Below are 144,179 nucleotides of genomic sequence, written 5' to 3'. Positions count from 1 at the left end.
GGAGGAAGCAAGACCAATACTAGAACATTGACTGGAGGCCAGGATCAAAGCACCAGGTGGAGTTAAATAGAGCAGCACCTAACGACTTAACCTCATCACCTGAGGAAGGAAACTCAGAAGCCGCAGTACCACTCTCATCCACCAAAGGAAGCTTATAGACAGAACCAGCCACAGTACCACTCACGACCACAGGAGGGAGCTTGCCCACAGAATTCACAACAGATGGAGGCGCCGGGAAGATGGAGCGGCGCCCGGCGGCTGGAACGTGGACAGGTAAATATGCCATACTTACCTAGTCCCAGCGATCCTGACGCTCCCCGCCTTCCTCCCCGTCTTCTGTGCTGCAGCCTCTTCCTGTCAGCGGTCACCGGCACCGCTGATTAGAGAAATGAATAGGCGGCTCCACCCCTATGGGAGGTGGAGCCGCCTATTCATTTCTGTAATGAGCGGTCCCACGTGACCGCTGAAGAGGGGAAGAAGCTGCAGCACAGGAGACCATGGCACGGCAGGGACAGCGCGAGGATCGCTGGGACTAGGTAAGTATACCTCAGCGCCCTCTCCCCCTCACCCGCCGACCCCACCGCTACTGTGACTCGAGTATAAGCCGAGAGGGGCACTTTCAGCCCAAAAATTTGGGCTGAAAATCTCGGCTTATACTCGAGTATATACGGGTATATATATTGCTAGCTTAAATATTACTAAGCTAGAGAAAAATGTTTGTAAAAATGATTGCCAAATAAAATAGAGAAATAACTTGTGATATTTATGATTTTAAGATCATTTAAAGTAGTCATCCATGAAAAGATAAAAACTTATATGGCTAAAATACATAATGGACAGTGCATGCAATCAGTGGGACCATTAAAACAATCAGAATAATGCAACCATATATCAATACAGTTGTTTAGATCCACAATTAAATGCAATGTTTAAAAAGTTAATTTTTGTATAGTCATATTAAAAAGATAATGTGATGTTGGCAACAATTTTTTGAAATACCGTAGTTGGGGCTACAAGATATCAACTTTTCCTGGCCAAAGGCATGTCGAAATAGTACCTTATAACATTTGTTTGCTTATTAAAGCCTGTGGACATTTCAGCATTTAAGCATATATTTAACCCCTCAGTGACAGAGCCAATTTGGTACTTAATGACTGTGCCAATTTTTACAATTCTGACCACTGTCATTTTATGAGGTCATAACTCTGGAACGCTTTAACGGATCCCACTGATTCTGAGATTGTTTTTTCAAGACATACTGTACTTCATGTTAGTGGTAACATTTCTTCGATATTACTTGCGATTATTTATGAAAAAAATGAAAATATGGGGAAAATTTTTAAAATTTTGCAATTTTCACATTTTGTATCTTTATGCCCTTAAATCAGAGAGATACGTCACAAAAAATTGTTAATAAATAACATTTCCCACATGTCTACTTTACATCAGCACAATTTTGGAAGCAACATTTTTTTTTGTTAGGGAGTTATAAGGGTTAAAATTGACCAGCAATTTCTCATTTTTACAACACCATTTTTTTTTAGGGACCACATCACATTTGAAGTCATTTTGAGGAGTCTATATGATAGAAAATAACGAAGTGTGACACCATTCTAAAAACTGCACCACTCAAGGTTCTCAAAACCATATTCAAGAAGTTTATTAACCCTTTACGTGCTTCACAGGAACTGAAACAATGTGGAAGGAAAAAATGAACATTTAACTTTTTTTTGCAAACATTTTACTTCAGAACCATTTTTTTATTTTCACAAGTGTAAAAACAGAAATTAAACCATTAATTTTGTTGAGAAATTTCTCCTGAATACGCCGATACTACATATGTGGGGGTAAACCACTGTTTGGGCGCACCGCAGAGATTGGAAGTGAAGGAGCACCGTTTGACTTTTTCAATGCAGAATTGGCTGGAATTGAGATCGGACACCATGTCATGTTTAGAGAGCCCCTGATGTGCCTAAACAGTGGAAATCCCCCACAATTGACACCATTTTGGAAACTAGACCTCTTAAGGAACTTGTACATTACCAAAATCCAAAATATGAGGCAACATCTCCCTCCAAATGCAGTTTAATCAACATCCCCCATACCACATGGGAAATATAGAGGTGACAACCAAAAAATTAAATAGACCATATAAAATTTAATAATTTATTGAAAATACATTAAAAACTAAACAAAGGGAAAATCACACAAACATCCGGGGATAGTACAAAAAACACATAGGTAACAGTGCACACATATCATAGTAAACGTACAGCTAACCTGATCTTAATGTAAACACAATGCAAAAAATAGAAACTGCTCCATGCCAGAATCATATAAAGTGACGATGCATATGTGCAAAAACAGCAGGGTAACGTCAGCCTCAATGCCACACCTTCACATAGAAACTGCTCAATGTCAGGATCCTGATAATAAAGTGGCCATGCACATGCAAATTAATCCTACCAGTAAAGTGGCAATGCATGTGCAAATTAGTCATACCAGTAAAGTGGCAATGCATGTGCAAATTAGTCCTACCAGTAAAGTGGCAATGCCTGTGCAAACTGGGCCTTAATAACCATAAGAATAAGGTAGCTGATACACTGTAACGTAACTTACATGTGGCGTTAAACCTCGTATGTACTTCCTCGGGCACCCCGACAGCGCCATTTCGCCTTATAGCTTCCTCAACGTATGTATTGGCGGTGCAGCTATGATCCTAATATACTGGCGCCCACAGCTGCCTGCAGTGTCCGAATCACCGGCGGTGCGCTGCGCATGCGCCGGTCCCTGGACCTCCTCTGATGTAAATAGACTTCCTGCTCGTCGCGTCTGGAACGCAACAGCGTAACCATGGTGAGCGAAGCAGGAAGTCCAGGAGGTACCTGACCCGCGCATGCGCCAACCAGGCACGGAGAACTGCATACAGCGTTATGGCAGAGGTATCAAATTGCCGGTATAAAGTGCCCAGTGCTAATCACAGGGGCCAAAAATCAAATATAGGCAGGGACTAAACAAAAACAAAAGAACTCAGGAATTGTGTACCTAAGTGCAATACCTCCTATTATAAAGCATATACCCATGTGACATGTGAAATGCGACCCTCAGGTACTGTTCATTAAGACAAGATAAAATACAACTAAATACTTAATAATAAATATACAAAATACATAAAAAAGTGCATATGTGAAACCACATGGAACACATATAACCCTCTACATATTCACTATAATAATCCCCATCATATAGAAATACATAAAATAAAGTGACCAATTAATGAAATATAATGTATATAATATAATATATATAATATAATATCCCCCAACACCAAACACATTAGACATAAAAAGCCACATAATAACCTATAAACAACATTTTTATTATTAAACACCCCCCCCACACACACAGCTCCTCCCCCACAGCAGCATAAGCTATAAGATAGTAAGGCAAGTGATAGCTGGATCCATATGAAATTCTCTGAAAAAATAGACCATTCGAATCCATACACCACTGAGAGGGGTCGGATAGGGTTCAATACTATAAAATAAAAAGAAAAAAGGTTAAAACCACAACACACACAAATTAAAATAAGATTACAGATGATGCCTGGAGACTCACTAATATTCACAAAAATGCAGCAAAACCCAAGGTTTCATTAAGGCCTTGTGGAACCATAGTTTTTAATAAATAAATCCACCTACTCTCCTTTTGGGCCAAGACCTTACCAAGATTACCCCCTCTAAAACCCAAATCCACCTGATCAATGGCTTGAATTTTGAGTCCCTTGGGGTCACAGTTGTGATGTAGTCTGAAATGCCTTGGTAAGGTCTTCAGCCCACTAATATCCTCAACAGAAAGGGCCTTCTCGATATCTCTTATGTGTTCCCTTGCCCTAATCCTAAGCTCCCTGGTGGTCATCCCTATATATACTTTACGACAGGGGCACTGGGCATGGTATACAACACCTTTGGACATACAAGTCAATTTTTTCCGTATATCGTATGTCCTAGATCCATCATGGTTTACAAAGGTCTTGCTTTTGAAATGGTTAAGACAGGCTTTACAGGAATTACACGGAAAAAACCCCTGCAAATTGGTATCTGGCTGTTTAATAGTGGCTGTATAGTGACTATGAACTAACAGATCCCTAAGATTTTTAGACCGTCTCGCTGTCACCAGAGGTTTATTCGGCAACAGTTTTCTAAGAGTGGGGTCAGATTGCAACACCCCCCAATGTTTCTGCAAAATACTTACCAATTCTGGCCATTGCTTATTAAAGCCTGTAATGAACCGAACATGGTTCGCTTTCGTAGATGTCTCTGGTCGTCTTCTGTTGCCATAAAGGAGTTCATTTCTGCTCACACATTGAGCTGACCTATACCCCTTTTTAATCTGTCTCTTACTATAGCCCCTATCCAGAAATCTCTGGGCCAACTCTGATGCCTGATCATGGTAATCCGTATCCATCGTACAAATCCGTTTAGCCCTCAAAAATTGCCCAACGGGAATACCTTTGATGGTTGAACTATGGTGGGCGGAGGAGGCATGCAGCAGTGTATTCGTTGCTGTCTGTTTCCTAAATACATCGGTGATCAACCCACCATCTGGCAGCACCTCAATATTCAGGTCTAGTTCTTTGTATTTGATTAGTTATTTGGGGGCGTTATACTCCGGTTCTCTGTAGGCTATACACCCCATATGTGGGTGTAAACCACTGTTTGGGCGCATGGCAGAGCTCGGAAGGGAAGGAGCGCCATTTGACTTTTCAATGCAAAATACTGGAATTGAGATGGGATGCCATGTTGCATTTGGAGAGCCCCTGATGTGCCTAAACAGTGGAAACCCCCCACAAGTGACACCATGTTGGAAACTAGACCCCTTAAGGAACTTATCTAGATGTGTGGTGAGCACTTTAAACCCCCAAGTGCTTCACAGAAGTTTATAACGTAGAGCCATGAAAATAAAAAATTGCATTTTTTCTACAAAAATGATATTTTTGCCCCCAAATTTTTATTTTCACAAGGGTAACAAGAGAAATGAGACCACAAAAGTATTTTTTCAATTTCTCCGGAGTACGTCAATACCCCATATGTGGGGGTAAACCACTGTTTGGGCGCACCGCAGAGCTTGGAAGGGAAGGAGTGCGGTTTTACTTTTTCAATGCAGAATTGGCTGGAATTGAGATCAGACACCATGTCGCGTTTGGAGAGCCCTTGATGTGCCTAAACAGTGGAAACCCCCCCACAAGTGACACCATTTTGGAAACTAGACCCCCCATGGAACTTATCTAGATGTGTGGTGAGAACTTCGAATGCCCAAGTGCTTCACAGAAGTTTAGCCCCCAAGTTTTTATTTTCACAAGGGTAATAAGAGAAATTGGACCCCACAAGTTGTAGTCCAGTTTGTCCTGAGTATGCTGGTACCCCATATGTGGGGGTAAACTACTGTTTGGGCGCATGGCAGAGCTCGGAAGGGAAGGAGCGCCGTTTTGGAATGCAGACTTTGATAGAATGGTCTGTGGGCATTATGTTGCGTTTGCAGAGCCCCTGATGTACCTAAACAGTAGTAACCCCCCACAAGTGACCCCATTTTGGAAACTAGACCCCCCAAGGAACTTATCTAGATGTGTGGTGAGAACTTTGAATGCCCAAGTGCTTCACAGGAGTTTATAATGCAGAGTCGTGAAAATAAAAAAATTTTTTTTTTTCCACAAAAAAGATTTTGTAGCCCCCAAATTTTTATTTTCACAAGGGTAACAGGATAAATTGGACCCCAAAAGTTGTCCAATTTATCCCAAGTACGCTGATGCCCCATATGTGGGGGTAAACCACTGTTTGGGAGCACGGCAGAGCCCAGAAGGGAGGGAGCACCATTTGACTTTTTGAGCGCAAAATTGGCTGTCGCGTTTGGAGACCCCCTGATGTACCTAAACAGTGGAAAGCCCGCAATTCTAACTCCAACCCTAACCCCAACACATCCCTAACCCTAATCCCAACCCAATTTATAATCCTAATCATAACCCTAACCCCAAAACAACCCTAACCATAACCCTAATCAAAACCCTAAATCCAACACCCCTAATCCTAACCTCAAACCTAACCCTAATCCCAATACACCCCTAATTGCAACCCTAACCTTAATCCTAATCCCAAACCTTACCCTAATCCCAAGCGTAACCCTAATGCCAACCCTAACCCTAATACCAACCCTAATCCAAACCCTAACCCTAATCCCAACTCTAACCCTAACTTTAGCCGCAACCCTATCCCTAACTTTAGCCCCAAACCAAGCCCTAACCTTAACCCTAAATTTAGCCCCAACCCTAACCCTAGCCCTAACTTTAGCCCCAACCCTAACCCTAGCCCTAACTTTTGCCCCAACCCTAACCCTAGCCCTAAGGCTTCTTTCACACTTGCGTCGTGTGGCGTCCGTCGCAATCCATCGTTTTGGACAAAAAACGGATCCTGCAAATGTGCCCGCAGGATGCGTTTTTTGCCCATAGACTTGTATTGCCAACGGATCACGATGGATGGACACACGACGCGTCCGTCGTGCACTGGATCAGTTGTGTTTTGGCAGACTGCCGGCACAAAAAAAGTTCAATGTAATGTTTTTTTGTACATCGCGTCCGCCATTTCCGATCGTGCATGCGTGGCTGTTACTCCGCCCCCTCCTCCCCAGGACATAAATTGAAAAACTGCATCCGTTGCCCATGTTGTGCACGATTTTTACAATGTGCGTCAGTTCGTTGGGCCGATGCATTGCGACGGCCCCGTACCGACGCAAGTGTGAAAGAAGCCTCACCTTACATTTAGCCCCAACCCTAACCCTATATTTAGCCCCAACCCTAACCCTAAATTTAGCCCCAACCCTAACCCTAACCCTAAATTTAGCCCCAACCCTAACCCTAAATTTAGCCCCAACTACTCCACCTGTTGGCCGGCAGAATATGGCAGGCGCATGCGAATTTTCTTTCTGGATGAAGAACCTGGTGGCCAGGAGAAGAAGCAGGAGGACCCAGGGACACCTGTAAGAATAGCAGGGTCCCCGAATCCCCCTATTTCTCTGTCCTCTCATGTGCGATCAAATCAGAGGACAGAGAATGAAAGATCGGTTCTTCTTTTTGCGATCGCCGGTAAACAGTTAATTACCGGCGATCGCAAAACAGGGGTCGGTAAAAACCGACCCCGATCATGTTCTTTGGGGTCTCAGCTACCCCCGGCAGCTAAGACCCCAAAGATTTTCCGGGTGCTGGCCAGCGGGCGCACTGCGCATGCGCCCGCCATTTTTTGGCCGGAGTAAGATGGCGGCGCCCATCGGGAGCCATGAGGAGCACCGGGGGAGACAGGTGAGTATTGGAGACCCCATTTCTCTGTCTTCTGATGTGCGATCACATCGGAGGACAGAAAAATTAAATGGGAGATCGCGGTTTTTTTTTTTGCGATCGCCGGTAAACGGTTAATTACCGGCGATCGCAACCCGGGGGTCGGTAAAAAAAACAGCGAATCATGTTCTCTGGGGTCTCGACTACCCCCGGCAACCGAGACCCCAGAGAAAATCCGACTCTGGGGGGCGCTATTCACTTTTTCCACAGCGCCATTAATTAATGGCGCTGTGGTTTAAGTACCCTTAACTGAAGCTGCTAAAAGGCGTATCGAAATTGAATGATACATATGCTGACATTACACCCAAAAAGTGATGTGAATTTAGTGTAAGAAATACAGTACTATTAAAAAGTTTTAGTCGGGTGCAATGCTGCAAAGTCAGAATGATTTAAAAATAATAGATATGTTAATAATTTATTTTTATAAATTAACAAAATACAAATACAAATCTAAATCACATCAATATTTGGTGTGACCCCCCTTCTCCTTTCCAAAGCATCAATTCTTTTGGGTAGACATGGACACAGTTTTAAAGGAAATCAGTACAGAGTTTGTCCTAACATCTTGGAGATCTAACCATAGACCAATGAAGGCTTGCACAATTCCTTTTGACTTTTCATGTAATCCCATACAGAATTCACGATGTTGGGATCAGAGCTCTATGTGGGCCATGCCATTACTTCCTAGACTCCTTGCTCTATTTTTATTAAGATAGGTTGTGAGGACATTGGCTGTTTTTATTGGGGTCATTGTCCTGCTGCAGGATACATTCGGACCAAATAGATGCCTTCCGAATGTTGCATAGTGGATAGGCATCAGCCTGTATTTTTCAGCATTGAAATCACCATTAATTCTGAATAAATTCTCAATTCCATTTGCTGAAATGCCGCCTCAAAACTTACAAGGAATCTCCAATATAATGCATTGTTGCCTGCAGACACTCATTATGGAACCACTGTCCAGCCCTTTCTCAACAAACTGTCTTTTGTTACAGCAAAATATTTCCAATTTTGACTCACCATTCCAAAACACATGCTGCAATTTCTCTTCTCCCCATTTCCTAGATTTTCATACATAGTTGAGTTACTTGACCTTGTTTCCATGTTGAAAGTATGGTTTATGAATGCAATTCTTCCACGATGACTACTTCTGGTCAGACTTCTCCGAATAGTAGATGGATGTAGCTGATTCACACTGGTTAATTCCAGTTCTATGCTGAGGGCTCTGCTGGACATCTTCCAGTATACCACAAACGTATGATTTGTCTTTTATCTGCTGCACTAAGTTTACTTGGTTGGCCTCTGCATCTATGGTTTTGAATTTTACCCATTTCTTGGTATTCTCAATGCTGAGATATACACAGAAGATAAGTATCCATCATAAAATGCCATCATGGATGCACCTGATTAGCTCCAAATGTATTATCAAGCAGAAAGTAGACCAAGAACCCCAAACAAAAAGCCGATGTCATTAACCCCTTAATCCCATATGACGTGCTATCCCGTCAAGGTGCCCTGGGACTTAATTCCCAGTGACGGGATATCGCAGCTGACATCCAGCACTATGTGCCAAGAGCGGTTACGGACCGCTCCCGGCACATTAACCCCCGGCACACTGCGATCAAACATGATCGCGGTGTGCAGGCGGTGCAGTGAAGCATCGCGCAGGGAGGGGGCCCCCTGCGGGCTTCCCTGAGACCCCCGCTGTTAGGGTTGGCGGAACGCACCAAATATATAGTTTATTAGATGGAATTGGTGCGTCCGCAACCCGGGATCCACCGTGCAGGAAAGTACCTGCTGCTAAGTAAGACGGACTAAATGGCGGTACTATAAATATACATACAAGGGTTAACTTCACCCTGCGTGAAGGAAGCGATCCTGTTGCGTCACAGGACCGCGGTACCGCACATAGAGCGCGAGCAATACGTCATCGAACACAACCCCAACTAGGATTGAAGTCCGATTAGACCACTGCTGGCACAACACCGCAACTGGGTGTGTAAGGAAACTATAGAAATAGTAAATAAAGGCACGAGAGTGCGTGCGGTGCCGCACAAACGGACGCCGCTAACCACCCAGGCTTGGGTAAGGAAAGCGCACGGCGCCGTACAGGCGGTCACAGCAACTAGACGCTGTTATGTGTGTTTTGTGCTGATGGCTAGTCGGGCGCTAGATAGCTACCATCATCCGCAAACAGTCAACAACACTAGGGAGGGATATTTAGGAGCTTTCATCCTTCGACATACATCCATCTGCACACACACATATTTACAAGACAATACTAGCGCATGGCCGTGAGGTCATGCGCAGTTTATATAGTTGCAGCACAGGAAGCTGCTACTGAAGTTTTTGCCCTTTCAGGACCTTCCAGAAGGACCAATGGAAAGTGCTGCAGTACCTGAGCATGTGAGCGAACATGTGGCCCTCGACCTCCAATGGGAGACCCTGCCCTGGGCATGCTCAGTGTGAGTAAACAAGGACTTAGTCCCAGAGAGGCTCGCTCGCCGCAGATCAGTGCAGGGTACCATAGGAAAGCCAGAAAAGGCAGTAGTGACCCTATGCACCGAATCAGCCTCAGCGAGACGCTGGGAGCGACCTCTCCGCTGAGCAGAGCCCACTGCGGCCGATACCGAATGGGAGACCGCAGCAGACACGGATCGAGATTCCCCCTGTGCAGCAGAGGAAACTCAACTCTTAACATTATCCACCCCTCCTAGGGCCCCCCCCCCCTTGAGCCTCACTACGCTCAAAAGCTGCGATAAGCAGCGGAGCCCGAATGTGCTCCACAGGCTCCCAGGTTCTATCCTCTGGGCCGTGACCCTTCCAGTCCACCAGATAAAATTTCTTGCCACGTACCACCTTGCACCCCACAATAGCATTCACCTCAAACTCATCCGTGGATGAACCCGATGTCCCAGCAGATGACTCAGAAAACCGGGACAAATGAACGGGCTTTAAGAGGGAAACGTGGAAAGTATCGGTGATACCAAGGCGTGGAGGAATAGCCAAACGGTAGACCACAGGGTTGACCTGTTCCAGAACCTTAAACGGGCCAATGTAGCGAGGAGCAAACTTAGTGGACTCAACTCGCAGCCTGATGTTACGGGCGGAGAGCCACACTAAGTCGCCAGGAGCAAAGACCGGAGCGGGGCGCCGGTGTGTATCAGCCGAAACCCTCATTCTCTCCTTGGAGGCCCGGATGGCATCCTGTGTGCGGTTCCAGATGTCACGTGCCTCCACCGCCCAGTCTGCCACCCTAGAATCGGTGGATGACACGGGCATGGGCACAGGGACACGCGGATGCTGGCCGTAATTAAGGAGAAAAGGAGTTTGACCAGTGGAATCGGCTACGGCGTTGTTCAAGGCAAATTCCGCCCAAGGTAGCAAAGATGCCCAGTCATCCTGCCTAGCAGAGACGAAATGTCGCAAATATGTCACCAGAGTCTGGTTGGTTCTCTCCACCAACCCATTCGTCTCGGGATGGTAGGCAGAGGAGAGGTTTAACTCTATGCTGAGTAAACGGCAGAGCTCTCTCCAAAACCGAGATGCGAATTGGGGACCCCGATCGCTGACAATCTTATCAGGCATACCATGCAAACGGAAAACGTGTTTAATGAACAACACCGCCAAGGCCCGTGCTGAGGGTAACCGAGGAAGCGGCACCAAATGCACCATCTTGGAGAAATGGTCGGTGACAACCCAAATAATGGAGCAGCCACGCGACTTGGGTAGACCCACCACAAAGTCCATCCCGACCATCTCCCAGGGCCTGTCTGCCACCGGTAGAGGGTAAAGCAACCCAGCAGGCCGTTGCCGAGGAGACCGATTCTGGGCGCAAGAAACGCACGCCTGAATATAGTCCTTGACATCTCGGGCCATATGCGGCCACCAGTATGTTCTCACCAGAAGCTCAGATGTCCTCTTGGTCCCAAAATGCCCACCCACTCTGGAGGAGTGAGCCCAAGAGAGAACCTCCGGTCGCAAGTTAGCTGGTACAAAAGTCTTGCCCGGGGGCACAGACTCTAGCGAAACCAGAGCTACAGTTCTCAGGCTCTCAGAAGGGACAATAAGCCGAGGCTCCTCCTCCTCCTCCGATGACACCATGGAGCGGGAGAGAGCGTCAGCACGAACGTTCTTCTCCCCGGAGAGGAAATGGAGAGTAAAATGGAACTGGGAGAAGAACAGGGACCATCTAGCCTGGCGAGAATTCAGCCGCTGGGCCGTTTGCAGATACACCAAGTTCTTGTGGTCAGTGAAGACTTGGAAGGGAAAGCGAGCTCTCTCCAAGAGATGTCTCCACTCCGAAAAAGCCAACTTCATGGCCAGCAACTCCCTGTCCCCGATGGAATAATTCCTCTCCGCTGGTGTGAAGGTCTTGGAGAAGAAGAAGCAAGGATGCTTCCGACCTTGAGCATCCTTTTGGAAAAGGACTGCTCCAGCACCAACGGATGAGGCATCCACCTCCAAGATAAATGGCTTATCAACATCGGGGCGATGTAGGATGGGAGCGCTAGCGAAGTGTGACTTGATCGAGAGAAAGGCTTTGGAGGCCTCCTCTGACCACAACTTGGGATTTGCTCCCTTCTTGGTGAGGGCAACCAAGGGAGCTACCAAAGTTGAGAAGTGTGGAATGAACTGGCGATAGTAATTAATGAACCCCATAAAGCGCTGCACCGCTTTAAGAGAATGGGGTTCCTGCCAGTCCATTACAGCCTGTAGCTTGGCAGGATCCATAGCCAAACCCTGGGCAGAGATGATATAACCAAGGAAAGGCAAGGACTCCTGCTCAAACACACACTTCTCCAACTTGGCGTAGAGGGAGTTTGCCCGTAAGAGGTCGAAGACTTTGCGAACATCTCTCCGATGGGAGTCTATATCTGGAGAGTAGATGAGAATATCATCCAGATAGACTACGACCGAGGTGGTGAGCATATCCCGGAAGATGTCGTTCACAAAGTCTTGGAAAACGGCTGGGGCATTACAGAGCCCGAAGGGCATCACCAGATATTCATAGTGCCCATCCCTGGTGTTAAAAGCCGTCTTCCATTCATCCCCCTCACGGATGCGAATCAGGTTGTAAGCACCCCGCAGATCTAACTTTGTAAATACCCTCGCTCCCCGTAGCCTATCAAACAGCTCAGATATCAGGGGTAGTGGGTACTTGTTCTTAACGGTGATGGCGTTAAGACCCCTGTAGTCTATGCATGGACGTAAGTCTCCAGTCTTCTTCTGTACGAAGAAGAACCCTGCCCCTGCCGGTGACACTGACTTCCTAATGAATCCTCTTGCCAGATTCTCCTGGATGTACTGGGACATTGCCTCCATCTCCAGGAGAGATAACGGATAGACTCGACCCCGGGGAGGCTCAGCACCAGGCAAGAGGTCAATAGGACAGTCATAGGGGCGGTGAGGCGGAAGGGTCTCCGCAGCTCTTTTGGAGAACACGTCTGCATAGGGCCAATAGTGCTTGGGGAGAGAGGAAAGATCTGCGGGTACCTGTGTAGTAGCAACCTGAACGCACTCCCTCAGACATCTACCCTCGCAAGATTTACTCCAACCCAAAATTCTCCCAGAGGACCACTCAATATGAGGAGAATGGTAGCGAAGCCATAGTATCCCCAACAGGACCTCATCAATTCCCTCAGGAATGACTAATAGGGAGATTATCTCCTGATGTGATGGAGACACAGATAGCGTGAAAGGAATGGTTTGGTGGGTAATCTGTGAAGGTAGTGTTGACCCATTTACCACTCGAACGGTTACCGGCTTGGCGAGCATCACCAAGGGCATTGCGTGACGCTGGGCAAAAGCAGAAGACATAAAGTTACCCTCTGCCCCAGAATCCACACATAGCTCGACCATAAGAGTGGATGGGCCTATGGTAATTGTCCCCTTAAAGGACAACTTTGAGGCAAACGTCGCCGTGTCTAGTGTACCTCCTCCAACTGCCACTAGACGCTGACGTTTCCCCGACCGCTGAGGACCCTTGGAGGCAAGGTGTCCTGACTGCTGGCAAACATGACGGACCTTATGTGCACGGGCAGACTGAGACTTGGATCCCGCTCGTGTCACCTCTAAGGCCTCATGTGACTCAGACGCCTGGACTGGAGACTCCAAAGGTTTGGCGAAGGTGGGAGCCAGCCGAAACCTCTGCCTACACTGGGCTCGCTCCAACCTTCGCTCGTGAAAACGAAGGTCTATGCGAGTAGATATGGCTATGAGCTCCTCCAGTGTGGCGGGAATCTCCCTAGTGGTCAAAGCGTCTTTCACATGGTCAGCCAGCCCCCTCCAAAATACGGGAATGAGGGTTTTATCTGACCATTCCAACTCAGACGCTAATGTCTGGAAGAGAACAGCAAAATGGCTGACCATGGTTGAACCCTGAGTCAAAGCCAGCAGCTGGAGCGCTGTATCATGGGTGACTTGAGGTCCTAAAAAGACCTGTTTCAGAGAGTCCAGAAACCGAGGAACACTCCGCACCACATGATTGTTGCGCTCCCACAGCGGCGTAGCCCACTCCAACGCTCTGTCCGACAAGAGGGAGATTATGAATCCCACCTTTGCCCGCTCAGTAGGGAAACGTGCAGCCAGGAGCTCGAGGTGTATACCACATTGGCTCACGAAACCCCTACAGGACTTACTGTCCCCAGAGTATCTCTCAGGCAAAGGAAGGTGAGATAGGGTCGGAACAGAGGTGGCAGTGGGTAAAGCTGCTGCAGCCACGCTAGCAGCCTGAACAGCTATTGCAGTAACATCCACCGCCGAGGTTGCACGCTCAAGAGACGCCAACCGGCCCTCCAGCACCTGGATGTACCCCTGCAATCGCTGTTCATCCGCCATTGCTTAGCCAGATCCTGGCGCTAGTATTCTGTTAGGATTGGCGGAACGCACCAAATATATAGTTTATTAGATGGAATTGGTGCGTTCGCAACCCGGGATCCACCGTGCAGGAAAGTACCTGCTGCTAAGTAAGACGGACTATATGGCGGTACTATAAGTATACATACAAGGGTTAACTTCACCCTGCGTGAAGGAAGCGATCCTGTTGCGTCACAGGACCGCGGTACCGCACATAGAGCGCGAGCAATACGTCAACTAACACAACCCCAACTAGGATTGAAGTCCGATTAGACCACTGCTGGCACAACACCGCAACTGGGTGTGTAAGGAAACTATCGAAATAGTAAATAAAGGCACGAGAGTGCATGCGGTGCCGCACAAACGGACGCCGCTAACCACCCAGGCTTGGGTAAGGAAAGCGCACGGCGCCGTACAGGCGATCACAGCAACTAGACGCTGTTATGTGTGTTTTGTGCTGATGGCTAGTCGGGCGCTAGATAGCTACCATCATCCGCAAACAGTCAACATCACTAGGGAGGGATATTTAGGAGCTTTCATCCTTCGACATACATCCATCTGCACACACACATATTTACAAGACAATACTAGCGCATGGCCGTGCGGTCATGCGCAGTTTATATAGTAGCAGCACAGGAAGCTGCTACTGAAGTTTTTGCCCTTTCAGGACCTTCCAGAAGGACCAATGGAAAGTGCTACAGTACCTGAGCATGTGAGCGAACATGTGGCCCTCGACCTCCAATGGGAGACCCTGCCCTGGGCATGCTCAGTGTGAGTAAACAAGGACTTAGTCCCAGAGAGGCTCGCTCGCCGCAGATCAGTGCAGGGTACCATAGGAAAGCCAGAAAAGGCAGTAGTGACCCTATGCACCGAATCAGCCTCAGCGAGACGCTGGGAGCGACGTCTCCGCTGAGCAGAGCCCACTGCGGCCGATACCGAATGGGAGACCGCAGCAGACACGGATCGAGATTCCCCCTGTGCAGCAGAGGAAACTCGACTCCTAACACCCGCAGCAACGCAATGTGATCGCGTTGCTGCGAGGGTCTCTTACCTTCCTCCCTGCAGCAAGGCCCGGATCCAAAATGGCCACGGCATCCGGGTCCTGCAGGGAGGGAGGTGGCTTACTAAGTGCCTGCTCAGAGCATAAAAAAATGATGTAAATGAGATATCGCTGTAATCGTACTGACCCGAAGAATAAAACTGCTTTATCCATTTTACCAAATGCGGAACGGTATAAACCCCTCCGCAAAAGAAATTCATGAATAGCTGGTTTTTGGTCATTCTGCCTCACAAAAATCGGAATAAAAAGCGATCAAAAACTGTCACGTGTCAGAAAATGTTACCAATAAAAACGTCAACTCGTCCTGCAAAAAACAAGACCTCAATGGACCAAAATATGGAAAATTATAGGTCTCAAAATGTGGAGACCCAAAAACTTTTTTGGTATAAAAAGCGTCTTTTAGTGTGTGACAGCTGCCAATCATAACAATCCGCTATAAAAAAAACGCTATAAAAGTAAATCAAACCCCCCTTCATCACCCCCTTAGTTAGGGAAAAATAATAAAATAAAAAAATGTATTTATTTCCATTTTCCCTTTATTGCTAGGGTTAAGGTTAGGACTAGGGATATGGCTAGGGTTAGGGCTAGGGTTAGGGTTAGGGTTACAGCTAGGGTTAGGGCTAGGGTTAGGGTTAGGGCTAGGGTTAGGGTTAGGGCTAGGGTTAGGGCTCAGATTAGGGCTAGAGTTAGGGTTAGGGCTAGGGTTAGGGCTAGGGTTAGGGTTAGGGCTAGAGCTAGGGTTAGGGTTAGGGCTAGGGCTAGGGTTAGGGCTAGGGTTAGGGTTAGGGCTATGGTTATAATTTGTAAAGCGCTGCGGAATATGTTGGCGCTATATAAATAAAATTATTATTATTATTATTATTATGGTTAGGGCTAGGGTTAGGGCTCGGATTAGAGCTAGGGTTAGGGTTAGGGCTAGGGTTAGGGCTAGGGTTAGGGCTAGGGTTAGGGTTGGGGCTAGGGTTGGAGCTAAAGTCAGGGATAGGGTTGGGGCTAAAGTTAAGGTTAAGGTTGGGGCTATAGTTAGGGTTAAAATTGGGGCTAAAGTTAGGGTTGGGGCTAAAGTTATCGTTAGGGTTGGGGCTAAAGTTATCGTTAGGGTTGGGGCTAAAGTTAGGGTTAGGAATGGAGCTAAAGTTAGGGTTAGGGTTGGGGCTAAAGTTAGGGTTACGGTTGGGGCTAAAGTTAGGGTTAGGGATAGGGCTAAAGTTAGGGTTAGGGTTGGGGCTAAAGTTAGGGTTTAGATTACATTTACGGTTGGGATTAGGGTTTGGATTAGAGTTAGGGGTGTGTCAGGGTTAGGGGTGTGGTTAGGGTTACTGTTGGGATTAGGGTTAGGGTTTCAGTTAGAATTAGGGTTTCAGTTAGAATTAGGGTTTCAGTTAGGGTTGGATTAGGGTTTCAGTTAGAGTTAGGGGTTTCCATTGTTTAGGCACATCAGGGGCTCTCCAAACGTGACATGGCATCCGATCTCAATTCCAGCCAATTCTGCGTTGAAAAAGTAAAACAGTGCTACTTCCCTTCCGAACTCTCCCGTGCGCCCAAACAGGGGTTTACCCCAACATATGGGGTATCAGCGTACTCGGGACAAATTGGACAACATTTGGGATCCAAGTTCTCTTGTTACACTTGGGAAAATAAAAATTTTGGGGGCTAAAAATCATTTTTGTGGGAAAAAAAAGATTTTTTATTTTCACGGCTCTGTGTTGTAAACTGTAGTGAAACACTTGGGGGTTCAAAGTTCTCACTACACATCTAGATAAGTTCCTTGGGAGGTCTAGTTTCCAATATGGGGTCACTTGTGGGGGGTTTCTACTGTTTGGGTACATCAGGGGCTCTGCAAATGTAACGTGACGCCTGCAGACCAATCCATCTAAGTCTGCATTCCAAATGGCACTCCTTCCCTTCCGAGCTCTGCCATGCGCCCAAACAGTGGTTCCCCTCACATATGGGGTAACAGTGTACTCAGCACAAATTGGACAACAACTTTTGGGGTCCAATTTAACGTGTTACCCTTGTGAAAATACAAAACTGGGGGCTAAAAAATCATTTTTGTGAAAAAAAAATAATTTTTATTTTCACGGCTCTGCATTATAAACTGTAGTGAAACACTTGGGGGTTCAAAGCTCTCAAAACACATCTAGATAAGTTCCTTAGGGGGTCTACTTTCCAAAATGGTGTCACTTGTGGGGGGTTTTAATGTTTAGGCACATCAGGGGCTCTCCAAACGCGACATGGTGTACATCTCAAATCCAGTCAATTTTGCATTGAAAAGTCAAACGGCACTCCTTCACTTCCGAGCTCTGCCATGCGCCCAAACAGTCGTTTACCCCCACATATCGGGTTTCAGCGTACTCAGGACAAATTGGACAACTTTTGGGGTCCAATTTCTTCTCTTACCCTGTGGAAAATAAAAAATTGGGGGCGAAAATATCATTTTTGTGAAAAAATATGATTTTTTATTTTTACGGCTCTGCATTATAAACTTCTGTGAAGCACTTGTTGGGTCAAAGTGCTCACCACACATCTAGATAAGTTCCTTAAGGGGTCTACTTTCCAAAATGGTGTCACTTGTGGGGGGTTTCAATGTTTAGGCACATCAGGGGCTCTCCAAATGCAACATGGCATCCCATCTCAATTCCAGTATTTTGCATTGAAAAGTCAAATGGCACTCCTTCCCTTCCGAGCTCTGCCATGCGCCCAAACAGTGGTTTACACCCACATATGGGGTGTATAGCCTACAGAGAACCGGAGTATAACGCCCCCAAATAACTAATCAAATACAAAGAACTAGCAAAACAGTAATAAACTTTATTAACCAATATAAAAAAGACAATACACAAAAAAATATCACAATGAAAATAACAGGCAATGGAAAAGGGCTAAGGTATGAGCACACAGTATTAAAAAAATATATAATAATACATCAATCCAGCATGCACGGGTAGTAAAAAAGTCATAGTATCAGGGCGTAATATAAAACATAGGCACATTTCAAGAGGTTATTAATAATTATAATATGCAGACACTGCCATATGCGAAACAACACAACAGCGCCGCATTTCCATGTGATACTAATGCAGCCTTGATCCGGATTGATATCCGCATGCCGTGATGCTTGTGTCCAAGATGGTGCCAGATTAGATATCATGTAATGCGACTCCCCTCCATTAATGAGATACGTCAATACAATATTTTCAAGGAATAAACACTAAACGTGAAAATAAAAGAATAAAAATTAGAATACAAAAATAGAAAAAAATGGCAGCAACAATTAAAAACAAGGGAAAGAAGAGAATGATCCAGCGATGAATGCTGACCAGCCCTGCCAAATCACATATCAGAGTATACAGGGCGGGTTTTATAAGAAGGTAACAAAGGAGAGTTGCTCATTCAACCCCTGCGGTGCCATCATGCTAAGTGAGACTATCCAGTGGCACTCCATCTGGGCAAGCGTTTTTTTATACTTGCCACCCCTAGTGCCCAGACGGACCCTATCAATACCATGAATGCTAAGTGCACATGGGTCGCAGTTGTGATATGCTTTAAAGTGCCGCGGGACAGTCTTCAGTGTCGAAACATCAGACACATCCCTGGCTGCTCTGATGTCCCTGACATGTTCCCTAACCCTGATTCGTAATTCGCGTGAGGTAAGGCCGATATAAATTAAGTCACAGGTGCATTTTGCGTAGTAAACCACATGTGTGGTACTACATGATATATAGCACATGATCCGGTAGTCCCTACCTCCATCCACTGATTTAAAGTTCGTAGCTCGTATAATGTTGTTACATGCCAGACACGAGCCACAAGGGTAGCACCCCCACCTCTGAGGACCCACCCCAAAAATGTTTGGTGTTTTTACTACATAGTGGCTCCTGACAAGTAGGTCTTTCAGGTTACGACCTCTCCTCGCAGTTAGGAGGGGTCTATCCAGCAGGAGCCCTAGCAATGTTTTATCCGTTAGCAACACGGACCAATGTTTCTCCAAACTCTGTCTTATATTGTCCCATTGATTGTTATAAGTCATAATACACCTCAGCTGTGGATCTCTCTGGTCACGAGTATGGGCCTTGGACAGAAGCTGTCGGCGGGTAGTACCTAAAGCCCGGGTTTTACTTTTTAAATGGACCTCTTGCTATAGCCCCGATCCTGGAACCGCTGTTGAAGGTCCCGAGCCTGGCCCTCATAGGTGACATCCGTGGAACAGATACGTTTCATACGTAAAAACTGACCAATTGGAACAGCACGGATTGTTGAGGGGGTATGTGCGGATGTAGCATGCAAAAAAGAATTCACAGAGGTTTCTTTATGGAATACATCCGTTTGAATCATGCCATCCGCACCTACCATGATCTTAATATCCAAGAAATCAATTTCACGTGCTGCCAATTTGTATGTCAGTTTGATGTTCCGATTATTAGAATTCAGCCCACGGATGAAGTCCGAGAAGCGCTGCTCGGGACCCTGCCAGATGATAAAGACGTCATCAATATACCTATACCAGCACTGCGCCTGGGAAGCGGCGCATGCGCCATCCCCAAAAATCTCCCTCTCCCAATAGCCGAGGAAGAGATTAGCGTAGGATGGCGCGCACGCCGCGCCCATCGCAGTGCCACGGCATTGTAAATAAAATTTATCTTTAAAGGTAAAATAATTGTGCGTCAAAACGAATTCCAGCAGCTCCAGGATCAGGGAACGCAAGTCATGGTCCAAATTACTCATGCCAAAAAAGAAGGCCACTGCTTCTAGCCCATCGACATGACCAATACTGGTGTAAAGGGATTCTACGTCCACTGTTGCTAACAACATGCCAGGCTCCAGATGAAGACCATTGAGCTTCCACAGGATGTCCGTAGTGTCCTTGACATAGGAGGGCAGCGTCTCTACTATAGGGTTCAGATAGTACTCAATAAACTTGCATATCGGATCGCAAAGCCCTCCTATGCCAGAGACAATCGGATGTCCAGGGGATCATATTGATTCTTATGAATCTTTGGTAGCAGATAGAAGGTAGGCACCACCGGATCACGCACACATAAACCTTCAAGGATCTTCCTGGGTATCGTACCCTGTGACAGGGCCCTGTCTAAAATTTCAAAGATGTCTCTAGAGAAGCTCCTCGTGGGATTAGATGGTAAAATGGAATAGGAGTCTCGATCTCTCAGTTGACTTAAAGCCTCCCTTTCGTACTTAACTGTTGGCCAGATGACCACATTCCCCCCCTTGTCTGCCGGTTTGATAACAATATCCCGTATTTGTCCCAGCTCCTTAAGGGCTAGGCGATGAGCCAGTGTCAGGTTATCCCCTCTATGAGTTCTAGGGAGTGATTTAAGATCATTTAAAATTAACTTATTAAAAATTTCAATCGACGGGCATAGAGAGAAGGGGGGGAATGTGGTAGATCTCGGCACAACAGAAGTAGGAAAGGTACCTGAAGTGTTTGAGGAATTCTCTCGTTCCAGTTCCTCCAAGATAGAGAGAGCTTTTTGTTCCATCACAGGTTCAGGAGCAGTATTATCTGCCGGTTTAGCATGGAGTTTCCGCAGCAGAATTTTTCTCAGAAACAACTGAATGTCCTTCATCGCTGAAAAGTAATTAAAATTATTAGTCGGGACGAAGGTGAGACCCAAGCTCAAGACCTCTAATTGTGCTTTAGTCAACACATGTGTGGAAAGGTTAATTACCTCTAGGGCTGTTGTGAATTCTGCTCTTGGGTTCCCTCCAGTGGTTGTAGGTGGGAATGCAGTTGTCTCTGACTCACAGTCCTGGCCAGGTGTATCGGATGATTACAATTCTGACTGGGATATTTAGGTGTGCAGGATCCTTTAGCCCTTGCCAGTTGTGAATGTTCCTTGTGAAGTGTTGGATCACTTTCTGGCTTCTCCTGCTTGCTGCCAAATTCAGCAAAGATAAGTGTTTTGTTTTTGTATCTGTGGCACACTGCTGTGTGCTTGTTTCAGTTTTATTCCTGCTCTGCTTGTAGGATTCACTGGAGTTGCAGATTTACGCTCCTACATCTTTTAGTTAGATGTAGGAAGTTATTTGTATATTCTGCTGTGGATGTTTTGAAGGGTTTTAATACTGACCGCTAGTGTTGAGCGATACCGTCCGATACTTGAAAGTATCGGTATCGGATAGTATCGGCCGATACCCGAAAAATATCGGATATCGCCGATACCGATATCCGATACCAATACAAGTCAATGGGACATCAAGTATCGGAATGTATCCTCATGGATCCCAGGGTCTGAAGGAGAGGAAACTCTCCTTCAGGCCCTGGGATCCATATTAAAGTGTAAAATAAAGAATTAAAATAAAAAATATTGTTATATTCACCTCTCCGGCGGCCCCTGGACATCAGCGGGAGGATCCGGCGTCCGGCACGGCTTCTTTCTTCAAAATGCGCGCCTTTAGGACCTGTGCAATGACGTCCCGGCTTCTGATTGGTCGCGTGCCGCCCATGTGACCGCCACGCGACCAATCAGAAGCCGCGACGTCATTCCTCAGGTCCTAAAAGGCGCTCATTCTAGGACTTTAGCTGAGGAATGACGTCGCGGCTTCTGATTGGTCGCGTGGCGGTCACATGGGCGGCACGCGACCAATCAGAAGCCGGGACGTCATACCACAGGTCCTAAAGGCGCGTATTTTGAAGAAAGAAGCCGTGCCGGACGCCGGATCCTCCCGCTGATGTCCAGGGGCCGCCGGAGAGGTGAATATAACAATATTTTTTATTTTAATTCTTTATTTTACACTTCCGATACCGATACCCGATATCACAAAAATATCGGATCTCGGTATCGGAATTCCGATACCGCAAGTATCGGCCGATACCCGATACTTGCGGTATCGGAATGCTCAACACTACTGACCGCACAGAACTCTGTCCTATCCTGTCCTATCTAGCTAGAGTGGCCTCCTGTGCTAAATCCTGTTTTCCTGCCTGTATATGTTTTTTCCTCTCCGACTCACCGCCAATATTTGTGGGGGGCTGTTTATCCTTTGGGGATTTTCTCTGAGGCAAGATAGTATTCCAATTTCCATCTTTAGGGGTATTTAGTCCTCCAGCTGTGACGAGGTGTCTAGGTGTGTTAGGTACACTCCACGGCTACTTCTAGTTGCGGTGCTAAGTTCAGGATTGCGGTCAGTATAGTGGCCGCTTTCTCCAGTGAAAGTTCTCATGCAGCTCCAAGGTCACCGGATCATAACATAGAGCGTTATTAGTTTTGGACTTCTTTTCACGGGACTGAGGTGGCGTTAACTTTCTTTTATTATAGAACTTCCCCTTCTGTGGTCCATATTTCCCTATACCGAACCTCTCTTGGTGGACATTTTGAAAAGGACCACTCATCGAGGGTTCATCATCCTTTGATGAGGCAGAGGAAAATGAATTACGGTGACTTCCAGATGCCAATTGGCTGGAGCTCTGTTTTTTTCTCCATCTATATACATGGTTACTTTTATAGTCCACTGTATCTCGTTGGTATTTTTTTGTTTTAGAAGCCACCACTTCTTTCTCCCATTTTTGGAAGTCATTTTCTAGTTCTTTAGTCAAGTTCAACATTGCCTCAGTTGATAATTTTTTCATGAGGGCCTCTTGTAGAGTGTTGATTTTCAACTCTACTCCCTGGATGGTTGTTGTATTAGATTTAATCAGTAGACTCATATACCCCCTAGAACAAGTGGAGGACACCTCTCTCTTCCCACTACTTCCTCAGTCCTTCATCCTCCATCGAGAAGGATGGAAATACTTGGACACGAAGGCCCCTTGGGATGATGCCTTTTGCCAAATAACGCTCCAGAAAGGCCCTATTCCACCATAACCGTGTTTTCTTATTGCAGAGGTACTTGAGCTTAGTCACCAATTCGTCTGTCTCCCCCGTATTTAAAACCACACTCGAGTCATCACCAAACACCTGATCAAGCTTAGAAAGCCACGTCTTTTCACGTGCTTTATGGTCCATTTGGTCGGTAGGAAACGCTGTGAACAAACACAGTATACTTATTAATTGAACAAAAACCGACATTGTAGCATCCACTAACACCAATCAAGGGTGCAGATGCCAAACTCAAAACTGATCAATAGGACAACTCCCATAATAATGCATAGCCTACAGAGAACCGGAGTATAACGCCCCCAAATAACTAATCAAATACAAAGAACTAGCAAAACAGTAATAAACTTTATTAACCAATATAAAAAAGACAATACACAAAAAAAGTATATATCCAATGAAAATAACAGGCAATGGTTATGACACAAAAAAGACGGAAGCAACAGTAACCTGAAGATATAGTATCGGCACCATGGAGCATAAAAGGTGCTAATTTTGTAGGTGCACCTTTAAAAATCCTAAAGCCTGTATGGCACGTATGTATTAATAGCCTGTTAAACTGCTGTAGGATGCAACACTTAGAATGCCAGTATACGGATAGTTCCCATAATAAAGTGCAGACAGTGCATAACTAAGCACACTTAGCTATCGCAAAGTGCATGGTGCTTACCCATATGGTTCTGGTTACCGCTGGGTCCGTTAGCCCCGACGTACGTTTCGCTTTCTTTTAGCTTTCTCGGCAGGCTTGTATGGCTTGCCACCGAAGGGGGAAGCTTTTAACAGAGCCGGCACAGCTGTTAGTCATCGGCGCCGCTCACCGGTGCGCATGGGGGCGGATCTCCAGGCGAGCACACGCCACATCCGGCCAGCCAGGGAAGGAGAGAGTCCGGGAGAGAAAACACTCCCCTGACGTCACTGACTCACTCCTCACCCAAACGGCACCATCAGGGGCGTGCACTACCCCCGGGTCCACCGCGCATGCGCACACCGCGGTCGCCATCTTGGAAAAGGGCTAAGGTATGGGCACACAGTATTAAAAAAAATATATAATAATACATCAATCCAGCATGCACGGGTAGTAAAAAAGTCACAGTATCAGGGCGTAATATAAAACATAGGCACATTTGGGGTGTCAGCGTATTCAAGACAAATTGCACAACAACTTTTGGGGTCCAATTTCTTCTCTTACCCTTGGGAAAATAAAAAATTGGGGGCGAAAAGATAATTTTGGGGAAAAAATATGATTTTTTATTTTTACGGCTCTGCATTATAAACTTCTGTGAAGCATTTGGTGGGTCAAAGTGCTCACCACACATCTAGATAAGTTCCTTAGGGGGTCTACTTTCCAAAATGGTGTCACTTGTGGGGGGTTTCAATGTTTAGGCACATCAGGGGCTTTCCAAATGTGAAATGGCATCCCATCTCAATTCCAGTCAATTTTGCATTGAAAAGTCAAATGGCGCTCCTTCCCTTCCAAGCTCTGCCATGTGCCCAAACATTGGTTTACCCCCACATATGGGGTATCAGCGTACTCAGGACAAATTGTACAACAACTTTTGGGTTCCATTTTCTCCTGTTACCCTTGGTAAAATAAAACAAATTGGAGCTGAATTAAATTTTTTTGTGAAAAAAATTTAAATGTTCATTTTTATTTAAACATTCCAAAAATTCCTGTAAAACACCTGAAGGGTTAATAAATTTCTTGAATGTGGTTTTGAGCACCTTGAGGGGTGCAATTTTTAGAATGGTGTCACACTTGGTTATTTTCTATCATATAGACCCCTCAAAATGACTTCAAATGTGATGTGGTCCCTAAAAAATATTGGTGCTGTAAAAATGAGAAATTGCTGGTCAACTTTTAACCCTTATAACTCCCTAACAAAAAAAAATTTGGTTCCAAAATTGTGCTGATGTAAAGTAGACATGTGGTAAATGTTACTTATTAACTATTTTGTGTGACATATCTCTGTGATTTAAGGGCATAAAAATTCAAAGTTGGAAAATTGCAAAATTTTTGCCAAATTTCCGTTTTTTCACAAATAAACGCATGTTATATCGAAAATTTTTTACCACTATCATGAAGTAAAATATATCATGAGAAAACATTGTCAGAATCGCCAAGATCCGTTGAAACGTTCCAGAGTTATAACCTCATAAATGGACAGTGGTCAGAATTGTAAAAATTGGCCCGGTCATTAACGTGCAAACCACCCTCGGGGCTTAAGGGGTTAAAGAACCACTCCAGTGTTTGTTTTTTTATTTTATTTTGGCGCTGATGTAATGCTATTAATGTAAAATCCCTGCTCCTAATGATATACTGTGGTTTTCCCGCTTTAGTCCAATGCCGCCATCTTGTAAGCACAACTTCTGACTGACTGGACGTCAGAAGGAATTGTCATAAGCTCATAATTAGTGTTGAGCATTCCGATACCGCAAGTATTGGGTATCGGCCGATACTTGCGGTATCGGAATTCCGATACCGAGATCCGATACTTTTGTGGTATCGGGTATCGGTATCGGATCCATAGTGAGGTGTAAAATAAAGAATTAAAATAAAAAATATTGATATATTCACCTCTCCGGCGGCCCCTGGACATCACGCGGGTAACCGGCAGGCTTCTTTGTTTAAAATGAGCGCGTTTAGGACCTGAGGAATGACGTCGCGGCTTCTGATTGGTCGCATGCCGCCCATGTGACCGCGACGCGACCAATCAGAAGCTGCGACATCATTCCTCAGGCCTTAAATTCCTAGAATGAGCGCGTTTAGGACCTGAGGAATGATGTCGCGGCTTCTGATTGGTCGCGTGCCGCCCATGTGACCGCGACGCGACCAATCAGAAGCTGCGACGTCATTCTCAGGCACTAAACTCCTCATTCTAGGAATTTAGGGCCTGACGAATGACGTCGCGGCTTCTGATTGGTCGCGTCGCGGTCACATGGGCGGCACGCAACCAATCAGAAGCCGCGACGTCATTCCTCAGGTCCTAAACGCGCTCATTTTAAACAAAGAAGCCTGCCGGTTACCCGCGTGATGTCCAGGGGCCGCCGGAGAGGTGAATATATCAATATTTTTTATTTTAATTCTTTATTTTACACCTCACTATGGATCCCAGGGCCTGAAGGAGAGTTTCCTCTTCTTTCAGACCCTGGGAACCATCAGAATACCTTCCGATACTTGGTGTCCCATTGACTTGTATTGGTATCGGATATCGGTATCGGCGATATCCGATACTTTTCGGGTATCGGCCGATACTATCCGATACCGATACTTTCAAGTATCGGACGGTATCGCTCAACACTACTCATAATGCAAGTTTATGGAAGCCAGAATGGGGCTCTCATAGACTTGCATTGAAAAGTGACTTCTGGTCCTCTCCAGCAAACACTATCATTTAGTCACTGAGTTGATGGCGGCCATAAGAGACAAATTGAAAAATGCAAACCTGGGTTGGATTGAGGCTGTCAGAGTTTAACAGTTTATAAACATTTCTTTACTAGGATAAATTAATAAAAACAAATTGAAGAAATTCTGCACTTTTCTAGTGCTACCCAAATTCCAGCACAAAGAAAAATAAATTAAAATGCCAACATATAATTGAACAAAGCAAGCACTCACTAACAGATATAGATTAACAAGAGGAAATTAATCTGTCATCTTGCAGGAGCCAAGACCAATATGAATGTCCTTATGTGATTATCTCAATAAATATCTCTTTTGTTTTCTCTAATTGCCAGTTTGAATGTATGAAACTCATCAATGGGATTAAGGCTAATAGATGTTTGGTCACGCATAACATGCAGAGGAGGAATCTGATACACATACAGGAAAAAAAAACTGCACTTAATGAGCTTTGCAAATGTTTGCCATATTTTTAATGAACCCTGCGGCTGTCATTTAGAAATGCTTAGCAACTGGCTTTCCATCCTTTAAAAAAAAAGGACATTAACACTGTATATACCATAAATGCAGACAGCTGTATGAGGGCATTAGGTGTAATTTTTATTCTGCACCAAGCAAGAGATACTTAACACAACATATAGTTGCATTTACTGATCTCATGAGTTACAATCGTGAAGTTTGTTAATATATTACTACATTATACACTCTATAATACATGTGAACACCAGAAAAACATTTTTACATGTTTGGTAATCAAGTTATTTAATCATTTAATTATTTAATCATGACTGCTTCATCACACTATTCTAGGAAGGCAATCCTCCAGGTCTCAATTTGCTCACACTCATATTTAAATTACATGCTGTCCATTTCCTTGTGATACTCCTTGAGATGGTTCTACTCCTTCATTGGAGCTGTGTTTAACCCCTTTACCCCCAAGGGTGGTTTGCACGTTTTGGACCGGGCCAATTTTTACAATTCTGACCACTGTCCCTTTATGAGGTTATAACTCTGGAACGCTTCAACGGATCCCAGTGATTCTGACAATGTTTTCTCGTGACATATTGTACTTCATGATAGTGGTAAAAATTCTTTGATAGTACCTGCGTTTATTTGTGAAAAAAATGGAAATTTGGTGAAAATTATGAAAATTTCGCAATTTTCCAACTTTGAATTTTTATGCAATTAAATCACAGAGATATGTCACACACAATACTTAATAAGTAACATTTCCCACATGTCTACTTTACATCAGCACAATATTGGAACCAAATTTTTTTTTTGTTAGGGAGTTATAAGGGTTAAAAGTTGACCAGCAATTTCTCATTTTTACAACACCATTTTTTTTTAGGGACCGCATCTCATTTGAAGTCATTTTGAGGGGTCTATATGATAGAAAATACCCAAGTGTGACACCATTCTAAAAACTGCACCCCTCATGGTGCTCAAAACCATATACAAGAAGTTTATTAACCCTTCTGGTGCTTCACAGGAATTTTTGGAATGTTTAAATAAAAATGAACATTTAACTTTTTTTCACAAAAAATTTACTTCAGCTCCAATTTGTTTTATTTTACCAAGGGTAACAGGAGAAAATGGACCCCAAAAGTTGTTGTACAATTTGTTCTGAGTACACCGATACCCCAAATGTGGGGGTAAACCACTGTTTGGTCGAATGACAGAGCTCGGAAGCGAAGGAGCGCCGTTTGACTTTTCAATGCAAAATTGACAGGAATTGAGATGGGACGCCATGTTGCGTTTGGAGAGCCACTGATGTGCCTAAACATTGAAACCCCCCACAAGTGACACCATTTTGGAAAGTAGACCCCCTAAGGAACTTATCTAGAGGTGTGGTGAGCACTTTGACCCACCAAGTGCTTCACAGAAGTTTATAATGCAGAACCGTAAAAATAAAAAATCATATTTTTTCACAAAAAATATCTTTTCGCCCCCAATTTTTTATTTTCCCAAGGGTAAGAGAAGAAATTGGACCCCAAAAGTTGTACAATTTGTCCTGAGTACGCTGATACCCCATATGTAGGAGTAAACCACTTTTTGGGCGCATGGGAGAGCTCGGAAGGGAAGGAGCGCCGTTTGACTTTTCAATGCAAAATTGACAGGAATTGAGATGGGACGCCATGTTGCGTTTAGAGAGCCACTGATGTGCCTAAACATTGAAACCCCCCACAAGTGAAACCATTTGGGAAAGTAGACCCCCTAAGGAACTTATCTAGATGTGTTTTGAGCACTTTGACCCACCAAGGGCTTCACAGAAGTTTATAACGCAGAGCCATAAAAATAAAACAAAAATTATTTCCCACAAAAATTGTTTTTTAGCCCCCAGTTTTGTATTTTCCCGAGGGTAACAGGAGAAATTGGACCCCAAAATTTGTTGTCCAATTTGTCCTGAGTACGCTGATACCCCATAAGTGGGGGGGAACTACTGTTTGGGCACATGGGAGGGCTCGGAAGGGAAGGAGCGCCATTTGGAATGCAGACTTAGATGGAATGGTCTGCAGGTGTCACATTGCGTTTGCAGAGCCCCTAATGTACCTAAACAGTAGAAACCCCCCACAAGTGACACCATTTTGGAAAGTAGACCCCCTAAGGAACTTATCTAGATGTGTGGTGAGCGCTTTGACCCACCAAGGGCTTCACAGAAGTTTATAATGCAGAGCCGTAAAAATAAAACAAATTTTTTTTCCCACAAAAATTATTTTTTAGCCCCAGTTTTGTATTTTCCCGAGGGTAACAGGAGAAATTGGACCCCAAAATTTGTTGTCCAATTTGTCCTGAGTATGCTGATACCCCACAAGTGGGGGGAACTATTGTTTGGGCGCATGGGAGGGCTCGGAAGGGAAGGTGCTCCATTTGGAATGCAGACTTAGATGGAATGGTCTGCAGGTATAACATTGCGTTTGCAGAGCCCCTAATGTACCTAAACAGTAGAAACCCCCACAAGTGACACCATTTTGGAAACTAGACACCATAAGGAACTCACCTAGATGTGTTCTTAGAGCTTTGAAGCCCCAAGTGTTTCACTACAGTTTGTAACGCAGAGCCGTGAAAAAAAAAAACAAAAAAACTTTCCCCAAAAAATTATTTTTTAGCCCCGAGTTTTTTATTTTCCCGAGGGTAACAGGAGAAATTGGACCCCAAAATTTGTTGTCCAATTTGTCCTGAGTACGCTGATACCCCATAAGTGGGGGGGAACCACTGTTTGGGCGCATGGGAGGGCTCGGAAAGGAAGGAGTGCCATTTGGAATGCAGACTTAGATGGAATAGTCTGCAGGCGTCACATTGCGTTTGCAGAGCCCCTAATGTACCTAAACAGTAGAAACCCCCACAAGTGACCCGATATTGGAAACTAGACCCCCCAGGGAACTCATCCACATGTGTTGTGAGAACTTTGAACTCCCAAGTGTTTCACTACAGTTTATAACGCAGAGCTGTGAAAATAAAAAATCCTTTTTTTTCCCACAAAAATTATTTTTTAGCCCCCAGTTTTGTATTTTCCCAAGGGTAACAGGGGAAATTGGACCCCAATAGTTGTTGTCCTATTTGTCCTGAGTATGCTGATACCCCATATGTTGGGGTAAACCCCTGTTTGGGCACACGGGAGAGCTCGGAAGGGAAGAAGCACTGTTTTACTTTTTCAACGCAGAATTGGCTGGAATTGAGATCGGACGCCATGTCGTGTTTGGAGAGCCCCTGATGTGCCGAAACAGTGGAAACCCCCCAATTATAACTGAAACCCTAATCCAAGCACATCCCTAACCCTAATTCCAACGGTAACCCTAACCACACCTCTAACCCTGACACACCCCTAACTCTAATCCCAACCCTATTCCCAACTGTAAATGTAATCTAAACCCTAACTCTAACTTTAGCCCCAACCCTAACTGTAGCCCCAAACCTAATCCTAACCCTAGCCCTAACCCTAGCCCAAACCCTAGCCCTAACCCTAACCCTAACCCTAGCCCTAACCCTAGCCCTAACCCTAGCCCTAACCCTAACCCTAGCCCTAATGGGAAAATGGAAATAAATACATTTTTTTAATTTTTCCCTAACTAAGGGGGTGATGAAGGGGGGTTTGATTTACTTTTATAGCGAATTTTTTAGCGGATTTTTATGATTGGCAGCCATCACACACTGAAAGACGCTTTTTATTGCAAAAAATATTTTTTGCGTTACCACATTTTGAGAGCTATAATTTTTCCATATTTGGGTCCACAGAGTCATGTTAGGTCTTGTTTTTTGCAAGACAAGTTGATGTTTCTATTGGTAACATTTTCGGGCACGTGACATTTTTTGATCGCTTTTTATTCCTATTTTTGTGAGGAAGAATGACCAAAAACCAGCTATTCATGAATTTCTTTAGGGGGAGGCGTTTATAATAATAATAATAATTTTGCCTCTTTTTTTTTTTTTTTCTTGCGGCGTTTACTGAAGGGGTAAACTAGTGGGCCAGTTTTATAGGTCGGGTCGCTACGGACGCGGCGATACTAAATATGTGCACTTTTATTGTTTTTTTTTATTTAGATGAAGAAATGTATTTATGGGAATAATATTTTTTTTCATTATTTAGGAATTTATTTTTTTTTTTACACATTTGGAAAAAATTTTTTTTTACTTTTTTATTTTGTCCCAGGGGGGGACATCACAGATCAATGATCTGACAGTTTTCATAGCACTCTGTCAGGTCACCGATCTGACTTAGAGCAGTGCAGGCTTCACAGTGCCTGCTCTGAGCAGGCTCTGTGAAGCCACCTCCCTCCCTGCAGGACCCGGATCCACGGCCATCTTGGATCCGGGCCTGGAGCAGGCAGGGAGGGAGGTAAGACCCTCGCAGCAATGCAATCACATCGCGTTGCTGCGGGGGGCTCAGGGAAGCCCGCAGGGAGCCCCCTCCCTGCGCGATGCTTCCCTGTACCGCCGGCACATCGTGATCATCTTTGATCGCGGTGTGCCGGGGGTTAACGTGCCGGGGGCAGTCCGTGGTCCTGCGATAAGCAGCTGACACCCGGCCGCGATCGGCGGCGCTCCCCACGTGAGCGCTGCCGATCGCATATGATGTACTATTCCGTCCATGGGAATTAAGGCCCACCCCACATGGACGGAATAGTACGTCTAATGGCAGAAAGGGGTTAATAGTGATGAGTGAGCACTAAAATGCTAGGGTGCTCGTTGCTCAGGTGGAGCAAATGAGCCCAATGTAAGTCTATGGGAAACCCGAGTATTTTTACCGCGATCTCTTTAAGGTCTAAAAAGTCTGAAAATGATGGAAACACTGCAGAAGTGACATGGGAGCATCATGGGGATCTCCCCTGAAAGCTTTTCTGACTCCTAGGTCACAGCTGTAAACAATGTTGTCAAAGTTTCACGCCATTTTTACAGGTGCACCCAAAAACATACAAAAACTAAACCAAAATGGATTTTGCTGGGAAATATGTTAAGGTACATCCTTTCCAGGGTAATGACTTGCATACAAGGCAAAATAATGAATCCCAGACTAAAATGTTCCTCCACCACTTTTGATATGTTCACACGCAGCGTTTTTGATGCGTTTTTCAACTTTAACATTTAACAACCCTAGTTGGCCATGTGGTGTGTGACACATAAGGAGACACATCTTGTTTCATTTCTGAAGAAGGGACTCTTAAAGTCACAAAGCCTAAGAGGGTCATCAGGCGGCATTAATATTCTTAAAGGGCTATTATTAAACATTGGGTCTCCTATGCTGTTATTGCCTATGAAGGGAGTGTCTGGGCTGCCAAGAATTACAACTCACCCCAATACCCCTTTCACGGGAGGTACAGTAGGGCCTGCTGAATAAAGGTTGCATTGAATGCAAGGTCTACCCTTCTATCAAGTCATATGCTCCCCAAAAAGCCTTTGAACCCAGGTCCTGGATGGACACAGGAAAATACACTTCACATTATTTTGTAATCTTATACTGTTTTATTATGTATTAACTGCAAGGCCTGCCATGCTACTAAGTCATATACACCCCAATAAGCATTTGAACCCAGGTACTGGCTGGCCACAGGAAAACCCACTTCACAATCTTCAGTTGGTCCTGCCATACTGTTTCCTTATGCATTGAATGCAAGGGCCGCCTTGACCCAAATTTGCATGCAACACAATCCCCCCTTGGAAGTATCATGGAGGAGGGCCTCATAAAAAAAATTTCCCCTTACAAAGGAGCGGGTTTCCTAGACTTGTAATGCCCATACACTAAGTGCATGGGCTAATAAAAATTTCCCCATGGGAGTTACATTTTTAAAATATTATTTATGGGGATCATAGATGCCCTTGCCCAAAAATTCAATGGCTGTAGCAGCACAGAACACATTCATCATGGTGTTCTAGTGGTGGAGAATGATGATACGTGGAGGAGGGCATTATTAAAAACTTGGCCCAATGTTAAGGAGCATGTCTCCTAGGCTTGTAATGCCCATACACTAAGTGCATGTGTTGTCAAACATTTCCCCATTGGGGGTACATTTATAAAAATTTTTTTGGGGGGGCATTGTAGACACCCTTTCCAAAAATTGGACTGGCTGTAACAGCACAGAACAAGTTAACCCTGGTGATCTAGTGGCAGAGAATGATGAGAAGTTGATGAAGGCCTCATTAAAAAGTAGGCCCAATGTAAAGGAGCGGGCCTCCTAGACTTGTAATGCCCATACACTAAGTACATGGGCTGACAAACATTTCCCCATAGGGGGGTCAATTTAAAGAAAAAAAAATTGTTTATGGGCATTATAAACACCTTGCGAAACTGTAAAGTGGTTTCCTACACAGTTGCTGCTGGGAAGGTGCAGGTTTTTAGTAAAAATATGGCGGACGAATCGTTAGATGAAGTGATCAGGAAAAGGGGCATGGTAATGACAGGAATGGGAGCGTACATGATTAATAACAGCGGTGGCTATAGGAGGTATGATATCCAGGATACAGCTTACAATGATTAGTTGTTTAGCCACCACCAATTACCAGTATGTGCTTCATGCCTGTCAGAAGATCGGTGTAACAGATGCGTGTGTTAGACTCAGACTAAAAAAATGCCTGTCAAAAATATGTTGCCATAGACGCAAGTGTCTGTCTAAAGGGCAAAGTGCAACATGTTCGTGAGATGCTGAATACGAGAAAGCAGATCAGTGTTGGAGGAAAACCAAACCAACTGATGGATGATTGTGAAAAACTAAGTTTAAAGAGAAGTGCACCATCTATAACTATAAACACACCCGTGGCAAAATCTTATTCATTTTCACCCATACATACTGTATTACCAATAATATCCAAATGTCACAGTCAAAAATTATTTGTTCTAATGTAACGAAATACTGGGAAATACTGGGAAACACCAGATTTCCTCTTTACAAGATATGGACGATGATGTTGTTGATGACGACTTTGAAATTTACCACATCCACACCAAGAAGATGTAGATCACAGCTGCAAAAATGTGCAAAAAAGCCATGAATATCTAGAAAATCATTTTCTCTTGGGCAAACGTTCCCTCTTACTAAAGTTGTACCGAATGATGCATACACAGCTCTCATGTCTATTTAGCGTGAGATGGTTGAAAGATGATGTATTCTGTTTTGTCCATGTCCACTTTTTGAAAGTGAGCAGAAAAGAAGGATGAAATAGCAGGAAGACTTGTGATTTTGGTCAGTAAGGAGGTGATGTCAGGTACAGATAGGTAGATCTGCGTGTCATCGGTGTAGTGATGATATTGCAAACCATGCCATTACATCAGCTGTCTCAGGCCAAAGGTGTAGATGGAGAAGAGTAGGGGTCCTAGAACTGAGCCTTGGAGAACACCGAAAGACCGGGGTTGAGGTGAAGAGGTGGTGTGGGAGAGGGAGAAACTGAATGTCCCTGTAGCAGCCTGGTTGTTTTTTCAAGACTCTACAAATAACCCCAAAAAGGCCATTTGCACCATGCCCGCATCAGCAGGGGTAGCAAAACTCCCATCCTAACCACCACAAGCATGATCATGGTAGCAAATCACCCGACTTTGTTGGTTGAACACAAGGCTCCATGAACAGTGTCTGCGGGTGATACCACTGCTTCTTCCGATGTTGTGCATTCAAGCCAATCCACGTCCATTGTGCATGCAAAGATGCCTCATGCCCTGCATCTGCAGTCCCACACAAACTCAACTAGCACCAACAACAAGCACGTCCAGGTCCTTGTCCCAGCGCAGCGTTCACTTCTAAACTCTCCAGTACATGGAACGCAAGAGGAAATACGGAGCCATCGCCTACTAAATTCACATATTTCTCATCTGCTTGTGCTATAAATGTCGCATTTTAGGCCCGTGGGAGATGTAAGCGTTCCTCAACCTGATGGCAGTGATCATCACAAGGTACTCGTTATCCGGCCACCAATTTTTACCTGTCTGCTGTCATGACATTACACAAGCAAGCACGTGTCCCACAACATTACCTGAGCCCTCAACAATGCTGTTGAAGGGAAAATACACCTAACCATGGACACGTGGACAAGTGCTTGCGGTCAGGGATGATACATCTGACTGACGGCATGCTGGGTTAGAGGAGAGGACACCATGACCCAGTCGTACATTGGGAGACCATGTTACAGATGTATGGAGACAGGTTGTGGAAGGCTTTGTATGTCATAGTTAGGGTTTTGAACTGTAGCCTCTGGGTAGTTGGAAGGCAGTGAAGGGCCTGGCAGAGAGGAGAGGCTGGAGAATAAGAGAGGGACAGTTGGATTACTTGGACATCAGACTTTAGGATAGACTGGAGTGGTGCAGGAGTGCTAGAGGGGAAGCCAGAGAGTAGAAATTTGCAATAGTGGAGGCAGGAGATATTGAGGGCATGCACAAACATTTTTGCAGTTTCTTGGAATGTACGGATCTTGGAAATGTTTTTGATTTGTAGTGGGCAGGAGTCTTAGATATGTAACTTGAAAGAGAGGGCAGAGTCGAGGATCACCCCGAGGCCCCGAACATGTGGGACTATTTGTACCGGTGTGCCTTCCCAACATTACACATACGAATGTCCCACCGCATTACCCATGCCCTCCACAATGCTGTTATTGGGAACCACAGACATGTGGACAAGTGCTGGTGGTCAGGGACGGTACATCTCACTAACGGCACACTGGGTTAACATACTGGAAGCTGGGACCCAGTCTGACCTTGGGATGGTGCATGTCCTCCCAACCCTGAGTTTTGCGGGCCCTATGTCAATCTGGGTTGCCCCCACAGTCTACAGCTCCTGCACCTCCTCCTCCTTCGCGTCCTCTTCAGCCTCCATCTCCGAAAGTAATACATCAGTCACAAGCTGAAAGTACTGCAGCACTGCCTCAGCTAAGCCGCAATAGGCTGTGCTGAAGCTAATATGCTTAGGTGACAAACCGCACAATGATGAAGAGTTGTGGACAGCTCTGAAAGAGCAGGCAGATCTGTGGTTGACACCACTGAACCTACAGCCAGGCATGGTCGTGTGTGACAATGACTGGCACCTGGTAGCTGCTCTGTGTGGAGGTGAGCTCACACACGTGCCATGCCTGGCCCATGTGCTTAACCTCATTGTTCAACGTTTTCTGAAAACCGACACGGAGGTGCCAGATCTGCTAGGAAAAGTACGAGGCTCTGCGTACCCATTTTAGAAAGTCAGCTAGAGCCTAATCAGCCCTTGCCGTGCATCTGCAGCACTTGCAGCTTCTGGCTCACCGACTGGTGTGTGATGCCCTCCCCGTGCATTGGAACTCTACACTGCATAATTTGGAAAGGATTTGTCAGCAGAAAAAGGCAGTTGTTGACCAGCATCAACAAGGCTGTCGGTATTCAGTTCTGACTTCACACATAAAATCTCAGAAGTGGAAATGGATGTTAGACAGATGTACCATCCTCCAAAACTTTGAGGAAATCACCAAGATGGTGAGCGGCAATGATGCCATAATTAACATCTCCATCCTGCTTCTCTGTGTTCTAATATTAATATTTATAGTTATTTATATAGCGGCAACATATTTACAGTTTCAAACACCACAGTCCTAAGTAACAACGATAACAATAATACAATAATTAAACAAAGAAAACTAACCTTCTCAGGATAGCTTACAATCTACAATAAGGAACAACGATAACAATAATTAAACCCCCAAAAAACGATCCTGCTCGTGACAACTTACATTCCCCTGTAGTTTTTATCTCCACACCTCATTGTAGATTGTATTTACAAAGATGTATTTACAATGATATTACTGAGGTTTGTCAAAAGTTGTGAAGACCTGAGGACAAGGAGGAGGAGGAGACCATGGTCAGTTGTCCTCTTGGTGAGGAAACAGAAGTATCAACAGTTAGCAGTCTTGCACGCATGGCTGAGTTTATGTTACGCTGCCTTTCCCGTCACCCTCGCTTTCTCAAAATTTTGGGTGACAAGCAATACTGATTGGTGGCACTTCTAGACCCACGCTACAAGGAGAACTTTATATCTCTTATTTCAGAGGCAGACAGGTGTACTACAATGTTGGAGGACCATAGGGCCCTTCTTGCTGGATTATAAAAAAAATTCCCATCTGAAAACGCTTGCAGAAGAGGTCGCAGTTTGTTGGCCAAGCAAGGAGTACAGGTGAGAGAGACGCAACTCCAATCCAGCAAAGGCAATGGAACACTCGCAATGTTCGCGGAGAGTTTTCTCAGAACCTCCCATTGCCCTGTTCCTGAGGCATGGGGGACTCTCACAAGGAGTGCAAAGTTTGGGAAAATGCTGAGGGAGTACCTTGTTGACCGTACCTATGTCCTCTGTCATTCCTCTGTGCCCTTTAATTATTGTTTAGCAAAGCTGAACATGGAGCATGAACTGGCTCTCTTTACAACGAACGTGTGCTGTACTCAGTTATGGAGCGCATAGTGCCTCACTCTCTGGCGGTCACTGGGCAAATGGTTCCTCGCTTTCTGGCAGTACCGCTTTTATTGGTGGGAGCAAACAGGAACAGTCCTTTGCAGTGCCAGTGCTGTAAGGATGGAGCACACTGCTCAGCCTCTTATGCGCTGCTTGTCCACGCCAAAAATCTCTGCTGTTGTGCCCACTTTCTCCCAAGCTGGCCCTCCTGCCTCTAGGTCACCGGGTCTGTCTGTTGCAGTTGGTGGGAGCGCCAGCGCTCTAGGTGCGTAGTGCACTGCCCCCCTTGCAGCTCATACGCTGACAGCTGGGGACTCACTCCTGCTTTGCATTTTTTTCCCTCAGCTATAGGCCAGGTTCCTTGTCTAAACATGCCCCCTCTTCCTGGGTAATGGGGCCTGTCCTTTCCCCTATTCCTTCCCCCGGGAAAAAGGGGACGCAGCTTTGACAGTTTTGGACCCGGCACAGCACAGGTGCCCGCAGCCCGGTCATCCTGAGTCCATACATATCTGACCAATCAGTTCTTTAATGCAAGCATCATAGAAGGCATGTTCTTCTAATTTTCAAGATGAAATTGTACACTACATCCAGAACAGTTTCACTTTTAAGGACTTTCTGGCTCTTGAATCCACAAGATGACACTAGTCTCATACTTCAAAATTTCGGTGATAAATCACTAACCCACAGATAGGTTGTGTCTGTTCTGACTTATGTTACATCATTTTGGTGATAATTATTCATACCTATTTGCTTCACAATGTATTCATCTTTTTCTTCAAGGCTTCGGAATATAATGTTGTAAAAGTGAAAACAAGTTTGTGAAGTGTGTGTTAACTCAAATGTGAAAGTAATTGTCATCTTTACTATTTCTCCATTCCGTGTGCAGCTAACCACCTCATTGATCTTATTGAGTTTCTTTGGCAAGAAAACAACTCCATCAATACCGCAGGCTTTTACTATTAATTCATCATGCTGGTAAAGGAGAGGTGAGATTAGGACTCTAGATAACATCTGTGGACTGTAGTCAACATGACACTGTGACAAGACACACTGGGGTCTAGCTACCAATTTGACATAGTTTGTGCCCAGCTGAACAGAGTTGTCAGAAAAACAAGATTTTGATTCAATAACATGTTGGATGGATTGTTCAGTGGAAACACCCATATAGTATTATTATTATGATTTATTTATTTACATTGCGCCATTTATTCCATGGTGCTGTACATGAGAAGGGGTTACATACAAACTAATAGATATCGTTTACAGTAAAAAAAAATTACAATGACAGATTGGTACAGAGAGGAGAGGACCTTATCCTTGCAGACTTACATTCCATGGGATAATGGGGAAGAGACAGAAGGTCGGGGGTGCCGCAGCTCGGGTGGTGGTGAGGTGCCATAACAGACTGTATGGTAATCAATACAGAGGAGGACAATTTTATCTTACAGGATAATTTATGCAAACCAGAAGCTTGGGCTGATAAATGGCAAATGAGCTTTAATGGGGATAAATGTAAGGTCATGCACTTGGGTAGAAGTAATAAGATGTATAACTATGTGCTTAGTTTTGCCCGAGTTTTAGAATTATCAGTGAAAAAGACCTGGGAGTATGGGTGGATGACAAACTCACATTTAGTGGCCAGTGTCAGGCAGCTGCTACAAAGGCAAATAAAATAATAGGATGCAATAAAAGAGGCATAGATGCTCATGAGGAGAACATAATTTTACCACTATACAAGTAACTAGTTCAACCACACTTAGAATACTGTGTACAGTTCTGGTCTCTGGTGTATAAGAAAGACATAGCTGAACTGAAGCGGGTGCAGAGAAGAGCGACCAAGGTTATTAGAGGACTGGGGGGTCTGCAATACCAAGATAGGTTATTACACTTGGGGCTATTTAGTTTGGAAAAACGAAGGCAAAGGGGTGATCTTATGTTAATGTATAAATACATGAGGGGACAGTACAAAGACCTTTCTGATGATCTTTTTAATCATAGAACTGAGACAGGGACAAGCATGCATCATCTACGTCTGAAAGAAAGAAGGTTTAATCATAATAACAGACGCGGATTCTTTACTGTAAGAGCAGTGAGACTATGGAACTCTCTGCCGTATGATGTTGTAATGAATGATTCATTATTTAAATTTAAGAGGGGACTGGATGCCTTTCTTGAAAACGTATAATGTTACAGGGTATATATACTAGATTCTTTGTTAGGGTGTTGATCCAGGGAACTAGTCTGACTACCGTATGTGGAGTCGGGAAGGAATTTTTTTCCCCAATGTGGAGCTTACTCTTTGCCGTATGTTTTTTTTTGCCTTCCTCTGGATCAACATGTTAGGGCATGTTAGGTTAGGCTATGGGTTCAACTAGATGGACTTAAAGTCTTCCTTCAACCTTAATAACTCTGTTACTATGTTGGGCCTTTATGGCAGAGTGGCCCGATGGAAGCCTCTCCTCAGTGCAAAACATATGAAAGCTGGCATAGAGTTTGCTAAAAAATACATGAAGGACTCTCAGACTATGAGAAATAAGATTCTCTGGTCTGATGAGACAAACATAGACCTTTTTGGTGATAATTAGTGTTGAGCATTCCGATACCGCAAGTATCGGGTATCGGCCGATACTTGCGGTATCGGAATTCCGATACCGAGATCCGATATTTTTGTGATATCGGGTATCGGTATCGGAAGTGTAAAATAAAGAATTAAAATAAAAAATATTGTTATATTCACCTCTCCGGCGGCCCCTGGACATCAGCGGGAGGATCCGGCGTCCGGCACGGCTTCTTTCTTCAAAATGCGCGCCTTCAGGACCTGTGGAATGACGTCCCGGCTTCTGATTGGTCGCGTGCCGCCCATGTGACCGCCACGCGACCAATCAGAAGCCGCGACGTCATTCCTCAGCTAAAGTCCTAGAATGAGCGCCTTCTAGGACCTGAGGAATGACGTCGCGGCTTCTGATTGGTCGCGTGGCGGTCACATGGGCGGCACGCGACCAATCAGAAGCCGGGACGTCATTCCACAGGTCCTGAAGGCGCGCATTTTGAAGAAAGAAGCCGTGCCGGACGCCGGATCCTCCCGCTGATGTCCAGGGGCCGCCGGAGAGGTGAATATAACAATATTTTTTATTTTAATTCTTTATTTTACACTTTAATATGGATCCCAGGGCCTGAAGGAGAGTTTCCTCTCCTTCAGACCCTGGGATCCATGAGGATACATTCCGATACTTGATGTCCCATTGACTTGTATTGGTATCGGATATCGGTATCGGCGATATCCGATATTTTTCGGGTATCGGCCGATACTATCCGATACCGATACTTTCAAGTATCGGACGGTATCGCTCAACACTAGTGATAATTAGTGATGAGTAGTGATGAGTGAATATACTCGTTACTCGAGATTTCTCGAGCATTCTCGAGGGTCCTCCAAGTATTTTTTAGTGCTCGTAAATTTAGTTTTTATTGCCGCAGCTAAATGATTTACATCTGTTCGCCAGCTTGATTACATGTGGGGGTTGCCTGGTTGCTAGAGAATCCACACATGTGATCAAGCTGGCTAACAGATGTAATCATTCAGCTGAGGTGATGAAAACTAAATCTCCGAGCACTAAAAAATATTCGGAGGTCACCCGAGAATGCTTGGGAAATCTCGAGTAATGAGTATATTCGCTCATCACGGGTGATAATTCTAAGTGGTATGTGTGGAGAAAACCAGGAACTGCTCATCACCTGCCCAATACAATCCCAACAGTAAAACATGGTGGTGGCAGCATCATGCTATGGGGGTGTTTTTCAGCTGCAGGGACAGGACAACTGGTTGTCATTGAAGGTAACATGAATGCAGCCTAGTACAGAGATATCATGGATGAAAACTTCTTCCAGAGTGCTCTGGACCTCAGAATTGGCTGAAAGTTCACCTTCCAACAAGACAATGATCCAAAGCACACAGCTAAAATAACAAAGGAGTAGCTTCAGAGCAACTCTGTCATTCTTGACTGGCCCAGCCAGAGCCCTGACCTTAACCCAATTGAGCATCTCTGGAGAGACCTGAAAATGGCTGTCCACCAACGTTCACCATCCAACCTGACAGAACTGGAGAGGACCTGCAAGGAAGAATGGCAGAGGATCCCCAAATGCAGGTGTGAAAAACTTGTTGCATCATTCCCAAGAAGACTCATGGCTGTACTAGCTCAAAAGGTGCTTCTACTCAATACTGAGCAAAGGGTCTGAATACTTATGACCATGTGATAATTCAGTTTTTCTTTTTTAATAAATTTGCAAAAAATACTACATTTCTGTTTTTTTCAGTCAAAATGGAGTATAGAGTTTACATTAATGAGAAAAAAATGAACTTTTTTGAATTTACCAAATGGCTGCAATGAAACAAAGAGCAAACAATTTAAAGCGATATGCATACTTTCCATACCCACTGTATGTTATGACTGTGAAAATAAATCAATCATTATCGGTAAATCAACAAAAGTCATTATAACAACATGATAATAATGCACTGTAGCTAATCAATTGCTAATACAGGCAAAGGTCAATAAATATACACAATAAAGTAAACACAGAATCTGAAAATGTCTACTATTTGGACAAGTAATGCTGACATGTGCTCAGCCAAATGCAAACTCTTTAATAGCTTTGGACATTCTGCATCATTGCCTTGGTAATTTAACTGGTAAAATACGTTATAAGTCATATAATCCTCACATAAAAGTAAGCACTCCATTAACATGCACCTTTTTTTTTAGGACAAGTTGTACTATAAAGCTGTACAAATCAGCAAATCAGTCAGATTAAAGTTATGGTATTGGTCAGCACAAAAATAAGGTGTCAGAGAAAGACGTGATGAAAAGTATATTGCTGTAACTTAAAATTCATTGCACTTTAACACCTGTTTCCATAGCTACTGTGATATCTAGACACTGGAAAGGCTGGTCAACCTCTTTAACATCTGTCATTTAAAAAAAATAAATTAAAGAAAGCCAATGACAAGTTCTGGTTATAATATTTTTCTTTATATATGTATCTCATATATTGTGCCTAATTTTGAGCAACTTCATACAAGATTCTGAAATCTTTATTAAAGTAATTTGCAAACACTAGTATACTTGTCTTTTATGTGTATTTTAGAGTGCTATTGTGTTTTTTTTTTCCAAAATCTATTTTACTAGCGATGTATAAATAGATATGTGCAGCTCATTTATACAGTAGTTAGTCACATATACATTATGAATCTTCAGAGCAACCACCAGGAAATTCAGGTCCAAATACTGGCAAAGTAATTGGGCTCCCTTGAGACTCTACCCAGGTTTCACCCCAAATCCGCCTTTACCCCTCAAACATTCCACAGTCCTACCCACACTCCTGGAAAAACTACACTTCTGCACCACGTCTTCCCCAATTACACATTAACAACTCCCATCGAATATCACATACATAGTCATCAGCTTTTGTTTCGGCCAAAATATTTTTTTAAGCCGCCACTTGACAATGTAGACTTTTTTAGCATGGCACTACCCTACTCTAGCTTATTAACCATTTCTTAAAATACCCAATACTCTTTTTAGGTATATGTATATTTATTTTTCTTTAAGGAAATGTATCATATACATTTTTTATACATATACATTTTTTTAAATGATCAATAATACCCATCACACCATGACCGGACTACATATTACCTCAAAACATAGTGACCGAATAATACCACATAAAAAAAATACCGCCACACCACATCCAGACCACATATTACCACCACATCCAGTAGTTCCAGAATAATACCACAAAAAGGGAATAAATACCACCACACCATGAGCAGACCACATAGTGAGAGAATAATACCACATGCAAGGACTATTATTGCAACACCATGACCAGAGCACATATTACTATCATAGTGACCGAATACTGCAAAACTGATCATTAATAAAAAAAACAAAATGCTAATATTACCATAAGTGCCACTATACAAAGGAGCTCTGTACATAGTATGCAGTGTATAGTGTCAATGTACAGGTAATGCAGTGAACACCAGTGACATTATTCACAAGAGCTCTGTATATATTGTCAGTGTACAGGTAATACAGTGATCATCAGTGACATTATACACAGGAGCTCTTTATATAGTGTCAATGAACAGGTAATACAGTGATCACTGGTGATATTATACACAGGAGCTCTGTGTATAGTGTATAGTGAATAGGTAATACAGTTATCACCAGTGACAGTGACACTCTGCACACTAACAGGACGTCTTCACCCCATTGAAAACTGTATTCTCAAAAACAAAATACATCACAGTGGTAATAATATCATTTAATTAGTCCCATACAGTTATAATGTCCCACATCCTACTCCCAAGTGTACCCCCTTCTGGTCCCCACATGTCTCATTATAGCCCCTTGTGGTGTCTCTTTCCTGTCCCTTGTGGTGTCTCCCATTCCTAGCCCCATATGTCTCTACCCTGCCCCATATGTTCTTCCATCCTGCGCCATGTGACTCTATCTTACCCCCATGTGACTCCATCCTGCCCCATGTGACTCCATTCTGACCCTATGTGATTCCATCCTGCCCCTATGTCATCTCCATCTTTCAGCCATGTCTCTCCATTCTGCCCCATGTCATCTTCATTCTGCCCTCAGGTCATCTCTATTCTGCCTCGAAGTCAATACCATTTGGTTCCTTTATGTTCTCCCATTCCTAGCCTCATATGTCTCCATCCTGTGGAGGCCGCGACCAATCAGCGACGCTGGATTTCCGTGACAGACAGACAGACGGAAGTGACCCTTAGACGATTATATATAGATGATAAAGCAATTTAATGAATAACAGATTTAAAACACTAGGTCCCAGAATACTAGGGGAGGGAGGGCAGAAAATGACAGCCAAATAAAAAAAGTGCAAGTGCAACCCAAATGGGGATGTTCCCTTATTAATATCAGTCATTCAAGAGAACGACATAGCACCCAAATCAGTAACTCGCCCAATATGATATTGCTGGCAGAATGTGCCAAATAATAATAAGGAAGATATAAGGTGCATTCGCAGCCCGGGGTCCACCATGCAGAGATGACACCTGCTGCTCGGTAATCGCGGACGGTATATGGCGATATAATGTGAACACATGCGAGTTAGCTTCACCCAGTAAGTAAGGAGGCGAACCCTGTTGAGTCACAGGCTGCAATACCTCAGACTGAATACTAGTATTAGGTCACAGGACTCTACCCCAAGGACACGGGGATTGGAGTCCCTCTAGACCACTAGCGCTTGGTGCCACAACTGCGGTGCCACAGAAAAAACTAAATAAAGATTTACCACACTAAGTGCGTACAGCGCCGCTCTGGCGGAAACCACTAACCACCCTATCTATGGTCTGGAAAGCGTACTAGGTGCACATGGCGCCGCACTGGTGGTCCCCGCAAATAGACGCAGTATACTCGTGCTCGGTGCTTGATGGCACAGTCTGGTGCCAGATATCTCAATCACCCAAGTACATGCAACAATGCAAGGGAGGGGAATGATTAACCCCTTCATGACCCAGCCTATTTTGACCTTAATTACCTGGCCATTTTTTGCAATTCTGACCAGGGTCCATTTATGAGGTAATAACTCAGGAATGCTTCAATGGATCCTAGCGGTTCTGAGAATGTTTTTTCGTGACATATTGGGCTTCATGATAGTCGTAAATTTAGGTCAATAATTTTTGCATTTATTTGTGAAAAAATGGAAATTTGGCAAAAATTTGGAAAATGTGGCAATTTTCAAATTTTGAATTTTTATTCTGTTAAACCAGAGAGTTATGTGACACAAAATAGTTAATAAATAACATTTCCCACATGTCTACTTTACATCAGCAGAATTTTGGAAAACATTTTTTTTTTTTGCTAGGAAGTTATAAGCGTTAAAATTTGACCAGTGATTTCTCATTTTTACAACAAAATTCACAAAACCATTTTTTGGGGGACCACCTCACATTTGAAGTCAGTTTGAGGGGTTATTATGGCTGAAAATACCCATACGAGACACCATTCTAAAAAAGGCACCCCGCAAGGTGCTCAAAACCACATTCAAGAAGTTTATTAACCCTTCAGGTGCTTCACAGCAGCAGAAGCAACATGGAAGGAAAAAATGAACATTTAACTTTTTAGTCACAAAAATGATCTTTTAGCAACAATTTTTTTATTTTCCCAAGGGTAAAAGGAGAAAATGGACCCCAAAAGTTATTGTACAATTTGTTCTGAGTATGCTCATACCCCATATGTGGGGGGAACCACTGTTTGGGCGCACAACAGGGCTCGGAAGGGAAGGAGCGCCATTTGACTTTTTCAATGAAAAATTAGCTCCGATTGTTAGGGGACCCCATGTCGCATTTGGAGAGCCCCTGTGTGCCTAAACATTGGAGCTCCCCCACAAGTGACCCAATTTTGGAAACTAGACCCCCCAAGAAACTTATCTAGATGCATAGTGAGCACTTTGAGTCCCCAGGTGCTTCACAAATTGATCTGTAAAAATGAAAAAGTACTTTTATTCACAGAAAGTTTCTTTCAGCCTCAATTTTTTCAATTTTAACGTGGGCAACAGGATAAATTGGATCCTAAAATGTGTTAAGCAATTTCTCCTGAGTACACCGATATCTCACATGTGGGGGTAAACCACTGTTTGTGCACACGGCAAGGCTCGGAAGGGAAGGAGCGCCATTTGATTTTTGAATGAAAAATTAGCTTCAATCGTTAGGGGACACCATGTCGCGTTTGGAGAGCTCCTGTGTGCCTAAACATTGGAGCTCTCCCACAAGTGACCCCATTTTGGAAACTAGACCCACCAAGAAACTTATCTAGATGCATAGTAGGCACTTTGAGCCCCCAGGTGCTTCACAAATTGATTCGTAAAAATGAAAAAGTACTTCTTTTTCAAAAATAATTTTTTTTAGCCTCAATTTGTTTCCACATGGGCAACAGGATAAAATGGATCCTAAAATTTATTGGACAAGTTCTCCTGAGTACACCAATACCTCATATGTGGGGGTAAACCACTGTTTGGGTGCACGGCAGGGCTCGGAATGGAAGGAGCGCCATTTGACTTTTGAATGAAAAATTAGCTCCAATCATTAGGGGACACCATGTCGCGTTTGGAGAGCTCCTGTGTGCCTAAACATTGGAGCTCCCCCACAAGTGACCCCATTTTGGAAACTAGACCCACCAAGAAACTTATCTAGGTGCATAGTAAGCACTTTGAGCCCCCAGGTGCTTCACAAATTGATTCGTAAAAATGAAAAAGTACTTCTTTTTCAAAAATAATTTTTTTTAGCCTCAATTTGTTTCCACATGGGCAACAGGATAAAATGGATCCTAAAATTTATTGGACAATTTCTCCTGAGTACACCAATACCTCATATGTGGGGGTAAACCACTGTTTGGGTGCACGGCAGGGCTCAGAACGGAAGGAGTGCCATTTGACTTTTTTAATGAAAAATTAGCTTCTATCGTTAGCGGACACCATGTCATGTTTGCAGAGGCCCTGATGTGCCTAAACAATAGAAACCCCCCACAAGTGACCACATTTTGAAAACTAGTCCCCCCAAGGAACTGATCTAGATGTGTAGTGAGCACTTTGAACTCCCAAGTGCTTCACAGAACTTTATAACGCAGAGCCGTGAAAATAAAAAATCTTTTTCTTTTCCTCAAAATAGATTTTTTAGTCTGCAATTGTTTATTTTCACAAGTGTAACAGGAGAAATTGGACCTCAGAATTTTTTGTCCAGTTTGTCCTGAGTATGCTGATACCCCATATGTGGGGGTAAACCCCTGTTTGGGCACACGTCGGGGCTCGGAAGGGAAGTAGTAACGTTTTGGAATGCAGACTTTGATAGAATGGTCTGCGGGTGTCATGTTATGTTTGCAGAGCCCCTGATGAGCCTAAACAGTAGAAACCCCCACCAATTGACACCATTTTGGAAACTAGACCCCCCAAGGAACTTATCTAGATGTGTGGTGAACACTTTGAACCCCCAAGTGTTTCACAGAAGTTTATAATGCAGAGCCGTGAAAATAAAAAAAATCATTTTTCTTTCCTCAAAAATTATTTTTTAGCAAGCAATTTTTTATTTTCACAAGGGTAACAGAAGAAATTGGACCCCAAAAGTTTTTGCCCAGTTTGTACTGAGTAGGCTGGTATGCTGGTACCACATATGTGGGGGTAAACCACTATTTGGGGACACGTTGGGGCTCGGAAGGGAAGTAGTGACATTTTGAAATGCAGACTTTGATGGAATGGTCTGCGGGCATCACGTTGCGTTTGCAGAGCCCCTGATGTGCCTAAACAGTAGAAACCCCCCACAAGTGACCCCATTTTGGAAAATAGACCCCCCAAGGAACTTATCTAGAAGTGTGGTGAGCACTTAAAACTCCCAAGTGCTTCACAGAATTTTATAATGTAGAACCGTGAAAATAAAAAATCACTTTTTTTCCCCACTAAAAAAATTTTTTAGCCCCAAATTTTTTATTTTCCCAAGGGTAACAGGAGAAATTAGACACCCAAAGTTGTTGTGCCATTTTTCCTGAGTATGCTTATGCCCCATATTTCTGGGTAAACCACTTTTTACATTGGGCACACAATGGGGCTCAGAAGGGAGGGAGCACTATTTGACTTTTTGAACGCAAGATTGGCTGGAATCAATGGTGGCGCCATGTCGCGTTTGGGACCCCCTGATGTGCCTAAACAGTGGAAACCCCTCAATTGTAACTCCAACACTAACCGCAACACACCCCTAACCCTAATTCCAACCCTAACCATAACCCTAATCACAACCCTAACCCAAGCACACCCCTAACCCTAATCCCAACCCTAAGCATAACCCTAACCACAACCCTAACCCCAACACACCCCTAACCCTAATCCCAACCCTAACCCTAACCACAAGCCTAACCCTAACCCCAACACACCCCTAACCTTAATCTTAACCCTAATTCCAACCCCAACTCTAATCCCAACGCCTACTCTAATTCCAACCCTAACCCTAAGGCTATGTGCCCACATTGCGGATTTGTGTGCGGATCTTTCCGCACCGTTTTTGAAAAATCCGCAGGTAAAACACACTGCATTTTACCTGTGGATTTCCTGCAGTTTTACATCTGCAGATTCCTATTGAGGAGCAGGTGTAAAACGCTGCAGAATCCGCAAAAGAATTGACAAGCTGCGGAAAACACAACTGAGCGTTTCTGCGCAGTATTTTCTGCACCATGGGCACAGCGGATTTGGTTTTCCATAGGTTTACATGGTACTGTACAACGCATGGAAAACTGCTGCAAATCCGCAGCAGCCAATCCACTGCGGATCCGCAGCCAAATCCGCACCATGTGCACATACCCTAATTCCAACCCTAACCCTAATTCTAAAACTAATTCTAACCCTAGACCTAACCCTAACCCTAAGGATATGTGCACACACCGTGGATTTTGCTGCGGATCCGCAGCATTTCCGCAGCTGCATGTCCGCAGCAGTTTCCCATGAGTTTACAGTACAATGTAAACCTATGGGAAGCGCAATCCGCAGTGCACATGCTGCAGAAAAAATGCATGGAAACTCAGCGGTTTACATTCCGCAGCATGTCAATTCTTTGTGCGGAATCTGCAGTGGTTTTACACCTGCTCCATAATAGAAAACCGCAGGTGTAAAACCGCAGAGGAATCCGCACAAAAACCGTGGTAAATCCACTGTAAATCTGCAATAAATCCGCAGGAAAAACATGCAGTTTTTGCCCTGTGGATTTATCAAATCCGCTGCGGAAAAATCCGCAGTGGACCATTCTACGTGTGCACGTGTGCAAGTGTGCACGCTAACCCTAGCCCAAACCTATTTATTTTATTATTTTCCCAACCTGTGGGGGTGATAAAGAGGGGGTTATTTACATTTTTTTGGATTTTGATCACTGTGATAGGTTGTATCACAGTGATCAAAATGTAACGGCATTGAAAGAATGAATCTGGCGGCCGGAAGATTCGGAAGATGGTGGCGCCCATCGCTGAACACCACCGGCACTGAGAGGGATGCCAGGACTCGGGAGACACAGAAGGGATGAGATCGGACAGCGGGGGGACAGAGGACAGGACAGGGGGATGGAGGACAGACCAGGGGGCGGAGGACAGGACGGGGGGTGGACAGCAGGACAGAGAGCTAATGGCAGCGGCAGATCGCCGCTGTCAGTCGGTGGCGGGGGATCGGGGTCTCCAGCCATGGATGATGATAGTGCAGCATCGGCCATGACTGGATTGTAATATTTCAGAAGTTTGATTGGTGAAATATTACAAATTGCTCTGATTGGCTGTTTCACTTTCAACAGTCAATCAGAGCGACCGTAGCCACGGGGGGGGGGGGGAGGGTGAAGCCCCCATCCCCCTGTGCTGAAGTACCACTCCCTCTGTTCCTGTAGGTCAGGTGAAATTGGAGTTAACCCTTTCACCTGGCCTGCAGGGACACGATCATTCTGTGACACAGCATATGTGTCACAGGTCGGATTGGCACCGACTTTCATGACGCATATGCTGTGTCACAGGTGGGGAAGGGGTTAAGGAGCTTTCACCAGATTCAATCACACACACACACACGAGTTCAGTTTTATGCTAGCACATGGCCGAGCAGCAATGCAAGCCTTTTATAGATGTAGCCTTCCGGGACCTTCCCAGTGGTCCAATCGGAGCCGCTACAGGACTTGAGTATGTGACCTCTGACCTCCAATAGGTGGTCATCCCACGGGCATGCTCAGAAGATGAAAAGCAGGACTTAGTCCCCGGAATGCCTGCTTGCTGCTGACCAATGCTGGTTACAAAGGCTGAACCTGGGGCGGCAGCTGTAACCATATGCACAGTATCAGCTTGAGCCAGACGCTGGAACCAACGTCTCTGCTGAGCAGACTCCACTGCAGCTGAGGAAGAATGGGAGATCGCAGAGGACATGGTTTGAGATTCCCCCTGTGCAGCGGTGGGAATTCGACACTTAACATAATATTCCATAAAGGTCACTAAATAACAAATGGCTCATTCAGAACAATAAATCATATGAAGGGTACTAACAATCAATACCAAGGAAGTTATATAAGACCAACTGGTTAAAAAAGGGGGTATGTATCACTTTAAGTGAACAAGAGTACGCTCAATAAGTCAAGAACTGCCCTTACCCATATTTTTATCCACCTGGGGACCTGGTGCATCAGCCCCAATGCGCATTTCGCATGGGCTTCCTCTGGAGGCTGTGGCAAAAGGTGTGGTATCATGCCTTTAAATACTAAATACCAACCATCAGGGCTGTATTTGCACATGACCGGCACGTCACTGAATCGCAACCTCGTCACATCTGGCCTCATCACATGCCGTCAGGTGGGAAAATCCCTTCAGACGTCATACAACCAAAATGCACCGGTTACAGAGACCTTCAGTGACGGGATCCAGGAATGCGCGCACCACGCATGCGCACCAGCAGATGGCAGATGGGCAGTTAACTTACAGGGTTACAGTCTGTTTAGAAAGGATCGTAAAAATCGGAGAGGAGGAGGGGTTTGTCTCTATGTAAAGTCTTGTCTAAAGTCCACTTTAAGGGAGGATATTAGCGAAGGAAATGAGGATGTCGAGTCCATATGGGTCGAAATTCATGGAGGGAAAAATGGTAACAAAATTCTCATTGGGGTCTGTTACAAACCCCCAAATATAACGGAAACCATGGAAAGTCTACTTCTAAAGCAGATAGATGAAGCTGCAACCCATAATGAGGTCCTGGTTATGGGGGACTTTAACTACCCGGATATTAACTGGGAAAGTGAACCCTGTGAAACCCATAAAGGCAACAGGTTTCTGCTAATAACCAAGAAAAATTATCTTTCACAATTGGTGCAGAATCCAACCAGAGGAGCAGCACTTTTAGACCTAATACTATCCTAATAGACCTGACAGAATAACAAATCTGCAGGTGGTTGGGCATCTAGGAAATACCGACCACAATATTGTACAGTTTCACCTGTCTTTCACTAGGGGGACTTGTCAGGGAGTCACAAAAACACTGAACTTTAGGAAGGCAAAGTTTGACCAGCTTAGAGATGCCCTTAATCTGGTAGACTGGGACAATATCCTCAGAAATAAGAATACAGATAATAAATGGGAAATGTTTAAGAACATCCTAAATAGGCAGTGTAAGCGGTTTATACCTTGTGGGAATAATAGGACTAGAAATGGGAAAAACCCAATGTGGCTAAACAAAGAAGTAAGACAGGCAATTAACAGTAAAAAGAAAGCATTTGCACTACTAAAGCAGGATGGCACCATTGAAGCTTTAAAAAACTATAGGGAGAAAAATACTTTATCTAAAAAACTAATTAAAGCTGCCAAAAAGGAAACAGAGAAGCACATTGCTAAGGAGAGTAAAACTAATCCCAAACTGTTCTTCAACTATATCAATAGTAAAAGAATAAAAACTGAAAATGTAGGCCCCTTAAAAATAGTGAGGAAAGAATGGTTGTAGATGACGAGGAAAAAGCTAACATATTAAACACCTTCTCCACGGTATTCACGGTGGAAAATGAAATGCTAGGTGAAATCCCAAGAAACAATGAAAACCCTATACTAAGGGTCACCAATCTAACTCAAGAAGAGGTGCGAAATCGGCTAAATAAGATTAAAATAGATAAATCTCCGGGTCCGGATGGCATACACCCATGAGTACTAAGAGAACTAAGTAATGTAATAGATAAACCATTATTTCTTATTTTTAGGGACTCTATAGCGACAAGATCTGTTCCGCAGGACTGGCGCATAGCAAATGTGGTGCCAATATTCAAAAAGGGCTCTAAAAGTGAACCTGGAAATTATAGGCCAGTAAGTCTAACCTCTATTGTTGGTAAAATATTTGAAGGGTTTCTGAGGGATGTTATTCTGGATTATCTCAATGAGAATAACTGTTTAACTCCATATCAGCATGGGTTTATGAGAAATCGCTCCTGTCAAACCAATCTAATCAGTTTTTATGAAGAGGTAAGCTATAGGCTGGACCACGGTGAGTCATTGGACGTGGTATATCTCGATTTTTCCAAAGCGTTTGATACCGTGCCGCACAAGAGGTTGGTACACAAAATGAGAATGCTTGGTCTGGGGGAAAATGTGTGTAAATGGGTTAGTAACTGGCTTAGTGATAGAAAGCAGAGGGTGGTTATAAATGGTATAGTCTCTAACTGGGTCGCTGTGACCAGTGGGGTACCGCAGGGGTCGGTATTGGGACCTGTTCTCTTCAGCATATTCATTAATGATCTGGTAGAAGATTTACACAGTAAAATATCGATATTTGCAGATGATACAAAACTATGTAAAGCAGTTAATACAAGAGAAGATAGTATTCTGCTACAGATGGATCTGGATAAGTTGGAAACTTGGGCTGAAAGGTGGCAGATGAGGTTTAACAATGATAAATGTAAGGTTATACACATGGGAAGAAGGAATCAATATCACCATTACACACTGAACGGGAAACCACTGGGTAAATCTGACAGGGAGAAGGACTTGGGGATCCTAGTTAATGATAAACTTACCTGGAGCAGCCAGTGCCAGGCAGCAGCTGCCAAGGCAAACAGGATCATGGGGTGCATTAAAAGAGGTCTGGATACACATGATGAGAGCATTATACTGCCTCTGTACAAATCCCTAGTTAGACCGCACATGGAGTACTGTGTCCAGTTTTGGGCACCGGTGCTCATGAAGGATATAATGGAACTAGAGAGAGTACAAAGGAGGGCAACAAAATTAATAAAGGGGATGGGAGAACTACAATACCCAGATAGATTAGCGAAATTAGGATTATTTAGTCTAGAAAAAAGACGACTGAGGGGCGATCTAATAACCATGTATAAGTATATAAGGGGACAATACAAATATCTCGCTGAGGATCTGTTTATACCAAGGAAGGTGACGGGCACAAGGGGGCATTCTTTGCGTCTGGAGGAGAGAAGGTTTTTCCACCAACATAGAAGAGGATTCTTTACTGTTAGGGCAGTGAGAATCTGGAATTGCTTGCCTGAGGAGGTGGTGATGGCGAACTCAGTCGAGGGGTTCAAGAGAGGCCTGGATGTCTTCCTGGAGCAGAACAATATTGTATCATACAATTATTAGGTTCTGTAGAAGGACGTAGATCTGGGGATTTATTATGATGGAATATAGGCTGAACTGGATGGACAAATGTCTTTTTTCGGCCTTACTAACTATGTTACTATGTTACTATGTTACTATGAAAGTGAGGCTTTCAAGCAACTATGTGATAGGGACACTTATTGCCTACAACCCCCTCAGGTCTTTTGTAGGAGAAAGTGAATAATATTCTTGAGATTGCTTTTGAAAGAGGAATCATTACAAAAAAGTAATGGAATGACTATTAATGAAGAGTCCTGTTGTGCCCATGTTCTGTCTCCTCCCCAAGGTCCACAAAGACCCTGATGACCCACCGGGATGTCAATTTGTCTCTGGCATTGGAGGACTCTGATCCCATATGCAAGTTTCTTGAATACTATCTTAAACCACAGGTTGAAACTTTACCCTCCTATGTCAGGGACACTACGGACGTCCTTAAACGACTTGATGGCATCCATCTAGAGGAAGATATGCTTCTTGTAACTGGTGATTTTGAGTCGCTTTATACAAGCATTCGGCATCAGGATGGGTTGAGGGCTGCACAATTTTATTTGGAATCTAGTAATCTTGATGCAGACTTGAGGCGCCTGGTGTTGGAGTTTTTGTGGTTCATCCTGACTCATAATTTCTTTATATTCAAGGATCGTTTTTATCTACAGTGCAGAGGCACTGCCATGGGAGTGGCATGTGCGCCTTCATATGCAACTTATTTTTGGGCTATTGGGAAAAGAATATTTTTCCCAAAGGTGCGCACTCGGCTTCCCAGATCCTTGAATGGTAACATAGTAACATAGTAACATAGTTAGTAAGGCCGAAAAAAGACATTTGTCCATCCAGTTCAGCCTATATTCCATCATAATAAATCCCCAGATCTACGTCCTTCTACAGAACCTAATATTTGTATGATACAATATTGTTCTGCTCCAGGAAGACATCCAGGCCTCTCTTGAACCCCTCGACTGAGTTCGCCATCACCACCTCCTCAGGCAAGCAATTCCAGATTCTCACTGCCCTAACAGTAAAGAATCCTCTTCTATGTTGGTGGAAAAACCTTCTCTCCTCCAGACGCAAAGAATGCCCCCTTGTGCCCGTCACCTTCCTTGGTATAAACAGATCCTCAGCGAGATATTTGTATTGTCCCCTTATATACTTATACATGGTTATTAGATCGCCCCTCAGTCGTCTTTTTTCTAGACTAAATAATCCTAATTTCGCTAATCTATCTGGGTATTGTAGTTCTCCCATCCCCTTTATTAATTTTGTTGCCCTCCTTTGTACTCTCTCTAGTTCCATTATATCCTTCCTGAGCACCGGTGCCCAAAACTGGACACAGTACTCCATGTGCGGTCTAACTAGGGATTTGTACAGAGGCAGTATAATGCTCTCATCATGTGTATCCAGACCTCTTTTAATGCACCCCATGATCCTGTTTGCCTTGGCAGCTGCTGCCTGGCACTGTCTGCTCCAGGTAAGTTTATCATTAACTAGGATCCCCAAGTCCTTCTCCCTGTCAGATATATAGATGACTTCTTGTTTATTTGGCAGGGATCTGCAGAGGATTTGAGTATTTTTATGTCAGGTTTGAGTCGCAATGACTCCAACATCAGGCTCACATATTCATTTCATTGTGAGGAGATCCCTTTTCTTGACATTTTAATCAAAAAACATGATGGATTACTTTATACAAATGTATATAGTAAGAAGACCTCGGTGAATGTTATGCTACATGCCAAGTCCGCTCATACTAGATCCACTATTATAGCTATTCCAAATGGCCAGTTTCTTCAAATTCAGAGGATCTGTTCCACTGATTCATCTTTTGAAAAACAGGCTGTGGACCTTGGGGAATGATTTACAAATAGAGGTTGCAGCAGGAGATGCATTGAAAGGAGTTATTCTAAAGCTACGGGCACTAATAGAAATGAGTTACTCCAATCTAGTAAGAGACAAGATAATGATTCTTCAATCCATTTTATATCTACTTTTAACCATCAGTGGGATACAATTTGAACGATACTACAGAATCACTGGTCAGTTTTAAAAACTGATTCTGTTCTGTCTAAGTTGATCCCTGACTCGCCACTCATGACTGCATGTAAGAGTAAAAATTTGAGAGATATCCTGGTTAATATCCACTTTTTGGCAAAAATCCCTGATCCATTTAAGACAGGGAAACAGAGAAGTGGTTGTTATCTGTGCAGGAATTGCCTAGCATGTAGGATTCCTATCTGCACAACTTCTTTCACCTCAGCAGATGGACACCAACATTATAAAATCATGGATTTTATTTCTTGTGGGACAACACATGTTGTACCAGATGTCCATGCAGGTTATTGTATGGGTGACTCACGTCTCGTGAATTTAGAGTGAGAACACAAGAGCATGTTAGGGACATCCTAGCTGCCAAGAATGTGGAGGATGTGAGCTCTCTTAAAACGATCCCCCAACATTTTAAGATCCACTATCATTGTAACCCGGTGTATTTAAAAATGTGGGAGATCGATAGAGTCCGTTTGAGCATCAGAGGTGGTGATGCTAAACGGATTCTGGCACAGTGTGAGTGTCGTTGGTTTGCAGTCTTGGGCACTATGGCACCAGCAGGTCTGAATGAACATTTGAGTTTTGTTCCATTTTTATAAGATAATTGTCTCTGGATTTATTTTTAATTTTAGTATTGTTTTGTTGTGATGGGTGTTATAGTTGGCGGAATGCACCGAATATATTTATTAGATGAGATAGGTGCGTTCGCAACCCAGGATACCGTGCAGGAAAGAACCTGCTACTAAGCAAGTCGGCGAAGCAAATAAGTACAAACGAACTCTGTTACTTCACAGAGCCCGTAGTAAAAAGAACGCTGTGCCCTGTTTAGCTCACAGGGGACACAGCTACTGTGTAGAGCTGACAGTGGTCATGCAGTCCAACCAACAAGCAGCTCCTCTCCGGTGGAGCCAGAATTCTAATGGCTATTAGCCAGCCCTGAATTCAGACATAAACTCCTCACCGGAGGTGCCAGCATTCTAGGGGCTTATTTCAGCCGGGTCCCTGACTGCATACACAAAACTCCTCACCGGAGGTGCCAGCATTCTAGGGGCTTATTTCAGCCGGGTCCCTGACCACACACACGACCACACTGGCGCTGAGCTCGTACATATTTGATACTAGAGCATGGCCGTGTGGTCATGAGAACCTTTTATAGCTGTAGCACCTACAGGACCTTCCCAGAAGGACCAATGGAAGGCTGCCACAGAACTTGATCAGGTACAGGACTTTCCTGGAGGACCAATGGAAGTTGCTGCAGTACCTGAGCATGTGACCCTTGATCTCCACTTAGAGATCTTACCTTGGGCATGCTCAGTCTGTGCAAAGCAGGACTTAGTCCCAGAAAAGCCTGCTCGCCGCAGACCAGTGCAGGGCACAATAGTAGAGCCTGGAGAGTCAGCAGTATCAGATTCAGTGAGACGCTGGGACCGACGTCTCCACTGAGCAGGCTCCACTGCGGCCGATGCAGAATGGGAGACCACAGCTGACATGGTTCGAGATTCCCCCTGTGCAGCGGCGGGAACTCGACTCCTAACAATGGGTGAGCACTAAAATGCTCGGGTGCTAGTTGCTCGGGTTGGGCAAATTGGAATTCTCGGGTGCTCAACCCAAGCAATGAGCCCAATGTAAGTCTAGGGGAACCAGAGTATTTTTACCGTAATTCCCGGGGGTCCTTTTAACCCCTTTCTGCCATTAGACGTACTATTGCGTCCATGTGGGGTGGGCTTTACTTCCCAAGGACGCAATAGTACGTCATATGCGATCGGCAGCGCTCACGGGGGGAGCGCCGCCGATCGCGGCCGGGTGTCAGCTGTTTATCGCAGCTGACATCCGGCACTATGTGCCAGGAGCAGTCACGGACCGCCCCCGGCACATTAACCCCCGGCACACCGCGATCAAAGATGATCGCGATGTGCCGGCGGTACATGGAAGCACCGCGCAGGGAGGGGGCTCCCTGCGGGCTTCCCTGAGCCCCCCGCAGCAACGCGATGTGATCGCGTTGCTGCGAGGGTCTCACCTCCCTCCCTGCTCCCTCCAGCCCCGGATCCAAGATGGCCGCGGATCCGGGTCCTGCAGGGAGGGAGGTGGCTTCACAGAGCCTGCTCAGAGCAGGCGCTGTGAAGGCTGCAGCGCTGCATGTCAGATCAGTGATCTGACAGAGTGCTGTGCAAACTGTCAGATCACTGATCTGTGATGTCCCCCCCTGGGACAAAGTAAAAAAGTAAAAAAAAAAAATTTCAAATGTGTAAAAAAAAATAAAAAAAAATATTCCAAAATAATGAAAAAAAAAATAAAAATATTATTCCCATAAATACATTTCTTTATCTAAATAAAAAAAACAAAACAATAAAAGTACACATATTTAGTATCGCCACGTCCGTAACGGCCCGACCTATAAAACTGGCCCACTAGTTAACCCCTTCAGTAAACACCGTAAGAAAAAAAAAAAAAAAAGAGGCAAAAAACAACGCTTTATTATCATACCGCCGAACATATAGTGGAATAACACGCGATCAAAAAGACAGATATAACTAACCATGGTACCGCTGAAAACGTCATCTTGTCCCGCAAAAAACGAGCTGCCATACAGCATCATCAGCAAAAAAATAAAAAAGTTATAGTCCTGAGAATAAAGCGATGCAAAAATAATTATTTTTTCTATAAAATAGTTTTTATCGTATAAAAGCGCCAAAACATAAAAAAATGATATAAATGAGGTGTCGCTGTAATCGTACTGACCCGAAGAATAAAACTGCTTCATCAATTTTACCAAACGCGGAACGGTATAAACGCCTCCCCCAAAAGAAATTCATGAATAGCTGGTTTTTGGTCATTCTGCCTCACAAAAATCGGAATAAAAAGCGATCAAAAAATGTCACGTGCCCGAAAATGTTACCAATAAAAACATCAACTCGTCCCGCAAAAAACAAGACCTCACATGACTCTGTGGACCAAAATATAGAAAAATTATAGCTCTCAAAATGTGGTAACGCAAAAAATATTTTTTGCAATAAAAAGCGTCTTTCAGTGTGTGACGGCTGCCAATCATAAAAATCCGCTAAAAAACCCGCTATAAAAGTAAATCAAACCCCCCTTCATCACCCCCTTAGTTAGGGAAAAATTAAAAAAATGTATTTATTTCCATTTTCCCATTAGGGCTAGGGTTAGAGTTAGGGCTAGGGTTAGGGCTAGGGTTAGGGCTAGGGTTAGGGTTAGGGTTAGGGCTAGGGTTAGGGCTAGGGTTAGGGCTAGGGTTAGGGTTAGGGTTAGGGCTAGGGTTAGGTTTAGGGTTAGGGCTAGTGTTAGGGCTAGGGTTAGGGTTAGGGCTAGGGTTAGGGCTAGGGTTAGGGCTAGGGCTAGGGCTAGGGTTAGGGTTAGGGCTAGGGTTAGGGCTAGGGTTAGGGCTAGGGTTAGGGCTAGGGTTAGGATTAGGGTTAGGGCTAGGGTTAGGGCTAGGGCTACAGTTTGGGTTGGGGCTAAAGTTACAGTTAGGGTTTAGATTACATTTACGGTTGGGAATAGGGTTGGGATTAGGGTTAGGGGTGTGTCAGGGTTAGAGGTGTGGTTAGGGTTACTGTTGGGATTAGGGTTAGGGATGTGTTTGGATTAGGGTTTCAGTTATAATTGGGGGGTTTCCACTGTTTAGGCACATCAGGGGCTCTCCAAACGCGACATGGCGTCCGATCTCAATTCCAGCCAATTCTGCGTTGAAAAAGTAAAACAGTGCTTCTTCCCTTCCGAGCTCTCCCGTGTGCCCAAACAGGGGTTTACCCCAACATATGGGGTATCAGCGTACTCAGGACAAATAGGACAACAACTTTTGGGGTCCAATTTCTCCTGCTACCCTTGGGAAAATACAAAACTCGGGGCTAAAACATATTTTTTGTGGGAAAAAAAAAAAATTTTTATTTTCACGGCTCTGCGTTATAAACTGTAGTGAAACACTTGGGGGTTCAAAGTTCTCACAACACATCTAGATTAGTTCCCTGGGGGGTCTAGTTTCCAATATGGGGTCACTTGTGGGGGGTTTCTACTGTTTAGGTACATTAGGGGTTCTGCAAACGCAATGTGACGTCTGCAGACCATTCCATCTAAGTCTGCATTCCAAATGGCGCTCCTTCCCTTCCGAGCTCTGCCATGCGCTCAAACGTTGAATTCCCCCAACATACGGGGTATCAGCATACTCAGGACAAATTGGACAACAACTTTTGGGGTCGAATTTCTCCTCTTACCCTCGGGAAAATACAAAACTGGGGGCTAAAAAATAATTTTGGGGGGAAAGATTTTTTTTTTAATTTTCACGACTCTGCGTTACAAACTGTAGTGAAACACTTGGGGGTTCAAAGCTATCACAACACATCTAGATGAGTTCCTTAGGGGGTCTAGTTTCCAAAATGGTGTCACTTGTGGGAGGTTTCTACTGTTTAGGTACATTAGGGGCTCTGCAAATGCAATGTGACACCTGCAGACCATTCCATCTAAGTCCTCATTCCAAATGGAGCTCCTTCCCTTCCGAGCCCTCCCATGCGCCCAAACAGTGGTTCCCCCCCACATATGGGGTATCAGCGTACTCAGGACAAATTGGACAACAAATTGTGGGGTCGAATTTCTCCTGTTACCCTCGGGAAAATACAAAACTGGGGGCTAAAAAATAATTTTTGTGGGAAAAAAATTTTGTTTTATTTTTACGGCTCTCCATTATAAACTTCTGTGAAGCCCTTGGTGGGTCAAAGCGCTCAGCACACATCTAGATAAGTTCCTAAGGGGGTCTACTTTCCAAAATGGTGTCACTTGTGGGGGGTTTCTACTGTTTAGGTACATTAGGGGCTCTGCAAACGCAATGTGACACCTGCAGACCATTCCATCTAAGTCTGCATTCAAATGGCACTCCTTCCCTTCTGAGCCCTCCCATGTGCCCAAACAGTGGTTCCCCCCACATATGGTGTATCATCGCACTCAGGACAAATTGGGCAACAAATTTTGGGGTCCAATTTCTCCTGTTACCCTCAGGAAAATACAAAACTGGGGGCTAAAAAAATAATTTTTGTGGGAAAAAAATTTTGTTTTATTTTTACGGCTCTGCATTATAAACTTCTGTGAAGCACTTGGTGAGTCAAAGTGCTCACCACACCTCTAGATAAGTTCCTTAGGGGGTCTACTTTCCAAAATGGTGTCATTTGTGGGGGGTTTCAATGTTTAGGCACATCAGTGGCTCTTCAAACGCAACATGGCGTCCCATCTCAATTCCTGTCAATTTTGCTTTGAAAAGTCAAACGGCGCTCCTTCCCTTCCGAGCTCTCCCATCCACCCAAACAGTGGTTTACCCCCACATATGGGGTATCAGCGTACTCAGGACAAATTGTACAACAACTTTTGGGGTCCAATTTCTTCTCTTACCCTTGGGAAAATAAAAAATTGGGGGCGAAAAGATAATTTTTGTGAAAAAATATGATTTTTTATTTTTACGGTTCAACATTATAAACTTCTGTGAAGCACTTGTTGGGTCAAAGTGCTCACCACACCTCTAGATAAGTTCCTTAGGGGGTCTACTTTCCAATATGGTGTCACTTGTGGGGGGTTTCAATGTTTAGCCACATCAGGGGCTCTCCAAACGAAACATGGCGTCCCATCTCAATTCCAGTCAATTTTGCATTGAAAAGTCAAATGGCACTCCTTCGCTTCCGAGCTCTGCCATGCGCCCAAACAGTGGTTTACCCCCACATGTGGGGTATTGGCATACTCAGGACAAATTGTACAACAATGCTTGGGGTCCATTTTCTCCTGTTACCCTTGGTAAAATAAAACAAATTGGAGCTGAATTAAATTTTTTGTGAAAAAAAGTTAAATGTTCATTTTTATTTAAACATTCAAAAAATTCCTGTGAAGCACCAGAAGGGTTAATAAACTTCTTGAATATGGTTTTGAGCACCTTGAGGGGTGTAGTTTTTAGAATGGTGTCACACTTGGGTATTTTCTATCATATAGACCCCTCAAAATGACTTCAAATGAGATGTGGTCCCTAAAATAAAATGGTGTTGTAGAAATGAGAAATTGCTGGTCAACTTTTAACCCTTATAACTCCCTAACAAAAAAAAAATTTGGTTCCAAAATTGTGCTGATGTAAAGTAGACATGTTGGAAATGTTACTTATTAAGTATTTTGTGTGACATATCTCTGTGATTTAATTGCATAAAAATTCAAAGTTGGAAAATTGCGAAATTTTCATAATTTTCGCCAAATTTCCGTTTTTTTCACAAATAAACGCAGGTACTATCAAATAATTTTTACCATTGTCATGAAGTACAATATGTCACGAGAAAACAATGTCAGAATCACCAGGATCCATTGAAGCGTTCCAGAGTTATAACCTCATAAAGGGACAGTGGTCAGAATTGGCCCGGTCATTAACGTGCAAACCACCCTTGGGGGTAAAGGGGTTAAGGTCTAAAAATGTCTGAAAGTGATGGAAAAACTGCTCAATGACACAGGAACATCATGGGGATCGCCCCTGGAAGCATTTCTTATTCCTTGGTCACAGCTGTAAGCAATGTTGTCAGAGTTTCACACCATTTTTACAGGTGCACTAAAAAACATACAAAAACAAAACCAAAATGGATTTTGCTGGGAAATATAAGGTACATCCTTACTTATAAGGCAAAATAATTAATCCCAGACCAAAATGTTCCTCCACCTCTTGGGCTATGTTCACACGCAGCGTTTTTGATGCGTTTTTTCAACTTTAACATTGCTTTCAACCAATACAAATGCATTCACTGGGAAATGTCATTGTAATATTTAACACCCCTAGCTGGCCATGTGTTGTGTGACACATAAGGAGACACATGTTGTTTTATTTATGAAGGATGGACACTTAAAGTCACAAAGCCTTTTTTTAGCAAAAGATGCCCAGGGGGGACTCCTGAAAAAATGTTGCATTGAATTCAAGGCCTGCCCTGCTAGCAATTCATATGCACCCCATTACGCCTTGGAACCCACATACTGGATTGGCCCATGAAAATCCACTTCACAATATGCATTTTGTACTCCCTTACTCCTTTGTTTTACACATTGCAAGCAAGGCCAGCCCTGCTGCATAGTCATATGCACCCCATTACGCCCTGGAACCCACATATTGGATGGGCCCATTAAAATCCACTTCCCAATATGCATGTTGTACTCCCGCACTCCTTTGTTTTACACATTGGCAGCAAGGCCTGCCCTGCTGCATAGTCAGTCATATGCACCCCATTACACCTTTAAACCCACATACTGGATGGGCCCAGGAAAATGCACTTCACAATATGCATTTTGTACTCCGGCACTCCTTTGTTTTACACATTGGCAGCAAGGCCAGCCCTGCTGCATAGTCAGTCATATGAACCCCATTATGCTACTGAACCAACATACTAGATGGGCCCTTGAAATCCACTCATATTTTTAAATGGTATGATGGTTCCCTCTTTGCACAATTATTTACAGGAGAATTTGGCAATTTTATTTGCCATGTTTTTAACACTAAGTTTCTGATACAGCTTTAAAAAAGGCTAATACTTGCAATACAACACAAATTTACTGCAAACTACAAACATCAAGGAATAGTATGATTGAATAGTGTGAGTGCATACACTTTTGTATATGTTAACATACAAACGTTAATAAGTTCATATAAGGATTAAATAAATATAGTGATTACATATGTATATGAAGACTAACTACATACAGTATACTTAGATCATCACCAAAAGGCTTTAAAACATCATCCGTCTGGAATATCAGAGAAGCAACACCAAGACAGAGAACCCCTGGGAGATTACTTACACTGCATGGACATCCCCAATTATGCAGGTATCAGCACACTGTACTTGTACAGGTACCCCAGTTTTGGCATCTGTCTTAGTCATGTTTCTCTGGTCTTATATAGTGATTTACACTAAGTAGTAACTATAGTTTCACCCAGACCTTCAAGTGGCCACTTTTTAAGGTTGGATGAAACTAAAATATGGAGTCATCAGACAAGGTGCCATAAACCCCTAGAAAATAAAAGCCACAAGGATTTAGATCAAACCACCGCAGGCATAGTTTCAGTAAACCTTAATGTTTTATAATGACAAACAGCAAACATATAGAGGCTTAAAACTGTTTGTGAAGTGAATGAACAAACATTTATCAAGATTGTGTCACTATGAGCATTGTCTGTCACATCTGTAAATGTTTTACATGAAATGCAGCTTTGTGATTGTCTTGTGATTGTCTGAATGCATTCGGTATACAGTATTTTAATCTTGCTTACAAATCGTCATTTGCATATTCGCCATTTGTACATTTGAGGCAGCCAAAGTTATGGCTCTCAAGGAGAGACACTAATATAGTGGACAAAGCTATATTTTTAATTCACTACCGAGCCAAACTAAGAGCATTGCTTTATCAAATTTATATGAAGTGTATTGCGTCCAATGTGAGCAACCAGGCAACACAAAAAGGAGCTTTTTAAGGGAGCTCTTTAAAGGTACACAAATGTTACGAAGTCTTTGCTAACAAAGATGTGGTTTCACCAATGTGGGGTACCTTTTTAAAAAATATATTATTGCCATCACAGCCCCCCTTGCCCAAACTTCCCCGGCCTATAACAGTACAAAGCACGTTCACCCTGGTGATCTGGTGGCAGTTAAAGAAGAGACATTGCAGGAGACAGAGTTAAGAAGTAGGCCCAATGTAGTAGTGTTTGTCTCTGAGACTTAAAATGGAGTGCATGAGCTGCGAAACAATTCCCCAATGGAGGTACCTTTTTTAAAAATAGACTATTGCCATCACAGGCCCCTTGCCCAAACTTCACTGGCCTATAACAGTACAAAGCATGTTCACCCTGGTAATCTAGTGGCAGTTACACAAGAGACATTGCAGGAGACAGAGTTAAGAAGTAAGCCCAATGTAGTGGTGTTTGTCTCTGAGACTTGTAATGCAGTGCATGAGATGCCACACAATTCCCCAATGGGGGTACCTTTTTTAAAAATAAACTAGTGCCATCGCAGGCCTCTTGCCCAAAATTCACCGGCCTATAAGAGTACTGAGCATGTTCAGCCTGGTCATCTAGTGTCAGTTAAAGGTCACATTGCAGAAGACAAACTTAAGAAGTAGGCCAAGTGTAGTGATGTTGGTCACTGAGACTTAAAATGGAGTGCACAAGCTGCCAAACAATTCCTCAATGGGGGTACCTTTTTTAAAGATACACTAGTGCCATTGCAGGCCCCTTGCTCATAATTCAGCGGCCTATAACAGTACAAAGCTTGTTCACCCTGGTGATCTAGTGGCTGGTGAAGGACACACTGCAGGAGACAGAGTTAAGGAGTAGGCCCAATGTAATGTAAGGCCCAATTCCCCAATGTGGGGTCCTTTCTTTACAAATTAAAATAGTGCGATCACAGCCCCTTTGCCCAAAATGCACCGTGCAGAGCACGTTCAACCTGGGGATCAAGTGGCAGGTGAAGGACACACTGCAGGAGACAGAGTTAAGAAGTAGGCCCAATGTAATATAATTCCCAATTCCCCAATATGGAGTCCTTTTTTTACTAAATAAACTAGTGCCATCACAGCCCCCATGCTCAAAATCCACCGGCCTATAACAGTACAGAGCATGTTCACCCTGGTCATCTCATGGTTCTGGATGATGAGGAAGAGAATAAGGAGGATAACAGCAAACAGACCAAATGCAGAAGCGTATGTGTGGTTGTAAAGAGGTGCATGAGAATACACCTCCCCAAAAGAGAGAATGTATTTGAAGTTGTTTTGCTGTTTTCACTTGGTGGTGTACAGAAGTCTTTCCCAATCCAGCCCTTGTTTAGTTTTACGTGTCAGCCTGTCAGCATTTTCGGTTGACAAGCGGATGCGCTTATCTGTTTAAATTCACCAGCGACATTAGAAACCCACTTTGACAGAACGGTAGCAGCAGGGCAGGCCAGGACCTCCAAGGCACAGAGAGCCAGCTCATACTACGTGTCCAGCTTGGATACCCAATAATTAAAAGGCACAGAGGAATCACGGAGGACATATGTACGATCTGAAAGGTACTCCCTCACCATCTTCTCAAACACTGCACTTCTTGTTTGCACAACAAACTCTGATGTCTGCTGCGAGCGTTCTCACATGGGAATTTTCTAAGTAATTCCACTACAAGGGCCCTTTGGTACTGTAACATTTTAGTACACCTCTCTGACTCTGGTAGAAGAGATTTAAAGTTCTCCCTGTAGCGTGGGTCTAGAAGTGCAAGGATCATGTGAAATGCAGCACAACATAAAGTCAGCCATGCATGCCAGTCTGCTAAGAGGCAAGACTTCCGTGTCCTCACCAACAGGACGACTGACCATGCTATCCTCATCATTCTTATCCTCCCTGTTCTCAGGCCATCCCCGCTGAACAGACGTATGACAGCTGTGTTTGTAGTACCGTTTATCTTTATAGCGCATGAAAGTAGCTCGTGTTCTTCCTCCTCATTGACTACCAATCCACGATGAGAAGACATGAGGCTGGGCTGAGTGTAATCCCCCTGTATTGTTCCTTGCCCCATGTCCTCATGCTCCACCTGCAATGCATCCTCTTTAATTCTGAGCAGAGAGGTTTTCAGAATGCTGAGAAGCAGGCTGGTGATGTTAATTATGGCGTCATTGCTGCTCACCATCTTGGTGCAGTCCTCAAAGTTTTGGAGGATGGTACATATGTCGGACATCCATGTCCACTCCTGAGGTATTATGCGTGGAGTCTGAACTGAATATCGACGGCCTTGTTGATGTTGGTAGTCAACAACTGCCTTCTTCTGCTCACAAAGCCTTTCCAACATAAGCAGCGTTGAGTTCAAGCGCATGCGGACATCACACACCATCTGGTGAACTGAAAGCTGCAAACGCTGCTGAAGCACGGCAAGGTGGTTGAAGCTGTAGCAGACTTTCTAAAATGGGCAGACAGAAGGTGTACTTTCACTAGCAAATCCGGTAGCTCCAGATAGCTTTTCAGAAAATGTTGAACCACGAGGTTAAGCCCATGGGCCAAGCAAGGTACGTGTGTGAGCTCACCTTGCCTCAGAGCTGCCACCAGGTTACGGCCATTGTCACACATTACCATGCCTGGCTGTAGGATCAGCAGTGTCATCCAAACATCTGACTGCTCTTTCAGCGCTGTCCACAACTCTTCTGCATTGTGCAGGTTGTCACCTAGCTTCAGCACAGCCTGTTGCCACTTGGCTGAGGCAGTGAGCAGTGCTTCCAGCTTCTGACTTATGTGTTGATATCAGAGATGGAGGATGAAGAGGAGGAGGAGGTGCAGTAGCTGTAGACTGTGGGGGCAACCCTGATTGACATAGAGCCAGCAATCCTCGGCGTGGCGAGGATGTGTTCCATCCAAAGGTCCGACTGGGTCCCGGCTTCCACTATGTTAACCCAGTGTGCCTTCAGTGAGATGTACCATCCCTGCCCACAAGCGCTTGTCCACATGTCCGTGGTTAGGTGGACTTTCCCTGTAAAAGCATTGTTGAGGGGACAGGTAATGTTGTGGGACCCATGCTGGTGTAATGCCGGAATGGCACACCGGGAGAAATAGTGGCGACTGGGGACCAAGTACCTTGGGATGGCCGCCACCATCAGGTTGCAGAAAGCTTCCGTCCCAACAAGCCTAAAAGGCAGTATATCTAGCGCAAGCAGAAGAGAAATTTTAGAATTTAGGACTGTGGCCTGTGGGGCATTGGCGGGGTATTTCCGCTTGCATTCCATAGATTGGGTTATAGACAACTGAAGGCTGTGCTAGGACAAGGACGTGGACAAGCTTGATGATGGTGCTGCTTGACTGTGGGCCTCAACAGGTGCAGGGCTAGAGGTATCTTCTCATGCACAGTGGACTTGGGATTGGCTTCTCCGCTAAACAGTGGAAGAAGCAGTGGTATGACCTGCAGGCAGTGGTCCTGGAGCCTGGGGTTCCGCCAACAAAGTCGGGTGCTTTGCTGCCTTGTGCCTGATCATGCTGGTGGTGGTCAGGCTGGTTGTTTTGCTACCCCTGCTGATGTGCGCATGGCAGGTGCTGCAAATGGCCTGTTTGGGGTTATCAGCAGAGTCTTTAAAAAATAACCAGACTTGTAAAGATCTAACAGTTGGAATGGCTACTTCCCTCATGCTGGTGTTAAGGGGAACGGATGTACGCCTTCTGTATGTGGCCACCACACTACTTCTTCCTTCCCCATGTGTGCTGCTGCCCTTGCTCTGTATGTGCTCTTGCCAGGTTGGGTCAGTCACTATGTCATCCACCACCTCGTCTTCCACATCCGCACCCTGCTCCTCCTCCTGACTTTCTGGCAATTGTGTCTTATCATCGTTCACCTCTTGTGACACTTTCCCACCATCGCCTTCGTGTGATCGGGGCTGGTCAAAGCTTTTGGCATCTGTACATGTGATCACATCTGTCCCTACTTCAAGTTGACAGGTCTAGAGTTCAGAATCTTGAAATGGAAAACTGAACAGCTCTTCAGAGTGTCCAAGTGTGAAATCGTTTGTCTCAGGGCACTCTGCATGGTGGCAGGCAGGAGGATCAGGGTGAGGAAAATCTGGGCCACACTAACGGATACTCAGACTTGACCATGTGGAAGACATGGTAGTGGCTAAGTGACTGGAAGCATTATCCACTATCCAACCAACAACCATTTCACACTGCTCTGGCTTCAATAGTGGTGTGGGACAGGAAGGTCGAGTGAGAAGATGTAGGTCTTTGTTGTTGCCCACTTTCACCTTGGACACGGCCTAGTCCTCTGCATGCACCATCATTACGACCACTTCCCTGTCCCTTGCCTCTTGCCTTGCCCATTTTAAATGGACTACTGCACTATTTCAAATGCTCAACACAAATATATTTATCAGTAGCAAAATAATATCTGATCAGTATGCCTGCAAATCTAGAATTTTTAAATCCCAAACACCAGGCAGGCCTCAGCCTAATATAACTGACTGTATTCAATTTTTGGGGGCTTTTTTGTGAAGTAAATTTATGAAAAATAGTGCTGAATAGAATTAGAGTATCAGACACTAAAAAAGGGGGTCCAACGGCCTACAGTTACCAAACTGGGAGCACACAGATAAATGAGGGCTGTCACGGAAATACCACACTGGCAAATATGTGGGCTTTTTATAATTTTGGGAAAAAAAATATTAGCCAAAAATGTGGTTTTAAAACATAACTTTTACTACTCATCTAAAAAGAGGTCATTACCTCTATAAAAACAATGTGACTATTTTCCCATCACACATCTCCAAATAGATCTCTCAAAACCCCTATCTGGGGTAATACCCGTAATACAAATCCCTATTCTCTGTCAGAGATAAGAGTGGAATAGATTTTTTACCTGAGATATATAACATGAATCAAAGTATACAACCCAGAACCCCACCTCAGAGAGTTCCACTTGAGTTATTTCCTATATATTCTATTCAGAAATATCTTAATACTAGATGATGGCCCGATTCTAACGCATCGGGTATTCTAGAATATGCATGTCCACGTAGTATATTGCACAGCCCACGTAGTATATTGCCCAGCCACGTAGTATATTGCCCAGTCATGTAGTATATTGCCCAGCCATGTAGTATATTGCACAGCCCACGTAGTATATTGCCCAGCCACGTAGTATATTGCCCAACCACATAGTATATTGCCCAGCCACGTAGTATATTGCCCAGCCACATAGTATATTGCCCAGTTATGTAGTATATTGCCCAGTGATGTAGTATACAGCACAGAGCCATGTAGTTTATTGCACAGTGACGTAGTATACAGCACAGAGCCACGTAGTATATTGCCCAGCCACATAGTATATTGGCCAGTCAAGTAGTATATTACCCAGTCACGTAGTATATTGCCCAGCCACGTATGTCACAGGTTAAAAAATAAAAAATAAACATATACTCACCTTCCGAGGGAGCCCTTGTAGTCATGTCGCCTGTGTTCGGTGCACTGGGCAGCTTCCGGGCCCAGGGTTGGTAGCGCAGGACCCGCGATGACGTCGCATTCACATGACCGTGACGTCATGGCAGGTCCTTCTCGCGCAGGCACGCAGGACGTTTGATGAGGTTGTGGTCACATGACCGTGACGTCATAGCAGGTCCTTGTCGCATACCATCCTTGCCACCGGAACCTGCCGCTTGCATGGAGCGGTTACCGGAGCGTCGCGAGGAGCGGGAAAGTCGGCGGAAGGTGAGTATATAATGATTTTTTTTTTTTTATTATTATTTTTAACATTAGATCCTTTTACTATTGAGGGTTAATAACGGCGGTAACGGAGTGAGTTACCCGCGGCATAACGCGGTCCATTACTGCTGGCATTAACCCTGTGTGAGCGGTGACTGCGGGGAGTATGGAGTGGGCACTGACTGCGGGGAGGAAGGAGCGGCCATTTTGCTGCCAGACTGCGCCCATCGTGGCAATGGTCGTTGGCGTTTTGCCACGACCAACCAGCGACTTGGATTCCATGACAATAGACATAAGGATGAATGACCTCGGGGAGATCAAAACATCCAACACCACGGAGACACCATCTTGTGTTTCTCAACGCAGTGATCCAGAACACTGCCCCCATCCCTTATGGGAAATATGCAAATGCATGTAGAAAAGCCGTGGAGACACCATCACGTGTTTCTCAGTGCAAGCAATAAATAGCCAGGTCTTTCACCGGTAAGGAACAACCACGGGAAGGGCAGCATCCCAAAAGGGAAACCACCTATGCCAAAACATGGTATCCATCCACAGACAGCTGTTTCGGGGTATTTGCCCCTCATTAGTGTGGAGTAGGAAACTGGCTATTAGGAGCAGTGCCTAGTAGAAGGACAATAAACATAAGGATGAATGACCTCGGGGAGATCAAAACATCCAACACCACGGAGACACCATCATGTGTTTCTCAACGCAGTGATCCAGAACACTGCCCCCATCCCTTATGGTAAATATGCAAGGGCATGTAGAAAAGCCACGGAGACACCATCACGTGTTTCTCAACGCAAGCAATAAATAGCCAGGTCTTTCACCAGGAAGGAACAACCACGGGAAGGGCAGCATCCCAAAAGGGAAACCACCTATGCCAAAACATGGTATCCATCCACAGACAGCTGTTTTGGGGTATTTGCCCCTCATCAGTGTGGAGTAGGAAACTGGCTAGTAGGAGGAGTGCCTAGTAAAAGGACTATAAACATAAGGATTAATGACCTCGGGGAGATCAAAACATCCAAAACCGCGGAGACACCATCATGTGTTTCTCAACGCAGTGATCCAGAACACTGCCCCCATCCCTTATGGTAAATATGCAAATGCATGTAGAAATGCCGCAGAGACACCATCACGTGTTCTCAACGCAAGCAATAAATAGCCAGGCACTGCTCCTAATAGCCAGTTTCCTACTCCACACTGATGAGGGGCAAATACCCCGAAACAGCTGTCTGTGGATGGATACCATGTTTTGGCATAGGTGGTTTCCCTTTTGGGATGCTGCCCTTCCCGTGGTTGTTCCTTCCCGGTGAAAGACCTGGCTATTTATTGCTTGCGTTGAGAAACACGTGATGGTGTCTCTGCAGCTTTTCTACATGCATTTGCATATTTCCCATAAGGGATGGGGGCAGTGTTCTGGATCACTGTTTTGAGAAACACGTGATGGTGTCTCCGCGGTGTTGGATGTTTTGATCTCCCCGAGGTCATTCATCCTTATGTTTATAGTCCTTTTACTAGGCACTGCTCCTAATAGCCAGTTTCCTACTCCACACTGATGAGGGGCAAAAACCCCGAAACAGCTGTCTGGAGTGAGGTTTTCTGGAGCAATCCAGACCCTTTTGCAGAGAATTCTGTTTTTTTCTGTGGTCATTTGTACCGACAGCTTTGAAGATGAGTTATGTGAGGAACACCATCCGAGTGACGTTGGAGCCATCTATCCGGGCAAGGAACAGCGTGGTCTTTATTGTTCGTGACCTTATTGAGGAAAAGGCTGGAGGAAAGCGAGAAAACATCTTTAGTATCAATGAGTTCCCTAATCAAGGTAACTACGACATTACTTTTATGTCAGAGCATTATTGCCTGAACATCTATGAGTGGTTCCGGAATCATGCCAGAGATCCCTGTTTGAAGGGAGTGAAATGTGAACCACTGTTTGGTCTTCAGGAAAGGCAGGTGACTATCACTGTCTATAACCCCTTTACTGAACCTGCATTGTTGGAGAGCTTCCTCTCACAGTATTGTGACTTTGTTTCAAAGGGAGAGAAGCAAGTGAACTGCTTAGGAATCTTTAATTGTCGATACAAGTATCGTGTAAGGTTCAGAAGAGATCCTGGCAGTGTGGGTGGGTTCAGACACCCTCCGGCGAACTTCTCTGTGGCAGGGCATAGGGGTTTCCTGACGTACCCTGGGCAGCCTCTGTTTTGCAGGAGATGTTTCTCTTTTGGACATGTCCAGGCAGACTGCCAGAAGGGGCAGTGTTGCCAAAACTGCAAGAAGGAGGGGCATATGGCTGGTGATTGCCCGATGGCTAAGACCTGTGATGTGTGTGGTAGTAGTGACCACATATATAAGGATTGTCCGCAGAGAGCGCCTAGACGCTCAGAGAGTGAATGGAGAGAGGAGGAGGAGAGAAGGAGGAGGTTGGCGATTATCAGAAAGGAATCTGAAAGAATGGAGAGAGAGGAAAGGAGGGAGAGGGAGAAGGAGAGGGAAAGACGCTCTGTGACTCCAGATGACATTGTGCTAGCACCCCGTGGTGCTATGAGTGATGCACAGAAGGAAGATAAGGAGTTTTGGTTGGCGGCAAAAAAAGTAGAGAAGGGGTTTAAGAAGAAGGAAGAAGATCAGGAAGAAGATGAGGAAGAAGATGATGACTCTACTGTGCCTGAAATGTTTTCTCTTGAGGAAGCAATGGATGCCACGGAGGAAGACGTGCGCATTTCTGAAGCTGAGAGCCCTGTGCACCCCTCAGATCCTCAGAATATTGGAGGGCTTTCTTCAGATGAGGACAGGGGTGGGAATAAGTGTCAGAGGGAGGAGGATGGGGAAAGTGATGAGGCATGCAGTAGTATGCCTAAGAGAAAAATTGGGCCGGCTATAAAAAAATGGAGTGAGCACGAAGGGGCTAGTGGTTCAGAGACTTGCTGTTCAGTCCGAATGGCAGAGGAGGACAATGGTGATACTGGGTAAAACGAAAGCTCAGTGGATCTGTTGTTCTTTTTTCTCTCCTTTCTGTGAGTCTTGACCTTTGTCAAGGGCTTTTTGTGTAATGTGTGTAGTTTTGTGGTAATTTTTGCATTGTTTTTTGTTCTTATAGTATGGGTTTTTCTATAGTTTCTCAAAATGTGAGAGTTTTTAAGAAAGCGAGGAGGAGAGCAGCAATTCTTGATTTTTTAGCTATGCAGAGTGCATCTATTTTTTGTTTGCAGGAATGTGGGATTGTGGATGGTGTGAAAGGGGATGAGTGGTCTTATGGTGCGTCTGTATGGTCTGGTAGTGCAAATAATAGAAATGATGGTGTGGGTATTTTAGTTAAGGGGCAGGAGGTGGTTTTGAATAATTATTTGGTGGTGGAGGTGGGGAGGTGTATCTTAGCAAATTTTGAATATAAAAATGCTAAGTTTTGTGTTATCAATATTTATGCGCCAGTAGAAAAAAATGAGCGTAAGTTATTATTTGAAAAAGTGAAGCTTTTTGTTCCAGGAAGAGTGCCTGTGGTGATTGTGGGTGATATGAATTGTGATGTGGGGGGAGTGAATGTGGATGTGTCTGGAAAAGTTTTGCTGGAGTTAGTTACTGACTTTGATTTGAGTGATATGCAGCGTGTGTGTAAGGTTAACCCTTTGTTAGATACCTTTTTTTCTGATAGTGGAAGAGCACAGTCCAGGTTGGATTATTGTTTTATTTCTAAAAATATTATTCCTGTTGGATATAAGCAGGATAGGGTCGTTTTTTCGGACCATGTTTGTGTGTTGTGCGAGTTAGATATTAATGTTAGTGGTGTGTTTGGAAAGGGTTTGTGGAAGTTAAATGTGAAATTGTTGGAAAATGAAGCTGTGAGGAAGGCGTATGTGAGAAAGTATGAACAGTGGTATAAAAGTAAGGAAAGTTTTGGGAATGTTTGTGAGTGGTGGGATTGGGTTAAGAGGCAGACAAAAAAGTTTTTTAAAAGTGTGGGGTATGAATTTGCGGCAATTAAGAGGGAAAAGTTTGTTAAGTTGAATGTCCGTTTATGTTTATTGTATAAATTGAGGGAAGGAGGAATGGAGGTGGAGGAGGGGATAAAAAAGGTTAAAAAAGAAATTAATGAGTTTTTGGAGGAGAAAGGGAAGAGAATTATTTTTAGGGCAAAAATTGATAGAATGGAGCAAGATGAAAGGTGTTCAAGGTTTTTCTTCAAAAAGGTTTTTGGGAAAAAGCAGAGTATGAGTGTTTTGAATGCAGAGGATGGAAGAGAGGTAAGTGGGGAGGATATGTGTGAACATGTGGCTAAGTTTTATGAGGAGCTGTATGCAGTGAAGTGGAGGGATGAGGCTTTGGAGGAGGATGTACTAAGTGTATTAGAAAATAAATTGAGTGAGATGGAGAGAGTGAGAGTGATGGGTGAGGTGACAGGTGATGAGGTATGGAAGGTAATGAATAGCATGGTGTTAAATAAGACTCCAGGAGAGGATGGTCTTCCTATAGAGTTTTATAGGGTGATGTGGCATGTGATTGGTAAGGATTTTGTGGATGTGTGTAAGTATATGTGGTCTAGTATGGAGGTGGCTGAGAGTATGCGTGCAGGGATGGTTGTGTTAATACCTAAAAAAGGAGATTTGAAGAGTTTAAAAAATTGGAGACCGATAACGTTGTTGAATTGCGATTATAAGATCTATGCGAAAGTAATGGCGAATAGGATGCGTGATGTGATAGAGAGTGTGATTGGGGATGAACAGTGTTGTGCAGTGCCTGGGAGACGTATACATGAGTGTGTGTGTATGTTGAGAGATTGTTTGTGGGACTGTATGAGTCGGAAGAAGAGTGTATTTGTTTTGAGTTTGGACTTTGAAAAGGCGTATGATCGGTTATCACATAGTTTTTTGTTCCGGGTATTATTGAGAATGGGGTTTCCGCCTGATTTTGTTTGGAGGGTGAGGAGCTTATATAAAGACATTTGTGTTGTGTTGTGTTTTGATGAATGGTTCTGTGGGTAGAAGAGTGAATGTTTTTTCAGGTGTGCGACAAGGTTGTCCTTTGTCTCCTGTGGTTTTTATTTGTGCGATTGAACCGTTGCTTTGTATGGTGAGGAAAGATAAAGTGATTAGAGGAGTACAAGTGCCAGGAGGTGGAGGGAGGGAATGGAAGGTTAGTGCTTATATGGATGACGTGTGTGTGTTGTGTGATTCAGAGTATTCTGTGAGGCGGGTGAAGTTATTAGCGTCTATTTTTTGTGGTGCGTCACCATTTAAGGTGAATTGGGAGAAGAGTGAGTGTAAGGTTTTTGGGGGAGGGGTTTTAAGTAAGGATGTAGGAGTGAATGAGGTGACTGGGTCTATTAAGGTTTTGGGGGTGAATTTTAAGAGAGTTTGGATGGGAAAGAAAGTTGGGATGATGCGAAAGGAAAGGTTGAGCGGAAGTTATGTTTTTGGAAGATGAGAAGTCTTTCGTTTTTTGGAAAAATCTTAGTTATTAAAAGTGTGATTTTGCCTATTTTCTTATATATTGCAGTGGTCTTTCCGCCGGGGTATATGTGTATGAGGGGGTTAAATAGGATTCTGTTTGTGTTTTTGTGGAATTCTAGAATGGAGAGGGCTAGGAGGGAGGTTTTGGTGAAACGTTAAGAAATAGGTGGGTTGGGTTTTCCAAACCTTGAGGTGTTTTTTGGTGTAAATATTGTGGTTTTTGTGTTGAGGGTGATTAGGATGGATGGCAAGTTTTCTTGTCTGTGTAGGTTTTTGTTTGGGGCGTATTTATTTCGTTTGAAGTGGCGAGAGAGGGATCTGAGGTATCCGGTTGCTTTTGACGTGCCTAGATGGTATGTGTGGGTTTATACATTTTTGGTGAAGTATGAGTTGTGTGATGTGGATGTTAGGTTGTTGAGTAATAAGAAGGCTGTGTATAGGATGATTGAATGTAGAGAGACAGTGTGGAATAAACATGGTTAGAGGGAATGATATAGAAAAAGTATGGAAGAAAGTGCGGTTGGACGGTATGACGAATAGGCAGAGTGAGATTGTGTGGCAGTCTTTGCATGGAGTGTTACCAGTTAGAGAATTTCAGAAGAATCGTGGGTTGGGGAGAAATGATATGTGTCCGAGAGGTGGGTGTGGTGGAAGGGAAAGTGTAATACATGTGTTTTGGAATTGTCATTATGCTAGGGAGGTGATTGGAAGAATGGGACCGTTGTGTAAAGAATTGTGTGGTGTGAGCTTGTTATCATTCGAGTTGTTCATGTTTGGCTTGGGAATGTGTGATGGAGTGAAGGAGAGAGTGTTGTGGTTAATAGTTGCATGTATAAAGGAAGTATTATGGGATGTGAGGAATGTGTATGTTTTTAAGAGAAAGGAAATTGTAGTAAAGAATAGTCTAAAAGTGATTTTGGGGAAGATGTATGTGTGTTTTCTATGGGATAAAAGAAGAAGGGGGGAGGTGGATGCCGAAGGGATTTGGAAGGTGAAGAAGTGGAGATACCTTGTAAATATGTCTTGACTTGTTTTTTCTGATGTTGTAGTAAACTGAAATTTTCCGATGATGATGGGAACAGCTTTTGTGTTTTGGATTTGACGCAGCTGCTTGGGATTTTTCTTTGGTCTTGGATTTCTGGACCGTGGATTTTCCCATCTGAGGGAAGAAAAAAAAAAGAAACAGCTGTCTGTGGGTGGATACCATGTTTTGGCATAGGTGGTTTCCCTTTTGGGATGCTGCTCTTTCCGTGGTTGTTCCTGTTATGATCAGTTGACCTTGGAGCAGCATGAATAACTTTCACTGGAGTAGGTGGTAACTATCCTGACCGCAAACCCTGATCTTAACACCGCAACTAGAAGTAGCCGTGGGGTGTGCCTAACAAAACCTAGACACCTCGACACAGCCGGAGGACTAAATACCCCTATAGATGGAAATAGGAATTTCTACCTTGCCTCAGAGCAGAACCCCAAAGGATAGGCAGCCCCCCACAAATATTGACTGTGAGTAGTAGAGGAAAAGACACACACAGGCAGGAAACAGGATTTAGCAAATGAGGCACACACTAGCTAAATAGGAAAGGATAGGACAGGATACTAAGCGGTCAGTATTAAAAATCCTTCCAAAAATATCCACAGCAGAAAATACAAAAACTCCACCATCTAACTAAAGATGTGGAGCGTATATCTGCAACTCCAGAGAATCCAACAAGACTGAGAAAACACTGACACAGTCTAAGCTGGACAAGAGAAAAACAAATGAATAGCACAGAATATAAGCACACTGCATTTGTGCCACAGAAACAAAAACCAGACACTTATCTTTGCTGAATTGGCAGCTAAGCAGGAGAAGCCAGAAAGTGATCCAACACTTCACAAGAAACATTGACAACTGGTAAGGACTAATGAATCCTGCAAACCTAAATATCCCAGTCAGAACTGCAATCAGCAGATACACCTGGCCAGGACTGCGACTCAGAGACAACTGCATTCCCACCTACAACCACTGGAGGGAACCCAAGAGCAGAATTCACAACAGTACCCCCCCTTGAGGAGGGGTCACCATGGGCCCCCAGGACGATCAGGATGAGCCAGATGAAAGGCACGGACCAAATCAGCAGCATGGACATCAGAGGCAAAAACCCAAGAATTATCCTTCTGGCCATAACCCTTCCATTTGACAAGGTACTGAAGCCTCTGCCTCGAAAAACAAGAATCCAAAATCTTCTCAACCAAATACTCCAACTCTCCATCAACCAACACAGGGGTCGGAGGATCAACAGAGGGAACAACTGGCACCACATATTTCCGCAATAAAGATCTATGGAAGACATTATGGATAGCAAAAGAGGCCGGAAGCGCCAAACGAAAAGACACCGGATTAATAATCTCAGAAATCTTATAAGGACCAATAAACCGAGGCTTAAACTTAGGGGAAGAAACCTTCATAGGAACTTGACGGGAAGACAACCAGACCAGATCCCCAACCCGAAGCCGGGAACCAACACACAGACGACAGTTAGCAAAATGTTGAGCCTCCTCCTGAGACAACACCAAATTGTCCACCACATGAGCCTAAATCTGCTGCAACCTGTCAACCACAGAATCCACACCAGGACAGTCAGAAGGCTCAGCCTGCCCAGAAGAAAAATGAGGATCAAAACCAAAATTACATAAGAAAGGCGAAACCAAAGTAGCTGAACTAGCCCAATTATTAAGGGCAAACTCGGCCAATGGCAAGAAGGCCACCCAATCATCCTGATCAGCAGACACAAAGCATCTCAAATAAGTCTCCAAAGTCTGATTAGTTTGCTCGGTCTGGCCATTTGTCTGAGGATGAAATGCAGAAGAAAAAGACAAATCAATGCCCAGCCTAGCACAAAAGGCCCGCCAAAACGTAGAAACAAACTGGGAACCTCTGTTGGACACAATATTCTCTGGAATACCATGCAAACGAACCACATGCTGAAAAAACAACGGAACCAAATCTGAAGAGGAAGGCAATTTAGGCAAAGGCACCAAATGAACCATCTTAGAGAACCGGTCACAAACAACCCAGATAACAGACATCTTCTGGGAGACCGGAAGATCAGAAATAAAATCCATTGAAATATGCGTCCAGGGCCTCTCAGGGACTGGCAATGGCAAAAGCAACCCACTAGCACGGGAACAACAAGGCTTGGCCCGCGCACAAGTCCCACAGGACTGCACAAAAAAACGCATGTCACGTGACAAGGCCACCAAAAGGACCTACCAACCAAGTCTCTGGTACCAAAAATGCCAGGATGACCAGCCAACACGGAACAGTGAGCCTCAGAAACACTCTACTAGTCCATCTGTCAGGAACAAACAGTTTCCCCACAGAACAGCGGTCAGGTTTGTCAGCCTGAAATTCCTGAAGAACCCGTCGTAAATCAGGAGAAATGGCAGAAAGGACCACCCCTTCTTTCAGAATACCGACCGGTTCTAAGACCTCAGGAGAATCAGGCAAAAAACTCCTAGAGTGGGCATCAGCCTTAATATTCTTAGAACCCGGAAGGTACGAGACCGTGAAATCAAAACGGGAAAAAAACAAGGACCATCGATCCTGTCTAGGATTCAGCCGTTCGGCAGACTTGAGGTAAATCAGATTCTTATGATCGGTCAAGACCACAATACGGTGCTTAGCTCCCTCAAGCCAATGTTGCCACTCCTCAAACGCCCACTTCATAGCCAACAACTCTCGATTGCCGACATCATAATTGCGTTCAGCAAGCGAAAACTTATGGAAAAAGAAGGCACACGGTTTCATCAAGGAACCAACAGGATCCCTCTGAGACAAAACGGCCCCTGCCCCAATCTCAGAAGCGTCAACCTCAACCTGAAATGGAAGAGAAACATCCGGTTGGCGCAACACCGGAGCAGAAGTAAATCGATGTTTAAGCTCCTGAAAGGCAGAGACAGCCGCAGAGGACCAATTCGCCACATCAGCGCCTTTCTTTGTCAAATCGGTCAAGGGTTTAACCACGCTGGAAAAATTAGCAATGAAACGGCGATAAAAATTTGCAAAACCCCAAAATTTCTGAAGGCTCTTCACAGATGTGGGCTGAATCCAATCATGAATGGCCTGAACCTTAACCGGATCCATCTCTATAGACGAGGGAGAAAAAATAAAGCCCAAAAAAGAAACCTTCTGCACCCCAAAGAGACACTTAGACCCTTTCACAAGCAAAGCACTGTCACGAAGGATCTGAAATACCATCCTGACCTGTTGCACATGAGACTCCCAATCATCGGAAAAAATCAAAATATCGTCCAAATATACAATCAAGAATTTATCAAGATAAGTCCGGAAGATATCATGCATGAAGGACTGAAAAACAGATGGAGCATTAGAGAGTCCAAATGGCATCACAAGGTATTCAAAATGGCCTTCTGGCGTGTTAAACACAGTTTTCTATTCATCACCCTGCTTAATACGAACAAGATTATATGTGTTGTGAATTCTGCTCTTGGGCTCCCTCCGGTGGTTATGAGTGGTAGTGCTGCTGTATTTGGATCGCAGCATTTATCAGGTGTGTTCACTTTTTGCAATTTGGACTCAGCTATTTAGTCCTGCTTGATCCTTTAGTCAGTGCCAGTTGTCCATTGTTTTTGGAGGATTCACATCCTGCCTGGTCTCTCCTGCTTTTGCTGTTCTTTTCAACAAAGATAAGTTCTGGCTTTGTTTTTGCTGTCCACATGCTGTGGGCCTTATTGTTCAGTGCATTTATATGTTTTGTCTTGTCCAGCTTGGTCTGTGTAAGGATTTATCCAGCCAAGCTGTATCTCTGGAGATGCAGATATACCCTCCATGTCTTTAGTCAGATGTGGAGATTTTGTATGGTCTGAGGTGGATATTTTTTAGTGTTTTAATACTGACCGCTTAGTACTCTGTCCTATACTTTCTTTCTAGCTAGAATGGCCTCCTATGCTAAATCCTGATTTCAGTCTGCGTTTGTTATTTCCCTCTCCTCTCACAGTCAATATTTGTGGGGGGCTGTCTATCCTTTGGGGATTTTCTCTGAGGCAAGATAGTTTTCCCATTTCTATCTTTAAGGGTATTTAGTCCTCAGGGTGTGTCGAGGTGTCTAGGGAGAGTTAGGTACATCCCACGGCTGCTTCTAGTTGCGGTGTTAAGTTCAGGGTCCGCGGTCAGTACAGGTACCACCTTCTCCAGAGTACGTCTCATGCTGCTCCTAGACCACCAGATCATAACATATATTTCCCCCGAAGCTCAATCTTTGTAAACCAACTAGCTCCCTTAATACTAGCAAACAAATCGGAAAGCAGAGGTAAAGGGTATTGAAACTTGACCGTGATCTTATTCAAGAGGCGATAATCAATACAGGGTCTCAAGGAACCATCTTTTTTAGCAACAAAAAAGAACCCCGCTCCCAACGGTGAAGAAGATGGTCGAATATGCCCTTTCTCCAAAGACTCCTTAATATAGCTCCGCATGGCGGTATGTTCAGGCACAGACAGTTTGAAAAGTCGACCCTTAGGAAACTTACAGCCTGGAATTAAGTCAATAGCACAATCGCAGTTCCTGTGCGGTGGAAGGAAACTGGACTTGGGCTCATCGAATACATCCTGAAATTCAGACAAAAACTCTGGAATTTCAGAAGAGGAAGAAGAGGAGATTGACATCAAAGGAACATCATTATGAACCCCCTGACAACCCCAACTAGTCACAGACATGGACTTCCAATCCAACACAGGATTATGTACCTGCAACCATGGAAAACCCAGCACGATAGCATCATGCAAATTATGCAACACCAGAAATCGACAATCTTCCTGATGGACTGGCGCCATGCGCATGGTCACCTGTGTCCAAAACTTGGGCTTATTTTTAGCCAAGGGTGTAGCATCAATGCCCCTTAAAGGAATAGGGTTCTGCAAAGGCTGCAAGGGAAAACCACAACGCTTGGCAAACTAAAAGTCCATTAAGTTCAAGGCGGCGGATTCAGAAAGACCCTTTCTGAAAATTGCCGCCAAAGCATCACTATTCCATTTAGTCAACACCGACCATTTCTGAATTTCTGACAATACAATTCTGCCGCCTCTTGACCCTGAGACAGGGCCAACAAGGTCTTCTCAGCTTGATCCACAGAATTAGGTTCATCATATAACAATCCCAAAGCCTGAAAAAAGAGTCTACATCAAGCAAAGCCGGATTCCCAGATTCCAGGGAAAATGCCCAATCCTGCGGGTCGCCATGCAGCAGGGAGATGACAATTTTAACCCACTGAATGGAATCAGCGGAGGATCGAGGTCTCAAAGCAAAAAACAGTTTACAGTTGTTTTTAAAACTCGAAAATTTGGACCTGTAACCAAAAAACAAATCAGGAATAGGAATCTTCGGTTCTAAAACAAGAGTCTGAACAATGTAATCAGAAATACCCTGTACCCTAGAAGCAAGCTGGTCTACACGAGAAGCTAATTCCTGAACATTCATGCTAGCACAAGGCTCTTCAGCCACCCAGAGATAAAGAGGGAGGAGAAGACAAAGAAGACTGAAGAAAAAAAAATGGCTCAAGACCTTTCTTCCCTTCTTCTAAGATGCATTCAACTCATTATTGGCCAGTTGTACTGTTATGATCAGGTGACCTTGGAGCAGCATGAATAACTTTCACTGGAGTAGGTGGTAACTATACTGACCGCAAACCCTGATCTTAACACCGCAACTAGAAGTAGCCGTGGGGTGTGCCTAACAAAACCTAGACACCTCGACACAGCCGGAGGACTAAATACCCTTATAGATGGAAATAGGAATTTCTACCTTGCCTCAGAGCAGAACCCCAAAGGATAGGCAGCCCCCCACAAATATTGACTGTGAGTAGTAGAGGAAAAGACACACGCAGTCAGGAAACAGGATTTAGCAAATGAGGCACACACTAGCTAAATAGGAAAGGATAGGACAGGATACTAAGCGGTCAGTATTAAAAATCCTTCCAAAAATATCCACAGCAGAAAATACTAAAACTCCACCATCTAACTAAAGATGTGGAGCGTATATCTGCAACTCCAGAGAATCCAACAAGACTGAGAAAACACTGACACAGTCTAAGCTGGACAAGAGAAAAATAAATGAATAGCACAGAATATAAGCACACTGCATTTGTGCCACAGAAACAAAAACCAGACACTTATCTTTGCTGAATTGGCAGCTAAGCAGGAGAAGCCAGAAAGTGATCCAACACTTCACAAGAAACATTGACAACTGGTAAGGACTAATGAATCCTGCACACCTAAATATCCCAGTCAGAACTGCAATCAGCAGATACACCTGGCCAGGACTGCGACTCAGAGACAACTGCATTCCCACCTACAACCACTGGAGGGAACCCAAGAACAGAATTCACAACATGTTCCTTCCCGGTGAAAGACCTGGCTATTTATTGCTTTCATTGAGAAACACGTGATGGTGTCTCCGCGGCTTTTCTACATGCATTTGCATATTTCCCATAAGGGATGGGGGCAGTGTTCTGGATCACTGCGTTGAGAAACACGTGATGGTGTCTCCGCGGTGTTGGATGTTTTGATCTCCCCGAGGTCATTCATTCTTATGTTTATTGTCCTTTTACTAGGCACTGCTCCTAATAGCCAGTTTCGTACTCCACACTGATGAAGGGCAAATACCCCGAAACAGCTGTCTGTGGATGGATACCATGTTTTTGTATAGGTGGTTTCCCTTTTGGGATGCTGCCCTTCCCGTGGTTGTTCCTTCCCGGTGAAAGACCTGGCTATTTATTGCTTGCGTTGAGAAACACGTGATGGTGACTCCGCGGCTTTTCTACATGCATTTGGATATTTCCCATAAGGGATGGAGGCAGTGTTCTGGATCACTGCGTTGAGAAACACGTGATGGTGTCTCCGCGGTGTTGGATGTTTTGATCTCCCCGAGGTCATTCATCCTTATGTTTATAGTCCTTTTACTAGGCACTGCTCAAATAGCCAGTTTCCTACTCCATACTGATGAGGGGCAAATATCCCGAAACAGCTGTCTGTGGATGGATACCATGTTTTGACATAGGTGGTTTCCTTTTTGGGATGCTGCCCTTCCTGTGGTTGCTCCTTCCTGGTGAAAGACCTGGCTATTTATTGCTTGTGTTGAGAAACACGTGATGGTGTCTCCGCGGCTTTTCTACATGCAATTGGATTCCATGACAGACAGAGGCCGCGACCAATGAATATCCGTGACAGACAGAAGGACAGATGGAAGTGACCCTTAGACAATTATATAGTAGATCGGAGTAAATCTGCCACAAATTATTTCATATATAATATAGGGAAAAAAAGGAACAATCTCACCATATCCAGCTTTTTTCCATTTTCTTTCCTTTTAATGCAGATTCTGGAGTCTGGGTCCAACTAATCACTGTCAGTCCCTAATTCTGGCTGACTCTGGTACCCCAGTGACTCCTGCCCTTACAAGGGCAGTTCACAGCTAGCCCTATATCTAGCCAGCCCTGGACTGACCCTGCGTGCCTCCCCCATTTCTTCAACAAAGTGATTCAACAGGGGATTGGCACCTTATTCCATACCAGGAGCATTTGGGCAGCGTCTCCCTTCAGTCAGGGAAGAAAAAAGGCAGTGGCACCCTTAATCGCCACCACCCTTCTTAAATATATAAGTAATTAGTCAGGACACCTGTCCCACAGACTTCATAGATTTGTAAACACATAGTCCCATTCATTAATCCTTTAGAAAGGGGTATAGACATTCAAAATCATCACATCTCTCACCTGTTTCTAATCGCTAAATTCGATCCCCCTAGATGCAGGACTAGCGGTTCACGTGTAGTGAGCTTCACCTGTGTCTCGGCGTTCATATCTGGGTTTCTGGAACGAAAGTGCGCTCCACCAACCTCACTTCCAGTCCCCGGAGCATACACCATTTCCGGGTTATTGGAAAGCAAAAGTGCTCCATTTACCTCACTTCTGGTCCCCGCAGTGTACCTCCTCCAGATCACATGAGGAGTTAGCTCATTTCCGCTCTTTGGAACGCACATCTCCCACCCGAAACTTCCAGGCTACTATATTGCGTTCCACCTGTATCCACGTCACACTCCCCGTATTTCACTTGGATCTTTTTCCCTCTCAAATATTACATCCATATTGCTCCCATTCCAGTGGCCCATATAGGACTATAATATAAGAGGCATTTTAATTATTTATCCTAACGTTATATCCTCCTTCTCATTTTAAAGGTACAGTACCGAGTGAAAATATTTTTCATTTATCTGAATATATTAGAATAAAATATTCAATTAACAGCAAAAAATAACAATAAACTCTCTGAGAAGGATCGTTTCATTGAGAAGTCCCTTTCTTTTCTGGAAAAAGGAAGATTTTTAAATGTCAAATATTTTCTGGTGCAAAAGGTATTTTGGCAAAAAAAATTCTGATACAGAACGAGCACATTCTATATAAAGCAACCAAATGTTAGTTGCTCATTAAATCCATTTGGTGCGACTGTATTCAGATGGTAATCTTTATCTAATCTTTATTTTTTATATAGCGCTAACATATTCCGCAGCGCTTTACAGTTTGCACACATTATCATCGCTGTCCCTGACGGGGCTCACAATCTAAATTCCCTATCAGTATGTCTTTGGAGTGTGCCAGGAAACCGGAGGAAACCCACGCAAACACGGAGAGAACATACAAACTCTTTGCAGATGTTGTCCGTGGTTGGGTTTGAACCCAGTACTCCAGCGTTGCAAGGCAACAATGCTAACCACTGCGCCACCATGCTGCCCAAATCCATCTTGCCTCTTTCTGTAGGATGAGGCGATCCCAATCACCTCCTCTCAGGGGTTTCCCCAATTTTTCAATGCCTATAAATATTATAGCTGTTTTATCACAACCATGGGCCTCATTTATATGTCTGGCAACAGGGGTATCCCTCTTATGTTCATGTCCCCAAGGTGTTCCCCTATTCTCCGTCGGAATTCTCTTTTCGTCTTCCCAATAAATACAGTTAGGTCCATATATATTTGGACAGAGGCAACATTTTTCTAATGTTGGTTATAGACATTACCACAATGAATTTTAAACAAAACAATTCAGATGCAGTTGAAGTTCAGACTTTCAGCTTTCATTTGAGGGTATCCACATTAAAATTGGATGAAGGGTTTAGGAGTTTCAGCTCCTTAACGTGTGCCACCCTGTTTTTAAAGGGACCAAAAGTAATTGGACAATTGACTCCAAGGTTATTTCATGGACAGGTGTGGGCAATCCCTTTGTTATGTCATTCTCAATTAAGCAGATAAAAGGCCTGGAGTTGATTTGAGGTGTGGTGCCTGCATTTGGAAGGTTTTGCTGTGAAGTAAACATGTGGTCAAAGGAGCTCTCCATGCAGGTGAATCAAGCCACATCCTTAAGCTGCAAAAACAGAAAAAACCCATCCGAGAAATTGCTGCAATATTAGGAGTGGCAAAATCTACAGTTTGGTACATCCTGAGAAAGAAAGAAAGCTCTGGTGAACTCATCAATGCAAAAAGACCTGGGTGCCCACAGAAGACAACAGTGGTGGATGATCGCAGAATAATCTCCATGGTGAAGAGAAACCCCTTCACAAGAGCCAACCAAGTGAACAACACTCTCCAGGAGGTAGACGTATCAATATCCAAATCTACCATAAAGAGAAGACTGCATGAAAGTAAATACAGAGGGTTCACTGCACGGTGCAAGCAACTCATAAGCATCAAGAATAAGAAGGCTAGACTGGATTTGGTAAAAAACATCTAAAAAAGCCAGCACAGTTCTGGAAGAACATTCTTTGGACAGATGAAACCAACATCAACCTCTACCAGAATGATGGAAAGAGAAAAGTATGGCAAAGGCGTGGTACAGCTCATGATCCAAAGCATAGCACATCATCTGTAAAACACGGTGGAGGCAGTGTGATGACTTGGGCATGCATGGCTGCCAGTGGCACTGGGTCACTAGTTTTTATTGATGATGTGACACAGGACAGAAGCAGCCGAATGAATTCTGAGGTATTCAGAGACATACTGTGTGCTCAGATCCAGCCAAATGCAGCCAAACTGATTGGTCGTCATTTCATACTACAGATGGACAATGACCCAAAACATAAAGCCAAAGCAACCCAGGAGTTTATTAAACCAAAGAAGTGGAATATTCTTGAATGGCCAAGTCAGTCACCTGATCTCAACCCAATTGAGCATGCATTTCACTTGTTAAAGACTAAACTTCAGACAGAAAGGCCCACGAACAAACAACAACTAAAATCCACTGCAGTGAAGGCCTGGCAGAGCATCAAAAAGGATGAAACACATCATCTGGTGATGTCCATGAGTTCAACACTTCCGGAAGTCATTGCCAACAAAGGGTTTTCAACCCAAGTATTAAAATTAACATTTAATTTTAAATTATTGAATCTGTCCAATTACTTTTGGTCCCTTTAAAAACAGGGTGGCACATGTTAAGGAGCTGAAACTCCTAAACCCTTCATCCAATTTTAATGTGGATACCCTCAAATGAAAGCTGAAAGTCTGAACTTCAACTGCATCTGAATTGTTTTGTTTAAAATTCATTGTGGTAATGTCTATAACCAAAATTAGAAAAAATGTTGTCTCTGTCCAAATATATATGGACCTAACTGTATATATATTTTTATAATTTTGGAAGCTAAATAGTGCTGTATATAATTCGAGTATCAGACAGCAAAAAAAGTAATCCACCGGCCTACAGTGACCAAACTTAGACCACGCCGATGTATGCGGGCTGTCACGTAAATAACACACTCGCAAATATGTGGGCTTTTTATATTTTTTAAACCTAAATAGTGCTGTATAGAATTAGAGTATCATGCAGCTAAAAAAGGGGTCCAGAGGCCTACAATGACCAAACTTGGAGCACGCAGATATATGAGGGCTGTCACGGAAATACCACACTGGCAAAAATGTGGCCTTTTTATATATTTTGAAGTGAAATAGTGCTGTATAGAATTACAATATCAGACAGCAAAAAAGGGATCCACCGGCCTACAATGACCAAACTTAAAGCACGCAGATATATGAGGGTTGTCACAGAAATACCACGTAGGCAAATATGTGGGCTTTTTATAATTTTGGAAGCTAAATAGTGCTGTATAGAATTCGAGTGTCAGAAAGCAAAAAAAGAGGTCCAACGGCCTACAATGACCAAACTTGGAGCATGCAGATATATGAGGTCTGTCACGGAAATACCGCACTGGCAAAAATGTGGCCTTTTTATAATTTTGGAAGCTAAATAGCGCTGTATAGAATTAGAATATCAGACAGCAAGAAATGGGGTCCATTGGCCTACAATGACCAAACTTAGAGCACGCAGATATATGAGGGCTGTCACGGAAATACCACACTGGCAAAAATGTGGCCTGTTAGTTTTTTAAATGCAAAATAGTGCATAGAATTTAGAATACCAGACAGCAAAAAAGTGGTACACCGGCCTACAATGCCCAAACTTGGACCACGCAGATATATGAGAGCTGTCACGGAAATACCACACTGGCAAATATGTGGCCTTTTTTTTTATAATTTTGGAAGCGATATAGTACTGTATAGAATGAGAGTATCAGACAGCAAAAAAAGGGGTCCACCGGCCTATAATGCCCAAAGTTGCAGCACAAGCCTAGCACACACAACTATGCTACGTATGCCTGACAAACTATGATTTTTCAACAGGCCTCAGTCTGACAAAACTGACTGTATATTTTTGTTTTTTGGGGGGTGAATTTTTTGAAAACAAATCCAACTAGGTTTATAGTAAAGAAGCTGCAGCAGCAGCAGCAGACAGTTATGGAGCTTTGGGAGGGATGCAGGGGGAGTAATGGACCTAGTGCTGCAATATCGGGACCCACAAATTAGCCCCAAAAAGGACTTTTGGTTTCTGAGGAGTTGTGGATGTAAGAGTTGCAGACCTACACTAACTCTAAAACCACGATCCTTACCCTATCTCGGCAGCAGCTCTCCCTACTCTTGCTGAATCAGGAACAGAATGTGCCAGGTCTCTTTTACTCGGGATGATGCTGTGCGGCCAAGCCAATCACTGCACGACCACAGCAAAGATGGCTGCAGCGTTCAATGGCCTGGCAGACAATCCCTGCACCGTGATTGGGTCTCTAAAATCCACCAAAAACGCTGGGTGGAGACACCAGTTGCCGCCAAATAATCCCGGAAATGCTTGCTGCTCGCCGAGTACGCCGAGCATAGAGATACTCGGGCGAGTAACGAGTAGTGGCGAGCACGTTCGCTCATCACTATTTATAATATTTCTGTTTATTTATTTGAATACATGTATTTGATAAAGATGATTTACAGATTATAAACTTTTATTTTGTTCACCAAGTATTGAAGAACAGTATTTTTTTTATAAGAATAAAACAGAAAGCAATGAAGCATCATCTGAACAGCACAAGTGGGAACCCAACAGTCAGAAACAGCTGGACTCCCCATAGAGAGGACATATATTGTTTATTATCATCTCTAACCCTGCCCCCATAAAATATATCTATTAAATGTAAAAATATTTTTATAGCAAGAAAAACGTTATATATAAATAAAAGAAATGTAAGCATATGTTTTATTACTGAGTCTGTACATTAAAAAAATTTCTATGTTCATCTAACACTAGTTGTCTCATTTGGAGTCTAAGCCTGTCTTTTGATTTCCAGTAGTTTCTGTGCCATATTTTGGAAATTTAGCTAATAAAGCATGAACCTGATCCTGCATCCCTGTATTTCTTCAGATGACACCTCTGACATCTGGTAAGTGCAGAAAGTGTATTTTGCAATCTCCAAACTATCATTAGGGTCTTGACATCAGAAGCTATGGAAAATAGTGTATGCTTTTGAACAGAATAATTACTGTTCAGATGATGTTTCAGCACATGTGGGAGGGAAGAAAAGACATTGCTGTCTGTTTAATTCTTGGAAAAAAATACTGTTCTTTAACCCTTTATTAACAAAATAAAGTTTATAATTCGTAAATTGTCATTTACACCAGTTAAAATTGTCAAATTGGAGACATATACAAGACTCACAAATATAACGAGCAGGCTGTTCCATTAGTCCCTTTGGCCTTCACTTGTAGCATGCCTTGCATTGCTGGGTGATTCCATATTTTTCCTGAGTTGCTTAAGTATGGTAACAAATTTCAGCCAAAGAAGAATGATCTATCCTCTGATAACAACACCTTGAGCTTGAATCAATGTTTTATTAAGTTCCCTTCCACCAGTATAAAGCTCAATGTTGTATATAGCAGAATTATCATTCCATCAATGACACCTGTTTCTGTTCTACCCCTTTGTACCATGACCACAATATCTCGAGGACTAAGGAAGATTCAACACCAGAAAGACTTTTTGCAGTTAATATATTTTGAAGAGACAAACAGCTTTTGTGCTCAAATGACATTGGGCAGGAGGAGATGGAGGACATGATTCTAACCCCAAGCTGTAATTCTGACTTTGCAAGCCAATGGTGGCAGTGGCACTTTCAATGGTAGTAGAACTTTCAGCCAAAGTAAATCTCGAGGCTGGAATCAGGTGGGGAGGCAAGGAGCTCATTCCAATTCTCACACAGAGTTAACTGTCAGCTTAATCAGGAATTATGATAATTACTAGATGGTGACCCGATTCTAACGCATTGGGTATTCTAGAATATGCATGTTCACATAGTATATTGCACAGCCCACTTAGTATATTGCCGAGTGACGTAGTATATTGCCCAACCACGTAGTATATTGCCCAGTCACGTAGTATATTGCCCAGCCACATAGTATATTGCCCAGCCACGTAGTATATTGCCCAGCCACATAGTATATTGCCCAGCCACGTAGTATATTGCCCAGCCACGTAGTATATTGCCCAGCCACGTAGTATATTGCCCAACCACGTAGTATATTGCCCAGCCATGTAGTATATTGCCCAGCCACATAGTATATTGCCCAGTCACGTAGTGTATTGCCCAGCCACGTAGTATATTGCCCAGCCACATAGTATATTGCCCAGTCACATAGTATATTGCCCAGCTACGTAGAATATTGCACAGCGACGTAGTATACAGCACAGAGCCACGTAGTATACAGCACAGACACGTAGTATATTGCCCAGCCACGTAGTATATTGCCCAGTCACGTAGTATACTGCCCAGCTACGTAGTATATTGCCCAGTCACGTAGTATACAGCACAGAGCCACGTAGTATATTGCCCAGCCACGTAGTGTATTGCCCAGTCACGTAGTATATTGCCCAGCGATGTAGTATATTGCCCAGCAACGTAGTATATTGCCCAGCGATGTAGTATATTGCACAGCAACGTAGTATACAGCACAGAGCCACGTAGTATATTGCCCAGCCACATAGTGTATTGCAGTCACGTAGTATATTGCCCAGTGACATAGTATATTGCACAGCAACGTAGTATACAGCACAGAGCCACGTAGTATACAGCACAGCCACGTAGTATACTGCCCAGTCACTTAGTATATTGGCCAGTCACGTAGTATATTACCCAGACATGTATGTAACAGGTTAAAAAAGAGTTAAAATAAACATATACTCATCTTCCGAGGGAGCCCTTGTAGTCCTGTCACCTGTGTGCAGTGCACACGGCAGCATCCGGTCCCAAGGTTGGATGAGTGCAGGACGTGTGATGACGTCGCAGTCACATGACCGTGATGTCATGGAAGGTCCTTCTCGCATACCATACTTGGCCCCGAACCTGCCGCTTGCACTGCCAAGGAGAGGACGCGACGACGAAGGGTGAGAATAGCAGGTTTTTTGTTTTTTTTTATTATTTTTAACATTACATTTTTTTACTATTGATGCTGCATAGGCAGCATCAATAGTAAAATGTTGGGGACACACAGGGTTAATAGCAGCGGTTACGGAGTGCGTTACCCACAGCATAACGCGGTCCATTACCGCCGGCATTAACCATGTGTGAGCGGTGACTGGAGGGGAGTATGCGGGCACCAGGCACTGACTGCGGGGAGTAAGGAGCGGCCATTTTCTTCCAGACTGTGCCCATGGCTGATTGGTCGTGGCTGTTTTGCCGTGACCAATCAGCGACTTGGATTTCCATGACAGACAGAGGCTGCGACCAATGAAAATTCCTCAGCTACTCATTTCGGGAAAAGAGCCCATCCAGAAATATGATTAAACCCAAAGGTGTGTTCTCTCCTTTTTTTTCCATTAGTCATCTTTTTTTGTCAGCCATACACATCCACAAATACTAGCCAGTCGGTCATCATCGCCATCATCTTCTATCACTATTACTGATTCTCATACTCCGAGTTGTCCACTGCTAACTTTTCTGTCACAATACCAGATTGTGTGTCAAGGAAACAGATATACTGTATGCTCCTAGTCATCTGCTATTCTGCCAAGTAATCTCATTGTCAAGTTACAGGTGGGGCAGTTGCTTCAGTACTAACTAGTGGAGTTGGCGGCCTTTGAAGAAATGATGTTGTTCGTTTAGCCATGCTGGAATTTAACCATCCACCATGATTTCTCATATAAACAGATGTCTACTCAGTGCAATCATGCTATCATATGCAGGAGAACATGGGCCACTCTCTTTGACCTCCAAAGTATACCGACCACAGAAACCTGTTGGAGTATCTATAGTCATGAACAATATACAGTATGACTTTCACAGCACACTGAGTTAATTTGTTTTGAGCAGCAGTGTTGCACTACAACAGGCGGTAGATACAGTTGTGAGAATAAGTGTTTGCTCCCTTCCTGATTTCCTATTCTTTTCCATATTTATCGTACTTAAATGTTTCAGATCACCAAACAAATGCAAATATTAGACAAAGATAACACAAGTAAAGACAAAATGCAGTTTTTAAATAAAGGTTTAATTATTAAGGGAAATAGAAATCCAAACCTATAGGGCCCTTTTCAAAAAGTTATTGCCCCCTACCCCTTAAAAGTTAAATTTAGTGTATTTTATCACATATATCCACCTTCACTTCCTTTGCATCCTACTCATCAGACATGACCTCATCTCCAACAGTCACAGGGCACCACGTTGATTTCACAAACCACCCTTTTTCTTTTTCTTTATGCAAGGTAAGGCACTGTCAAGCAGTTTTACAGCTTGAAAGCATTTGGAACAAAAAACATACATCAAACATGTTGCTATTATGCATGAATCTGCAAATCTCACTCTGCATGGCTGCCCATCAACTGCAACAGAGTGACAATGCCCCGATCGTACTGTGAGGTATTATATGCAAGGGTCGCCAAGTGTACCCCAGGATGCACATAGAAGCATATTTCTGCCGCTGGAGTGCATTGCAGTCACAGTGTTCTGTCCTCACTAGCTGAGGCAGGCTCATACGTAGCTATACAGTCAGCTAAACCGCTATACCGGGGTCCAATAAGGAGACTGTGGTTGAGTCTGTGCTTTATTGAACGTAGTGGTATATTGATGCGGTGAAACTGTGAACAATGATATACATAGAATCAGTGCATGGCATAGAACAGATACATAATACACATGATATACATTATGCATAACATTTAGAAAGCTAGTGACTAAACTGGGAGTACAACTGGTTAAACTAAGCTAATATAGAGCAGGAATATCTATATGAAGCAGAAAGACATACCGGCAATGCAATCGCAAGGGGGATGAAGTGAAGCGTCTTTCCTTGAAGGCAAACTGAAGAAAGTGAAAGGAAAAATGGAGGGAAATGGAGGCTGAGCTACCATAATGCATTGCAAAGGAGGAGGAGAATCAGACATGGATAATACAAACACAGAAGATTGAACTGTCAACATAACTCTGACCGCTAGAGGGAGCCAAAGCATCACAGATGAATAAAGGCATGAATATATCAATACTGTATACTGAGGAAACTGCAATTATGCAAGCAAATAATCAGGGTAACAATATTAGATGGCGGAGACAGAACACTCCCCGTCTGGCATCAATGGATGTCACTACTCCTTTCTTCCGAAGGCAACAATAGGACCAGTTCAGATACCGGTCTGGAAAATGTCTTAGGTTCATTCCCTTTGGTCATCCTTAGCTCAACTTTGCGGACGTTGCCGTCCTTGCTCAGGAACGTTGCGGTAACTAGACCAAGTGGCCACTGGTTCCGGTGAATCTGACAGTCTTTCACAAGAACAAGGTCACCTATGTTCAGATTAGGTTTAGTAGATTGCCACTTCGTCCGTGGCTGCAGGGTAGACAAATATTGTTTGCGCCACCTGTCCCAGAAAGTATTTGCAAGACTGTGTCTCCATTGGCGCTTGTAGAGGTCCTAACGTCGAATCCTCCTGGAGGGGCACTGGACAGTCCTGTTTTCTGGGTAAGTAGAGTAGCTGGAGTCAATAATAAGAGCTCCTCAGGGTCGTTAGGAACTGGAACCAGGGGTCTTGCATTGATTATAGCTGCAGCTTCAGCCATGAAGGTGATTAGGCTTTCGTGGGTAAGCCTCGCTGCTCCTTTACATTTTTCCATGTCATGAGTTCTGGTGGTCCTGAATGAGCGAGCTATATGTGTCAGGCAGGTAATGGCTCGAGTAAGTGACTTCCAACTTGAGAATCTGTCGAACCTGCAAGATCCAAGCTGGATAACAGAGGTCATTGTATGTAGTGTAGACACCTGAGGGCGGATTTCAGCATCTGAGTCCTCTCCTACAAGTTCGAAGGTGTCTGGAAAACATTCCTCAATGTACAATAGTTTTGGTCCAGAGAGCCACGTTGTGCTTCCTAGTCGACTTGCGTCAACTGCTCTAGTTGCATGATCTGCGGGATTCTGGTCTGTGGGTATGTAATGCCACTGCTGTGGGTGAACTGATCTCCTGATTCATAGCACTCTGTTATTGACATAAACGTAGAATCGCCTGGTTTTGTTGTGGATATATCCCAGGACTACTTTGCTGTCTGAGTAGAACTTGACTTGTGTCAGGTCGATATCCATTTCAGATGCGATGAACTCCGCTAACTCAATGGCTAAGACTGCGGCACAAAGCTCTAACCTGGGTATAGTGTGCTCTGGTTGTGGTGCGAGTTTGGCCTTTCCCATGACGAAACCAATGTGGCACTGACATTTGGAGTCTACAGTTTTGAGGTAGGCAACAGCGGCAATTGCTTTGACAGAAGCATCTGCAAATACGTACAGTCTTTGGCTCTGTATCTCAGTAGATGGCACAGGGGTGTATGGTCTTGGCATATGCAAGTTGGAGAGTGCCGCTAACAAGTTCTTCCACTCTTCCCACTGGATCCTCTTATCAGGTGGCAGAGGTGCATTCCAGTCAGATGTTTCCCTAGTTAAGTCTCTTAGTAGGGCCTTGCCTTGTATAGTAACAGGAGCTGCGAAACCTAAGGGGTCATACAGACTGTTGATGGTAGACAGGACGCCTCTACGTGTGAAAGGCCTTTCTTCCTGGCTGACCTGAAAGGTGAAAGTGTCTGATTGTAGATTCCAGAGAAGCCCGAGGCTGCGTTGCATTGGTGCGGGGTCTGACCCCAGGTCCAGGTCTCTGAGACCATTACATAGGTCCTGAGAAGGGAACGCTTCCATGAGTTCTTGGCTGTTTGAGGCTATTTTATGAAGCCTAAGGTTCGAGCAGGCAAGCATGTCCTGGGCTCTCCTGAGAAGACTGATGGCAGTCTCATTTGAAGGCATGGCTTTTAGACAGTCGTCGACATAAAAGTCCTTTTCTATGAATTGTCTGACATCTGCTCCGTATTCTGCTTCTCCTTCCTGAGCTGACCTTTTGAGTCCGTAAATGGCGACTGCAGGTGAAGGACTGTTGCCAAAGATGTGCACTCTCATGCGATACTCTGTGACTTCTTTAGTAGGATCATTGTCTCTGTACCAGAAGAATCTTAGGAAGTTCCTGTCTCTCTCTCTCACAAGGAAACAATGGAACATTTGCTGGATGTCAGCGATGAAGGCAATGGAATCCTTACGGAAGCGCATAAGTACACCCAGTAGTTTGTTATTGAGGTCTGGTCCTGTCAACAGAACGTCATTCAGGGAGACATCATTAAATTTAGCACTGGAATCAAACACGACTCTGATCTGGCCTGGTTTCTTAGGGTGGTATACTCCGAACATGGGTAGGAACCAGCATTCTTCGGAGTCTTTGAGAGTGGGAGCTAGTTCTGCGTGACGGTTTTCAAAAATCTTTGACATGAAGGAGAAAAAGTGATCTTTCATCTCTGGTTTCTTTTGCAGATTACGAATGAGAGAGGAGAAACGTTGTAATGCATGATTTCTGTTGTTCGGTAGACGTGGTCTGTGGGTTTTGAAGGGAAGAGGTGCGACCCAGCTGTTGGTCTCATCTTTAACGAGTCCCTTGTCCATTACATCTAAGAACAACTTGTCCTCTACCGACATTGCCACTTGGTTGTCCTGCTTAGTTCTCTGGAAGACTGTGCCCCCTAACTGATCCTCACAGCTTCCCGACACTATACTGCTGTCGTGAGTAAAGTCTATTAAATGATCAGGTAGTTGGATGCTGTGTGGCAGTTCCCTGACATGGAACTCATTGTTACAAGGTTGAAACAGAGATGGACGTCCTTTCTCCAATGTATTTGTCAGCATGCTTGTCACAGAAGATGGGGCGTGCATACGTCCCAAGCATACGTTGCCAATTATGACCCATCCTAGGTCTAGCCTTTGGGCATAGGGAGCATTGTGGAGTCCGTTGATATGACGTCTCACTTTATGAACCTGTAGGATATCTCTCCCCAACAGCAGAATTATCTGGGCCTGATGGTCGAGTTCCGGTATGAGGTGTGCTATTTGTTTTAAGTGAGCGTGATGGATTGCTACATCTGGCGTAGGGATTTCAGATCTGTTGTCTGGGATCTGGTTACATTCGATGATCGTAGGTAGTGGTAGGCAGAATTGTCCGTCTAAAGACTCAATCTGGTAGTCAGTAGCTTTCCTGCCTGCTGTTGTCACAGTACCTGCACACGTCTTTAAGGAGTAGGGAGTGCTTGGCCCTTTGATGTTGAATAGGTCAAAGAACGTTGATCTAGCCAAGGATCGATTACTTTGGTCATCTAAGATAGCATACAGTCTTACAGCTTGGTCTCTATGGCCCTTCGGGAATACTTTGACGAGGCATATTTTTGAACAGGACCTACTGTCTATTGTCCCTTTGCAGACCTCGGTGCATTGTGAAGTGATCTCTGGCATAGCTGTATCAGTGTTCCTTTCCTCCCCGCCATGCTCACTGTCAGCAGGCGTGTTTTGTGTACTCCATGGAGCTGGGCCAGGGTGTAGAGCGGTGTTATGATCTGTGGTGCCACATTCTGTGCATTTTACACTGACCTTGCAATCCTTGGCGAGATGAGCTGTGGACGAGCAGCACTTGTAGCAGATACCATTTTCTTTCAGGAAGCTTCTGCGATCTGGCATAGATTTTCCTCTGAAGGCTCTGCATTTCAGGAGAGGATGAGGCTTCTGATGAAGTGGGCACTGCTTGTCAGGGTCCTGCACCTTTGTCTCTGATTGGGAGCAGCCAGCAGACCTGTAATTAGAACCTGGAGAAGAAACATAAGTCTTGTGTACTTCCACAGATGTTCTGCGTGGATTTGCAGGTGGTGACGGTGTGGCATATGGTATTGCAAAGTCAAAGCTGGGATCGTTTCTAATTCTCGCTTGTTGGTGTATGAAGTCTACAAAAACGGAGAAGGGAGGGAATGGAACGCTGTGTTTGTATTTGTACGTGGAACCATGTGTGAGCCACCTCTCCTGTAGATTGTAGGGCAACTTCTGGACTATAGGGTTAACACCTCTGGCTGTGTCGAGAAATGCAAGTCCCTGTAGGTCGTCCTCGTATTTGGCAACTTGGACTTCCTTTAGCAAGTCGCTTAGCTCTCTAAGTTTCTGGAGACCTTTGTTAGATATTTTAGGAAAGTCATCGATTCTTTTGAACAAGGCTCTTTCTATTACTTCTGCTGAGCCGTAACACTCATCCAGCCTTTTCCAGATCTCTTTGAGGCCAGTCTCAGGGCGGTTTATATTAATGTCTCTGATCCTTACTGCGTGTTTGACTGACTCTTCTCCCAGGTATTTGACTAACAGGTCTATCTCTTCCCTGTGTTGTAGCCCCAAGTCTCTAATGACATTTTGGAAGGAAGCTTTCCAAGCTCTGTAACCTTCAGCTCGGTCAGTGAATTTCATGAGTCCCTTGGCAACCAGTTCACGTCGTGTGAAGAACTTGGCAAATTCTGTCGTGAACCGGTTGTCAGCAGAGTATACTGGTGATGGGTCGCCCTGATAGTGATGTGAGGTGCGTTCGTACCTGTTAGTGTCCTCATGGTGGCGCCAGCCGGTGTCGTATTGCTTCGGCCTGATGTACGGTGCGTCAGCAGGGTGATCCACGTTGGTTACCTGATGAGGGGCAAGGTAGTCATTAGCAGAGTTGTTTTGCCTCACATTTTCGAGTTTGTTTCTGTCCTGAGCCTCGTGACGACTCTCGCTCACTTCGCTGGAGGTGTCGTATTCTGGTTTTGGTACTGGTTCAGGGTTATAGTTTGGATCAGGAAGGTCATTAACATACTGAGATGTGCGTTGTGGTGAGTCTTGCAGTGGAAACTCCAGACTCGACGTACTGCTTTGGCTATGCAGCTTGGGATTTTGCACGGCTTCTAGCGATTGTGCTTCGGCGAGGGCTGCGGCAGCTTCCCTTTTTGCTGCTAGGCTTTCTAAGGCGGCATCCACACGTGCCTTCTCTAACTGCGTTCTTCTCTCTTGGTCGGTTCTCTCTAAGCGTGACCTTCTCTCTTGCTCGTCTCTCTCTAAGCGCAACCTTCTCTCTTCATCATCTAGGCGTGCTTTTTCTAATTTAAGTTGCATCTCTTGGTCAGCAAAGCTCGCTCGTATTTTGGCGGCTTCAGCATTTGCGCGGGCAATGGCGACCGCGCTGCTGATGGATGTTGTCTTTGAGGAGACGGAAGTAACAGATCTTGTCCTATGTGATTTGTGAGACATGGTGTCTTGGGAAAGTGCTTGGCTGTGCAGAGATTGCTGCAGCTGTATTCAGTCTCTGTGTAGCCGGTGACTTGAATCCCACTAGCTGGATGGCTGCCGTTTCACTATTCTGTCCTCACTAGCTGAGGCAGGCTCATACGTAGCTATACAGTCAGCTAAACCGCTATACCGGGGTCCAATAAGGAGACTGTGGTTGAGTCTGTGCTTTATTAAACGTAGTGGTATATTGATGCGGTGAAACTGTGAACAATGATATACATAGAATCAGTGCATGGCATAGAACAGATACATAATACACATGATATACATTATGCATAACATTTAGAAAGCTAGTGACTAAACTGGGAGTACAACTGGTTAAACTAAGCTAATATAGAGCAGGAATATCTATATGAAGCATAAAGACATACCGGCAATGCAATCGCAAGGGGGATGAAGTGAAGCGTCTTTCCTTGAAGGCAAACTGAAGAAAGTGAAAGGAAAAATGGAGGGAAATGGAGGCTGAGCTACCATAATGCATTGCAAAGGAGGAGGAGAATCAGACATGGATAATACAAACACAGAAGATTGAACTGTCAACATAACTCTGACCGCTAGAGGGAGCCAAAGCATCACAGATGAATAAAGGCATGAATATATCAATACTGTATACTGAGGAAACTGCAATTATGCAAGCAAATAATCAGGGTAACAATATTAGATGGCGGAGACAGAACACACAGATATAGCTGTGATTGCAGTGCAAAATAAAAGTAAATTTGGTCTTTGAAAAGCTATTTGCCCAAGGCAGATTTAAGAAAACTCGGCAGGGGCTTTTATTTTTGGAGCTACATGGTAGTGGGACAGTTTGCTCCCTCCAGACCAGTTCTTACAAGTGGCCCATTGCCACAGATTCCATTTAAAAACCCTGCAGCAAAGGGTTGGGTGTTTCAGTTTTTGGTTTGCAAACTGCAGAGCAGGTGGCTCTGCAAGGCTCAGCCTGTGTGAAATAAAACGGAGCCAAGCGACGCCAAAAGTCCTGGCACCCCTCAGCGTGACACGGTGGTGCAGCCGTGCACAGCAGCCAGTCTTGATTCCCGGCTGTGATTCGGAGGATATCATTTGTGCTCCGTTTGTGAGTACATTGGATATTAAAGACACTTTCTTTGGAACTTTCCTGTCATCACTGCCTGTCTGTCACACTACACTAACCCCGCTGCACTACAGTACAGACTGCATTACATTTGGGGAAATAACTCACACTCTTTGCTTGATAAATATAGTGAATTCTTTAAGCAATAAATACTTGAGGAAGGTAGTGGCTTACATGGAAAAGTAAGTCCTCAAGGCTTTGCAAAATGGTCTGCTATACAGGTGCTGTGCTTGATTTGTGATGTTACAACCTGCTGGAATCCAATGTTGCATATGATGGAGAGTCTGTAAAAGCAGCTTAAAGGGGGGGGCAGATTATAACATGCAGTAGCCCTGATGGATTACTTTGAGATCCCCCATTAACAAGTGATGAGGGATGTGTGCAGCCTTATGAAGCCCTCTGAAGAGTCTACAACATTTTCCAATGAGGACAGCTCTGGCAACAACGTTGTCCTTCCATTGATATTCATATTGGGATAAAACACTCATCAGATTGCAACAGGGGCAGACGAGGAACAGAAACTTATGCATGTTCATTGTCACTTTGTGTCTGTTGGGAACAGCAGCAGATGGATGTTAATTAAGTTGACAGTCAGAGTAAAAATGTCAGAGTTAGTGAAAAGCAACATTTTTTCTTGGTTCCGAAAGGGAGACCAACTTGATAATCAGGATAAGCTGTGCTTCCTGCTGGGCTTAGCTTTCGCAGAGCCAACAGCTGCCAAAAACTGCTATGGAGAAACATGTCTGCTCCCCGTAGAGCCCCACCTGTAACCATATTAGGACAACAACAAATAGTTAATGTAGCAAGATTAACCCCTTAATGACCTGAGCTTTTTTCAGCTTTGCGTTTTCGTTTTTCACTCCACTCCTTCCCAGAGCCATAACTTTTATATTTTTCCATCAATATGGCCACCTGAAGGCTTATTTTTTGTGGGACAAATTGTACTTTTGAATGACACCATTGGTTTTACCATGTCGTGTACTAGAAAACGGGGAAAAAAATTCCAAGTGCGGTGAAATTGCAAAAAAGTGCAATCTCAAACTTGTTTTTTGTTTGGCTTTTTTGCTAGGTTCACTAAATGCTAAAACTGACATGCCATTATGGTTCTCCAGGTCATTACAAGTTCATAGATATCAAACATGTCTAGGTTCTTTTTTATCTAAGTGGTGAAAAAATTCCAAACTTTGCTTTGAAAAAAATTGTGCAATATTACGTAACTTATAACGTCTCCATTTTTCATGATCTGGGCCTGGGCGAGGGCTTATTTTTTGCATGCCGAGCTGATGTTTTTTATGATACCATTTTGGTGCAGATATGCTCTTTTGATCGCCCGTTATTGCATTTTAATGCAATGTCGCGACGACCCCAAAAAATGTAATTCTAGCTTTTTAACTTTTTTTTCTCTCTATGTCGTTTAGTGATCAGGTTAATCCTTTTTTTATTTTTTTCATATTTTTAAAAACATTTTTTTTTTCAAATTTTGGCATGCTTCAATAGCCTCCATGGGAGGCTAGAAGCAGCTATAACTCGATTGGCTCTGCTACATAGAGGTGATGCTCAGATCGCCTCTATGTAGTAGAATTACAGCATTGCTATGAGCGCCGACCACAGGATGTGACCGAGGTCATCGGTGTGTGCATTTCCGGCCCTGTGGCCGGAAGCGCTTGTTAAATGCCGCTGTCAGAGATGGATCGCGATTCCACCCACGCCTATTGCAGGCACATGTCATCTGTTCAAAACAGCTGACATGTCCTGGCTTTGATGCGGGCTTAACGCCAGAGCTCACATCAAAATGGAGGTTCTGCCATCAGACGTACTATTCCGTCCAGAAAGGGGTTAACAACTACAGTATATTTGACATGATGAACCAAAAGTTTTTAACTGATGCTGTGCCAATCTGTAGCACTTCAGCAACCATAGCACACCAACTGAACATCCAGGATCACTCGTACCTAGACCTGGTCAACTTCCAGAGTCACCGGATGTCAGCGGCGGCTGCAGCCGGAGGTCACTTAATCGGGACAGAGCTAACAGCGATATATCTGCTCAGAGGTAAATATGTCAACAGAAGGCATTTGCAAGAAGACTTATTTGAAAGGTTTTAATTTATGTGCACAATATACATTGTAATGGGCCACCTCTGTAAGTAATGACTGTTACATTTCCAACTAATATATTTTACCAGTTGCCACTGTAACAAGAAAATCTATTTATTTCAATGATCAATTGGCTACTAATACATTTAATTTAAAGCAAACTGTATACCGTAATTTAAGGAAATTGTATTTCAATTTCATATCAAGCCCTTAGGCTATGTGCCCACGTTGCGGATTAGCCTTAGGAATTTCTGGTGCGGATTTTGCCTCTCCTGGCAGAAAACGCAGCTGCGGATTAATCGCGTTTTTTGTGCGGTTTTGCTGTGGATTTTTTGCGGATTTACTGCGTTTTTTACCCCTGTGGATTTCCATAATGGAATGGGTACAAAAACCCTGCAGATCCGCAAAAAAGAAGTGACATGCTACTACTTTTATGAGAAAACAGCAACCAGCAGCACTCAATCAGCCAGGATGCACGCTCCAACGTCCAAGGATCCACTGGACCAATACTCACAATATAGAAAAAGGAGCAGCATCCATTCCAGGTGAAAGATATATAAAGTCTTTATTCCACCACCATCATACAACGTTTCGGCCTGGCATGGCCTTTGTCAAGTACAAAATACAACACACCTGGCCACCTTAAATAGTGTGGAGCCAAAATCAGGCACCAATCACTGACAGAGGGCGGCCCTTGTTTAACAATAATCAAATAAATACATAAATCATGCTATTACCCATAAAACATACAAAAACCCACATAGTAATAACATCCCATAGATACAAAGAATATACAATCATTAAAACGGCGACAGGGATCGTTCCAAACAGAAGCCGTAATCCAGTCTTGTTTATGTTATGCTCACTACCATGACGACGGTCCACCAATGAATCCATATGGTTCCCAAGCCGCAGGTATTCTCCAATCACAGAGGATCTTCCTGTGCTGTTGTATCCACCAGCCAATCGCCTTAATCATAACAGGCTATAAACAAAACGCCATATCCGCCGACAAGAGGCAGCCAGACGAGCGTGCAGGTGCGTCATCGGCGCGCGGTCACATGACCGCAGCCGCTACCCAACCCACAACGCATACGTCAGCGGCATCGAGTCGGACAATACTCACACACACCACAGGGAAACAACCGCGGCCACGTCAAAGCCAGGGAGGAGCGTAGGCAGACCGCCCACACACATCATCTGACCAGCATAGGACACAGTGAATCACCGTCAGTGTGGTGAGATCCGGGAATAACCACCTCCATGGTACCCAGCGCATGTAAACCTAAGCATCTCAAATAACGATTTGACACACAAGGGGACAAGGAAGAAATCAATGAGCAACACCAAAACTATAAACATAAATACATAAAAGACACAGGAAAAACAGCTCCATGACTCCCAAATCTCCCTGGATGTCAAATCACACGTGTACTAAAAAGAAACAAAAAACAAAAATAGCAACATTAAAAACAAGTATACAGAATATAGACAATATCTGAGAGGAAAGAGGGATTAGACATTACATATCTGTAAATTATACTCAATATTTAACCCTTTTGGTTGTAATGTATCCAATAAAGAAATCCATCTTAATTCTTTTTGTTTAAGTAATTGTACCCTATTCCCTCCCCTTCTCAGTATAGGGACCCCATCAATCACCCTGAAACGAAGTTGATTGACAGAATGGCGACATTCATCAAAATGTTTAGGGACTGGCACATTTTAATTAGTGGACTCATCGATCAGAAGCTGTCTGAATTTCTGTTTGTGGACGCACCTATTAGGGTACCGTCACACTATACGATTTACCTACGATCACGACCAGCGATACGACCTGGCCGTGATCGTAGGTAAATCGTAGTGTGGTCGCTGGGGAGCTGTCACACAGACAGCTCTCCAGCGACCAACGATGCCGAGGTCCCTGGGTAACCAGGGTAAACATCGGGTAACTAAGCGCAGGACCGCGCTTAGTTACCCGATGTTTACAAACAGCACATACTTACATTCCGGTGTCCGTCAGGTCCCTTGCACTCAGTGACTGCCGGCCGTAAAGTGAAAGTGAAAGCACAGTCGCTGTGCTCTGCTTTCACTTTACGGCCGGCAGTCACAGTGCGGGAAGCAGACGGCAAGGGACCTGACGGACACCGGAATGTAAGTATGTGCTGTTTGTTTTTTTTTAGTTTAACGCTTGTAACCAGGGTAAACATCGGGTAACTAAGCGCGGTCCTGCGCTTAGTTACCCGATGTTTACCCTGGTTACAAGCGAACGCATCGCTGGATCGCATCGCTAGATCGCTAGATCGGTGTCACACACACCGATCTAGCGATGACAGCGGGAGATCCAGCGATGAAAGAAAGTTCTAAACGATCTGCTACGACGTACGATTCTCAGCAGGATCCCTGATCGCTGCTGCGTGTCAGACACAGCGATATCGTAACGATATCGCTGGAACGTCACGAATCGTACCATCGTAGCGATCGAAATGTTATAGTGTGACGGTACCCTTACTCCTGTCCTATATACATTACCAAAGATACACAAAGATCTGTATAACCCCCCTGGACGACCTATTGTGTCGGGGAGGGGCTCTATGTGTCATAAGGTGGCTATTTTTCTTGATAAAATCTTGCGTCGCTTTGCCATCTCTTCCCGGTCTTATCTTAGAGACACTAATGATTTTTTGGAGAAGTTGAGGGATGTCAGGGTGGGTACCTCTACCATCCTGGTATCCTTTGATGTAGTCTCTTTATATACTTCAATTGAACATGAAAAGGGGTTACACGCTGTTGGTGTGGCGCTATCGGGCTCGGACTTGGCACCAGCGTGTGCACAGTTGGTCCTCACCTTGCTGGAGTTCATCCTCAGGAGGAATTTTTTCCTCTTTGGGGATGACTTTTTTCTCCAGCTAAGGGGTACCGCCATGGGGTCCAATGTGGCCCCCACCTATGCTAACATCTATATGGCGGTACTGGAGGACCAATTTGTGTACAGCTCCAGCCACTGGTGCCATGTCCGGGCCTGGTGGCGCTATATCGATGATATTTTTTGTATATGGGAGGGTACTCAGATTGAACTTTTTGATTTTTTGTCCGCACTAAATAATATACATGAACAGCTGAAATTTACTGTCACACATTCCATGGACAGGATACAATTCCTTGATACCATGGTATACAAACATGAGGACAGATTGTGTACAGATTTGTTTACTAAGGCAACCGACAGGAATAGTCTTTTGGAATATGGTAGTTACCATCCTAGGAGGATGATTGACTCGCTCCCGTGGAGCCAATTATTACGGGTACGCCGCATTGTCTCTGATGATGATATATGTGATGCTAGGTTGGACGCTATGTGTAATAAGTTTATCTGCAGAGGTTATCCTAAAGAGAAAGTTATGTGTCTCAAAAATCAGGTGGTTACACTTACTGAGGGGGAATTACAATCCCATAGAAAGAGGAATAGGGAGAAACGTGTGCCTTTTGTCTCTACTTATTGTCCAGCGAGTGGCAGGATTGCGAGCATTTTGAATCGACATTGGGGCCTTTTGAATAGAGGGTTACCTCAGATTCAAGATTTTCATTCACGGCCTATTTTGTCCTATAGACGTGGGTGAAACTTGAAAGATAGACTGGTGAAATCAGATGTGGGTACCAAGAAGGTTGCCATTCAGCGACTTTGTGTCCACCTAGGGTGGGTAATTTTCCTTGCCTTAGCTGTGCGTGCTGTAGCAATATGCTTAAGGGGGACAGTTTTCATCACCCCCGGACGGGGAAGAAATTTTTGATCAAAGAACGTTACACATGTTCCTCCAGTTTCGTCATCTATTTGTTGGTCTGTCCCTGCGGACTTATGTATGTAGGGGAGACTACAATGGAGATTAGAGCTCGCATAAGCAAACATAAGAGCACCATTAGAACTAAATTGCTTGAATTGCCAGTCCCTAAACATTTTGATGAATGTCGCCATTCTGTCAATCAACTTCGTTTCAGGGTGATTGATGGGGTCCCTATACTGAGAAGGGGAGGGAATAGGGTACAATTACTTAAACAAAAAGAATTAAGATGGATTTCTTTATTGGATACATTACAACCAAAAGGGTTAAATATTGAGTATAATTTACAGATATGTAATGTCTAATCCCTCTTTCCTCTCAGATATTGTCTATATTCTGTATACTTGTTTTTAATGTTGCTATTTTTGTTTTTTGTTTCTTTTTAGTACACGTGTGATTTGACATCCAGGGAGATTTGGGAGTCATGGAGCTGTTTTTCCTGTGTCTTTTATGTATTTATGTTTATAGTTTTGGTGTTGCTCATTGATTTCTTCCTTGTCCCCTTGTGTGTCAAATCGTTATTTGAGATGCTTAGGTTTACATGCGCTGGGTACCATGGAGGTGGTTATTCCCGGATCTCACCACACTGACGGTGATTCACTGTGTCCTATGCTGGTCAGGTGATGTGTGTGGGCGGTCTGCCTACGCTCCTCCCTGGCTTTGACGTGGCCGCGGTTGTTTCCCTGTGGTGTGTGTGAGTATTGTCCGACTCGATGCCGCTGACGTATGCGTTGTGGGTTGGGTAGCGGCTGCGGTCATGTGACCGCGCGCCGATGACGCACCTGCACGCTCGTCTGGCTGCCTCTTGTCGGCGGATATGGCGTTTTGTTTATAGCCTGTTATGATTAAGGCGATTGGCTGGTGGATACAACAGCACAGGAAGATCCTCTGTGATTGGAGAATACCTGCGGCTTGGGAACCATATGGATTCATTGGTGGACCGTCGTCATGGTAGTGAGCATAACATAAACAAGACTGGATTACGGCTTCTGTTTGGAACGATCCCTGTCGCCGTTTTAATGATTGTATATTCTTTGTATCTATGGGATGTTATTACTATGTGGGTTTTTGTATGTTTTATGGGTAATAGCATGATTTATGTATTTATTTGATTATTGTTAAACAAGGGCCGCCCTCTGTCAGTGATTGGTGCCTGATTTTGGCTCCACACTATTTAAGGTGGCCAGGTGTGTTGTATTTTGTACTTGACAAAGGCCATGCCAGGCCGAAACGTTGTATGATGGTGGTGGAATAAAGACTTTATATATCTTTCACCTGGAATGGATGCTGCTCCTTTTTCTATATTATGCTACTACTTTTAATCCGCAGCGTTTCCGCAGCGGATGTTCCGCAACATGTGCACAGCTTTTTTTTTTCTCATTGATTTACATTGTACTGTAAATCAATTGCGGATCTGCAGCGTTTCTGCACCGCAAAAAACGCTGCGGATCTGCACAGAATCCGCAAAGTGTGCACATAGACATGAAAATCTTTATATCTCTGCAGTTATTTTCTGTCATGAGTGTACTTATTCTAAGTATACTACTTAGGGCATAGTATATTATTTTAGAACTTTATACAATCAGCCATGGCTTTCATTGTCATTCATTTATCGCCACATTTTATGTACTTCAAAGTTTGTTAAAACAATTATCTCACAACATTATTAAATGGAGTTCTGGCTTGAAAACTTGTTTTTCTCAAGTACATTTCCTTTTAAACACTGATATCATCATAAACTTGTGTTGTGCCAAAAACATGGATCATTTATCTAATTAGGTCTAAAATATCTTGCAAATTATGCTGCAGTTCCACTCATCGAACAATGACATGTTGTTTCCTTCTGCAACATTTTTAAATTAATGAGCCATAGTTAAAAAGTACTTCAATGTTATAATATCACACAGATATATTTAACTCAGTATATGTGACTAATATATAATTCTCAATATGGATACTTGAAAAAGTGTATGTTCATATTTACAGAAAAATCAAAGTAATGTATTTTTTAAATTTTTCCTCTAATTCATCTTGAGGCAAAATCAGGTCGAAGCACTGAAAGTTTACATTTGGTAAGTCACCTCTCCCAGCCCCGCTGTATTGATAATAGGGTTGAAAAAGAAATAACAGATAAAAATGTGGCCCTTTAAAGATATATTTAATAAAAAAAAGGAAAAAGAAATCATGAAACGAGTTGAGACATGCATGTCTTTAAAAAAAAAACATTTTGGGCAGATTCAATTGATTTGACTTGCCCATTCAGGCTGATGAAACAAGGTACCATGAAAATACATTTCTAAGAGGTCTTTACAGGTGCCGAAGCATAAAAAAAGGAGGAGAGGGAAGGGGTTTAAAAATATTGAAACACCTTATACTCATCTGTCCTAGGCTCTCAACTGCCTTATTACGTGTCCGTTGATGTAGCAACTCCCTGGTCCTCTGCGCCACTCTTCAATTCTTTTGGTAGTCGATTCTTGCACTGAGTCCAGTAAATAGTCTCACATGGTAATGTCAGAGGGAATTACCATTTTGCTGGATTTATGTGACTCAAAACCACCTCAATTTTTGATTTGTCAAAATCCAAAACTTTTCTGAAATTCGCCACATATTTGATTTGTTTTGGATTGATTTTTTCACCTCTAGAAATGACGTAAAATGTAAAGGTAAAAAGTGGATTATTACTTGGAAATAGTATGACATGTTATTTACTTGCCAAATATACATATACTGTATATGCATCATTTAGACACAGTTTGGCATGTTGCATGTGCAGTGCTTTACATTGCTTGGTATTTGGGTATTTAGGCATTGTATACTGTAGGATTTGGACACTGGAATTTTATATGGGTTCATAACGGTATGTTATTTTGTCACTATGGGTATTTTATGATATATTTTTTGAATACCGTTTATGAAGTATCATTTCTCCTTGCAGAGATTGACATGCTAAGCTTGCCGAGATGAGAAGACTTAACCCCTTCCCGACCTTTGACGCCACGTAGGCGTCATGAAAGTCGGTGCCAATCCAACACATGACGCCTATGTGGCGTCATGGAAAGATCGCGTCCCTGCAGATCGGGTGACAGGGTTAACTCCCATTTCACCCGATCTGCAGGGACAGGGGGAGTGGTAGTTTAGCCCAGGAGCGGTGGCTTCACCCCCCCGTGGCTACGATCGCTCTGATTGGCTGTTGAAAGTGAAACTGCCAATCAGAGCGATTTGTAATATTTCACCTATTATAACTGGTGAAATATTACAATCCAGCCATGGCCGATGCTGCAATATCATTGGCCATGGCTGGAAACACTAATGTGCCCCCACCCCACCCCACCGATCGCCCCCCCAGCCCTCCGATCTGTCCGGTACACTGCTCCGGCTCCCCTCCGTCCTCCTGTCCGCTCCCCCCCGTGCTCTTGTCCGCTCCCCCCGTGCTCCAATCACCCTCCCCGTGCTCCAATCACCCCCCTGCACTCCGATCCACCCCCCTCTGTGCTCCGTTCCACCCCCCCGTGCTCCGTTCCACCCCCCGTGCTCCGTTCCACCCCCCGTGCTCCGTTCCACCCCTCCCGCGCTCCGATTCACCCCCCCATGCTCCGATCCCCCCCGTGCTCCCCCCACCCCATCATACTTACTGATCCTGCCGGGGTCCGTCCGTCTTCTCCCCGGGCGCCGCCATCTTCCAAAATGGCAGGCGCATGCGCAGTGCGCCCGCCGAATCTGCCAGCTGGCAGATTCATTCCAAAGTGCATTTTGATCACTGAGATAGATTATATCTCAGTGATCAAAATAAAAAAAATAATAAATGACCCCCCCCCCTTTGTCACCCCCATAGGTAGGGACAATAAAAAAATAAAGAATTTTTTTTTCCCACTAATGTTAGAATAGGGTTAGGGTTAGGGGTAGGGTTAGGGTTAGGGCTAGGGTTAGGGTTAGGGCTAGGGTTAGGGGTAGGGTTAGGGGTAGGGTTAGGGTTAGGGCTAGGGTTAGGGGTAGGGTTAGGGGTAGGGGTAGGGTTAGGGTTAGGGTTAGGGATAGGGGTAGGGTTAGGGCTAGGGGTAGGGTTAGGGGTAGGGTTAGGGCTAGGGTTAGGGCTAGGGTTAGGGTTTCGGTATGTGCTCACGTATTCTGGTCCTCTGCGGATTTTTCCGCTGCGGATTTGATAAATCCGCAGTGCTAAACCGCTGCGGATTTATGGCGGATTTACCGCGTTTTTTCTGCGCATTTCACTGCGGTTTTACAACTGCGATTTTCTATTTGAGCAGTTGTAAAACCGCTGCGGAATCCGCACAAAGAAGTGACATGCTGCGGAATGTAAACCGCTGCGTTTCCGTGCAGTTTTTCCGCAGCATGTGTACAGCGATTTTTGTTTCCCATATGTTTACATTGAACTGTAAACTCATGGGAAACTGCTGCGGATCCGCAGCGTTTTCCGCAGCGTGTGCACATACCTTTAGAATTAGGGTATGTGCACACGGTGCGGATTTGGCTGCAGATCCGCAGCAGCGTTCCATCAGGTTTACAGTACCATGTAAACATATGGAAACCAAATCCGCTGTGCCCATGGTGCGGAAAATACCGCGCGGAAACGCTGCGTTGTATTTTCCGCAGCATGTCAATTCTTTGTGCGGATTCCGCAGCGTTTTACACCTGTTCCTCAATAGGAATCCGCAGGTGAAATCCGCACAAAAAACACTGGAAATCCGCGGAAAATCCGCAGGTAAAACGCAGTGCCTTTTACCCGCGGATTTTTCAAAAATGATGCTGAAAAATCTCACACGAATCCGCAACGTGGGCACATAGCCTTAGGGTTAGGGTTGGAATTAGGGTTGTGGTTAGGGTTAGGGGTGTGTTGGGGTTAGTGTTGGAGGTATAATTGAGGGGTTACCACTGTTTAGGCACATCAGGGGTCTCCAAACGCAACATGGCGCCACCATTGATTCCAGCCAATCTCGTATTCAAAAAGTCAAATGGTGCTCCCTCAATTCCGAGCCTCGACGTGCGCCCAAACAGTGGTTTACCCCCACATATGGGGTACCAGCATACTCAGGATAAACTGCGCAACAATTACTGGGGTCCAATTTCTCCTGTTACCCTTGTGAAAATAAAAAAATGCTTGCTAAAACATCATTTTTGAGGAAAGAAAAATGATTTTTTATTTTCACGGCTCTGCGTTGTAAACGTCTGTGAAGCACTTGGGGGTTCAAAGTGCTCACCACATATCTAGATAAGTTCCTTGGGGGGTCTAGTTTCTAAAATGGCGTCACTTGTGGGGGTTTCTACTGTTTAGTCACACCAGGGGCTCTGCAAACGCAACATGACGCCCGCAGACCATTCCATCAAAGTCTGCATTTCAAAAGTCACTACTTCCATTCTGAGCCCCGACGTGTGCCCAAACAGTGGTTTACCTCCACACATGGGGTATCAGCGTACTCAGGAGAAACTAAACAACAACTTTTGGGGTCCAATTTCTCCTGTAACCCTTGGGAAAATAAAAAATTCTGGGCTAAATAATTATTTTTGAGGAAAGAAAACATATTTATTATTTTCATGGCTCTGCATTATAAACTTCTGTGAAGCACTTGGGGGTTCAAAGTGCTCACCACACATCTAGATAAGTTCCTTTCGGGGTCTAGTTTCCAAAATGGGGTCACTTGTGGGGGGTTTCTACTGTTAAGCCACATCAGGGGCTCTGCAAACGCAACGTGACGCCCACAGAGCATTCCATCAAAGTCTGCATTTCAAAACGTCACTACTTCACTTCCGAGCCCCGGCATGTGCCCAAACAGTGGTTTACTCCCACATATGGGGTATCAGCATACTCAGGAGAAACTGGACAACAACTTTTGGGGTCAAATTTCTCCTGATACCCTTGGGAAAATAAAAAATTGCAGGCTAAAAGATCATTTTTGAGAAAATAATTTTTTATTTTATTTTCATGGCTCTGCGTTATAAACTTCTGTGAAGCACTTGGGGGTTCAAAGTCCTCAAAACACATCTAGATTAGTTCCTTTGGTAGACTATTTTCCAAAATGGGGTCATTTCTGGGGGATCTCCAATGTTTAGGCACACAGGGGCTCTCCAAACGTGACATGGTGTCCGCTAATGATTGGAGCTAATTTTCCATTTAAAAAGCCAAATGGCGTGCCTTCCCTTCCGAGCCCTGCCGTGCGCCCAAACAGTGGTTTACCCCCACATATGGGGTATCAGCGTACTCAGAACAAACTAGACAACAACATTTGGGGTCCAATTTCTCCTATTACCCGACATGATGTTACCCTAGTATGGGGCTCTTTCCCATCTGAACTGAAAACTATACGCTAAGCAAAAATTTATATTAGGATGCTCAGAACTAATTACATAATAAATTATGTGTTTTTTTTCTATCAACCCTTTATAAAATGTAAAAATTAGGACTAAAGCATCATTTTAGTGAAAAGCATATCATTTTCAATTTCCACAGCCCAATATTAACCAACCGTGAATTTTCAATGCTCAATACACCAATAGATGAATTCCTTGAGAAGTGTATTTTCCAATATGACATCACTTGTGTGGGGTTCTACTGTTTTTGCATCTCAGGAGCTTTCCTAATAAGACATGGCAACTGCAATTTATTCTAGCAATAATTGCACATCAAAAGTCAAATGGCACTTCGTCCCTTTCAAGCCTTTCCATTTACCCAACAGTAATTTCTGACCACATGTAGATAATTGGTGTTCTCAGGAGAAATTGCATAACAAACTATGTCATCCACTTTCTTTTTTTTTTTTTTGCTACCCATGCGAAAATGAAAAATGTTGTGCTAAAGCAACATTTTCATTGGAAGAAAACATAATATTTCCATTTCACAGCCCAATATTATAAAATTTTAGAAAGCACCAGTTGATTTAAGATGCCCATATCATATCACTAGGTAAATTCTTTTAGGGGAACAGCTTCCAAAGTAGGGTCAATAGGAGGTTTTTGCTTCATTTTACACACAAGTATGATGTAGTCCACATTTCTTGAATCTGTCTGGTTTCTGTGAATAGCAGTAAAGTCAGGCATCAGGTAGTGACTGCGAGGCTCAACAGAGCTGCCGAGTCTCGTTGCGCTCAGTGAGACCCCACAACGATAATTACCATTGACATCACTACCTGGCTCCTGTGAATAGCGGTCACTTTATTGATAATCACAGACACCGGACACATCAGGGAAAGTGGATTATATCGGACCTGCGTGGCAACATTTTGGTAATAAATTGATGGGCGAGGGACTGTCTATTGTCTCTATTTCTGTCTTTTTATGTCTTTCAGGTATCCATTTCTGGACTAATTTGGATTCACTGGATTACTTCAGCCCTGCATGGGATTTTTGTAAATAAATTGGTGAAATAGGGATAGTGTGGGGGAGTCTTTACTCAAATAAATTGTTTTTTCTATGCATGTTTTTATATTTAATTACTGAGTTAGTAATGGGGGTGTCTGACAAGTCTCCATTACTCACCCCAGGGGTTAATGACAGCTGTGATTTTTTACCTTGATTGCCAGTTATGCGCCAATTCTGGAGTGGTTGTGGGTTTGTGTTTTTAGGCTGGAAAGGGTCCAATAATCAGGGACTTTCCCAGTCTGATAATATAAGCTCGTAGCTGTTTGCTTTAGCTTGGCTGGTTATTACAAATAGGGGGTACCCAAGTGTTTTTTTATTAATATATTAGGTTAATCCATGTACAGTAAGCTACATATGCATGGCACTAATTATAAATCTCAATGATATCTATGTAGCTATTTAAAATGGAATAAAGAGGCAGCACTCCAATACTTATTTAGCTATCAATCTACTATATATTTATCTATCTACCCCATATACAATAATGGCCAAAATTGTTGGCATCCTTGAAATTTCTCCAGAAAATGAAGTATTTCTATTAGTAAATGTGTCTGTGTGCGCCACACTAAGCATGGAGAACAGAGCGAGATAAAAAAACAACTGACTGAGGACTATAGAACCAAAATTGTTGAACAATATCAACAATCTCAAGGTTGCAAGTTCATCTTCAGAGATCTTTTTGTCCATTTGTCCACTTTGTGCAACATAATCAAGTTTACAACCCATGGTACTGTAGCTAATCTCCCTGGATATGGATAGCAAAGAAAAATTGATAGTCCAAATGGTGAATAAACAGCCCCATCAAGTTCCAAAGAAATTTAAGTTGTCCTGCAGGCTCAGGGTGCATCTCTGTCAGCACGAACTATCTGGCGACATTTGAATAAAATTAAACACTATGGCAGGAGAACCTGGAGGAACCCACTTCTGACACAGAGACATAAAAAGCTACACTACAGATGAAGCTTGTTGGTGGTCATAGGAAGCAATTGATTGCAGTTACTTTTTCCTAAGGGTTTGCAACCAAATATTAAGTTGAGAGTGCCAACAATTTTGTCCGGCCCACTTTCAGAGTTATGTGTGAAATTATGTCCAATTTGCCTTTTTTCTCTGCTTTTTTTGTGCTGTTCCCATTTACACAAAGGAAATAAACGTGTATAACAAAACATGAATGATGACACTAATTTCCTGGAATAAATACTTCCTTTTCTGGACCACTTTCAGGGGTGCCAACACTTTCGGCCATGACTGTAAATCTATCTATATCTTTGCACATCTAATGATATGCCAAAGAGACACAAAGCGCAATGCGAGAAAATGCGTGGATTCATGTGGAATTTCAGCTGCATGAAAGCCTGAACATACCCTTATTATTATTGTTTTTATAGTTTATTAATATTTAGTATTAATCTCATATTTATGTTATATTAATACTAATTTTATCACTTAAATTAAGAATTAAGCATGTTGACCAGCTACTACTGTTGATACATGTTACAATAGAGCTTATTATAACACGTATTTTTATCAATGACAGGTCAAAACCATATCATTTACTGCTTGTAAATCATACTGCTCCTAAAACTTATCCTTAAGTATAAGCATAGATGTTCCTTGATCAGCTGTGATCCTTACTATAATAATAATAATAATAATCTTTATTTTTATATAGCGCTAACATATTCCGCAGCGCTTTACACACATTATCATTATGATTTCTCCCATGGTCTACACTGTTGTCCCAGTTTTTGTATTTGGGCTTGTTTCCATTTGCGAAAAACACGTCCGTGTCTCGCATGTGAAAACCAAGCTCTGGCGCCGGCACTTGGAAGCAGAGCGCGCAGCTCCATGTGTTGCTGTGCAGCCGCACGCTCCGCTCTGGAGTGCCGGCGCCAGAGCTTGGTTTTCACATGCGAGACACAGACGTGTTTTTCGCAAATGGAAACAAGCCCTTTCTCTTTGTTTCTGTCATAATCCAATTTTATATCTGCTTCTCTCCTCCTTTGCCTTATTCACATGCTCACTCTCTTTTGTTCACATGCTTTCTGCTTCTCTAATGGTTCTTCAAGGTAAAGTGCACATCAGACCCACACATCTACGCAGGTCAGGTGCGCACTGCGATCATGTATAGTGTTACATTTTATTTCTAGCTCTTTGACTGTCTTGATCTGTGGGCAAGACAAGAACAGTTAAAGGAATGAACGTGGCCTCGGACAGCAGTTTGCCCAAGTTTAGTATAGCTACAGCTCTGGGAAAAATTAAGAGACCACTGCAAAATGTTCAGTTTGGCTGATTTTTACTCTTTATAGGTATATTTTTGAGTAAAATGTAAATTGTTCTTTTATTCTATAAACTCCTGACAACATGCCCCTGAATTTCCAAGCAATAAGTTTAGTATTTTTTTTTCTGAAAAGGAGAAATGGTCAAAATAAAAAAAACTGTGCTTTCTGACCTTAAAGGGAAGGTGCCATCAAAAAAAAATTTTTTTCAGAAATTGTAAAAATGTAAAGAATTAATGATTACATTTTCTTAAAAAATATTATCATTTGTTTATAATTTAGTAAAATATGAAAAATAATTTGAAAAGTTTTGGAATTTCCACTTTTAAACACTAGGGGGAGCAGCTGCTGAAGTTTCAGAAAAACCTAGTGTACAACTAGCTCACATTACTGCACTGCAGTAATTATGGGCGGAGTCTGCTGACCTGTGTGATGTCTCCTCTCCTCTCCTTCTGGGTGTTTGCTAAGGGATTAGAGAGGAACCCAGTGAGCAGCCATTTTGTTGGTGACTGCAGAGTATGGTCAGTATTTTACATCAGTATTTGTAAGCCAAAACCAGGAGTGGAACAATTAGAGGAAAAGTATAATAGAAACATATGCACCACTTCTGTATATATCACTTACTCCTGGTTTTGGCTTACAAATACTGAGGTAAAATACCGACCAAATACTGCTAGTGTGACCGCAGCCTTATACTGACAAGTAGACAGTCACCGAGGATGGCAGGCAGCAAGGATTCTGGGAGATATGTGGTAGAGGGAGCAGGGTGACAGCAGCACAGAGTATTTCAGGAGAGCAGTGTGCTGGTCTATGGGGGCCCCCTGTTCGGTGTGCGGAGCAGCCAGGGATTGTACATAGAGTGCTGTCTTTTATACACATGGATGGACCATCTGCTTGTTTGCTCCACAGAAATCCAGGAAACATTTCTGCGGATTGATGACCTGTTCTGATCCAGACTTTGCATGCAGACACCATTCCCCTCCTCAGATCCTGTCTTCCCCATCCTGTCCTGGCGATGCGTGAAAGCGAGGCGACAGGCGCAGTCCGGGGTGACGCTGGGAAGGAAATGTAGCCATATAGTAACGATAAAAATGAGATCCCTCTCTTCAGCTGCCTCACCAGCCCTGACTGCACCTAACTGGAGGTCATGCTTTACCCTCTATTACCCCAGACCCACGTGCAGGTGCTCAGCCAGAACCACCATAGAATGGGTCCGCTTTCTGAAGATAATACTGCCATAGTGTTCTCACATAATACCGCCATATAGATCACACACAATACTATCAAATAGATCACACAATACTGTCATACAGTTCTCACACAATACCACCATATAGATCACACATAATACCGCCAGTGTTCTCACATACCGCCATATAGATCACACATAATACCGCTAGTGTTCTCACATACCGCCATATAGATCACACATAATACCGCTAGTGTTCTCACATACCGCCATATAGATCACACATAATACCGCCAGTGTTCTCACATACCGCCATATAGATCACACATAATACCGCTAGTGTTCTCACATACCGCCATATAGATCACACATAATACCGCCAGTGTTCTCACATACCATCATATGCTTCTCACATAATACCGCCATATAGATCACCCATAATGCCGCCACATAGATCTCACATGTATTGTAAATACTCGGCCAGAATAAAGTCCTTTATTAATCTTTTTTAAACCATACCGAACGCATAATCCTCGACTCCCTCATCTCCCACAACAAAAATAATAAACCACAATGGGGAAAGACACGCAAGGGAGAGAGGAGTGCATAGGAGAAGATTAGATACTGACTGCTGAGCCGTGTATCTAATCCTGTCCTGTGTGATACTGTGCTGAGCCGTGTATCTAATCCTATCTTGTGTGATACTGTACACAGGACAGGATTAGCTACACAGGACAAGATTAGCTACACAGGACAGAGGTAGCAGTGGTAAATGGTATATAGAGGCAGGCAGCAGTGGTAGATGGTATATAGAGGCAGTCAGCAGTGGTAGATGGTATATAGAGGCAGGTAGCAGTGGTATATAGGGGCAGGTAGCAGTGGTATATAGGGGCTGGTAGCAGTGGTAGGTGGTATATAGGGGCTGGTAGTAGTGGTAGGTGGTATATAGAGGCAGGTAGCAGTGGTATATAGGGGCAGGTAGCAGTGGTATATAGGGACAGGTAGCAGTGGTATATAGGGGCAGGTAGCAGTGGTATATAGGGGCAGGTAGCAGTGGTATATAGGGGCTGGTAGCAGTGGTAGGTGGTATATAGGGGATGGTAGTAGTTGTAGGTGGTATATAGAGGCAGGTAGCAGTGGTATATAGGGGCAGGTAGCAGTGGTATATAGGGGCAGGTAGCAGTGGTATATAGGGGCTGGTAGCAGTGGTAGGTGGTATATAGGGGCTGGTAGCAGTGGTAGGTGGTATATAGAGGTAGGTAGCAGTGGTATATAGGGGTAGGTAGCAGTGGTATATAGGAGCAGGTAGCAGTGGTATATAGGGGCAGGTAGCAGTGGTATATAGGGGCAGGTAGTAGTGGTATATAGGGGCAGGTAGCAGTGGTATATAGGGGCAGGTAGCAGTGGTATATAGGGGCAGGTAGCAGTGGTATATAGGGGCAGGTAGCAGTGGTATATAGGGGCAGGTAGCAGTGGTATATAGGGGCAGGTAGCAGTCGTATATAGGGACAGGTAGTAGTGGTATATAGGGGCAGGTAGCAGTGGTATATAGGGGCAGGTAGCAGTGGTATATAGGGGCAGGTAGCAGTGGTATATAGGGGCTGGTAGCAATGGTATATAGGGGCAGGTGGTAGTGGTATATAGGGGCAGGTAGCAGTGGTATATAGGGGCAGGTAGCAGTGGTATATAGGGACAGGTAGTAGTGGTATATAGGGGCAGGTAGCAGTGCTATATAGGGGCAGGTAGCAGTGGTATATAGGGGCAGGTAGCAGTGGTATATAGGGGCAGGTAGCAGTGGTATATAGGGGCAGGTAGCAGTGGTATATAGGAGCAGGTAGCAGTGGTATATAGGGGCTGGTAGCAGTGGTATATAGGAGCTGGTATCAGTGGTATATAGGGGCTGGTAGCAGTGGTATATAGGGACAGGTAGTAGTGGTATATAGGGGCAGGTAGCAGTGGTATATAGGGGCAGGTAGCAGTGGTATATAGGGACAGGTAGTAGTGGTATATAGGGGCAGGTAGCAGTGGTATATAGGGGCAGGTAGCAGTGGTATATAGGGACAGGTAGTAGTGGTATATAGGGGCAGGTAGCAGTGGTATATAGGGGCTGGTAGCAGTGGTAGGTGGTATATAGGGGCTGGTAGCAGTGGTAGGTGGTATATAGAGGTAGGTAGCAGTGGTATATAGGGGTAGGTAGCAGTGGTATATAGGGGCAGGTAGCAGTGGTATATAGGGGCAGGTAGTAGTGGTATATAGGGGCAGGTAGCAGTGGTGTATAGGGGCAGGTAGCAGTGGTATATAGGGGCTGGTAGCAGTGGTATATAGGGGCAGGTAGCAGTGGTATATAGGGGCTGGTAGCAGTGGTATATAGGAGCAGGTAGCAGTGGTATATAGGGGCAGGTAGCAGTGGTATATAGGGGCAGGTAGTAGTGGTATATAGGGGCAGGTAGCAGTGGTGTATAGGGGCAGGTAGCAGTGGTATATAGGGGCAGGTAGCAGTGGTATATAGGAGCAGGTAGCAGTGGTATATAGGGGCAAGTAGCAGTGGTATATAGGGGCAGGTAGTAGTGTTATATAGGGGCAGGTAGCAGTGGTGTATAGGGGCAGGTAGCAGTGGTATATAGGGGCAGGTAGCAGTGGTATATAGGGGCTGGTAGCAGTGGTATATAGGGGCAGGTAGCAGTGGTATATAGGGGCTGGTAGCAGTGGTATATAGGGACAGGTAGCAGTGGTAGATGCATAAGAAAATAAAAACTCTGTACTTACCTTCAGTCCTCTCCCAGGAAGTGCTGAATCATGTTCAGGGCAGAGCAGTGTGACGATCTCCCTGCTCAGAGCAGTGATTGCAGCCTGTGCTGTAATACTAAGTACAGGCTGCAATCACAGCTCCTGGCTGCAGATACTCACCCCGAACCTCTCTTCCCAGCAGCAGCTTCTCCCTGGCAGCTCCTGCTATGATCGCACACACTGAGCTGTGTGTGCGATGACAGAGGAAAATAAAAAACAAAATGGCCGCGATCTCCTCTCACAGCTGTGACGTAGCAGCTCAGTGGGCGTGCCCAGGTCACAGCTGAGAGGCAGGAGAAGCAGCCTCAATGAAAGAGATGCGGTCGGGTCCGACCGTTGGCTCCTATATCCATGGCTGCCGTAAGTGAGGAGTGCAAGTGTCGTTCCCAGACACACACACCCCCACTAATGAAAATGGCGGCCTCCAGTGGTAAAAGTAAAAATGAATAAATAAAAAAGGATGAAAGTAGTACATTTACTTTTGTATTAAAAATAATTGATTATATAATCAATAATTATTAATACAAAAACTAAAATCACGGCACCCTCCCTTTAAATAATGCAAAGAAAACAAGTTCATAATAATTTAGGATCAACAATACTAATGTTTTAAACTCAGGAAGAGTTCAGAAATCAATATTTTGTGGAATAACCATGATTTTTAATCACAGCTTTCATGCGTCTTGACATGCTTTCCACCAGTCTTTCACACTGCTTCTGACGCAAAAATGTAAGCAGTTCTTCTTTGCTTGATGGCTTGTGACTATCCATCATCCTCCTGATTACATTCCAGAGGGGTTCAATGGGGTTCAGGTCTGGAGATTGGGCTGCCCCTGACAGGGATTTGATGTGGCGGTCTCTTAATTTTTTCAAGAGCTGTATATCTTTAGCTTAGGTTGCATGTCAAATGTTTTATAACGATGAGCGAAGTTGAAAATCATGTGGATATGTAACAAGGGGCACAGGGGTGGTAGTCTGGACTGAGCTCACCCACTAAACACAGTCTGTAGACACCCCGGCCCCTTGTACATGCAATCTGAGATGGATTCATTCTCCTTGGGCCACAGCAGTCTAGGCAATTAAGAGTCCAGAGATGCAGCTGTATTCCAACAGGGAAAACATAACTTTTTATTGAACAGAGGATGAAGGATGGACTAAAAAGACAATTTTCAACACTGGAGTCCCTGCTCTCGCCCTGACATTTGCTGCAGTTGTATCCACAACGGCTACAGCATCCGATGATCACAGTCGTCCAACCGCTGGAATCTGGGAGCCTGAGACCCCTTCAACAAAGGCCCCTCTAAAGTCCAAAGAGCCTGTGTTGTAGTCCTTTTTAAGTTCTTGATGATCTTTAGCCAGACCTCTCCCATCTGGGGGGTCTTGCAGTTCCATGTCTGTCTGTGCGTCTTCCCTGATCAGCAATCCCGGCAGTTCTGAGGAAGCAACAGCTTCCTCTCTTCTCGTGGCTGCAAGTCCAGCCCCCAACATTAACCATTCATTGTTCCTAACCTGCCACCCCCTTACAGATACAGTAGCTATGCCGTAAGTCAAGTACAGTGGGGCAAAAAAGTATTTAGTCAGTCAGCAATAGTGCAAGTTCCACCCCTTAAAAAGATGAGAGGCGTCTGTAATTTACATCATAGGTAGACCTCAACTATGGGAGACAAACTGAGAAAAAATAATCCAGAAAATCACATTGTCTGTTTTTTTAACAATTTATTTGCATATTATGGTGGAAAATAAGTATTTGGTCAGAAACAAACAATCAAGATTTCTGGCTCTCACAGACCTGTAACTTCTTCTTTAAGAGTCTCCTCTTTCCTCCACTCATTACCTGTAGTAATGGCACCTGTTTACACTTGTTATCAGTATAAAAAGACACCTGTGCACACCCTCAAACAGTCTGACTCCAAACTCCACTATGGTGAAGACCAAAGAGCTGTCAAAGGACACCAGAAACAAAATTGTAGCCCTGCACCAGGCTGGGAAGACTGAATCTGCAATAGCCAACCAGCTTGGAGTGAAGAAATCAACAGTGGGAGCAATAATTAGAAAATGGAAGACATACAAGACCACTGATAATCTCCCTCGATCTGGGGCTCCACGCAAAATCCCACCCCGTGGGGTCAGAATGATCACAAGAACGGTGAGCAAAAATCCCAGAACCACGCGGGGGGACCTAGTGAATGAACTGCAGAGAGCTGGGACCAATGTAACAAGGCCTACCATAAGTAACACACTACGCCACCATGGACTCAGATCCTGCAGTGCCAGACGTGTCCCACTGCTTAAGCCAGTACATGTCCGGGCCCGTCTGAAGTTTGCTAGAGAGCATTTGGATGATCCAGAGGAGTTTTGGGAGAATGTCCTATGGTCTGATGAAACCAAACTGGAACTGTTTGGTAGAAACACAACTTGTCGTGTTTGGAGGAAAAAGAATACTGAGCTGCATCCATCAAACACCATACCTACTGTAAAGCATGGTGGTGGAAACATCATGCTTTGGGGCTGTTTCTCTGCAAAGGGGCCAGGACGACTGATCCGGGTACATGAAAGAATGAATGGGGCCATGTATCGTGAGATTTTGAGTGCAAACCTCCTTCCATCAGCAAGGGCATTGAAGATGAAACATGGCTGGGTCTTTCAACATGACAATGATCCAAAGCACACCGCCAGGGCAACGAAGGAGTGGCTTCGTAAGAAGCATTTCAAGGTCCTGGAGTGGCCTAGCCAGTCTCCAGATCTCAACCCTATAGAAAACCTTTGGAGGGAGTTGAAAGTCCGTGTTGCCAAGCGAAAAGCCAAAAACATCACTGCTCTAGAGGAGATCTGCATGGAGGAATGGGCCAACATACCAACAACAGTGTGTGGCAACCTTGTGAAGACTTACAGAAAACGTTTGACCTCTGTCATTGCCAACAAAGGATATATTACAAAGTATTGAGATGAAATTTTGTTTCTGACCAAATACTTATTTTCCACCATAATATGCAAATAAATTGTTAAAAAAACAGACAATGTGATTTTCTGGATTTTTTTTTCTCAGTTTGTCTCCCATAGTTGAGGTCTACCTATGATGTAAATTACAGACGCCTCTCATCTTTTTAAGTGGTGGAACTTGCACTATTGCTGACTGACTAAATACTTTTTTGCCCCACTGTATATCATAAATATTCATAACAGATTGTCTAGTTTATTGGTCTACCATAATTACATCAGCAAATTAGCTGCAGGCTCTTTAGGCTATGTGCACACGTAGAAAGGAGCTCTGCGGATTTTTCCGCAGCGGATTTTAGAAATCCGCAGGTAAAAGGCACTGCGTTTTACCTGCGGATTTACCATGGTTTTTATGCGGATTTTGTGCGGATTCCACCTGTGGTTTTACACTTGCGGATTCCTATTATTGAGCAGGTGTAAACCGCTGCCGAATCCGCACAAAAAATTGACATGGTGCGGAATAAACAACACAGCGTTTACGCAAGTTTTTTTCCGCAGCATGGGCACTGCGGATTGTGGTTTCCATAGGTTTACATTGTACTGTAAATGCATGGAAAGCTGCTGCGGACCCACAGCTGCAGATCCACTGTGGATCCGCAGCAAAATCCGCAATGTGTGCGCATAGCCTTAGGGTATTTACACATAACTGAGGTCTATGTATTGGAGCAGAACAGTGGATTGTATGAGCTTAGTACAGGTTATAGTGTAATAGTTTAATACAGTATAGTGTATCATGAAATAATATACATCTTGCTGCACCGATTCTTTGGAATGCACTACCTAGGTTAATACGATTAATCCCCAATCCCCACAGTTTTAAGCGTGCCCTAAAAACTCATTTGTTCAGACTGGCCTACCGCCTCAATGCATTAACCTAACGATCCCTGTGTGGCCTATTTATAATAAAAAAAAAAAAGGTTCCTCGCATCATGTTCTCATACACTTTATGCAGTATTAGCCCTCTGTGTCTGTACTGCTACATACTTAGGCAGGTAACTGGTTCATGCAGCTTTACATGAACACCTGAGCCTTACACTATAGCTGGTCCGAATAACTAAAGCAATTGTTACCATCCACCTCTCGTGTCTCCCCTTTTCCCCATAGTTTGTAAGCTTGCGAGCAGGGCCCTCACTCCTCCTGGTATCTGTTTTGAACTGTATTTCTGTTATGATGTAATGTTTATTGTCTGTACAAGTCCCCTCTATAATTTGTAAAGCGCTGCGGAATATGTTGGCGCTATATAAATAAAATTATTATTATTATTATTATTATTATCTTAGCTTAGATTTGTTCAGTGTTACTGTAAATCATATATTTATATGTCTTAACATTACAGTGTCTGCTATACTGGTCAGTAACACATGGTTTATAACTTATTTATTTTGACCTTCAGATGCAGTTTTATATGATCATTCCTTTTGATAATGGCTATGCCTTTTCATCAAAAGTATATTTTCTCTGGGATAAAGATATGGCTTCCAGATGGAACTCAAACTACTGATTTAACACACACATATATCATCAAAGTGTGTCATTAATTTAAATAAAACATTTGGTCAATGTCACATTTCTGTTATTGTACATTTTTGGATGGCAGCAAGTTTAGCAACTCTATATCTTTTAAAGGGACACTGTCACCTGAATTTGGAGGGAACAATCTTCAGCCATAGAGGCGGGGTTTTTGGGTTTTTGATTCACCCTTTCCTTACCCGCTGGCTGCATGCTGGCTGCAATATTGGATTGAAGTTCATTCTCTGTCCTCCATAGTACACGCCTGCGCTGTGCAAGATTGCCAGGCATGTACTACGGAGGACAGAGAATGAACTTCAATCCAATATTGCAGCCAGCGGGTAAGGAAAGGGTGAATCAAACACCCAAAAACCCCGCCTCCATGACTGAAGATTGTTCCCTCCAAATCCAGGTGACAGTGTCCCTTTAAGATACAGCAACTTGTTTCCTATGCAGCACACTGTTTGATCTCAGTCACTCCTACTTTTTAAATTTCATTTTTTCAGATAAAGAAAAATAAAATATGAAAGGTAAATCTATGTTATCTTTCTCAAATTTGGTGTGTTTGAAAGATCTATCATTAATTCCACTGCAGGTGAAATTAATGGGTATATTCAACTATCACTGGCAACAACACATGACGTTAGAGATTTTCATATTGTGAAAACCAGTGTAAAGTAGACATTTGCCAACTTTAGTCTTAGTACAGACTAATTGATTTGTTCTTTTGAGGTCCAAATAAAGTGTAACTGTCAGTATTCTTATTTTTAGATGCTTGCCCCTTCCATTATGTTAGCAGTGGATTAATCTCTGTACTGTCCCGTCGCATATAGTGAATATTTATTCCGGAGCAATGATAACACAGCTTACAACTGGTATTTCTTATAGTTTAAGAAGCATCTTAGCATCTTATCTGTAAGGTTGCAAAGTGAATGTAATATGTGCTCCAGTGCACACTGTGCACACAGTGAACAGGAACTTCCTCCTTTTCTTTTTTTTAACATAGTTACATACCGTATATACTCGAGTATAAGCCGAGATTTTCAGCCCAAATTTTTGGGCTGAAAGTGCCCCTCTCGGCTTATACTCGAGTCAAGGTGGGCGGCAGGGTCGGCGGGTGAGGGGGAGAGGGCGCTTAGGTATACTTACCTAGTCCCAGCGATCCTGGCGCTGTCCCTGCCGTCCCACGGTCTTCGGTGCTGCAGTTCTTCCCCTCTTCAGCAGTCACGTGGGACCGCTCATTAGAAAAATGAATAGGCGGCTCCACCTCCCATAGGGGCGGAGCCGCGTATTCATTTCTCTAATCAGCGGTGCCGGTGACCGCTGATAGAGGAAGAGGCTGCGGCACCGAAGACCAGCTGTGACAGGCAGAGTGAGCGTCAGGATCGCTGGGACTAGGTAAGTATGTAATATTCACCTGTCCGCGTTCCAGCCGCCGGGCGTCGCTCCATCTTCCCAGCGCCTCCATCTTCCCAGGCGTCTGCGCTCTGACTGTTCAGGTCAGAGGGCGCAATGACGCATATAGTGTGCGCGGCGCCCTCTGCCTGATCAGTCAGAGCGGAGAGAGACGCCGGGAAGATGGAGGTGCCGGGACCGGACGCCGGTAGCTGCAAGCAAGAAAGGTGAGTATGTGTTTTTTTTTTTATTATTGCAGCAGCAGCGGCCATGGCACAGATTTATGTGGAGCATCTATGGGACAAAATGAACGGTGCAGAGCATATATGGGGCACAGATATGGGACAATAATGAACGGTGCAGAGCATATATGGGGCACAGATATAGGGCAATAATGAACGGTGCAGAGCACTGTATGGGGCAGAGCTATGGGACAAAATGAACGGTGCAGAGCACTGTATGGGGCAGAGCTATGGGACAAAATGAACGGTGCAGAGCACTGTATGGGGCACAGCTATGGGGAAATATGAACGGTGCAGAGCACTATATGACACAGCTATGGGGAAATAATGATCTATTTTTATTTTTGAAATTCACCGGTAAATGCTGCATTTCCACCCTAGGCTTATACTCGAGTCAATAAGTTTTCCCAGTTTTTTGTGGCAAAATTAGGGGGGTCGGCTTATACTCGGGTCAGCTTATACTCGAGTATATACGGTAGTTATTAAGGTTGAAGGAAGACTTTAAGTCCATCTAGTTCAACCCATAGCCTAACCTAACATGCCCTAACATGTTGATCCAGAAGAAGGCAAAAAAAAACCATGTGGCAAAGAGTAAGCTCCACATTGGGGAAAAAAATTCCTTCCCGACTCCACATACGGCAATCAGACTAGTTCCCTGGATCAACGCCCTATCAAGGAATCTAGTATATATAACCTGTAACATTATATTTTTCCAGAAAGGTATCCAGTCCCCTCTTAAATTTAAGTAACGAATCACTCATTACAACATCATAAGGCAGAGAGTTCCATAGTCTCACTGCTCTTACAGTAAAGAATCCGCATCTGTTATTATGCTTAACCCTTCTTTCCTCCAGACGTAGAGGATGCCCCCTTGTCCCTGTCTCAGGTCTATGATTAAAAAGATCATCAGAAAGGTCTTTGTACTGTCCCCTCATGTATTTATACATTGTAATAAGATCACCCCTTAGTCTTTGTTTTTCCAAACTAAATAGCCCCAAGTGTAATAACCTATCTTGGTATTGCAGACCCCCCAGTCCTCTAATAACCTTGGTCGCTCTTCTCTGCACCCGCTCCAGTTCAGCTATGTCTTTCTTATACACCGGAGACCAGAACTGTGCACAGTATTCTAAGTGTGGTCGAACAAGTGACTTGTATAGAGGTAAAATTATGTTCTCCTCATGAGCATCTATGCCTCTTTTAATGCATCCCATTATTTTATTTGCCTTAGTAGCAGCTGCCTGACACTGGCCACTGAATATGAGTTTGTCATCCACCCATACACCCAGGTCTTTTTCAACAGTTCTTTACAGGCAATATAACACTATTGCTGGAGACAGAAAATCATGTCATGTTAAAAACCAGTAAATAATAGTTTATGCAATATATAATAATAGAAAAATAGTTAGACTCAAGGTCCTTCTGCACAGGGGGAATCTTGAACCATCTCCGCTGCGGTCTCCCATTCTTCTCCTTCCGCGGCAGAGCCTGCTCGGCGGAGGCATCGGTCCCAGCGTCTTGCTCAGTCTGACACTGTGCAAAGGGTTACTGCTGCCTTTCCAGCTTCTGCCATTGTAGCCAGTACTGGTCAGCGGCAAGCAGACGTCTTTGGGACTAAGTCCTACTTTTCCCCTTCTGAGCACGCCCAGGGTAAGATCTCTCATTTGAGATCTAAGGTCACATGCTCAGGTACTGCAGAAACTCCCATTGGTCCTCTAGGAAGGTCCTGAAGTTGTTCAAGTTCTGTGGCAGCCTCCCATTGGTCCTTCTGGGAAGGTCCTGTAGTTGCTGCAGCTATAAAAGGTTTGCATGACCGCACGGCCATGCGCTAGTATTAATCCTTGTTATGTGCTTTGCTCCAGTGTGGTGATGTATGTCTGTGGTCAGAGTTGGCTGTAAACGCCATTAGAATACCGGCACTTCCGGTCAGGAGTTTGGTTGCATGTATTCGGGGCCCGGCTGAAATAAGCCACTAGAATACCAGCTCCTCCGGTGAGGAATTGGTTGTGTGCTTTCCTGACTGCATGACCACTGACTGCTATCTGCTAAGCAGTTATCTGTGTGTTCCTGTGAGCTTAACAGGATACAGTCCTTTTTATATATCAGTGACTCTGTGAGGTAACAGAGTTCGCGTATACCGCCATATAGTGCCATTTACTAGCAGCAGCTTCCTCCTGCACAGTGGACCCCGGGCTGCGAACGCACCAATAACATCATCTATTTACTCGGTGCGTTCCGCTAGCCCTAACAGAATACTAGCGCCAGGGTCTGGCTAGTAAATGGCAGATGATCAGTATCTACAGCAGTACATCCAGCAGCTGGAGAGTAGGTTGACTGCTCTAGAACGCACAACCTCAGCTGTGGATGTTACCACAGTCGCTGTTCAGGCTGCTAGTGTGGCTGCAGCCAGTTTGTCCTCTGCCACTCCTGCTCCGACTTTATCCCATCTCCCGCTTCCAGACAAGTATGCTGGTGACAGTAAGCAATGTCGGGGATTCGTGAGTCAGTGCTCCATACATCTAGAGCTTCTGGCTGCACGCTTTCCTATGGAATGGGCGAAAGTGGGTTTTATCTTATCCCTTTTGTCGGGCAGGGCATTGGAGTGGGCAATGCTGCTGTGGGAGCACAATGATCGTGTGGTGCAGAGTGCTCCTCCCTTCCTGGTCTCGCTGAAACAGGTCTTTCTAGGACCTTGTGTGTCCACGATACGGCACTCCAACTGTTGGCAATAACACAGGGTTCGTCCAAGGTCAGCCAGTTCGCCATCCAGTTCTGGACTCTGGTCTCAGAGCTGGAAAGGCCGGATAAAGTCCTTATTCCGGTGTTCTTGAAAGGACTGTCAGACCATGTAAAGGACGCCTTGGCCACCAGGGAGATTCCCGCCACAATGGAGGAGCTCATTGCAAGATCTACCCGCATCGACATCCGTTTAAACGAACAGAGGTTAGAGCGGACCCAGTGTAAGCAGAGGTTCCGTTTGGCTCCCACCTTCGCCAGACCTCGTGAATCTTCTGTTCAGGTTTTGGCCATGGATCCTGCCAAACTACAGGCTGTGATGGACTGGCAAGAACCCCATTCTCTTAAAGCAGTGCAGCGCTTTATGGGGTTCATTAATTACTATCGCCAGTTCATTCTCCACTTCTCCACTTTGGTAGCTCCCTTGGTAGCCCTCACCAAGAATGGAGCAAATTCCAAATTGTGGTCTGAAGAGGTCTCCAAGGCTTTCACTTCTATTAAGTCTCATTTTGCTAGTGCTCCCATCCTACATCATCCCGATGTTGATAAGCCGTTTATATTGGAGGTGGATGCCTCATCCGTTGGTGCTGGAGCAGTCCTCATCCAAAAGGATGCTCAAGGTCGGAAGCATCATTACTTCTTTTTTCTCCAAGACCGTCACACCAGTGGAGAGGAATTATTCCATCGGGGACAGGGAGTTGCTAGCAATGAAGTTGGCCTTCTCAGAGTGAAGACATCTTTTGGAGGGGGCTCGCTTTCCCTTCCAAGTTTTGACTGACCACAAAAATTTGGTATACTTACAAACAGCCCAGCAGCTAAATTCTCATCAGGCCAGATGGTCCTTGTTCTTCTCCCGGTTCCACTTCACCCTCCATTATCTCTCTGGGGAGAAGAACATTCATGTTGACGCTCTCTGTCGCTCCATTGTGTCTTCTGAGGAGGAAGGGGAGCCTCGGCTTATTGTCCCTTCTGAGAGCCTGAGAACCGTAGCTCCGGCTTCGCTAGAGTCAGTGCCTCCAGGCAAGACTTTTGTACCTACTAATTTTTGACCGGAGGTTCTCTCTTGGGCTCATTTGTCCAGGGTGGGTGGACATTTTGGGACAAAGAGGACACCTGAGCTGCTGGCGAGGACGTACTGGTGGCCGCATATGGTCCGTGACATCGGAGATTATATTCGGGCGTGTACCTCCTGCACCAAAAATAAGTCTCCTCAACAACGGCCAGATGAGTTACTTTATCCCTTGCCAGTGACAGACAGGCCCTGGGAGATGGTTGGGATGGATTTTGTGGTGGACTTACCCAAGTCTCGTGGCTGCACCATCATTTGGGATATCACCGACCATTTTCCTAAAATGGTGCACTTGGTGCCGCTTCCACGGGTACCTTCTGCACGGGCCTTGGCAGCGTTGTTTATAAAACACATCATCTGCCTACACGGTATTCCGGACAAAATTGTCAGTGACCGGGGTCCCGAGTTTGCGTCTCGGTTCTGGAGAGAGCTTTGTTGTCTTCTCAGCATTGAGTTGAATCTCTCTTCTGCATATCATCCCGAGACGAATGGGTTGGTAGAGAGGGCCAAGCAGACCTTGGTCACATATCTGCGACATTTTGTCTCAGCCAGGCAGGATGACTGGGCATCCTTGCTATCGTGGGCGGAGTTTGCGCTGAGCAACGCCGTAGCTGACTCCACTGGACAGACCCCATTCCTCCTTAACTATGGTCAGCATCCGCAGGTTCCTGTGCCTATGGCCGTGTCTTCCGCCGACTCCATGGTGGCAGACGGGGCTGTGGAGGCACGGGTCATTTGGGACCAGTCTCAGGATGCCATTTGGGCCTCCAAGGAGAGAATGAGGTCCTCCGACGATGCACATTGGCGCCCCGCTCCGACCTTTGCTCCTGGCGACTTAGTGTGGCTCTTTGCCTGTAACATCAGGCTGCACATTGAATCCACTAAGTTTGCACCTCGCTACTTGGGCCCCTTTAAGGTCCTCAAACAGGTTAACCCTGTGGTCTACCGTCTGGCCCTTCCGCCACGCCTGGGTATCACTGACACCTTTCATGTGTCCCTCTTGAAGCTCGTATACATGTCATGGTTTTCCGAGTCATCTGCCAGGACATCGGGTTCATCTACGGATGATTATGAGGTGAACGCGATTTTGGGGTGCAAGGTAGTACGTGGCAAAACATTTTATTTGGTGGACTGGGAGGGTTATGATCCTGGGAGCCTGCTGAGCACATTCAGGCTCCGCAGCTCATTGCTGCCTTCGAGCGTAGCGAGGTCCATGGAGGGGGGTAATATTAAGGATCGAGTTCCCACCTCTGCACAGGGGGAATCTCGAGCCATCTCTGCTGTGGTCTCCCATTCTTCTCCTGCCGCAGAGGAGCCTGCTCGGCGGATGTGTCGTTCCCAGCGTCTCGCTCAGTCTGACACTGTGCAAAGGGTTACTGCTGCCTTTCCAGCATCTGCCATTGTAGCCAGTACTGGTCAGCAGCGAACAGACGTCTTTGGGACTAAGTCCTACTTGTCCCCTTCTGAGCATGCCCAGAGTAAAATCTATCATTGGAGATCAAAGGTCACATGCTCAGGTACTGCAGAAACTCCCATTGGTCCTCTAGGAAGGTCCTGAAGTTGTTCAAGTTCTGTGGCATCCTCCCATTGTTCCTTCTGGGAAGGTCTTGTTGTTGCTACAGCTATAAATGGTTCGCATGACCACACAGCCATGCGCTAGTAATAATCCTTGTGATGTGCTTTGCGCCAGTGTGGTGATGTATGTCTGTGGTCAAGGTCGGCTGTAAAAGCCATTAGAATACCGGCACCTCCGGTCAGAAGTTTGGTTGCATGTATTCAGGGCCCGGCTGAAATAAGCCACTAGAATACCGGCTCCTCTGATGAGGAACTGGTTGTGTGCTTTCCTGACTGCATGACCACTGACTGCTATCTGCTCAGCAGTTATTCGTGCGCTCCTGTGAGCTTAACTGGACACAGTCCTTTTCTATATCAGCGACTCTGTGAGGTAACAGAGTTCGCGTATACTGCCATATAGTGCCATTTACTAGCAGCAGGTTCCTTCTCCACCGTGGACCCTGGGCTGCGAACGCACCAATAACATTATCTATTTCCTCGGTGCGTTCCGCTAGCCATAACATATCACATTTCCAAGGTCTTTAGTTTTAAAATGCTGCTTCAAAATTTTAATTACCTTTGCAATTTCTATTTCATGAACCATAATGTGTCACGAATGTCATGCTAACCTGGGAGATCGGGGGGTATAAGATCACTGCATATTGTGAATTGCAGATCTTTCATTTAACCTGTGTATTTGGATCCCATATTAATTTTATTTCCTTAGGTGCTGAAGAGGTTATCGCCCCTTTTCAATGCAGAATCATGCAGCTCCATTTCAGCTGCTTCTGATCTGGTATTTAACTCTTCCTACAAACCCTGGCCAGACCCAGTCTGTCCTGCTGGTGAAACATCTGCTTCCTTGCTCTTAGGAGTCACTGTGCTGAATATGAATAGGAGTTCATTTTTGCTTTTGTAGATTTGTCTTCATGTGCTGTTTGCTAAAGCTAAGTAGTTGAAGTTTGGAGTTGGAGTTGTGATGTTCTGTAGGTTTTTGCGTGTTTATCTCCTGTTCCCTTTTCCAATTTAGTTTATTCCTCCCTGTCCCTATCCTCCTCCCTATTGTTGGATAGTGTTTTTGCATGATAGAGGTATTCTGTTATCCCTGTTTTGTCTTTCTGTATGCTTTACCTTTCATTTCTGCCTTATGGGGTGCAGGAGGGGACATATTAGTTAGGGTCCCATCTCCAGGGACAGGTTGAGGCCCATCTACCTTATTGAAGACGGTCACAGCATGACATTTTCACCTGACCTAAACATTTTGCATCTTGGTATGGATCCCAATGTAGTCCTTGCCAAACAATTGCCTTACTTACTATTATATGTATCCATTATTTAACGCCAAGTATGGACACACTGTTGTTTTAATTATATATCGCTCTATATGCATACAGTGCCAGCACTGCCTTGTTTGGGTGATTTTACTTAATCCTTTTATATTATTTCAAAACACTCTTTTTCGGTGATTAATTTGTATCTCCGTTCATACTGCACCCACACACACACAAATGATACACCATTTGAAAGGAAAACTTGACCCCTTCAGCAAGAAAATAGCCTAACAAACCACACATCCATGATGTTATCACAAAATACATTTTAAACATTAATTTTCATAAAACTGCAGTAAGGAAAAATGACCTGCAGGTGGCACCACACTACCCCAAAGCACAATACCACAAGGCTGAAACAAATCATAACATTTGCCTTGGGGGCTTCCCAGCTTGCCGAACTCCTTGCCCAGCCGATTTCAGGCAGGTACATATAAAATATTTGCTACATATGTGGAACTAGAATAAAAGTAAAACTTTACCTGTTTAAGACTTCAGCTTTAAAACTGAAGATATAAATGAATGCAGCCTAAAAGGGACCGGACAGGTTCTGAACCATCAGATTTTCCGTAATATTGGACAGTCATTGAAAAGTCTATCTTCCTTCTAAGGTTGCAGCTTATTGGTGACCTCGAGTCACCTCTGGTTCCAAGTAAAACACTGCACTTTTGACATAACTCAGATTGTACATTGTTTCCCAATGGGAGAAACTGGTGGAAAAAATCTTGCAATAATTGAAATCCAACTGTAGGGGAAAAAAAAAGGTAAAATAATCTGCAGATATTAGTTTTTTTTAAAGGTATATTCCCAATTATTATACAATGGTGTAAAAACGCTCAGTTATGGGGTCAATTCTCCTTCATTATTTTTACTGTCAAAGTGGCACTGCTGTACAGGGACCTGCTGCGGTCACATACATAGGGATGTGTTGCACTTCCCTACACTGCAGATAGATGGCAGATAAACTTCCCTGTACCTCAGATAAATGCTGTTGCCCCTGTTCATTTGCAAGGTCCTGACACTCAGACCCCTTCTGATCAGTAAGTAAAATACCATTATGTTTAATTTTGAGGAATCTCCTTTAGGCTGGAGTCACACACAACATATAAAAAAATCGGTCCGTTTTACACGGACGAGAATTGCAGAAATGTTCCCTGAACTGTGATCCGTATGTCACCCGTGTGCAGTGCGAGAATGTGATTTTCTTGCATGTAAGCATCCGTATGACATCCGTATGGTGAGATTTTATCGCCGGCTTGCAAAATGGACATATTATGGATCCATGGGCACAAATATTCATGAAAACATACTGTATATACAGTCTATATATATTGTAGTGCAGTGACCCCTGATACAGGTAGGGGGCGCTGTATGGTCTTCCCGAAATACGCATGGAGGCGTATTGAGGCCATAGGAACGCATGACAATCGCAGGCATAACTGTGGTAATGAGTTAAAATTCGGCATTATTGTGAATGGCCGGTATGTGTGTCTCAGAGGAAGATACTCTGCACTGTCAACCTGAAGTAAGGATGTCCTGGGACCTGTAGTCCCACAAGTAAATTGTGTTGCTTAACAAGGGAGGCTGACAGGGCTAGTTATGAGAGATGGGCGGGTCAAACTTGCCACGGACACAACTCCCACCTATGGGAATGGTTACAAGTATGTAATGTGACCAGGGTGTAGGTCACATGGTTGAGTATTTGGACCTGAATGGTCTGTGCTGTAGGTCCTGGAAAAGCCTATGTGTTGGGAATACTGTCTCCCTGAACAGCACCTGGTGGGGCTTTGGACCTGGTGGCCTGGGTGTTGGACGAGCATCCTGAATATCACCGGGACAGGCCACATGTGTGTGTATTGAGCCTGGAATGGCCTTATGCTGAGAAACACGCCATCATGTTGAGGACCTTGGACTGATGAGGAGTCAGCCTGTGGAGCAGGAGCTTCTGGAAGGTAACTCTGGACAAGGGGATTGTAAGATACCTAAGAGAAGGTTATCTGCTACATGAACAGACTGGGGGTCATGACATGTTCGTGGATGTATTAAAATGACCTTTGTTATGTGGTTTAAGATGTTTAATAAACCAAAGAGACTGATTTATATGAGGAAACCGTGCCTGAGTGCATGAATCCTGTGCCAAGCGAGTGTCCCCCAAGATACGTAGTAGGCAAAATGCTACAATATATATATATATGTAATATCATAACACCTCGGGTGTTAAATTATAAAATTATAAACTAGATCCCAGTTATTTTTTAAAGATAATACAATGATTACCCTCAGTGCTATAACAAAAAATAGTGGAAACCACTCATAACTAGAGAGCAAACCAATCACCAGAGCTATGGATATACCATGGAAGACCAGACAGGATTAGGGTTGAGCGAAACAGATCGGTCATTTTCATAAGTCGCCGACTTTTGGCAAAGTCGGGTTTCATGAAACCCGACCCGATCCCTGTGTGGGGTCGGCCACGCGGTCGGCGACCTTCGCTCCAAAGTCGTGTTTCCTATGATGCGTTTAGCGCCATTTCTCAGCCAATGAAGGTGGACGCAGAGTGTGGCCAGCGTGATGACATAGGTCCTGGTCCCCACCATCTTAGAGAAGGGCATGGCAGTGATTGGCTTGCTTTCTGCGGCGTCACAGGGGCTATAAAGGGGCGTGCACGCCGACCGCCATCTTACTGCTGCCAATTTGAGTATAGGGAGAGGTTGCTGCCGCTTCGTCAGAAGCAGGGATAGCATTAGGCAGGGTACATTAACCCCCAAACCGCTTGTGCTGTAGCGATTTCCGCTGTCCAACACCACCTTTTCTTTGCAGGGACAGTGGAGGCTAGGTTTTTCTTCCTCAGCTCTGTAGCTTATTGGGCTGCCCTAGAAGGCTCCCTGATAGCTGCATTGCTGTTTGTACGCCACTGTGCAAACCAACTGCTTTTTTCAAAGCACAAATCCTGTTGCTCCTTCCTTTCTGCACAGCTATCTTGTTTGTTTGTCCACACTTTTGACTTTTGTGTGCAGCAGTCCTTTTTATTGCTGCCTGCCATACTTTTCTGAGATTACTGTACGGAGATAGTAATTGTAGTACAGTCCCTTTGTTTTTGTTATATATCTTCAAGCCACTTTCTGCCACAGAAAATATACTCTAATACAGTGGCCCTGATTTATTCACTATTCTCCCTGAAAAAATAAAAAAGGGGGAGATTAAGATTGGCAAATCTGCATCTGTGCCAGTCCTGTCTGTGGCATCTGTCTGTCATTTTGTGCCACAGAAAATATACTGTATTACAGTGGGCCTGATTTATTAACTATTATCCCAGAAAAACTAAAAAAGGGGAGATTAAGATTGGCAAATCTGCATCTGTGCCATTCCTGTCTGAGGTATCTGTCACTGATTTTCTGCCACAGAAAATATACTGTATTACAGTGTGCCTGATTTATTCACTAGTCTCCCAGAAAAAATAAAAAAGGGGGAGATTAAGATTGGCAAATCTGCTTCTGTGCCAGTCCTGTCTGTGGCAACTGTCACTCATTTTCTGCCACAGAAAATATACTGTATTACAGTGGGCCTGATTTATTCACTATTCTCCCAGAAAAACAAAAAAAGGGGGAGATTAAGATTGGCAAATCTGCATCTGTGCCAGTCCTGTCTGTGGCATCTGTCTGTCATTTTCTGCAACAGAAAATATACTGTATTACAGTGGGCCTGATTTATTCACTATTCTCCCAGAAAAACTAAAAAAGGGGGAGATTAAGATTGGCAAATCTGCATCTGTGCCAGTCCTGTCTGTGGCATCTGTCTGTCATTTTCTGCAACAGAAAATATACTGTATTACAGTGGGCCTGATTTATTCACTATTCTCCCAGAAAAACTAAAAAAGGGGGAGATTACGATTGGCAAATCTGCATCTGTGCCATTCCTGTCTGTGGTATCTGTCACTGATTTTCTGCCACAGAAAATATACTGTATTACAGTGGGCCTGATTTATTCACTATTCTCCCAGAAAAACTAAAAAAGGGGGAGATTAAGATTGGCAAATCTGCATCTGTGCCAGTCCTGTCTGTGGCATCTGTCTGTCATTTTGTGCCACAGAAAATATACTGTATTACAGTGGGCCTGATTTATTAACTGTTATCCCAGAAAATCTAACAAAGGGGAGATTAAGATTGGCAAATCTGCATCTGTGCCAGTCCTGTCTGTGGCATCTGTCTGTCATTTTCTGCAACAGAAAATATACTGTATTACAGTGGGCCTGATTTATTCACTATTCTCCCAGAAAAACTAAAAAAGGGGGAGATTAAGATTGGCAAATCTGCATCTGTGCCATTCCTGTCTGTGGTATCTGTCACTGATTTTCTGCCACAGAAAATATACTGTATTACAGTGTGCCTGATTTATTCACTGGTCTCCCAGAAAAAATAAAAAAGGGGGAGATTAAGATTGGCAAATCTGCTTCTGTGCCAGTCCTGTCTGTGGCAACTGTCTGTCATTTTCTGCCACAGAAAATATACTGTTTTACAGGGGCCTGATTTATTCACTATTATCCCAGAAAAACTAAAAAAGGGGAGATTAAGATTGGCAAATCTGCATCTGTGCCATTCCTGTCTGTGGTATCTGTTACTCAGTTTCTGCCACAGAAAATATACTGTATTACAGTGGGCCTGATTTATTCACTATTCTCCCAGAAAAAATTAATAAAGGGGAGATTAAGATTGGCAAATCTGCATCTGTGCCAGTCCTGTCTGTGGGATCTGTCTGTTATTTTCTGCCACAGAAAATATACTGTGTTACAGTGGGCCTGATTTATTCACTATTCTCCCAGAAAAAATATAAAAGAGGGAGATTAAGATTGGCAAATCTGCATCTGTGCCTTTCCTGTCTGTGGTATCTGTCTGTCATTTTCTGCCACTGAAAATCTACTGTATTACAGTGGGCCTGATTTATTCACTATTCTCCCAGAAAAAATGAAAAGGGGGAGATTTTTATTGGCAGTGTGTACATCTGCGTCAGTCCTGTTAGTGGCATATCTGTCTGCCACTGAAGCTGTGTACTGTTATACAGTTGGCCTGATTTTCCCTGCAGTCTCACCCACCTATAAAGGGAGATTTAAATTCACCACAATTTTGCGTACACCTTCTAACTGGTTTTACAGTACCAAATACCGTTTGTTTGTTTGGTTACATTTTTCAAAGAATGAGGAAGTCTGGTGGAAGAGGTCGTGGCCGTGGGCGGTCATTGCCAGCTGGTAATGATGGTAGTGGTGGTGGAGCATCAGGTGGTCATGGGAAAAGCAATATAGCACCTAAGTCTCGAGTTGTTGAACCAGCGTGATCGTCTGGCTACACAAGGCCTCAAACGCTCGCTTTTCTGGGAGTAGGAAAACCGCTTTTAATGCCGGAGCAGCAGGAACAAGTTTTGGCTTTCCTTGCTGACTCTGCCTCTAGCTCTTTCGCCTCTTCTTTGGAAAGTGCAAAATGTAAAAGCAGCGCGTCGTCAGTGGATGTTCCCGGTCAGGGACAAGTCACTTCCTTGTCTTCTTCACCCAGAACAACAGAGAAGGTTGCGTCAAGCGACACAAAGGGTTACTCCATGGAGCTCTTTACACATACTATTCCTGTGTTAGAAAGGGAAATTGTTAACAGGCCATGCCCATTACAAGATGAATCGGACACGGAGTGCACAGATGCACAGCCACAGCCAGATTACTATGCTGTTCCTTTGACTCAGATCAGAACATTGCCCTCACAGTGTACTGATCCAGAATCTGACCCTGATGAGACTATGGAGCCCCATCACAAACGCTATAGCACCAACTTACACGGTGACACAGAGGAAGGTACACAGGACATAGAAGAGGAGGTGATAGATGACCCAGTTGTTGACCCCGATTGGCAGCCATTGGGGGAACAGGGTGCCGCCGGCAGTAGCTCTGAAGCGGAGGAGGAGGAGCCGCAGCAGGCATCAACATCGCAACAGGTTCCACCTGGCAGGCCCGTATCTGGCCAAAAATATGTGGCAAAACCAAAACCAGTTGTAGGACAGCGTGGCCATCTGGTTAAAGTAGCTCAGTGTGCAATGCCTGAAAAGGTATCCGATAGTAGGAAGAGTGCAGTCTGGCATTTTTTTAAACAAGATCCATATGATCAGTGCAAAGTCATCTGTAAAAAATGCTCAAGGACCTTCAGCAGAGGTCAGAATGTGAAAAATCTAAATACAAGTTGCATGCGTAGACATTTAAACACCATGCACTTGCAAGCCTGGACTAACTACCAAACGTCCCTTAACGTTGTAGCACTCTCTCACAATGAAGCTAGTCAGCAACGCTTACACCCCTTCCCTCACTGTAAGCCCACCGTTTACCACACCACCTGCAGTAAATGTGGAGGTTTTGTCGCAAGGCCAAAGCAGTCAGGGAATCACCAGGTTCATGGTAGGAAACACTGTATGTAGGGCAACAGCAAGAATACCATCACCAACCCTCTCTCAGTCTGCCATGTTCACCAGCCCCCCCGCTAGTTCCACCATATGCAGCTTTCCAGTTCAGCTCACCCTACATGAGACTCTCGTTAGGAAAAGGAAGTACTCATCCTCGCATCCACGTACACAGGGTTTGAATGCCCACATTGCTAGACTAATCTCGTTAGAGATGATGCCCTACTGGTTAGTTGAAAGCGAAGCTTTCAAAGCCCTGATGGACTACGCTGTACCACGCTACAAGCTACCCAATCAACACTTCTTTTCGAGAAAAGCCATCCCAGCCCTCCACCAGCATGCAAAAGACCGCATTGTCCATGCACTCAGGCAATCTGTGAGTAGAAAGGTGCACCTGACAACAGATGCATGGACCAGTAGGCATGGCCAGGGCCATTACGTCTCCATCACAGCACACTGGGTTAATGTGGTGGATGCAGGGTCCACAGGGGACAGCAATATTGGGACAGTTCTGCCTAGCCCACGGTCTAGGAAACAGTTGGCTGTAGGCGTTCGCCCCCCCTCCTCTTTCTCCTCCTCGTCCTCCAGCAGAAGCGAGAGCTCGTCCACAGACCGCAGTCGCACAACCGCTCTATCCGCAGCTGCCACTGTTGCACACGAGGTGTCCCATTATGGAACAGCTAGTGGCAAGCGTCAGCAGGCTGTATTGGCTATGAAGTGTTTGGGCGACAACAGACACACCGCAGAAGTTCTGTCCGAGTTCTTGCAGCAAGAAACTCAGTCATGGCTGGGCAGTGTACATCTTGAGGCAGGCAAGGTAGTGAGTGATAACGGAAGGAATTTTATGGCTGCCATAGCCCTTTCACAACTGAAACACATTCCTTGCCTGGCTCACACCTTAAACCTGGTGGTGCAGTGCTTCCTGAAAAGTTATCTGGGGTTACAGACTTAGTAGGCCTAAAATTAAAAACTTAGGCTTAATGCAGTTTGAATTATGTTGCAGGGGTACACAGGCAGCATTGGTGTAGGACAGCGGAGGACAATTGGAAGGAGTGTCTGACACAGTTAGTATGCCAAAATAATAAATTGAGGTTAATGTCTGGCAAAATTTTTTTTAACAAATAAACTGGTGGCATACCTAGGTACAGGGGTGGGCTCCTCTGCACCAAATACCACTGTCTGCAAGTCCGCAAAGTATTAACTGCTGTAAATGTAGGACAGGGCCCCTGAATATTTTTACTAGCATCATATATGTCAACAAATTGGCATTGGCAGTGCCATTGAAGGATTTAACCGCATAGACTAAACAGTGGAGGAGCAGGGAGAGATAATTTTTCAAGTGGTAGAGCACTGTTTGAGCTTGGGGGGGACACTCTCTCGTGGCCGGCGGTACAGGCCCAGGGCCCCTCATGTTTCAACGGTGTGTCTGACGTTGGGTGCGCACCACCACTGCCAGAGACACTTCATTGTACTATGAGGGACCCTGTGCCAGTGCCATCACCCAAAAGTGGGCACACCCACCTCTTCAGACAAACAGCACTGAATACTCTTTCTGATAGCACACTAGCTGCTGGGCAAGCAAGCTCCTGCAATGCATATTCTGCCAATTCAGGCCAGGTGTCTATTTTGGATGCCCAGTAATCAAATGGGAATGTCGGGTGAGGGAGAACATCGATAAGGGAGGAAAAATAGTTAGTAACCATACTGGACAAATGTTGTCTCCTGTCACTTTGAATTGATGCAGCAGTACCTGTCCTGTCTGCGGTCATTGTGAATTCACTCCACAACCTTGAAAGAAAACCCCTCTGTCCAACGCCACTTCTGATTTGTGCACCTCTAACACCTCTGCCATGTTGCCCCTGCAGCTCGTGTGAAAACCATCACCGCCACTGTGTGCTGGGAATGCCTGAATCAAATGATCTACAAGAGTTGCTTGTTTGGTTGCCATTATTTGCTCAAGGTTTTCATGTAGCATGATATTTTGCAATTTCCCTTTATAGCGTGGATCCAGGAGGCAGGCCAACCATTAATCGTCATCGGTCATCATTTTTATAATGCTGGGGTCCCTTTTTAGGATACGCAAGGAATAATCCGCCATGTAGGTCAATGTTCCAGGTGTCAATTCACTGCTTGTGCTGGGTCGAGGAGCACTTTCTGGCAAATCAACGTCACTTGTCTCCTTCAAAAAACCTGAACCTGACCTTGCAACGCCACAAGTTTCTACTGCCCCCTGAGAAGCTTCCTCATCCAAAAAATATTCATCCCCATCATCCTCCTCGTCCTCCTCCTCTTCGCCCGCCACCTCGTCCAGTAGACTTCCCTGACCAGACAATGGCTGACTGTCATCAAGGCTTCCATCGTCCTCGGCTGCAGACGCCTGCTCCTTTATGTGCATCAAACTTTGCATCAGCAAACGCATTAGGGGGATGCTCATGCTTATGATGGGGTCGTCTGCACTAACCAGGCATGTGCATTCCTCAAAACACTGAAGGACTTGATACAGGTCTTGTAGCTTCGACCACTGCACACCTGACAACTCCATGTCTGCCATCAAACTGCCTGCCCGTGTATGTGTATCCTCCCACAAATACATAACAGCACACCTCTGTTCGCACAGCCTCTGAAGCATGTGCAGTGTGGAGTTCCACCTTGTTGCAATGTCGATGATTAGGCGATGCTGTGGAAAGTTCAAAGATCACTGATGGTTCTGCATACGGCTGTAGTATACAGGCGAACGGCGGATGTGCGAGGAAAGTCTGCGCACCTTCAGGAGCAGGTCGGGAAACCCCGGATAACTTTTCAGGAAGCACTGCACCACCAGGTTCAAGGTGTGAGCCAGGCAAGGAATGTGTTTCAGTTGTGAACGGGCTATGGCAGCCATAAAATTCCTTCTGTTATCACTCACTACCTTGCCTGACTCAAGATGTACACTGCCCAGCCATGACTGAGTTTCTTGCTGCAAGGAAATGGACAGAACTTCCGCGGTGTGTCTGTTGTCGCCCAAACACTTAATTTCCAACACAGCCTGCTGACGCTTGCCACTAGCTGTTCCATAATGGGACACCTCGTGTGCAACAGTGGCAGCTGCGGATGGAGTGGTCGTGCGACTGCAGTCTGTGGACGAGCTCTCGCTTCTGCTGGAGGACGAGGAGGAGGAGGAGGGGGGCAAACGCCTACAGCCAACTGTTTCCTAGACCGTGGGCTAGGCAGAACTGTGTTGTGAATTCTGCTCTTGGGTTCCCTCCAGTGGTTGTTGGTGGGAATGCAGTTGTCTCTGACTCGCAGTCCTGGCCAGGTGTATCGGATGATTACAATTATGACTGGGATATTTAGGTGTGCAGGATCCTTTAGCCCTTACCAGTTGTCAATGTTACTTGTGAAGTGTTGGATCACTTTCTGGCTTCTCCTGTTGCTGCCAAATTCAGCAAAGATAAGTGTTTGGTTTTTGTATCTGTGGCACACTGCTGTTTGCTTGTTTCAGTTTTATTCCTCCTCTGATTGTAGGATTCACTGGAGTTGCAGATTTACGCTCCTACATCTTTTAGTAGATGTAGGAAGTTTTTTGTATATTCTGCTGTGTATGTTTTGAAGGGTTTTAATACTGACCGCACAGAACTCTGTCCTATCCGGTCCTATCTAGCTAGAGTGGCCTCCTGTGCTAAATCCTGTTTTTCTGCCTGTGTATGTTTTTTCCTCTCCAACTCACCGCCAATATTTGTGGGGGGCTGTCTATCCTTTGGGGATTTTCTCTGAGGCAAGATAGTATTCCAATTTCCATCTTTAGGGGTATTTAGTCCTCCGGCTGTGATGAGGTGTCTAGGTGTGTTAGGTGCACTCCACGGCTACTTCTAGTTGCGGTGTTAAGTTCAGGATTGCGGTCAGTATAGTGGACACCTTCTCCAGTGAAAGTTCTCATGCAGCTCCTAGGTCACCGGATCATAACAGAACTGTCCCTAAATGGCTGTCTCCTGTGGACCCTGCATCCACCACATTAGCCCAGTGTGCCGTGACGGACACGTATCGTCCCTGGCCATGCCTACTGGTCCATGCATCTGTTGTCAGGTGCACCTTTCTACTCACAGATTGCCTGAGTGCATGGACAATGCGGTCTTTTGCATGCTTGTGGAGGGCTGGGATGGCTTTTCTCGAAAAGAAATGTTGATTGGGTAGCTCGTAGCGTGGTACAGCGTAGTCCATCAGGGCTTTGAAAGCTTCGCTTTCAACTAACTGGTAGGGCATCATCTCTAATGAGATTAGTCTAGCAATGTGGGTGTTCAAACCCTGTGTATGCAGATGAGAGGATGACTACTTCCTTTTCCTAACGAGAGTCTCTTGCAGGGTGAGCTGGACTGGATTGCTGCATATGGTGGAACTAGCGGGGAGTGATGGTGGACATGGCAGACTGAGAGAGGGTTGGTGATGGTATTCTTGCTGTTGCCCTACATACAGTGTTTCCTTCCACGAACCTGGTGATTCCCTGACTGCTTTGGCCTTGCGACGAAACCTCCACATTTGCTGCAGGTGGTGTCGTAAACGGCGGGCTTACAGTGAGGGAAGGAATGTAGCGTTGCTGACTAGCTTCCTTGTGAGAGGGTGCAACAAGTTACGGGACGTTTGGTAGTTAGTCCAGGCTTGCAAGTGCATGGTGGTTAAATGTCTATCCATGCAACTTGTATTTAGATTTTTCACATTCTGACCTCTGCTGAAGGTCCTTGAGCATTTTTTACAGATGACTTTGCACTGATCATTTGGATCTTGGTTAAAAAATTGCCAGACTGCACTCTTCCTACTATCGGATACCTTTTCAGGTATTGCACACTGAGCTACTTTAACCGGAAGGCCACGCTGTCCTACAACTGTTTTTGGTTTTGACACACAATTTTGGCCAGATACGGGCCTGCCAGATGAAAGCTGTAGCAATGTTGATGCCTGCTGCGGCTCCTCCTCCTCCGCTTCAGAGCTACTGCTGGCGGCACCCTGTTCCCCCAATGGCTGCCAATCGGGGTCAACAACTGGGTCATCTATCACCTCCTCTTCTATGTCCTGTGTACCTTCCTCTGTGTCACCGTGTAAGTTGGTGCTATAGCGTTTGTGATGGGGCACCATAGTCTCATCAGGGTCAGATTCTGGCTCAGTACACTGCAAGGGCAATGTTGTGATCTGAGTCAATGGAACAGCATAATAATCTAGCTGTGGCTGTGCATCTGTGCACTCCATGTCAGATTCATCTTGTAATGGGCATGGCCTGTTAACAATTTCCCTTTCTAACCCAGGCACGGTATGTATAAAGAGCTCCATGGAGTAACCTGTTGTGTCGCCTGACGCATCCTTCTCTGTTGTGGAGGACACAAGGAAGCGACTTGTTCCTGACCGGGAGCATCCACTGACGATGCACTGCTTTTAAATTTTGCACTTTCCGAAGAGGAGGCGAAAGAGCTAGAGGCAGAGTCAGCAAGGAAAGCCAAAACTTGTTCCTGCTGCTCCGGCTTTAAAAGCGGTTTTCCTACTACCAGAAAATGGAGCGTTCGAGGCCTTGTGTAGCCAGTCGATGATTCTGGCTCAACAACTCGAGACTTAGGTGCTATATTGCTTTTCCCACGACCACCTGAAGCTCCACCACCACTACCATCATTACCAGCTGGAAATGACCGCCCATGGCCACGACCTCTTCCACCAGACTTCCTCATTCTTGGAAAAATGTAACCAAACTAACAAACTTTATATGGTACTGTAAAACCAGTTAGAAGGTGTACGTAAACGTGTTGTGAGTTTAAATCTCCCTTTATAGGTGTGTGAGACTGCTGGGAAAATCAGGCCCACTGTATTACACTACACAGTTTCTGTGTCAGAAAGTGGATGACAGATGCCACAAACAGGACTGACGCAAATGCACTCAGTGGCAATATAAATCTCCCTTTTTTATGTGT

This window comes from Ranitomeya imitator, chromosome 1 (genome assembly GCF_032444005.1).
Source record: "Ranitomeya imitator isolate aRanImi1 chromosome 1, aRanImi1.pri, whole genome shotgun sequence".
In the NCBI taxonomy this organism is placed as follows: Eukaryota; Metazoa; Chordata; class Amphibia; order Anura; family Dendrobatidae; genus Ranitomeya; species Ranitomeya imitator.
The sequence above is the reverse complement of the archived record's forward strand: the minus strand, read 5'-3'. Positions refer to the sequence as shown.